This window comes from Bubalus bubalis, chromosome 9, assembly GCF_019923935.1.
Source record: "Bubalus bubalis isolate 160015118507 breed Murrah chromosome 9, NDDB_SH_1, whole genome shotgun sequence".
Lineage (NCBI taxonomy): Eukaryota > Metazoa > Chordata > Mammalia > Artiodactyla > Bovidae > Bubalus > Bubalus bubalis.
The window spans coordinates 98350509-98458800 of record NC_059165.1 but is presented as its reverse complement, the minus strand read 5'-3'; the positions used below and the strand labels follow the sequence as shown (position 1 = coordinate 98458800).

At 51.9% G+C, this 108292-nt stretch overlaps 11 protein-coding genes across 25 annotated transcripts; 7 read left to right on the top strand and 4 right to left on the bottom strand.

Moving 5' to 3' along the window:
• The first annotated feature begins 1804 nt into the window (after window positions 1-1804).
• FARSA (phenylalanyl-tRNA synthetase subunit alpha) lies at window positions 1805-11914 on the top strand. Its single transcript, XM_006041555.4, has 13 exons — window positions 1805-1996; window positions 4703-4840; window positions 4936-5034; window positions 5124-5242; window positions 6804-6896; window positions 6990-7118; window positions 7195-7310; window positions 9616-9700; window positions 9785-9884; window positions 9980-10148; window positions 10254-10331; window positions 10487-10601; window positions 11521-11914. The coding sequence occupies exons 1-13, from the start codon at window positions 1850-1852 to the stop codon at window positions 11657-11659; spliced, it is 1527 nt and encodes a 508-aa protein (XP_006041617.3). The 5' UTR covers window positions 1805-1849; the 3' UTR covers window positions 11660-11914.
• A 3340-nt stretch (window positions 11915-15254) lies between these two features.
• SYCE2 (synaptonemal complex central element protein 2) lies at window positions 15255-32454 on the top strand. Of its 9 annotated transcripts, none has more exons than XM_044948199.1 (5): window positions 15255-15409; window positions 16020-16153; window positions 29171-29345; window positions 30632-30820; window positions 32161-32454. In XM_044948199.1, the coding sequence occupies exons 2-5, from the start codon at window positions 16044-16046 to the stop codon at window positions 32206-32208; spliced, it is 522 nt and encodes a 173-aa protein (XP_044804134.1). In that variant the 5' UTR covers window positions 15255-15409; window positions 16020-16043; the 3' UTR covers window positions 32209-32454. The 9 variants fall into 9 exon arrangements, with proteins under 9 accessions (XP_044804134.1, XP_044804133.1, XP_006041623.1 ...); XM_044948198.1 differs by having other exon boundaries at window positions 29138-29345; XM_006041561.3 differs by having other exon boundaries at window positions 15256-15409; window positions 29135-29345.
• Window positions 31392-38283, bottom strand: GCDH (glutaryl-CoA dehydrogenase). 2 transcript variants are annotated; one of them, XM_006041557.4, is made up of 12 exons: window positions 38107-38283; window positions 37891-38020; window positions 37765-37800; window positions 37312-37455; window positions 37073-37135; window positions 36589-36759; window positions 35701-35830; window positions 35399-35615; window positions 34507-34610; window positions 34102-34227; window positions 33664-33824; window positions 31392-31913 (listed from the first exon to the last, which is right to left on the bottom strand). In XM_006041557.4, exons 2-12 carry the CDS (start codon window positions 37979-37981, stop codon window positions 31840-31842), a joined length of 1317 nt encoding a protein of 438 aa, XP_006041619.3. In that variant the 5' UTR covers window positions 37982-38020; window positions 38107-38283; the 3' UTR covers window positions 31392-31839. The 2 variants fall into 2 exon arrangements, with proteins under 2 accessions (XP_006041619.3, XP_045022661.1); XM_045166726.1 differs by lacking the exons at window positions 37765-37800; window positions 37891-38020; window positions 38107-38283 and adding an exon at window positions 37611-37758.
• A 6961-nt stretch (window positions 38284-45244) lies between these two features.
• Window positions 45245-50302, top strand: KLF1 (Kruppel like factor 1). The gene is made up of 3 exons (XM_045166734.1): window positions 45245-45410; window positions 46072-46912; window positions 48902-50302. Exons 1-3 carry the CDS (start codon window positions 45324-45326, stop codon window positions 49075-49077), a joined length of 1104 nt encoding a protein of 367 aa, XP_045022669.1. The 5' UTR covers window positions 45245-45323; the 3' UTR covers window positions 49078-50302.
• Window positions 50303-50630: 328 nt separating this feature from the next.
• On the top strand, window positions 50631-53138 carry DNASE2 (deoxyribonuclease 2, lysosomal). 2 transcript variants are annotated; one of them, XM_045166728.1, is made up of 7 exons: window positions 50631-50771; window positions 50864-50977; window positions 51091-51271; window positions 51363-51441; window positions 51773-51937; window positions 52029-52226; window positions 52627-53138. In XM_045166728.1, exons 2-7 carry the CDS (start codon window positions 50883-50885, stop codon window positions 53004-53006), a joined length of 1098 nt encoding a protein of 365 aa, XP_045022663.1. In that variant the 5' UTR covers window positions 50631-50771; window positions 50864-50882; the 3' UTR covers window positions 53007-53138. The 2 variants fall into 2 exon arrangements, with proteins under 2 accessions (XP_045022663.1, XP_045022662.1); XM_045166727.1 differs by having other exon boundaries at window positions 50666-50977.
• Window positions 53139-53391: 253 nt separating this feature from the next.
• Window positions 53392-82810, bottom strand: MAST1 (microtubule associated serine/threonine kinase 1). 2 transcript variants are annotated; one of them, XM_006041570.4, is made up of 27 exons: window positions 82717-82810; window positions 78675-78706; window positions 76589-76677; window positions 76038-76113; window positions 73799-73877; window positions 71088-71248; window positions 70893-70968; window positions 70510-70719; window positions 68390-68491; window positions 68158-68290; window positions 68011-68078; window positions 64774-64853; window positions 64476-64684; window positions 61354-61492; window positions 61098-61230; window positions 60791-60956; window positions 60586-60687; window positions 60050-60172; window positions 59426-59535; window positions 58139-58317; window positions 57814-58061; window positions 57270-57470; window positions 56853-57082; window positions 56399-56521; window positions 56136-56272; window positions 54846-55033; window positions 53392-54747 (listed from the first exon to the last, which is right to left on the bottom strand). In XM_006041570.4, exons 1-27 carry the CDS (start codon window positions 82753-82755, stop codon window positions 53474-53476), a joined length of 4707 nt encoding a protein of 1568 aa, XP_006041632.2. In that variant the 5' UTR covers window positions 82756-82810; the 3' UTR covers window positions 53392-53473. The 2 variants fall into 2 exon arrangements, with proteins under 2 accessions (XP_006041632.2, XP_006041631.2); XM_006041569.4 differs by lacking the exons at window positions 78675-78706; window positions 82717-82810 and adding an exon at window positions 78340-78507.
• On the top strand, window positions 65550-65774 carry LOC123335161 (translation machinery-associated protein 7-like). The gene has a single exon (XM_044948194.2). It carries the CDS (start codon window positions 65589-65591, stop codon window positions 65772-65774), a length of 186 nt encoding a protein of 61 aa, XP_044804129.2. The 5' UTR covers window positions 65550-65588.
• RTBDN (retbindin) lies at window positions 82154-89249 on the top strand. 3 transcript variants are annotated; one of them, XM_044948192.1, is made up of 7 exons: window positions 82154-82238; window positions 85721-85788; window positions 86364-86606; window positions 87144-87210; window positions 87324-87434; window positions 87965-88061; window positions 88804-89249. In XM_044948192.1, the coding sequence occupies exons 3-7, from the start codon at window positions 86438-86440 to the stop codon at window positions 89029-89031; spliced, it is 672 nt and encodes a 223-aa protein (XP_044804127.1). In that variant the 5' UTR covers window positions 82154-82238; window positions 85721-85788; window positions 86364-86437; the 3' UTR covers window positions 89032-89249. The 3 variants fall into 3 exon arrangements, with proteins under 3 accessions (XP_044804127.1, XP_006041629.1, XP_044804128.1); XM_006041567.3 differs by having other exon boundaries at window positions 86359-86606; XM_044948193.1 differs by lacking the exon at window positions 87324-87434 and having other exon boundaries at window positions 86359-86606.
• Window positions 89250-97629: 8380 nt separating this feature from the next.
• Window positions 97630-101939, bottom strand: RNASEH2A (ribonuclease H2 subunit A). Its single transcript, XM_006041571.4, has 8 exons — window positions 101539-101939; window positions 101263-101334; window positions 101012-101138; window positions 100813-100900; window positions 99180-99317; window positions 98981-99068; window positions 97938-98061; window positions 97630-97842 (listed from the first exon to the last, which is right to left on the bottom strand). The coding sequence occupies exons 1-8, from the start codon at window positions 101663-101665 to the stop codon at window positions 97707-97709; spliced, it is 900 nt and encodes a 299-aa protein (XP_006041633.1). The 5' UTR covers window positions 101666-101939; the 3' UTR covers window positions 97630-97706.
• Window positions 101066-104784, bottom strand: THSD8 (thrombospondin type 1 domain containing 8). Of its 2 annotated transcripts, XR_006553536.2 has the most exons (4): window positions 104418-104784; window positions 103031-103236; window positions 101263-101334; window positions 101066-101138 (listed from the first exon to the last, which is right to left on the bottom strand). XR_006553536.2 is itself a non-coding variant. In XM_044948191.2 (3 exons), exons 1-2 carry the CDS (start codon window positions 104782-104784, stop codon window positions 103037-103039), a joined length of 567 nt encoding a protein of 188 aa, XP_044804126.1. In that variant the 3' UTR covers window positions 101734-101963; window positions 103031-103036. The 2 variants fall into 2 exon arrangements, 1 of the variants encoding a protein (XP_044804126.1); XM_044948191.2 differs by lacking the exons at window positions 101066-101138; window positions 101263-101334 and adding an exon at window positions 101734-101963.
• PRDX2 (peroxiredoxin 2) lies at window positions 104754-107879 on the top strand. Its single transcript, XM_006041572.4, has 6 exons — window positions 104754-104887; window positions 105408-105522; window positions 105617-105770; window positions 106350-106472; window positions 106614-106744; window positions 107549-107879. The coding sequence occupies exons 1-6, from the start codon at window positions 104783-104785 to the stop codon at window positions 107632-107634; spliced, it is 714 nt and encodes a 237-aa protein (XP_006041634.4). The 5' UTR covers window positions 104754-104782; the 3' UTR covers window positions 107635-107879.
• The last annotated feature ends 413 nt before the right edge of the window (window positions 107880-108292 follow it).

Below are 108292 nucleotides of genomic sequence, written 5' to 3'. Positions count from 1 at the left end.
TGCAGTGGAATTGTGGAGTTCTAACCACTGGAAAGGAAAAGGCAATGGCAACCCACTCCAGTCCTCTTGCCTGGAAAATCCCATGGACGGAGAAGCCTCGTAGGCTGCAGTCCATGGGTTCGCTAAGAGTCTGACACGACTGAGCGACTTCACTTTCACTTTTCACTTTCATGCATTGGAGAAGGAAATGGCAACTCACTCCAGTGTTCTTGCCTGGAGAATCCCAAGGATGGCAGAGCCTGGTGGGCTGCCGTCTATGGGGTTACACAGACTCGGACACGACTGAAGCAACTTAGCAGCAGCAGCAGCACCAACCACTGGAAAGTGAAACTTTCCAGTATTCCCTCAGTAGGGTCTGACTCTTTGCAACCATGTGGACTGTACCCCGCCAGGCTCCTATCCATAGAATTCTCCAGGCAAGAATACTGGAGTGGTTGCCATTTCCTGCTCCAGGGGCTCTTTCTGATCCAGGAATTGAACCCAGATTTCCTGCATTGCAGACAGATTTTTTACTGTCTGAGCCACCAGGTCAGACCCCCTAACCACTGGACCACCAGGGAATTCCCAGTATCTTGAATTGCTGATATGCACTACAAATGATTTCCCTGACATTGATCTTCTCAGAGTAGGGGTGTGGGGGAGGGACGGCAGGCTCTGGAGCGTTTATGATTTCTGACACTATCTCCACCAATTCCTTGCAGAACCCTTGCGCAAAGCGTATCACCCAGCTTCAGTTTTCATCAGTGAAATGTAGATTATATCCGTATGTACAGCACACAGTTTGGAGGAAAGTGAAATAAAGACCCCTGAAGCACTTAGCACTGGCCTGGGGACAAGGGAGAATGACCATACAAGTTAGCAGCTACTTTGACAATAGCTAGTCTTATTTTTATAGGGCTGGTCCCTACCCAGTCTCCCTTTGAAAATTTGAAAGTAGTTTACATCAGCGGTTTGACTATGTCTGGAGTCCACCACCCAGAGCCTTCCTGTGGGGTAAGAAAGAATTCCTCCAAGGGCTGACTGTTTCAGGCCCAGAGAGAGAAGTCCAAGGTCACACAGCCCACTGCAGGTGGAGCTGTGTGAAGTTTAAAACAATGCTGTGAGTCTGCCTTTGAGGGCATTAATTTGATCTCTCTGGTAAACCAGACACCACTGCTGCTGCTGCCAAGTCGCTCCAGTAGTGTCCAACTCCGTGCGACCCCATACACGGCAGCCCACCAGGCTCCCCCGTCCCTGGGACTCTCCAGGCAAGAACACTGGAGTGGGTTGCCATTTCCCTCTCCAATGCACGAAAGCGAAAAGTGAAAGCCAAGTCGCTCAGTCGTGTCCGACTCTCCGCGACCCCATGGACTGCAGCCCACCAGGCTCCTCCGCCCATGGGACCTTCCAGGCACCACTGCTACTGCTAAGTCGCTTCAGTCATGTCCGACTCTGTGCGACCCCATAGACGGCAGCCCACTAAGCTCCCTCGTCCCTGGGATTCTCCAGGCAAGAACACTGAAGTGGGCTGCCATTTCCTTCTCCAATGCATGAAAGTGAAAAGTGAAAGTGAAGTCGCTCAGTCGTGTCCAACTCTTAGCGACCCCATGGACTGCAGCCTTCCAGGCTTCTCCGTCCATGGGATTTTCCAGGCAAGAGTACTGGAGTTCCAGGCACCACTAGGGGGTCCCTAACCCCTCTGACGTGCTTGTGACACGCTCAAAATGGCGGCACCCCGAGCCCTGCAAAATTGTCCGCCACATTCAAGATGGCGACGCAAGCGCGCCCCACCCCCCAATCCTCGGGGCCGATTCCGGTTCCGGTGGTTCTGGTCGCCGGCAGGGACACGCGGAGCGCACTGGGAGCAACCATGGCGGACGGTCCGGTGGCGGAGGTGCTGCTGCGGCGGCTGGAGGCGGCCGATGGCGGCCTGGACAGCGCGGAACTGGCGACCGAGCTGGGCGTGGAGCACCAGACTGTGGTGGGCGCCGTGAAGAGCCTGCAGGCGCTGGGTCAGGTGAGCCGGGCGGGTGATACTGGGCTTCCTCGCTTTTGCATATGCAGTTCCTTCGCCTGGAGGGCTCTGCCTCCAGACCAGATTCTCTCAGTCCTGGTTAGGGGTGATTGTATCCGTGTCCAGCCCAGAGTGCGCAGGCGGGGAGTCAGGAAAGAGTGAAGACCCAGGCACGCGGACGCTCCCGTGCAGTAAATGTCCATTGAGGCATTGATTAATTTTGAGGGGGTGGGGAGGAGGATGGGGGACGAGAAAGACGCAATCGCTGCCTTCGCGCAGGTTGCGGTGTGATGGATGTACTCAAGTGACCGGAGTAATGGAGGAAGCAAAGGGAATTCGGAGGTGTTAACTGCCACAGCCTTGAGGATCAGGGAGAGCATCCCAAAGGAGATGACACCTGAATCCGGTTTCTGCACTGAGTACAAAAGCCATGGCACTTTAGCGATCAATGGGGTGGGAGTGGGGGACAGGTAGTGAGAGAGACACTGCAGAGCCAGATTTTGCAAGGCCTTCTAGGTCTTTATCTCACAGGGGTACTAGGGGGCCATGGCAGGAGCTGGAACCTGTCAGACGTGCTTACTGCCTACATCCATCTTGGCAGGGGCAGGACAGGAGGCAAAGGGACAAGGGCAGACACTGGCATATCCCCAAACTAGAGGGTAGCTGGACTGGAGAAGGGGTTCAGGTGAAGGAATGAAATTGAGTTCATGGCAAGGTAGGGAGAGCCAGAATGAAGCCCGGCCTTCTAATTTGGACAAGTGAAGGGTGGTAGATCCAGAAGGAGAGGATGCTGATGGACCCCTGGGCCACCCAGCAGCCTGGATCCATGAAGCTAGGACTCAGAAAACATAGCTGGACTGTTTTTTCATCAAAATCATATAATGTGCCCTTTCTGGCCTCAGCTTTTTTTTGACTGAGTCGGGTCTTAGTTGCTGGGATCTTTCCTTGTGGCCTCCAGACTCTCCGGTTGTAGCCCTTGAGCTTTCTTGTTTTGAGACATATGGGATCTTAGTTCTCCAACTGGGGATTGAATTTCAGGGATTGAATTTGTGGTCCCTGCACTGCAAGGCAGATTCTTAACCACTGGACCACCAGGGAAGTCCCTGACCTCAGCTTTATTTTTCATTCAATCTTTGATGGAACCTTAGATTTACATAAGAGTAAGAGGATATGTGGAGACAGAAATAGTAACCCATCCACTATTCTTGCCTGGAAATCCCATGGACAGAGGAGCCTGGCGGGCTAAGTCCATGTGGTCGCAAAAGAGTCAGACACAGTTTAGTGGCTGAACAAACAAACAAGGTGATACGTAAGATGTAACTCTTATTTATTCCCAGGTTGAAGATACGGGACAGCTTCTAAGCATGGGTCAGAATCTTAATCAGTGTCACCAGAAGGAACAGGCAAACCTGAATTAGAAATTAGGCACCCAGGCTGCAGAGCCTGAGGTTGTCAGCGCAAAAAGGGAGTGAAGCTATGGTGTGTGGGATGACAGTACCTTGATTGATGTGAAACTGACATTTGTGTAGGCTACAGAGGGTTAAGTAGTGGCAGTTTAATGTGGTTCATTGTAAGAATGATGATGATATTAATCGATAGTAGTAGTTAGGTTTATTGCACTTGCTGCATTCTAAGTGTTCTGCATCCTTTCTTTGTTTTTGTTTGTTTGTTTGTTTGGCCCCAGTGGGCGGCATGCAGGATCTTAGTTCCTGGATTAGGGATTGAACTTATGCCCCCTTCACTGGGAGCTTGAACTGTTAACCACTGGACTGCCAGGGAAGTCCTCTGCATCTTTTCTGTTTAGTTACACCTCAAAACAACTTGCTGAGCTAAAGCCCACCACACCTTTTTCTCACACATAAGAAATTTTGCTCAGGGAGGTTAAGCCGTTTTCAGCAAGGTCACACAGTAGGTGAGGAGCAGAGCTAGAAATTAGAATGACATGGGAGCCTAGGCTTTCTGGGTGTAATGTGGATCCCTGGGGTTTTTCTCTGACACCTGAGTACTGAGATGCAAACACATAAATCATTTCATCTAAGACTTTAAAAATCTTTCCAAGGTTCAAAAGTGGTGGTCCAGTGGCTAAGACTCCACGCTCCCAATTCAGGGCACCTGGGTTCAATCCCTGGTCAAGGACCTAGGTCCCACATGCTGAAACTAAAAGATGCCACATACCACAAGGAAGGACTTCCCAGGTACTGGTGGTAGAGAACCCACCTGCCAATGCAGGAGACACAGGAGAGGCAGGTTTGATCCCTGGGTTGGGAAGATCCCCTGGAGGAGGAAATGACAACCCACTCCAGTATTCTTGCCTGGAGAATCCCATTGACAGAGGAGCCTGGCAGGTTACTGTCTATGGGGTCACAAAGAGTTGACACACACACACGAAAATGCTGCATGCTGCAACTAAGACCCAGCACAGTTGAATAAATAAGTACTTTTTTTTTTTTAAGTGATGGAATTTGTTCTTTTTCAGGCAGGTAATAACCCTTAGTACTCTACCCTGCTCTCAGAGGTGTGAATCATTTTTGTCATTATCCTCATGTCACAAAAGATCAACCGAGACTCAGCAAGGGCAGATCACTTTGCTCGGGAGTGGTACAGCTGGGATGCGAAGCTGGCTTCAGAGGCCGTGCACCCCCAGTGCTGTGGCGAGGGGGTACCTGGATCTGACCCCTGTCCCCGCTGTGCCCCCCTGTCATTCTACAGATCATTGAGACTGAGCTACGCTCCACCAAGCGCTGGGAGCTTACTGCTGAGGGTGAAGAGATTGCCCAGGAGGGCAGCCACGAGGCCCGGGTGTTTCGCAGCATCCCCCCAGAGGGCCTGCCCCAGAGCGAGCTCATGGTAGGAGCCTGAGGGGGCCGGGGCCTCAGGAGGTGTGTTGGGGTGACGGCAGCCCTCGTGCCCGTGCCCCCCTCACTGCAGCCTTGTTTCCCCAGCGACTGCCCAGTGGCAAGGTGGGCTTCAGCAAGGCGATGTCCAACAAGTGGATCCGGGTGGACAAGAGTGCTGCTGACGGGCCCCGGGTGTTCCGAGTGGTGAGTCCCTGCTGGAAGGCGGTGGGCCAGGTTGGTCGGGCAGGTGGGCCCCTGGCCCTCAGGGTCTCTCATACCCACCCCTGTGGCAGGTGGACAGCGTGGAGGATGAGGTGCAGCGCCGGCTCCAGCTGGTCCGGGGTGGGCAGGCTGAGAAGCTGGGAGAAAAGGAGCGGAGTGAGCTCCGGAAGCGGAAGCTGCTGACTGAAGTGTGAGTGGGTGCCACCCCCAGGCTCACACGTGGGTCACTTGCCTGGCCCTGGAGTGGGGGAGGGGACAGGGAGGCGTTCTGCCCATACCGGGCCGGTGTGCTATTGGGCTCCTCCCCGCCCCGCTTTACACTGGGGTGGTCAAATGCACTTGCCACACTCATGCCCCGACAGGCCCTTTACCTGTGCTGTGCTTCTGCCCAGAAAGACCCTCTCACTGTTCTTCAAGGCAAGTTCTGACATCATATCTCTGTTCACATGTCAGCTTAGCGAGGCCACCACCCTAACACCCTTTCCTCCCTTCGACTTCCATAAAAGTTCCACACTCCTGGTCTCCAGCCCTTTTGCCCTCCCTGTTTACTTCCTCTACAGTCCTAAGCACTGCCTAGAATTTAAATTAAATATTTATTTACTGGTTTTTGGCCGTGCCGCACGGCATGTGGGATCTCACTTCCCAAACCAGGAACCAGAGCCATGCCCCCTGCATTGGAAGAGTGGAGTCGTAACCACTGGATGGCCAGGGAAGGCAATCTGGATGGCCAGCACTGTCTGGACTTGATTGGGCTCGGGCCTCTGCTGTCACAGGGCCGATGTCTCCTCGAGCAGATGCAGCAGTTACAAGAACGCAGACTGGAGTGGGGCTGCCCAATTCACCTCCCAGCTCTGCCGTGTGTTAGCTGTGTGACCTTGACTGAGTTACCTGATCTTTCCAGGCCTCTGTTTACACATATGTGAAATGATCCCTTTTCACACATAGTTATGGGGTGACTTTATAGAACAGAGCCTAGTGTAGAATAAGCTCTCTAAACTTGACCTATGAGGGGATGTACCTGACTGTGCAGTGCTTAAGATTCCCAAGCTTCCGGTGCAGGAGGCATGGGTTTGATCCCTGGTCAGGGAACTTGGATTCCGATGCCATGCAGCAAGGCAAAAAAGTTTTTGTTTTAATTTTTCATTTTTAAAAAGGGCTTCCCTGGTGGCTCAGCTGGTAAAGAATCCGCCTGCAGTGTGGGAGACCTGGGTTCTATCCCAGGGTTATAGGAAGATCCCCTGGAGAAGGAAATGGCAACCCACTCCAGTACTCTTGTGTGGAAAATCCCATGGACCAAGGAGCCTGGTAGGCTACAGTCCATGGGGTTGCAAAGAGTCGGACATGACTGAGCCACTTCACCTTCTCTGGTGGTCTTTGCTTAAGAATCCATGCTTCCATTGTAGGGGGCATGAATTCCATTCCCGGTCAGGTAACTAAGATCCCCCATGCCCCACGGTATGGCCAGAAAATTAATAAATAGGCTAATTTGACCTATTATTATCACTCATAGCTCTATGGTTAGTGCCTTGAACAGGCCCTAGCACATAGTAGGTTCTCAATAAATGTTGGTTGAATGAGTACATGCATGAACATAGGGATGTAGGTGGAGCTAAATAAGGGTTTCAGGAGACAGTAAGTGTCAGGGAGAAAATGGCAGCAGAGTTACTTGGCGGGTGAAGTGGGGTCAGCATCAATTGGGGGGTCAAGGGAAACCACTTGAAGGAGGTAACAGCGATGTCCCCTGGCCTCAGGACTCTGAAGACCTACTGGGTGAGCAAAGGTAGTGCCTTCAGCACCAGTATCTCCAAGCAGGAAACAGAGCTGAGCCCAGAGATGATCTCCAGGTAGGGGGCGGCCCCAGGGTTGGGCACTGGTTGGGGGAGGGTGGTAGGCAGCTCCCACCATGCCCACGTAACCTGCACCATGCCCCCCCATAGTGGCTCCTGGCGGGATCGGCCCTTCAAGCCCTACAATTTCTCGGCCCATGGCGTCCTCCCTGACAGCGGCCACCTGCACCCGCTGCTCAAGGTCCGCTCCCAGTTCCGGCAGATCTTCCTGGAGATGGGGTGAGCACGGGCCCGGGGGTGGGGCCAGCCCAGGCCAGGGGCACAGGCAGGGCAGTCAGGCTGTGTCTCCCACTAGGTTCACCGAGATGCCAACCGACAACTACATTGAGAGCTCCTTCTGGAACTTTGACGCACTCTTCCAGCCCCAGCAGCACCCGGCACGTGACCAGCATGACACCTTCTTCCTGCGAGGTGGGTGCGCCCTGCTGCCCATGCCACCCAAGGGGCCGGGCCTGGGCAGAGCCTTTCGGGGCAGCCTTCCATCTTACAGGAGGACTCCATCCTTCTCAGGGTGGCCAGCAAAGCCTGTGTGAGCACTGTCATCAGCTTCTGTGACCTTCCGCCTCCCCTCCTCTCGCCTCAGGGTCTTTGCTGTGTGTTCTGCCGAGAAGTGTCTTCTCCCAGGTCTTCATGACCGCCTCTGGAATCAAATCTCTGCTCACATGTCACCTCAGAGAGGCCCCCGCTGACATGCCCTTGTCCCCCCAGGTTCCTTTTTTTTTTTTCTTTTCTTGGGCTGCACCAGGTCTTTTTTTTTTTTTTTTTAATTATTTATCTGGCTGTGCTAGGTCTTAGTTGTGACACGTGGGATCTTCAGTCTTTTTGCGGTATGTTGGATCTAGTTCCCTGACCTGGGATTGAACCCAGGCCCCCTGCATTGGAAGCACAAAGTCTTAGCCTCTGGACCACCTGGAAAATCCCTGTATCAGGTCTTAGTTGCAGCACATGGGATCTTCATTATGGCATGCAGGATATAGTTCCCTGACCAGGGATCGAACCCAGGCCTCCTACATTAGGCATGTGGAGTCCTAACTACTGGACCACCAGGGAAGTTCCCCTCTCCAACCAAGCTCTAAAAAGCTTCTCACTGCTAGTCTTCAACTTTGGTTCCCATTTCTTCTTTCCACAGTCCTCAGTGCTCTCTGAAATTGCAGGACTTTTCAAAATAGTCATTGTCTCCTCACCACCAGGAGAGCAGACAAGGCTCTTGTGTGCCTGTTATCCAGCCAGGAGCAAAACGTCATTGTCATCATCACGGCATCCAGAGCTTAACCAGGGCCATCCATGGTGGTCCAGTGGTTAAGTTTCCAGACGTCCACTGCAGGGGGTGTGGGTTCGATCCCTGGTCAGGGAAGTTGCAACAGCCAGAAAAACTATTCTAAACAAAACTTACTGGCCTGCCACTCTCCTAGTCTTCCTACCAACTACAGGAAGTAGACTGTCAGCCCCCTTTTGCGGATAAGGAAACTGCGGCCCAGAGAGGAGACATCACTTGCCCAGGGTCACAGCTTGTAAGAGGTGGAGCTAGGAATGGATGTGTAGCTTTTTGGGTACAGTAAAATTGTATTTCAGGAAGGGAATCATAAGAACTTGCATATTCATGTGGCATAGGGTCACTGAGCTCCTGTGCATTGACTTCTCTGTTAAACCTCTGGGTCACAGCCACAAATGAGACAGAAGTCCTTGCCCTTGAGACCCTCACGTCCTCATTGGGCAAGATGTGCCTTAAATCCTGAGTAAGGAAATGGCATCCTACTCCAGTATTCTTGCCGGGAAAATCCCATGGATAGCCTATGGGGTCAAGAAAAGAATCAGACGTGACTTAGTGACTAAACAACAACAAGCTGTAAGCATGGCGATGCAAGATGGCAGTAAATGAGATGGAGGAACTGACATTGTGTTGGGGGTGTACATGGTCAATTTAAAATAAAGGCTGCTAGGATTTGGACTTCTTTGGAAGTCTGTTGGTTAAGACTCTGTACACTATGCAGGGGGCGTGAGTTCAATCCCTGGTAGAGGAACTAAGATCTCACATGCTGTACAGCATGACCAAAAAAATTTTTTAAAAGGCTGCTTAAGCAAAGATAGGAGAAGGTGACGGAGGGAGCTACATCTGGGGAAGGAAAGTTCCAGGCAAAGGGAATGGCCAATGCAAAGGCCCTGAGGCTGGCACATGCCTGGTGTGCTTACAGATTGGCAGGGAAGCCCTGTGGCTCGAAGAAGTGATCAGTTAGGAGTGGGAGGAGGGAATTCTCTGGTGGTTCAGTGGTTCACACTCCATGCTTTCACTGCCATGGGCATGGGTTCAGTACCCGAGTTGGAGAACTAAGTCCTGCAAGCCCTGCAGCATAGCCAGAAAAAAAAAAGGGGAGGCAGGACCAGGGAAGGTTCTGGCAGAGGAGGGGTATGAGTGACTGCTTCAGGTGTTCCCAGGTGCCCTCTAGCAGTTAGAGAGGGCAAGCGAGGGAGCTGCCTAAGTCACTGTTTTCCTTGTGGTGGCTATTGAGTAATGCTCATTATTTATTTATTTGGCTGCGCCAGGTCTTAATTGCGCCATGTAGGATTTTTAGTTGCAGCAGGTGGGATTTAGTTCCCTGACCAGGGATCGAACCCAGGCCCCCCGTGCATTGGGAGCTCGGACTCTTAACCACTGGACCATCAAGGAAGTCCCAAGAAATGCTCCTTGACTGACCAGATGTTGCTCTGTCCTGCCCAGATCCAGCCCAGGCTCAGCAACTCCCAATGGACTATGTCCACCGCGTGAAGCGGACCCACTCTCAGGGCGGCTATGGCTCACAGGGGTAAGGGAGGACCAGGACTTTGGGTGGGGAAGAGGCTGGGGACCGAGAGCTGCATCATAGACTTCCTTGCATGTCCCCCTGAAGGTACAAATACAACTGGAAATTGGACGAGGCTCGGAAAAACCTGCTGCGCACACACACCACGGCAGCCAGCGCCCGCGCCCTCTACCGCCTGGCCCAAAAGGTGTGGCAGGGCTCCGGCAGCATTGGAGGGAGGGGCTGGGTTGTCATACTGACCTCCTCACCCATGCCCGGGCCTGGCCTGCCTGTCACCCCCAGAAGCCCTTCACTCCGGCCAAATACTTCTCCATCGATCGAGTGTTCCGGAATGAGACCCTGGATGCCACTCACCTGGCCGAGTTCCACCAGATCGAGGGCGTCGTGGCTGACCACGGCCTCACGCTGGGCCACCTCATGGGTGTCCTGCGGGAGTTCTTCACCAAGCTGGGTGAGCAGGCAGGCCAGAGTGGGTGGTGTTGGTGGGTAACAGGAAGACGCCTTGGTTATCAGCCCGATTGTCCCTCCAACTCTGTTTGCCTGCCTCCCCACCCAGGTATCACCCAGCTGCGTTTCAAGCCAGCCTACAACCCCTACACTGAGCCCAGCATGGAAATATTCAGTTACCACCAAGGTCAGGCTGGAACCCGGTACTGGGGCAGGGAGGGAGGTCTCGGGCTGCCCACGGCTCAGCCCAGCTTCCTATTCCTGAGGACCCCACCTCCTGAGCTCATTGCCATGCCTAGTATCACCCACGTGAGCCGCCCCATCGTGTTCCTGCCTCCACAGGTCTAAAGAAGTGGGTGGAGGTTGGGAACTCTGGAATCTTCCGCCCTGAGATGCTGCTGCCCATGGGGCTCCCTGAGAATGTGTCGGTCATTGCCTGGGGTCTCTCCTTGGAGCGGTGAGTACCCAAGCCACTTAGGGTGTCGGCTGCCTCACTCGGGTGACTTGTCAGGCATGGGGGCCTGTAGACTTGCAGCCCCCTCCATTGATTCATTCATTTGAGAACTCCTTAGTGAGCACCTGCTGTATGCCCATTCTGTGCTGTGGTTACAACACACATCGCTGCTCTATGAAGCTGGGGTGCTAGTGGACCAAGGAGGATGAGAATTGATAAGATAAATAAGTAAATTGAACAAATAAAGCTTAGAGTATACCCAAAAGCAGTGTTATGGGGCTTCCTTGGTGGCTCAGTGGTAAAATCTGCCTGCCAGTGCAAGAAACATGGGAGACTCAGATTCAATCCCTGGGTCAAGACGATCCCCTGGAGAAGGAAGTGGCAACCCACTCCGGTATTCTTGCCTGGGAAATCTCACAGGTAGAGGAGCCTGGCAGGCTACAGTCCATGGGGTCACAAAAGGGTCGAACCTGATTGAGCAACCAAACAACCACAACCTCAGAAGTAATGTTAGAGCAGAAACACAGCAGGGAGAGCTAAGGAGATGTCAGGGAAGGCCTCTCAGAGGAGGTGACATCTGAGCAACAAATGGAGGTGGCTGAATTGGTAAGCTGTGAAGATATCTGGGGAAGGGTGGTCCAGGCAGAGGGAGTAGCCAGTGCAAAGGCCCTGAGGCTGGAGCAGGCCTGCTGTATATGGAGAACACTGAGGAAGCCAGTGTGACTGGTGGGAGGAGGGAGTGAGTGAAGGGGGAGAGTGGGAAGAGAGGGATGAGGGAGGTGACAGGGCAGATGGTGTGGGGCCTTTTGAGCGCCAGGGAGGGCTGGGGCTTTTACTTCTGGGAAGGTAGCAAGAGAGGTTCTGATCAGAAGAGACCATGATTTAAACCCTGTGTTAAACCCTGTCCCCGCCCCCCTCCAAGCCCGACGATGATCAAATATGGCATCAACAATATCCGGGAGCTGGTGGGCCACAAGGTGAACCTTCAGATGGTGTACGACAGTCCCCTATGCCGCCTGGATGCTGAACGGGGGCCCCCTTCGACACAAGAGGCTGCGTGACATGAGCTGCCCCCCATAGGCCACCTTCCCCAAGACCCTGCTGCCCCCTTGCATCCTTGCCAGTGACCCCCTTGTATTTATGAGGCCTCTGTGAGGCCCATCCCCCTGCCCCGGTATCTCCTCTTCCCGATCAGCCCCAGGGTCCCGGGGACAGGGGAGTGGGTAGCAGGTTCATTCTGTTGTCCACCCGTGAGGGTGGGCCTTGGGGAGCCCTGCAGGCCAGCTGTTGGCTAATAAAGTGGGCATGTGCCCTCATCTGGTGCCTTTCCTTAGGGGTGAAAGGTGCTGGAGCCCCGGGTATAAGACATGATGGGTTGGAGGTCTTGGATCCTGGGGACCTCCTTGGCCAGCCTGAGCCATATCCCCACCAGGGAAGACTGGCTCCATCAAGCATTCACCAGGTTACTTCCTGGTGCCAGGTCTCTTCTAGGTGAAAGGGATAGAAACGCCTACCCCTGTGGAAGGGGGGGAAATCCAGGGCGGTGGTGGGGCCCTGGGAGCCAGGATTCCCATTGATTGGGAGTCAAGCATTGGTGGGATGGGGTGGATAGCCTTATTTATTTATTTTTGGCTGTGCTGGGTCTTTATTGTGGCCTGAGGGTTTAGTTGCCCCAGGGCATGTAGGATCCCTGACCAGGGATTGAACCTGGGTCCCCTGCATTGGAAGGCAGGTTCTTAACCACTAGACCACAAGGGAAGTCCCAAGCTGAGCCTTTAAAACTGCTTTTTGTTGTTGTTGTTAAAGAGCAGTTTAGTTTTAGGTTCATAGCAAAATTAAGTGACAGGTACAGAGATTTCTCAACCCCCCTGCGTTGAAGGCATCGTAATCACCCACGGTCCATAGTTCATTTCGGTTGACTCCCCATGTTGTATGTGGCTTTGGATAAATGTATGCTGACATGTGGGCTTCCCTGGTGGCTTATTGGTAAAGAATCCATTTTCTTGCCAATGCAGGTTCGATCCTTGGGTCAGGAAGATCCCCTGGAGGAGGAAATGGCAACCCACTCCAGTATTCTTGCCTGGAGAAATCTCCTGCAGAGGAGCCTTGCGGGCTACAGTCCAAAGGGTCACAGTCAGACATGATAGTGACTGAGCACAAACGCCTGATGACCTATATTATGATATCCTAATGTTTCATAAATTTCACTTCCCTAAAAGTCTCCTGTGTTACACGAATTCATCCCTTTGTCTTCCCCCTAAAAAGCTACTCTTAAAAAAAAAAAAAAACCAACCTCGTAAGGATTTCACATGAGCCCAGAATAGAAACATGAGTGAATAGGATAAAGTTCCACGAGCCTACCACTCACACTGACTAGTGAGCACACCTGTTTCTGTGAAACTATTTCAAAGCAAACCCCGGGAATTCCCTGGTGGTCCAGTGGTTAAGACTTCAAGCTTCCAGTGCAGGGGGTGCAGGTTAGATCCCTAGTTAGGGAACTAAGATCTGATGTGCCACTAGGCCTGGAAATCCCAGCAATCTTGTCACCCACCCCAGAGCAGCACACTTGGGAAACATGGACAGCTTTTTATGTAACCATGAGGTCACTTTTATGCCCAGTGCAGTTAGCAGTCAGCTGGGTTCTCTTTGGTCTCAGGGCCTGTGGGTACCAATCTTACAAGGGCTCCTCACTCAAATCTTTTATTTCAAAGAAAATAATCCAGTCATACAGAAAAATATTTCTTCATTCAATAAAGGTGCATCTCTTTTAAGTGCCAGCAGTGGGCAAAGTTGTTTCAGGTCCCTGCCTTTTAAGAGCTGACACTGTGTTATCTGTGGATGAACAGATAAATACAGAAATGGAGGGAAGAGTAGAAGCCATGTAAAAAATAAAGGTTAGTGAGGATGAAACATATATAATACAAAGCATAATAAATACCCAAGAATCCACCCCTAGTTCTTTTGAATCTGAACAGATATTTGCACTGGATCTTTCACTTAGATCTCTGTGACTAATGTTTTAAAGACCCTTAGGAGCTTGTTCTAGTTTGTTTTGCCCCCCGCCCCACTAAGATTGCCCCCTCCTGAATCGTATTTATTACTCTCTTGTGCTTTTAAACTTTTGCTATTTACATGTTACTTTAACAAGACATGGTTTCATTTTGCATGTTTTCAAAAAAGTTACACAAACTGTGCACCATAAAAATCATCCTGCACCTTCTGTGTTGCCTTTGTTTTGTTTTCTTAATTTTTGGCCGCATGCAGGATGTTAGTTCCCCAACCAGGGGTCAAACCCGTGTCCCCTGAAGTGGAAGCTCGGAATCTCAGCCACCGGACCACCAGGGAAGTCCCTGTGTTGCCTTTGTCTTGATTTGGTCCTTATGTTTGTGTGCACATGTGTGTGCATGTTTAGAAGTTAAGTCTGAGATTTTTCTCCTTAGATAATCCTGGAATCTTCAAATCTGATGCTGCAGGAAGATATAACATATTGTAGCTCTGCTACAAGATACTAATGTTAGCTACTGTTCATTAAACTCTGTGTGTTCCAGATGTTTACCCCTGAAACCCTTACAAATGGTCTTGTGTTTTTGACTATTTCACCTTGGTAATAGACAAAGATGAGTTCTGTGAGTGAGTGGCAGTTTAATGATCACCCCTGTTATTGGTTAAGAGACAGCCCAGATTCAAACCCCTAGGGCTTTCCAGAACATAGGTGTAAAGGGGGGTGTGCTGTAGTGTGTGGCCAGGGACAGAGCCCTGAACAGAAGGGCTGAGCATGTGTGTGTGTTTGGGAGTTGGGGGAGAGGGGGTGGATTCCAGCTGTCTTCCCCTCGTGGACACTGACATAAATACAAAAATGAAGGGAGGGGTAGAAGCCATGTAAAAAGTAAAAACAAGTGAGGGTGAAGCATATATGATAGAAAGCATAAGAAACACCCATCTCTCCAATCAGGACAAAGTCCCAAACCTTGACCTTGACTCAGCCCAGCCCCTACCAAACTCTTCATCCTTCACCCACTGCTTCCGCCAATCCCTGCTCTCCCCACCAGGCACGACTGCTCCTCAAACACCTCCGGGCCTTTGCACACACCGTTTCAAATCGTCTGTCCCCCTCCCGCCGCCCCCTTTATTTTTTCTGCCTTACTGACTTCCAAGAGGTCTTTGTAGATACTGGATACAAGTTCTTAAATATTTTCTCCTCGTGTGCCAATTATGACTACTGTTGCCACTATTCATTATTCTTACTATCATTGAAGGGTATGGGCTCAACTCTGTCAGGGCCAGCGACGCCATTTCAAGGAGCTTCTGGTTTTGGAGCGCAGATAACTGATTCAAGGTGGTAATTACATCAGCTTTTTTCAGAAAGGGCAGTAGGTCGTAATCAAATGACAGCAAAAGTCAGAATTTTTTATTGGCAAGATTTCTTTGGGCTGAGCAGATGAAAAATGAACTGAAACATACGAATGAACACATGGTGCAAGGTATTCCGCCGCTCACCTTGTGCCCTGGTGCCTCCTCACACATGCGCACACGCGAGCACAGAAACCACCGGCTCTTCCCGGCTGTGCCTTCTGCGCGCGAACCACCGGCTCTTCCCGACTGTGCGGGCTGCGCGCGCAGCGCCTGGACAGCCCAACCGACACTTAACGGCCGCTCCGGCCGCGCTGCGCGCGCAAGTTCGCTAAAAGAGGCAGGGCCCAAGGTTCGCGCCGCTACGCATGCGTGGGGGCGGAGCGTTCAGGGGGCGGAGCCAGCGTTGCGCAGAGGGCACGAACGAGAAGGCGGGAAAAGACGGAATGGAGCGACAGGGAGTACGCTGCACTTATTTCCTTCGCGCGGGCGGCGGGCTGACAGGCAGGGAACGGCAGCGATCTTGGGCTTCCCCGACGAACCCGAGGCCGGCCGCTTGTCTCCTGCCATACAGGCCGCTCCTCGCCCGGCTGGGCCCCGATTTCCTGACTGACCTCCCGGGCTCTGACTAACCGTGTGACTGACGCGCTGACAGCCCTGGCCAGAAGGACCTACTTCCACCCATGGCGCGTGTCAGGAGTAGGGTAGAGAAAGACTCAGACACCCACGCACCGCACCCGTTTCTCTTCTTTTTCTCCTACTTCTCTCTCCTCGAAGGACTCGAGCCGACTTACACACCAATTAGGAGCCCAGGCACCCTAGCACCCCAGCAGGAGACCCAGGCCTCACCCCGTCCCCTCCAGGTCTCCCCACCTCAGTCCTCCTGTGCTCCAGGCACAGGGTCCCCCCGGTCCACGCCCCCGTCCTCGTGGTGCCCATCCCAGCCCCGCCCATCTCTCCTGCAGGTCCACAGCATGCCGCAGCAGCACCCAGAGGTGCTCAGGGTTGAAGGGGAGGGAGGAGGGGGACCTGACCACTTCCTCCCCTCCCTCCCTCCTTTGACCTCTCAAGCGCTAGCTGTGCTCACAGGTGGACATGCCCCACGTAGAGTTCAAGGACCAGGAGCCACAGCTGCTGGGGGAGAACCAGGAACAGCAGCAGGGTGAGGAGACCCGCGATGAGGAGGCTTGTCAAGGGCCAGCTAGGTGAGGAAGAACCCGGTCTATCGGACCCAAACAGACCCTTGAGTCCCTCATTTACCCTTTTCTTCTTCCAGACCCTTCCATTGTCTGCTCTTGGTGCATTTGTTGCACATACTCGTCCACAATCTCCCATGTGCCTGGGATGGAAACACTGGAGACACAGTGATGCCAAAATCTTGGCTCTGTGCACTGATGCTGAACAGAAATACAGAGAGTTATGGAGGAGAAATTTCTTTGCCAGACAAAGAGGGAACACAGTAGATTAGCACCTCAAGAACTCTGCCCCCCCCCCCCTCCTGGGGGAAGGTCTTATAGACAGGGTTTGTGGTCAGGGTAGGTGATGCGGATCAATGTAATGACAGGCTTGCATTGTTCTGAGGGGGTGATGGTGAGGGAAGTAGGAGTCAGCATCAACCTTCAAGTCCAGCTGATCTGGGGTCTACCAGTTTGTGGGCAGCCTACCATCATTAATCATCAGCTTCTTCTACCTGGAAGGGATATCAGTATCTGCAGAAATAGCTCAAAGATATTGTGTATATCCCCTGGTGGGGAAATAGGACTTTGGCCCAAGGCTACTTTTGACTGTTTCTCCCAGGTCTCCCATCCCTTCCTTTCCCTAACAACTGTTTGAATCAGCCCATTGGAACTCAGGGAAGCATGGAGGCTGAGTGAATGTTGTTTCCTGTAATCAAAAGAAACAGGGGCCACAGAAAGGTCTTAAGCCCAGGAGCCCCACAGGGCCCTTCACGGTATCAATAGCATTGAGCTGACATTCTAGGATAAAGTCTATAAACTCAGAAATATATGGTAGTCAGGGGATGCTGAGTGTTCTGGGGAAAAAAATAGGGAGAGTGTGGCAGATGGCCAGTTTAGATTAGAGGCTCAGGGAAGGCTTCATGGAGGAGATGATAAGAGAACCATGAGGGTAGGGAGGACTACATTCCAGGCCAAGAAACAGCAGCTGCAAAGGCCCTAAGGGAGGATTGTGCTGCAGCAAGCATGGGTAAGAGGGAAATAATAAGAGATACAGTTAGACAGGTGATGGGACTTTGGGTGATAGTTACCCATGAAAAGATGTGGAATTAGAGGAGCGACAGGAATTGACTACTGCAGGGTGAGGCGTTTTTTTTTTTTTTTTTTTTTTTTGGCGAGGGGGAATGGGCTGTGGCGTGTGGGATCTTAGTTCCCTGACCAGGGATGGGACCTGAGCCTCCTACAATGGAAGCATGGAGTCTTAACCACTGGACCACCAGGGAAGTTCCAGGATTATTGTTAATAAACTTTTATTAGGACAGGGCTGCTTCTCCAGAAGCTACCCAGACCATATGGCCTGCAAAATGGAAGTGTTCCTGTCTGGCCCTTTTACGAAGTGTAGTCCACTGGGCTTCTCTTGTAGCTCAATCAGTAAAGAATCTGCCTGCAGTCCAGGAGACCTGGGGCCTGGGGTTCGATTCCTGGGTCAGGAAGATCCCTGGAGAAGGAAATGGCAACCCACTCCAGTATTTTTGCTTGGAGAATCCCATGGATAGAGGACCCTGGCAGGCTACAGTCCATGGGGTCACAAGAGTCGGACATAGTGACTAAACCACCATAGTCCATTGGACTAAAGTTTTAAAAGCCTTCCTCTGGCTGCTGAGTAGAGAATAGATTATCAAAGGCTGGATTGAAAGCAGGGAGGCCAGTGATAAGGCAACTGGAATAATTTAGGTGCAAAATGACTGTGACTTCACCTAGGGTAGATCCATGGAGGTGATGAGAAGTAGTCAAATTTTGGCTAGATTTAAGAAGATAAAACTAACAGAAATTGTGATTTTGGAGCAAGAAAAAGAGCAGTGTTACAGATTACTTTAAAAAGACATTCTTGTCTTGCACATTTATTCACCAGATATTTATCAAGGGTCTCCTTTTCCCAAACCCTGTTTTAGATGCTGAGGATACAATAGTGAACAAATCAGAATTCCTACTCTCTTGGAGCTGACTTCTTTTCACCTATTGAACGACATCTTGGTTGCTTTTAAGTTTCAGCAGTTATGCTTCCAAGTTTTATCAATTTAGTTGTTTATGTAGTTACAGTAAACATTTGTGTGCAGGTTTTGTGTAGATGTAAATTTTCAACTCCTTTGGGTAAATACCAAGGAGCACAATTGCTAGATCATATGGTAAGAATATTTTTAGTTTTGAAAGAAACGGCCAAAATGTCTTCCAAAGTGGCTGAACCATTTTGCATTCCTGTTTTCAGTGAATGAGTGTTCCTGTTGTTCTACATCCTCACCAGCATTTGGTGTTGTCAGTGTTTTAGGTTTCCCCATTCTAATGGTGGTAGCATTGTTATGTTGATTTGAAACTTCATTATGAAGTATGAAGTTAAACATCTTTCCATATGCTTATTTGACATCTGCACAACTTTTGGTATGGTGTCCAGATCTTTGACTGTTTTTAAATTGGATGTTTCTTTCTTTTTTTTTTTTTGATTATTTGTTTATTGCTGAGTTTCATGAGTTCTTTGAATATTTTGGATGTCAGGCCTTTATCAGATTTGCAGGGTTTTTTTTTTAAGTCTTATTTTTTGTCTTTAAAAAATAATGTTATTTATTTATTTATTTATTTAGGTTATGCTGGGTCATATTTGCTCTGTGGGCTTTTCTCTAGTTGTGGTGCCCAGGCTTCTCATTGTGGTGACTTCTCTTGGTGTGGAGCATGGGCTTGAGGGCGTGCAGACTTCAGTAGTTACAGCATGTGGGCTCAGTAGTTGTGGTGTACAGGCTTAGTTGCCCCAAGGCATGTGGAATCTTCCCAGACCAGGGATCAAACCTATGTCTCCTGCACTGGCAGGCAATTCTTTACCACTGAGCCACCAGGGAAGCTCCAGGTTTGTGTTCTTTAAAGATTTGCCCCAGTCTGTGACGGGTCTTTTCATTCTCTTAATGGTGTCTTTTACAGAGTAGAAGTATTAAATTTTAATGAAGTCCAATTTACCAATTCTTTGTTTTGATATTGTGTCTAAGAAGTCACCACCAATGCCAAAGTCACTTATATTTTCCCCTATGATGTCTTATAGGAGTTTTATAGTTTTGTGTTTTACATTTCAGTTCAGTTCAGTCACTCAGTAGTGTCCGACTCTTTGTGACCCCATGGACTGCAGCATGCCAGGCTTCCCTGTCCATCCCCAACTCCTGGAGCTTGCTCAAACTCATGTCCATCCAGTCGGTGATGCCATCCAACCATCTCATCCTCTGTCGTCCCCTTCTCCTCCCACCTTCAGTCGTTCCCAGCATCAGGGTCTTTTCAAATGAGTCAGTTCTTCACATCACGTGGCCAAAGTATTGGAGTTTCAGCTTCAACATCAGTCCTTCCAATGAATATTCAGGAATGATTTCCTTTAGGATGGACTGGTTGGATCTCCTTGCAGTCCAAGGGACCCTCAAGAGTCTTCTCCAACACCACAGTTCAAAAGCATCAATTCTTCTGCGCTCAGCTTTCTTTATAGCCCAACTCTCACATCCATACATGACTACTGGAAAAACCATAACTTTGACTAGATGGAACTTTGTTGGCAAAGTGATGTCTCTGCTTTTGAATGTGCCGTCTAGGTTGGTCATAGCTTTTCTTCCAAGGAGCAAGTGTCTTTTAATTTCATGGCTGCAGTCACCATCTGCAGTGATTTTGGAGCCCCCAAAAATAGTCTGTCACTGTTTCCATTGTTTCCCCATTTGCCATGAAGTGATGGGACCAGATGCCATGATCTTAGTTTCCTGAATGTTGAGTTTTAAGTCAACTTTTTCACTCTCCTCTTTCACTTTCATCAAGAGACTCTTTAGTTCTTCTTCACTTTCTGCCATAGTTTTACGTTTAGGGCTATGATATCTGTTTTGAGAAAATTTTTGTGAAAGGTGCAAGATCTGTGTCTAACTTCACTTTTTTTGCATGTGTATGTCTAATTGTTACAACTCCATTTGTTGAAAAGATTCTCCTCTCCGCTGAATTTTCTTTGTTCCTTTGTCAAAGATAAGTTGACTACACGTGTGTGGGTCTATTTCTGGGCTCTAGTCTGTTCCACTGGTCTATTTTATATTCTTTCACTGGTATCACATCAAGTAGCATCAGTCCTCCCACTTTCATTCTTCTTCAATATTGTGTTGACTATGTTGAGTCTATTGCCAAGCTGACTTTCTAAAAGTCATGACCAACCTAGACAGCATATTAAAAGAAGAAAAGCTATGACCAACCTAGACAGCATATTAAAAAGAGACATCACCTTGCTGACAAAGATCCGTGTAGTCAGAGCTATAGTTTTTCCTGTAGTCACATATGGATGTGAGAGTTGGACCATAAAGAAGGCTGAGCACCAAAGAATTGATGCTTTCAAACTGTGGTGCTGGAGAAGACTCTTGAGAGTCCCTTGGACAGAAAGGAGATCAAACTAGTCAGTTCTAAAGGAAATCAACCCTGAATATTTATTGGAAGGACTGATGCTGGAGCTGAAGCTCCAGTACTTTGGCCACCTGATGTGAAGAACTGACTCACTGGAAAAGACCCTGATGCTGGGAAAGATTGAAGGCAAGAGGAGAAGGGGATAACGGAGGATGAGATGGTTGGATGGCATCACCAACTCAATGAACATGAGCCTGAGCAAGCTCAGGGAGTTGGTGATGAACAGGGAAGCCTGGCATGCTGCAGTCCATAAGGTTGCAAAGAGTTGGACATGACTGAGCAACTGAACTGAACTTTCTAAAAGATAATTTTTTTAATGTCATTTCAATTGGTGGCAAGTGCTGTAAAGAAACAAAACTGAGAAGGAGCAACTAGAGTGATAGGGAGTTTGGAATAGTTGATCTCTAAGGAGGTCACATAAGGAGGAGCCAGCCAGGAGGCGTCCAGAGGCCCATACATTCCAAGCAGAGGGAGCTGCAAGTCTCTGAGATAGGGACAGGGAAGGCCAGTGTGTCAGGCTTCGTGATTGGTGATAGTGATACCCTGGTTACATTGGACAGACAGGCTCATACATTCTCAGTGCTTCCATCTGATAAAAAAAGGCATTTATTGAACAAGCACTGACATGAAAGAGGTCAGGTTGCTGGGAAAACATATCCTCTGTAATCATGCATGTGTGTGTTCATTCAGTCATGTCTGACTCTTTGCGACCCCATGGACTGTAGCCCATCAGGCTCCTCTGTCCATGGGATTCTCCAGGCAATTATACTGGAGTGGGTTGCCATGTTCTCCTCCAAGAGATCTTCCTGAAACATGGATTGAACCTGCATCTCCTATGTCTCCTGTATTGGCAGGCGGGTTCTTTACCACTAGTGCCACCTGGCAAGCCCATGTCCTTCCTAGTCCCTGGCAACAATTCTACTTTCTATCTCTACAATTTGCCTCTGCTGGATATTTCATATAAATGAAATCATACAATTGTGTGATCCTTTGTGACTGGCTTCTTTCACCGAGCATAATGTCTTCAGGATTCATCCATGTTGTAACATGTATCAGAACTTCATTCCTCTATATAGCTGAATAATATTCTAAACTATGGATGTACCACATTTTATTTATCCACTCATCAGCTGTTGGAAATTTAGATTGTTTCTGTTCTTTGGTTCTTGTGAATAAGGCTGCTGTGAATATCCATGTATAAGTTTTTGTTTCTGTTAGGTAGATACCAAGGTGGGGAATGGCTGAAATCAGAGAAGTGACATGCTCAGGTTCCTGTTATAAAAAGACACCAGCTGTTCTGTGAAGAATGGGTGGGAGGGGGTGGGAGTGGACCTGGGAGATAGGTGGGAGGCTTCTGCAGGATGTCTAGCAGGGCAGATGGAGAGAAAATTGAGTGGGGTGGGGGGGGGCGGTTCATTTATTGAGGCATGAGAAAAGGGATGAGCTGACGAGGTCTCCCAGCTGCAGTGTGCTAGAGCCTGGAGCTCGCTCCTACCAGCAGGAGCCAGTTCTACACTCTCTTCCCAGCCTGGCATTTAGCGACTTCATGTTGGTATCTTGAAATTGGCTATAGTGGGAGTCTGTGCACCATGAAAGTTGAATACTACAAATCAAGGTTTCCCCTGCCTCTAGAGAGCCAGTTGCTAAATGCTTACCAGCACAGAAAGGGCTGCCTGCTTTCTGGCTCGAGGTGGTTTGGTTTCCAACTGGCAGAGGCACGAGTTGCATTCTGCCCTTGCTGAGTTTGAAGTGGCCAGAGACATACACAATCTTAGAATCAGGATTGCTGGGAGAAATATCAATAACCTCAGATATGCAGATGATACCACCCTTGTGGCAGAAGGCAAAGAAGAACTAAAGAGCCTCTTGATCAAAGTGAAAGAGGAGAGTCAAAAAGTTGGTTTAAAACTCAACATTCAGAAAACTAAGGTCATGGTATCCAGTCCCATCAGTTTATGACAAATAGATGGAGAATCAATAGAAACAGTGAGAGACTTTATCTTTTTGGGCTCCAAGATCACTGCAGATGGTGACTGCAGCCATGAAATTAAGACACTTGCTCCTTGGAAGAAAAGCTATGACCAGCCTAGACAGCATATAAAAAAGCAGAGACATTACTTTGCCAACAAAGGTCCATCTAGTCAAAGTTAATGGTTTTACAAGTAGTCATGTGTGGATGTGAGAGTTGAACTATAAAGAAAGCTGAGCGCAGAAGAATTGATGCTTTTGAACTGTGGTGTTGGAGAAGACTCTTGAGAGTCCCTTGGACTGCAAGGAGATCCAACCAGTCCATCCTAAAGGAAATCATTCCTGAATATTCATTGGAAGGACTGATGCTGAAGCTGAAACTCCAATAATTTGGCCACCTGATGCGAAGAACTGACTGATTTGAAAAGACCCTGATGCTGGGAAAGATTGAAAGCTGGAGGAGAAGGGGATGACAGAGGATGAGATGGTTGGATGGCATCACCGACTGGATGGACATGAGTTTGAGCAAGCTCCAGGAGTTAGTGATGGACAGGGAGGCCTGGTGTGCTGCAGTCCATAGAGTCACAGAGTCGGACATGACTAGCGACTGAACTGAACTGAGAGACACACGCATGAATAAGTCTAGGACAGGGTTGGACTTTCTGACCGAGCACTCAGGATGGGTGGGGCCGGGGGCCAGAGAGATGGCGCTGTGGGAGTCACTGTTTCCATGAAGGAGCTCACCTGGGAATAGAATGAGGCTCAGGACAGGGCCGCTGAGGACTGTAGGCAGAAAGCCAGCTTCCTCTTGCCTCCCAGAGGCCTCAGTTGTAAAACAGAGCACAGTGTGGAATGGTTTCCAAGTGTGTGCTATTTATTGGAGACCAGAAAAAAGAAAGAGAACTAGTTTGTTTGATAACACCTTCCTGCAAATAGTATGTTTAGATGGTGATCTAAGTGGTGAGGAGACACAGACAATTGCAAATCATTGAGACTTTGAGGAGTTCTAAAAGAGCTTTGGGTTGAGAAACATGGATTAGAACCAACGTAAGGGCCAGTTAACAGATCCCTCAGCAGACTGTCAGTGACATGATTAAAATGTGAACACATTTCACGAGAGATGAGCAGAGGGTGAAAGGAGTGGGCTCTGCAGCTTCAATCAAACCTTCCCCTTTCCTGGCTGTGCTTCAGCAAAACATCATTTTGCCAAAGTGCCAGAGATGCTGTTGTGTTCCTCCTTGAATGTTTGATTAGCTCACCTCCCCTCCCGGGACCACCGCCTGCGGTGGTCGTAAGTGGCTGGCGAATTGTTTACTTGTGTATCTGTTAGAGGCCCGTGGAGGGAGGGCCCCCACCAGCAGGGGGCTCTGGCTCTCACGCCTGCCAATCACAGCTTTACCTGGAGCGAACAGATGGTCTCTTTGCTTAGACCCATTTCCTCCACCGTTCCTGGGCCTCCTGCCAGCGTGGGCCCTGCTCGGAAACTAGGTCCTAATCCTCAAAGCTGAATTAGGGACTCCTTAGGACAGACCATCATAGATGAGCATAGGGATGTGTTCACAACCCCCACCCCTGCCCCCCACTGCCCCACCCTGAGCGCAGGCAGCCTGCTCTGTTGGGCCCACTTCCAGTCCCTGGCCTCCATCCAGGGTTGGGCAACAGAAGCAGGCCTGAGAACCAGGGAAGCCAGTGGAGAGGACACGGTGTGTTTTGTTTATTAAAGTTAATTGGTGAATGCAGGCCCAGAGAAGCCTATGATTCATTAGCGTCCTGATTAATATGCAGCTGCTGAGTATTAAGAAAAATGAAATGGAAAGGAATAAAACCCCAAAGGGGAGGTTGGGGAAAATCAAGATGCTCTCTGCAGACATCTGATGCAGGCCTTTGTCCCACCACGAAATTTGAATGAGCCGATTTCAAGTGATTTTTCACCATTTGTGTAGCTGCCACGGAGACGGGTTCCAGCTTCATCCCTTGAGCCTGAGAAAGGAGCGACTTTGAACAGTTAGCAGCTCAAGCAGGTCATGAGCAATGACACAAAAAAGAAACACCTGGTTCTCTCATTGATTTTAATTTCAGAGCCCTTATACAGTGGGGACAACAAAGCAACTGCGGGTACAAAGTGCCTTAAGAGCAAGAATGTTACATCCGTCTCAGATGGTTATTCTTTCATTTAGGTGTTCAGGAAACAGTGGTGATGCCTCTGGAATGAATACAATGCACTCTCTGCCCAGAGTGCATAGGGCGCCTGGAGGGAATTGAGCGTACAAACTGGCAGTGTTGTGATTAGTAAGTGATGGTGAGGTAGGGGTGCTCTGAATGCTGTATCATGAAGTTGACAGAAAAGAAAAGTCATTTCAGGCAAAGGCTAATGGATTTGGTGAAATTGTGGAAGGTTCCAAATTGCTGGGAGTGGAGGGTGAAAAGAGAAGATGGAGGCCTTTCCACAGCCCTGGAAAGCCTTGTGTGCTGTACTAGGGAATTTACTTGATCCTGCAGCTGGGGGTGGGAGGCGGGGGTGTCTTGTAGGCTGTGGAGCAGAAATGGGATTTCTGATTGTGGTTCAAAGGGCCCTAAGGCCCAAGTAGGAACAGTAGGTATAGGGTTGCAAATGGTTGGTGGGAAAGAGATGATAGATTTGGGAGAAATTAGGAGGTGGAAATGAAAGGATTTTGTGACAGGATTCTTTTTAAATTAGTTTATTTTAGGTTGTGCTGGGTCTTTGTTGCTTCACACAGGCTTTCTCTAGTTGTGGATAGCAGAGGCTACTCTTGTGCTTGGCCTTCTCCTGTGTTGGAGCATGGGCTTTAGGTGAGCGGATTCAGTAGTTGTGGCCCTGGGGCTTTGTTGCCCTAGGGCAGGAGGGATCTTCCAGGGATCAAACCCTTGTCCCCTGCATTGGCAGGCAGATTCTTAGGCACTGGAGCACCAGGCTAGTCTGATTTTGTGATGGGATTTGTTTCTGTTGGGTTTTTTTTTTTTTTAATCTTTTCGTTTTTAAGAAATTTTATGTATTTATTTATGGCTGCACTGGGTCTTCGGTGCTTCATGCAGGCTTTCTCTAGTTGCAGTGAGCAAGGGCTACTGTTGGTGTGGAGCTGTGGCTTCTCTTGTTGTGGATCACAGGCTCTAGGGTATGTGGGCTTCAGTAGTTGAGGCGCAGGAGCTTAGTTGCCCCATGGCATGTAAGATCTTCCAGAACCAGGGGTCAAAGTCATGTCCCCTGCATTGGCAGATTCTTAACCATCTGACCACCAGAGAAGTCTGATTTTGTGAGGGGATTTGGAAGGACAGAGAGAAGCCAGGCTCCAGGGTGGCTGCCAAGTTTCTGGCTTGGGTACCAGGTGACTTTTGGTGTTCTTCAATGACAGGAGGAGGGTGGACAACTTTGAGTTGGTGTGCAAATTTGGAGAAGTTTGAAATGCCTCTGGAACAGCCAAGTGGAGAGGGCCTAGGGGTAGTCAGGTACCTTACTGGGAGCTCAGAGGAGAGGCGTGGGTTGGGGGTAAGTTTGGGAAACATGGGAGTGTGGATGGTAATAAAAGCCCTTCCTAATCACTCATTCATTTATTCGATGCACTATTACTATTCTTCCCATGAGAGGCAGGTCAAGAGGACAGCAAAACCTTTTTTTACAGGGATGCCCCAGGGAGCCTTTAGTTGGTCTTTGTTTTCTATCAGTAAGGTTTTGCTATAAAATATCTGCCTTGATCAGAGGCACACCTTCTCGGGTGTGCCTGAACACAGAGCATCTGTGACAGATGCTCTGAACACAAGCGTCTGGCTCTGCAGGCAGATGAACTTGCATGCGCTGTGTAATGCCAGAATAGGGAGGACTAGATCAGTGTCCTTCATTCACTCGTTTGTTCACTCGTATGAGTGGAGGACTCAAAATGTGCTGGATGCTGGGAATGCAGAGATAAATGGGGAGATAAGAGCGGCATCAGAGACAAGCGCACAGTGGTAGAGATAGGCACGGGGTCATAGGCGGCGCTTCAAAAGAGGCATCAGGGGCTTCCCTGGTACCTCAGTGGTTAAGAATCTGCGTGCCAACGCAGGGGACACGGGTTCAATCCCTGGTCCAGGAAGATCCCACATGTCAGGGAACAACTCAGCCCATGTGCCACAACTACTGAGCCCACATACCACAAGTGTTGAAGCCCGAGTGCCTAGAGCTTGTGTTCTGCAATAAGAGAAGCCACCACAATGGGAAACCCACACACCACAACTAGAGAGTAGCCCCTGGTCATTGCAGCTAGAGAAAGTACGTGCAGCAGCAAAGAGCACAGCCAAAAATAAAAAAATTTTAAAAACAAACGAGGTAGTAGCCTAGGCTAGGTCTCACTGTCAGAGAACAAGTGCAAAGGCCCAAGGACAAAAAACCCATCTGGTAAGGAGAACATGAGAACCAGGACACAGCCAGGGGACACAGTCTCAGGCCTGAGGACTTCTGTGTCAATGAGAGCCTGGCCACCCTGGCTGTCATGCACTCAAGTTTCCCTGTGGTTGTATCCTGAGCCAGAAGAAAGAGCTCAAGCAGTTGGAGAAAAGCCAAGAAAAATATTTGTGTGGCGGAAGCATCCAAAAATGAAGATGTGTTTTTCTCAGTAGCTGTGCCTGGCTTGCGGTCATGGCTTTATGGTTGTGTGTGAACTGGTGTGTGGAAGAGCTGCTGTGTTGGCACCTCCGAGTCTCAGCCATTCAGAGCTGGAAGCACCTCAGGGTGAGAAGGAAAACGAGAACTTCGGAGGAAACGGCCCAGGCTGGGGGTCAGGCCAGCTGGGTGCCACACCCAGCTCTGCACAGACTAGGGATCCTGAGAAAGTGACACAGTCGTGCTGAGCCTGTGTCCTCAGCGATGAGGTAAAGACAATGGGGACAGACACCAGAGTGTGGTTGTGAAGGTGCAGCAAGATGAAGCGGGTACCTTAGCATGGGGCAGGGCAGAGAAAACAAAAAAAATGGCCACAAAAAGAAAAGCATCTTACCTTAAACCCTTTATCTTTCTTTAAAAAAAAGATTTATTTATTTTTTGGCCGTGGTGGGTCTTCATTGCTGCATGAAGGCTTTCTCTAGTTGCAGTGAGTAGGGGCTACTCTCTAGTTGTGGTGTGTGGGTTTCCCATTGCAGTGGCTTCTTTTGTAGCAGAGCACCGGCTCTAGGGTGCACGGGCCTCCATAGTTGCAGCTCTTGGACTCTAGAGCACAGGCTCAATAGTTGTGGCCCTCAGGCTTAGTTGTTTGACAACATATGTGATCAAACTGGTGTTCCCCAGCATTGCCAAACTGATTCTTAATTACTGGGCCACCAGGGAAGCCCTTTAAACATTTTATCTTAATTTAAAACACCAATGGATCTGTTGATCAGATCACAACTTTTTTTTTTTTTGCATAAACCTCATTCATATGCATTACCGACAATTTCCACTTTTGTGTTTTTATTTCTTTTACCGTCTTTTCTTTTAACTGTGCCAGGTCTTAGTTGTGGCTCTCAGAATCTTTCGTTGCAGCATGTGGGATCTATCAATAGTTCCCTGACCAGGGAACAAACCCAGCAATGCGCATTGGGAGCACCGAGTCTTAAAAACACTGGGCCACCAGGGAAGTCCCCCACTTTTGTTTTTCTAAAGCAGAGCAAAAACTTACAGGCCTTGACAAAGCAATCTGTATGCAAAATACTTATAAATTTTTCTGCTCTTGGCCCTGATATATCGTTTTGCCCACACTTGATTTAATAGTTGTATTTTATTAGGTTCACCTTTGTTCATTCTATTTAGCTTTTTTAGACAGCTGACCTTTTTTCACCATTTCACTAACTATGCATTTAGTCGAATTGCATAATTATAGTCACATGTACAGTACTAGTACTACCTCCTAAGTGGCACTAGTGGTGAAGAACTTGCCTGCCAATGAAAGAGACGTAGAGACATGAGCTGGATCCCTGGGTCAGGAAGATCCTCTAGAGGAGGGCGTGGCAACCCACTCCAGTATTCTTGCCTGGAGAATCCCATGGACAGAGGAGCCTGGCAGGCTACAGTCCATGGGTCGCAAAGAGTCAGACATGACTGAAGTGACTTAGCACACACAATGTGGAACAAACTCTTCTGGGGGTATTTTTTTAATGTTTTTATTAAATTATTTTTGGCTACACTGGGTCTTGGTTGCTGTGCACAGGCTTTCTCTAACTGTGGAGAGGGAGGGCTACTTTCTAGCTGTGGTTCAAGGACTTATCTTGGTGGCTTCTCTTGTTGCGGAGCTCAGGCTCTAGTGTGTGTGGGCTTCAGTTGTTGTGTGCATGGGCTCTAGAGCCCAGGCTCAGTAGTTGTGGTGCACAGGCTTAGTTGCTCCACAGAACGTGGAATCCTCTCAGAGCAGGGATTGAACCCATGTCCCCCTGCATTGGTAGGCCGACTCTTAAGCTGTCCCTTCCCCTCAGGGGCAGGGGAGGGGAGGGGGTGTGAATGAAATAAACAAGTGTCACCAACAGGAAACACGAGATGCAGGTTCTCCTCCCACCACAGGGCTAATTCAGATCAGCCACTTTCAGGAAAGTTTGGTGCTGATCTCAAGTTTCCTATACTTTCAGAAGTCAGGTTTCTAGCCCCTCTGTCGCCACCTCCAGTGCCAACCGCCAGCTGATGATGCTGGAAGGAAAGTCAGGACCCTACTTTTCCTCTCTGGACTCGAGCATCGACATGCTGAAGAAGAGGGCCCAGGAGCTGATAGAAAACATCAACGAGAGCAGACAGAAGGACCATGCCCTCATGACCAACTTCAGAGACAGCCTCAAGATCAAGGTGACTGATTCCCCCCACATACTGCAGAAGCCCAGGGAAAGGGAGGGGGTGTTCCTTATGTGAAACATAAAGGGGGAGGCAATGAACTGCTGTCATGTTCCCCACATGTTCTAGACAGTTTGTGTATGGCACCTGATTTCACCCTTAGAGCAATCCTGCAGAGAAGAGCTTGGACCATATTGCAGACGGGCAAAGTAAGGTTTGGAAATGATTTGCCTGAGTGAGAGAGCCAGGATGAGAAGCCAAGATTCACCTGTATCACAGACTAGCCCCTTACCTTCATGCTGGGCTAATGGCTGTGGCAGGAGGGGACTGAGGCATAACCTGAGTTATCACACCCACTTGTCCTCCAGAAGTCACATGATTTGGGAAAGTGAAAGTCCCTGAGCATGCCTGGGGCTTATGTCTAACAAAACCTAATATTATGTTCAGGTCTGTTATTAATAGTTGTCCCCGATGCTTCTTCAGAATGTGTCCTGTAAGTCAGACAACTTGTGAATTCCACACATCATCTCTCAATGACAGGCTGACTTCCTCCCTCAGCCGCATTCCTACCTACCTGGTATATAGCAAATTTAGAGAAAAATATAACATAGCAGGAAAAAAAAGATAAAAATATTCAGATGATACCATCACCCAGAGGCCACTTTGTTGCATGTTTTCCTCTAGTCTCTGTTCTAGATACTTACCTCCTAACCTGGCTGAGCAAAATTATATACATAATTTTGCACCTTTCTTTTTAAAAAGAAAAATGATCTGGGATAAGGTTACACTAATACATATATATATTATAAGTAATATATAATTATATATTACATAATTATATATGTATAATTTAATATAACTATATAATTATGTTATATATAAATTTTATATATATTATAGAATTATATATTATATATCAATTATATAATTATAATTATAGTTATAATCACAAATATATAATTATAGATTATATAATATATAATTATATATGTAATATATAATAATATAATACATATATGTAATATATATATGTAAAGTCGCATTCTTCTACTTTGTTTGACATAAACTTTTACTGTGTCTTGAATCATGTTTTTAATCACTTTTTGAAGATGAATCAAGTTGAAAATATTTCTCATAAAAAAAAAGAAAAATTTAACATAGGCCTTTTCACTGCCAGTCACCAGAGTTGTTTTTACCACTTTTATAAGATAAACTGCAGAAATCCTAAAGAGCCAGTCAGAAAAAATGTCTCTTGACGCCTCTTGTTTGATTTTCTAAGAGCATCTCTTATTCTTTCAAAGGTTTCAGACCTGACAGAGAAGCTCGAGGAGAGGATGTATCAGATTTATAATCACCACAACAAGATCATCCAGGAAAAGCTCCAAGAGTTCACCCAAAAGATGGCAAAGATCAGTCACCTGGAAACAGAGCTCAAACAAGTGTGCCACACCGTGGAAACTGTGTACAAAGACCTTTGTGTCCAGCCTGAGGTATGAGAGTTGTAGGGGCTAAAATGAAAGTAAATGTCAGCAGGGACTTCCCTGGCTGTCCAATGGTTAAGACTCCATGATCCCAATGCAGGGGGCACGGGTTCAGTCCCTGGTGAGGAAACTAAGATCCCACATGCCATGAGGTATGGCCAGAAAAAAAAAAAAGTTTTAAAGTAAATATCAACAGAGAGCAAGGATTTTAGTATCGCCAGGCCCTAAACCCCACAGGAGCCACTGTCTGCAAAGGCCCCAGTGCTCTGGCCACCCTACGCATGGCCCCACGCGCCTGTACGTGGTGTGTCCGAACTAAAGCCAGACTGTTATTTCCTACACTGTGTGTCCACTCTGTGGTGGGTGACAAAAAGGACAAAGTCCCCTTTGCTCTCAGCCCCGAGCCCTGGCAGTGCCCACCTGGGTTTATTTATTACAGCCAAGCCCAAGACTCCGACATGGCCCAGATCACTTCTGGGCTGGGGAAATCCCTGCTGGGTCCCAATATGCCTCACAGCCCTTTCACGTGTTCCTTTTTCCTGTTACTGGTTACCAGAAAATGTGATCCAACACGGTGGGGTCAGACATGCACACTCTTTATTATTCTCTCTCTTTACCCCTCATTCTGCTCCAGCGTCCAGCGTAAGGCACTTGCCCCCAGATGGGAGGGTCAGAGGGTGCAGAGTGAATGCTTGCCGTGTGGATGGAGCAGTTCACTTAGACACTGGTGGGTCTCACAAGTTGCTTCCCTGCTCCCCTGTCGAGGAGCCTCTGTTCCAAGGCAGGTAGAGTCCATGCCTGTCCATGGTCAAAACTGGATTGAGACACTCAGTACAGAAAGTCCCATCTTCTCTTTAGGGAACACATCTGAATGACTTCAAAAGGGAAATTTTGATATTTAAAAATCAGTGTCTCTCACTTCCCACCAGAAGAACTGGCTCCATCTGCCACCTCTCCAACTAAGCTCCAAGCCCTGTGTCTCCCTGGAGAGGGGTTTGGTGCCATCTGGGCTCCCAGGTGAAGTGGGTTCACTTGCTGGCCACGAACGCCTGGATCCCTGTGATAGCCCTTCCGAGGATCAGAGCATGGATATCATGAGTACCTGGACAAATAAATGCAGAGTCAGTTTGCAGTCTGAACAGCTCACAATTTCCCTTTATTTTATTTTTTTAATTTTGCTTATTTATTTTGGATGTGCCACATGGCATGTGGGATCTTAGTTCCCCAACCAGGGATCTTAATTCCCTGACTGTGTCCCTTGCAGTGGAAGCGCAGAGTCCTAACCACTGGCCCACCAGGGAAATCCTGCACAAATTGCTTTTAAAGTCAATCTTCCTGTCCCCCCACAGGCTACTACTCTGGAAGAAGAACAGATTCACAAAGATGGCGAATGCTGACAGCTACCAGGAGAGTCACTCTTAGTGACAGCCACCAAGGAAGGCCACCGTTTGGGCCATGCTGAGAAAATTGTTTTTCAGAGTTCTGCAATGCTTCTTTGGCAAAAACAAACAAAACCCAACCGAGGCTCTTTGTGCCAGGCCTCAAAGCACAGCAAGTCCAGCCCCCACCACGGGCCCAGCTTTGGTACTCTCCCAGATTCACCCCACCCCAACCCCACAGTTGATTAAATGTTTGATTTTCAACCCAGCCATGCTTTCTTTCCGCAGAGGTAGAAAGAGCTAATGAGCTCTGCGGGAAATGGATCAGGCCCTTTCTTACCCGAAGGAGGGACAGGAAAGCAAACATCGGACAATTAATTGCCTGTCCCAGCTGATCCCTGCCCCCCTCATCCTGGAGCCACTGCCCCAAGCCACACATCCCACATCCCATCCCACATCCACAAAGGGAACACTCTACAGCCCTCCATGTTCTCATCTGTTCTTCCTTAGCTTCCCAAGGCAGAAACCGGAGACTATGCCCTCCCTTTTATGGAGCAAAATAATTCTCTTTTCTTCCTAAAGTGCAAATCTGATCCCGCCCCTCCCCTGCATAAAACTACCCGGAGGTCCCCTCAGCTTGTCCTCAGGGTCCCTGTCATGCCTGTAGAATCCCCGACCCCTCCCTTTTGCCGTCTGGAATGCCCCACTCAGACAGCACTGGACGCTACTTCCGTCTCTGCCCAGGGAACTACACCTCCCTCAAGGCTTCATATGGTTCCACTTTCTCCCTCAGAGACTGAGTCCTGTTACAGCTCCCTCTAGTCTGCGTGGCTCACACTAGAATTACACATCTCTCTTCTTTTTTTCATCCACACCTTGGCTTGTGGGATCTTTGTTCCCCAGCCAAGGACTAAACCCAGGCCACCGCAGTGGACACGCCAAGTCCTAACTACGGGGCCATCAGGGAAGTCCCCACACCTTTTTTCTTTTTAATTATCTTTTTCTATGTCTGTCTTCCTACGAGGCAAGGGGTTCTTGGCCCCACGGGAGTCACAACCAGTTACCAGGTGCAAACACCACAGCCTGCCAATGATTTACCGTTTTTCTTTTTCGCATGTAAAATGGAGTGCTGATTCCTGTGCGTAGCTGCACACTTACCTCCTTGAATTCGCCAGCCCACTGGGTGTTGTACCATTTGGGGATGCCCGAGGAAGCCGTAAGCGGGCTTGGGAACATCCCTCCTCGAGCATGACGGGGGAAAGGACTGGGAGTGTGTATTTCCATGGTCCCCCTGTGGGCCACTCCAGATGCGGGACCAAGGGGGGGACTTGCCCACATCATGCTGCCAACTGGTGCCAAACAGCTGACAGCAGGAGCTGAGCCTGCTGCCCCTGCCCCTCCTTGCTGTCCCCTTTCCCAGATGTGAGGCCACTGTGAACCTCCCCCCCCACACCCCAGGAGTCCAGCCCCCACCTTCATAGGTGTTCACAGACTCCAGGTTCATGACATGCCGGATCACGTGATACTCATCAGAAATCCCATTCCCCCCCAGCATGTCTCGGGCCTGGCGAGCAATGTCCAGGGCCTTCCCACAGTTATTCCTCTTCAGCAAAGAGACCATTTCCGGGGCGGCCCTGGAAACAGCACAGACGTCACAAACACTGGGTTACAAAGAGCTGACCCTGCTCTGGGCACCCAGGCATCCCTACCCCCCAGGCAAAGCCAGCCGGGAGAAGGGTTACATCACAGCAGCGGACATGGCTCCCGGTGAGAGAGAGGTAGGCAGGGCGGGGTCCCCAGGGGCCACCAGGCAGGAAGGTCCTCTCTCCAAGGCCCAACCACCACGCCTGGAAGAGGCACTGGGTCCTCCTGCCATAGCTGCCTGCCCCTTCCCACACACAGAGCCCCTACTTGTCTTGATCCTTCAAGCGGCCGAGCTGCAGGCAGGCATGAAGGCCCAATGTGATCTCAGTGAGCATGTCCGCCAGCTTTTTCTGAATCAGTTGGTTCTTGGCCAGTGGGACACCAAACTGGATCCTATGCAGGCAAGGTCAAGGCAAATCTTACAGAGGAAGGCACCCCCCAGACCTATCCTAGGGCCTTTCCAGGCTGCCCCAGAGTGAGCTGTGTCCCCACTCAGCTCACCCTGGCCCTGCTGTTGACTGAGCCCCTCTTTGCTCAGAAGGACTTCTTCGGCCAATTCACAGAGCAGGGAACTTAGGTCTGGTGGCTGGGCGCCAAGGGTGGAGGGGTAAGTGATGGAGCCCGAGCCTCCCGCCCCACACCCCTGGGCGTTGTCATGTAGCCCCCACACACCTGTCCAGAGTGTACTGCCGGGCCGTGTGCAAACAGAACTCAGCGGCTCCAAGCACACCCCATGTGATGCCATAGCGGGCGTTGTTTAGGCAGCCGAAGGGACCCTGTAGGGTTGAGACAGGGCCTCAGCCCCACCAACAGATGAGAGAACCTGTAGAGAACTATTAAGTGCCCCCTCCCCAGACACCCCTGATACGCAGTCAGTGTCAACCAGGGAGACTCAGGACGACTGTTGAAGTCACACATGGCTTTGGCATCAGAGCCAACAATGCACATAGGGTTTCGCTTCTTGCCTACTCACTCTTGGTTTTCATACAGTTCTCCCCAGTCCAAGATCTGGACAGGAGGCTCAGATCTAGGGTCTGAGGTAAAGAGACAGGAAGATGCCCATGCAAGCAGAATTAAGTTGGTTCAGGCCTCTATGCGTCCCAGGCCAAGCCAGCTTGAGTAAGATGGTCACCAAAATGGGGCGGTTTTGGGTTTCCCTTGTGGCTCAGTGGTAAAGAATCCACCTGCCAATGCAGGAGATACAGGTTTGCTCTCTGGTCCAGGAAGATCCCACATGCCACAGAGCAACAAGCCAGTGTGCAACTGTTGAACTGTGCTCTAGAACCCGGGCACCACAACTACAGAAGCCTACACACCGCAACTAGAGAGTAGCCCCCGCTCACTGCAATTAGACAAAAAACGAACACCCAGCACAGCTAAAAATTAAAAAGGAGAGGGGGGCAGTTTCAGCACACATCAGTGAGCCAGGCAGGGCCTCTCCAAGTCACTACTGTTTGGCTCCATGGGTATCTCTTCCCCAGCTGGGTCCCTCGCAAGGGGCCTGCCCAAGAAAAGAGAAGCAGCAGGTGACTTGCTATCAGTTCCCAAGGTGGCTGCTGCTTACCGCCAGACCAGACACCCCGGGCAGCACATTCTCCTCTGGCACCTCCACATCATCCATAATAATCATCCCTGTGGATGATGCCCGCAGAGAGAACTTGCCCTCAATCCTGGGGGTTGAGAGGCCCCGCATCCCCTTCTCCAGCAGGAAGCCCCGAATGCAGCTATCCTCACACCGAGCCCATACTATCAGCAAGTCGGCCACAGGCGAGTTGGTGATCCTGGAGGCGGGACAGGTAGTGAGGGGTCTGGCCATCACCCACTGCCCCTGCCCACCTGCCTGAGGACCCCAGGCTCCCGCCTCACCAGGTCTTGGACCCGTTGAGGATGTAGCTCCTGCTGGATGGGTTGTGGCGGGCTCTGGTCTCCATGCCACTAGGGTCACTCCCGTGGTTGGGCTCTGTGAGCCCAAAGCAGCCCAGCAGCTCCCCCTTGGCTGCAGGCATGAGATGAGATCATGAGGCTGCCGGTCCCCCATCCAATCCCTCTACTGAAAACTGCGGGCCTTTCCACTGAGCCAGGCCAAGACAGACCTGGCCCTGCCCTTACGGCACTCCCAGGTGGTGGGGGGAACAGATATTTCACCCAGGTCATAGTCACAATGCCATAATGGGGGGAGGTCCAAACAGGAGTGGGGAAGGGGTTGGCTAAACTGTCTTGAAGGGCACTGAAAAGGAGTTAAGCAGGAAGAGGTATGCAGAAGAGCAGTCCTGGCAGTGAGACCAGGATGTGCAAAAGTCCAGGGGCACAACTGAGAATTCCAAGCTGCTGAGTCCAACTGCAAAGGAGCAGTCAAGGGGATAGTCAGAGATGAGCTGGAAAGGTCAGCAGAGGCCTGCCCACGTGGGGTCTTGTGGATCCAGTTGGGAAGTTAAGACTTTAAACTTTTAAAGTTTAAAGTTAGACTTTAAACTTTTAAAGTTTAAAGTTAGACTCTAAACTTTGGGCTGCAATGGGGAGCAGAGAAAGCAAATCACAGGGGATATAATGGTGGTGAGAAAGGGGCAGAGTCAAGAGAGACCTAGGAGAATCAGATGTGGGGTGGGGTCCAGGGTCTGGCAGGGGGCCTGAGCGGCCATTGGCAATACCCTTAGAGGTGAGAACACAAAGCAGGCCTGAGCGACAGCCCTGGCCCTGCATTTCAGATCACTGGGACTATCTTCTGTCCACCAGGCTCCCCAGGCGGCTACTCACCCAGCCGGGGCAGGTACTTCTGCTTCTGCTCCTCGCTGCCATACGCATAGATAGGGTACATGACAAGGGAAGACTGGACACTCATTGCTGACCTGTAGCCGCTGTCCACTCGCTCCAGCTCTCGGGCCAGGAGCCCGTAGGCCACCGATGAGACTCCAGCACAGCTATACCCTGGGGGGGTGGGGGGGGGTGGAATGGGCCAGGGTTGGGTGGGGAGGGGAGAGAAATAGAACAATGTGGAACAAAGCCCTGCCCACTTGAGACCAGTGATTCCTGTTGCCCAAGAGACAGAGCCCCATAGGAGCATCCAAGGAGAGGGCACCAAGCTGGCTCTAGCTTGAGGGTTTATTAATTTCATCCCCACAGCCGCTTCAGAGACTTAACAGCCTCTCTTTGCAGACTGGGAAACTAGGCTCAGGGAAAGAAAGGGGCTTTTCAAGACACAGTGGAAGGCTGCAGAGTATGGAGAGAAATGTGTCCTTACCTTGGATTGTGGGGCCCAGCATACCGAGCTCCCCCATCTCTGAGATGATCTCCCGGTGAAAAACTGCAAAGGGATAGATGCCCCAACTTCAGGCCCAGCCTTAGCCCTCTGGAGCACTAGCCCAGAGCCAGAGGTGCTCTAAAGCCCAGCCAGAGCAGGCAGAGCTGGTGTGCATGATGGAGGGTGCAGGTTCAGGTGGCAGTGGGAGCTCCAGAGTGCCCACCCGCCTGCCTGAGCACCTTCGTTGCGATTGGCCAGCAGGATGCGGGGCATGAGGCGCTCCTGGCAGTAGGTGCGGAAGGTGTCCCTGATGAGGATCTCATCTGCTGTCAGCTGCTCCTCCAGCAACAGGGGGTCCCTCCAGTCAAACTCAGGCCGCGAAGCTGGGCGGGGTTGGAGGGAGTGGGACTCTACTCAGCCCTGTCCACCCGACCACCACGCCCTCCTCTCCCCGAGAATCCTCAGCCCCACCCCTCAACCCTCAACTAATGTCGGCTGCAGACAGGACTGGCAAAGAGGTCTTTCTGGGGAAACTCACTGCCTCAGCGCCTCTGGCCCTGGCCACGGCCCTGCCTCCCCGCCTGGGCAGCCCTCGGATTCTGGGACAGAACCCATCGGGGACAGACAGACAGTTGGACGAGGGGACTGTTGGACGAGGGGCGCAGACGCACGGCACAACCAGGGGTCCTTACGCTTGGCCGATCGACTCTGGGTCTTCTCGCCTTTCTCTGCAAACATAGGACGGGAAAAATCACCCCGAAAAAGCTCCCGAGCCTCAAGTTTGTCCCTCCCCATTCCACCCCAGGTCCAGCACTGACCGGTCTGCGCTGTCGCCGAGCTCCATGAACGAAAGACTCGTAGGCCGGGTCCGCGGTTCAGTAGCCGCGCGTAGACGCCTCTCAGGGCCATATGGGCAGCGAGCGGGCAAGCAGAACAATCACAGCCGACCTGGAGAATTGGAGGCGTCTGAGCAGGGCGGCTCCCACCAAGTGCCCTGGCCCTTTGCACCCTTCGCCCCTCTCGCGAATCCTCACCTGGAGCCTCCGGGTTCACTGCACAGGCCACAGGCCATAGAACGAGACTTTCGACCTCCGGTGGGGATGGGCGGGACAGAGGCTAAATGGGGCTTGTCATTGGTTCGTCCTAGGAACGTGCTCTTTCACGGCTCTGCCTTTTAAAGGGGCTACGGCAGCCTTGCAGGTGGAAGCGGCGCGCCTAGAGGAGATACCTTAACCCCCTTTAAGGAGCGGAAGTACCGGTAAGCAGGGGGGCCGGGGGGGCGGAGCTGAAGGCGAGCCGGTCAATCCGATTGGCCTGCTGTATTTCTGCTCTGATTGGCCCTAGGAGGGGCTCGGCCCGCTCTTGGTTGGTCAGTTGTAGGGGGCGAGTGCAGAGAGATTCTGGAGTTAAAAGAGGCAGCTGAGGCTCGAGAAAATGAGTACTAGAAATCACGAGCCCGGATCTCGAGGTCTCCTTTAATGGGGTTCTGTGAGAGGAGGTGGGCTCAGGTGGACGATCTCAGCCCAAACTGTCTGCCAGTTTGTCCCAGGAAGCTTGCTAACCAAGTTACTGTATGTGCGTGCGTGCTAAGTCGCTTCAGTTGTATCCGACTCTGTAAGACCCTATGGACTGTAGCCCGCCAGGCTTCTTTGTCCATGGGGATTCTCCAGGCAAGAATATTGGAGTGGGTTGCTATGCCCTCCTCCAGGGAATCTTCTCAACCCAGGGATCGAACTCGCGTCTCTTTGACTCCTGCATTGGCAGCTTGGTTCTTTACCACTAGCGCCACCTGGGAAACCCTACTATATGGGATTTCCTATGCTTTGTGATTCTGTGCGGTTGACTGAGCCTATGTGACTATGTATCTGTATGTGAGTGGAGCTGACTGTTTCTGTGACATTGTGGGGCTGTTGACTATGGGCAGTTGTGTGTCTAACTGTCTGTGACTGTTTCTGTGTGGCTGAATGTCTTTGTGGTTTCTTGTCTAATTGTAAGCTTGTGTAATAGTATTCTGTGTAATCACGTGTCTGTGTGGTATGATGTGCATGACTGTTTTGATGGCTTTCTTTGTAAATGTGGCTGTTATCTTCGTGAGAATGTGACTAGCTATTTGTGTGTGTGCATGTGGGATTGTCTATATGTATATGTGTCGGTGTGACTTTGTCTATGTGTTGTGTGTGTTTGTGAGCGTGAGTATCTGCCTGAGTGAGTGGCTATGCTTACTGAGATCACTTTTATGAGCATACATGTGGTGTGCTTTTGCATCTGGATGCATCGTGCTCGACCATCTCTGACTGAAAGCCACTCACCTGCTATGACCTGTCCATTTTCCAGCTGTGGAAAGTGAGGTCTGGAAAGCAGAATGGTCTTGCTTAAGATAAAAATAGCCCAAGTGTAGGGGCTTCCCTGATGACTTAGTGGTAAAGAGTCCACCGCCAATGCAGGAGACACAGGTTCCATCTCTGGTCCAGGAAGACCCCACATGGCGCAGAGCAACTAGGCCCCACACGCGCCACAACTATTGAGCTTGTGCTCTAGAGTCCAGGGAACCACAACTACTAAGCACATACGCCGCAACTGCTGAAGCCAGCATGCTCTAGAACCCGTGCTCCTCAACAGGAGAGGCCGCCACGGTGAGAAGCCTACCCACCACAACAAAGAAGAGCCCCACTCGCCGCAACTGGAGAAAAGCCCACACGGCAATGAAAACCCAGCACAGCCAAAATTAAATACATAAAACCATACTTTTCTTTTATCTTTTTATTTTCAAAGCAGCAGTGAATAGAAAGGCAGAGGGGGATAGAGAGGAGAAGGAAGCACTCAGTTGTGTCTGACTCTTTGTGATCCCTATGGACAGTAGCCCACCAGGCTCCTCTGTCCATGGAATTTTCCAGGCAAGAATACTGGAGTGGGTTGCTATTTCCTATTCCATAAAATTATATTTTTTAAAAATGGACCAGGTGCAGAACAAGGACCAGGCCTGGGATCCGGTCTACCTGCTTCCCAGGACAGGCCTTTCCCTGCCCACCCAGGAACACCCCTTCCCACATAGCTGTGTGTAGAATGCTGTGTCTCACATATTTTCTCTGACTCTGATGGGAGTAACAGACTGTGTCTGAATCTGATCACTAGCCTGTATATCCCCAAGGGGCTTGGGTGTATCTGGGCCCTTCTGGCCTCTAATATCCATGATTTGAACCCTCCTCCCCACTCAGAGAAAATCACCACCCTGAAATGTCTGGGATTCTGCATAGCTCTTATTCTTTTGGACACCCTCCCTCCACCTGGAGCCAGTGGCCTCCCTCCTTCTCCTGCCCTTTCACCAATGCTCCCTGCCCTGGAGTCACTGTGAGCACAGGAGTTCTCTGACGCACAGGGGAGGTAGAGGCTGATGACAGCATGCACACTAGGAAGCCCAAATCTACACTTAGGCCTTGTCACCCTGGGAAGCCTGTCATCTGCACTGGCCACATGCTCCCAGAGGCCTGGTCTCCCGGCCAGACACCCCCCAACTCCCACCCGGGACCCTCAGCCTTTTGCCCCACCTTCCAGAGCCAAACATGCCTGTTAGTGTCTTATCCTAAATCAAGGAGATGTCTCCTCAAGAGAGATTGCTCTCCTCTCCAGGAAACTGCTTCAGGAAACCACTCTAATTTTAACCATTTTGTTTGAATAAAATGAAATTCACATAACATAAAATGAATTTTTTTTTTTTTTTTCAGCTGTGCCACATAGCTTGCAGAATCTTTGTTCCCTGACCAGGAATTGAACCAGGGCCACAGCAGTGAAAGTGCCAAGTCCTAACCACTGGATCCAGGGAGTTCTCTAAAATGAACCATTTGAAGTATACAATTCAGACTTCCCTGGTGGTCCAGTGGTTAAGAATCCACTGTCAATGTAGGGGACAAGGGTTCAATTCCTGGTCTGGGAAGATCCCTCATGCCATAGAGCAATTAAGCCCATGTACCGCAAATACTGAGCCTGCATGCTTTACAGCCTGTGCTCTGCAACGAGAGGCCACTGCGATGAGAAACCCACGCACCAAAAGTAGAGAGTAGCCCCCACTTGCTGAAACTAGCAAAAGCCTGAGTGCAGCAAGGAAGACCCAGAGCAGTCAAAATAAAGCGCACAATTCAGTGGCTTTTAGTGTGTTCATTGTGTTGTGCAACCACCACCTTTATATAGTTCCAGGTCCCTTCCATCACCCCCAAAAGGAGACCTTGTACCCATTAAGCAGTCACTCCCTACTTCCTCCTCCCTGCAGCCCTTGGCAACCAATAATCTGTCTCTATGGATATGCTTTCTCTGGATATTTCATATAAGTGGAATCATATAATGTGACCTCTCTTAACTGGCTTATTTAACATAGCATGATTTTGAGGATTATCCTTCTTGTAACATGTATTAGCACTTTATTACTTTTCTGGCTGAATAATATTCCATCACACAGATGGGCCACTTTCTGTTTATCCATCTACTCATTAATGGACATTTGGGTTGTTTCCACCTTTTGGTGGTTGTAACTAATGCTACTGTGAACACTACTTTACAATTATTTGTTCATGAGTGCGTGGGACGTTGCTTCAGTCGTGTCTGACTCTGTGTGACCCTGAGAACTATAACCTGCAAGGCGCCTCTGTCCATGGGGTTCTCCAGAATACTGGAGTGGGTTGCCATGGAGTCCTCCAGGGGGTCTTCCCAACTCAGGGATCGAACCTACATCTCTTATGTCTCCTATATTGGCAGGTGAGTTCTTTGCCACTAGCACCACGTGGGAAGCCCACTTGTTTCAGTTCAGTTCAGTTCAGTCGCTCAGTTTGTCCGACTCTTTGCGACCCCATGAATTGCAGCACACCAGGCCTCTCCCTGTCCATCACTAACTCCTGGAGTTCACTCAAACTCACGTCCATCGAGTCGGTGATGCCATCCAGCCATCTCATCCTCTGTCATCCCCTTCTCCTCCTGCCCCCAATCCCTCCCAGCATCAGGGTCTTTTCCAATGAGTCAGCTCTTCGCATGAGGTGGCCAAAGTATTGGAGTTTCAGCTTCAGCATCAGTCCTTCCAGTGAACACCCAGGACTGATTTCCTTTAGGATGGACTGGTTGGATCTCCTTGCAGTCCAAGGGACTTTCAAGAGTCTTCTCCAACACCACAGTTCAAAAGCATCAATTCTTCTGTGGTCAGCTTTCTTCACAGTCCAATTCTCACATCCATACATGACCAGTGGAAAAACCATAGCCTTGATTAGACGGACCTTTGTTGGCAAAGTAATGTCTCTACTTTCGAATATGCTATCTAGGTTGGTCATAACTTTCCTCCCAAGGAATAAGCGTCTTTAAATTTCATGGCTGCAATCACCATCTGCAGTGATTTTGGAGCCCCAAAAAATAAAGTCTGACACTGTTTCCACTGTTTCCCCATCTATTTGCCATGAAGTGATGGGACCGGATGCCATGATCTTAGTTTTTTGAATGTTGAGCTTTAAGCCAACTTTTTCACTCTCCTCTTTCACTTTCATCAAGAGGCTTTTTAGTTCCTCTTCACTTTCTGCCATAAGGGTGGTGTTATCTGCTATCTGACGTTATTGATATTTCTCCCGGCAATCTTGATTCCAGCTTATGCTTCTTCCAGCCCAGCGTTTCTCATGATGTACTCTGCATATAAGTTAAATAAGCAGGGTGACAATATACTTGTTTCAGTACCTGTTCTCAATTTTTTTAGGTGTATACCTTGGAGTTAAATTTCTGCCTCATATGGTAACTCTCCTGGAGGAGGGCATGGCAACCCACTCAAGTACTCTTGCCTGGAGAATCCCACAAACAGAGGAGCCTGGCGCGCTGCAGTGCACTTCGGTCTCACAGAGTCGGACACGACTGAGTGACTCAGCAGCAGCAACGTGGTAACATATTGAACTTTTTCAAGACTCATAAAACTGTTTTCTACAGTAGCTGCATCATTTTGCATTTCCACCAGCAGTGTACAATGGTTCCAGTTTTCCTGCATCCCCACCAATACTTTTCTTTTTTAAAAAATAGCCATAGGGACTTCCCTCCTGCTCCTGTTGACTAAGACTCTGCACTCCCAAGGCAAAGGGCTGGAGTCGGATATCTGGTCAGGGAACCAGATCCCACATGCCATAACTAAAGATCCCGCATGCTGCAACTGAAGACCTGGTGTAGCCAAATAAATAAATAAATACAAATAAATACTAAATAACCATCCTAGTGGGTTTGCCCAGCTTTTACATTATTTTTATGTCCGCCCACCCCTCTTGGGATTTTAAAATCTTTTTATTTATTTATTTGGCCGGTTCCGTCTTAGTTGCTCCACACAGAATCTTCATTGCATCATGTGGGATTTTTTGTTGCAGTGTATGGACTCTTTAGTTGTGGTTTAATACTTTTATTTATTTAGTCTGTAGTGTGTCTTTGTTGCTGTGCAGGCTTTTCTCTAGATGCAGGGAGCAGGGGCTACTCTCTAGTTGCAGTGCGCGGGCTTCTCGCTGCAGTTGCATCTCCTGTTGTGAGCACGGGCTCTAGGGTGCTCGGGCTTCAGTCGTTGTGGCTCTTGGGCTCTAGAGCACAAGCTCAATAGTTGTGGCGCACGGGTTTAGCTGCTCCACAGCATGTGGGATCTCACCTGTGTCTCCTGCTTTGGCAGGTGGATTCTTTACCGCTGAGCCGCCAGGGAAACCCTTGTAGATGTGCTTTACACTTTTGCATCTGAGGCGTCATCTGTGTTTGAAAGGGGTTGTGTGGCAGCACCTTCTCTAGTTCTGTGACAGTGTATCCGGGGATCTCCATGGATCTGTTTGCGGCAAAACCGAGGGTGTGGTTGTGCGTGATCTGAGTGACTGTGTGTCGTTGTCAGCACCTGATTGTGAATGCCTGAGGCACTGTATGACTATAACATTGTGTAACGATGTAGTAGATGGCTGTTTTTGCACCTGGGAATTGTATGTTTGTGCATGGTCTCTGTGATGCACAGACGTACAATTATCTGAGTAGGGACTTATATGGGGTGTGTGACTTAGGGACCAGGAATTTGTGTCATTATACAATTGCATAATGTCTGTGTGCGACTATGAACTATATGTCTGTGTCATCACCTGGAATCCCTGGGCACCATGGTGGAGGTCTCTGGTGCAGAACCTAGATCTCTCCCCACTGTGAGGTAGAAAGTGAAAGTTGCTCAGTCAAGTCCGACTCTTTGCAACCCCATGGACTATACAGTCCATGGAATCCTCCAGGCCAAAATACTGGAGTGGGTAACCTTTCCCTTCTCCAGGGGATCTTCCCAACCCAGGGATCAAACCCAGGTCTCCCACATTGCAGGCAGATTTTTCACCAGCTGAGCCACAAGGGAAGCAGTAATCGGGTCACCTCCTGATCAAGTACTTCCTATGGCCTGATGCAACAGTCCCATCCCACTCAGGCGAGTAGGTGGCCTCCTCATCCCAAGGCCCCCCCATCTAGAGCAGTTGCAGTTGCACCAGCCTCAGCCTCCCCATACCCCCTGCATGTCGCCTGGGGTGGGGAGTGGGGCTGTCCATGGTAGACAGTGACCACTGATTGGCAGGGACCTCTCCTGCCACTGGGCTCAGACCTGGGGAGCTCACAACCCAGGAAATTGAAAACCAAGTTAATCCCCAGCCCCTGGCCCTCCCACTCACCGGGGACAGAGCCTTGGCTGTTCTGGGCCCCCACCTGATAGCAGCTTCCAACGTCTGGGGAGTCTGATAATGCTTGGCTTGGCAGGGAGTTCATGCCAAGTCCCGCCATCAGCATGGTAGCTGCTGTTTATGGGGAAGGGGAGAGCTGCAAGGCCTCGGTCAGGGGCAAGGGGGTCTTGAAGCTCCTTCCCAGAATTCCCATTGTGCCCATCACCTCTTCTCCAGGAAGGTAACTGAGAACAGGCCCCCAAGTTTCTCCTTCTTTGGGAACACATGGCCCCACTCTGCCCAACCCCTGAACCCCCATCTCCTGAACCCCTATCCCCGGAACCCTCAGACCCTGAACATCTGACTGGCTTCAGATACACGGTCAGTCTTCAAGACTCAGCCCTGAACAGGCCTGGGTGAAGTCTGTTCCCCAGAAACGGTGACCCCCGCCTTCTCCTGGCCCTTATCAGGGGCTGAAGCCAATCAGCTGAGGGCAGAGAGGAGCCCTCCAAGGGGCCATCAGAGCCTCAGAGCCCACGAGGCCGCCAAGGGAGAGGAGGCCTGAGCCCCAGGGTGGGCACCAGCCAGCCATGGCTGCAGCGGAGACCGCCTTGCCCTCCATCAGCACGCTGACTGCCCTGGGCCCCTTCTCGGACACACAAGAAGACATCCTCAAGGTGGGGTCAGGTGGGGGTCTAGATGGGCCGGCAGGGGTTCTGGGCCCTGGCCACAGAATTGGGGGATGGGGTCTACATCTTGCCCTGGAATTCACCTCTTGCCCTGCTCAGGACCGGGAGTCCTCAGTGCAGGCCAGGGGTCTGAACTTGGTCTAAGGTCCTATTTCTGTCATGAAAGACTGAGGCTGGGAACAGAACAACACAGGGATCTAGGCTCAGTGAGACACCCCCAGATATAAGAGGGAAATTACAGCTGTGGCTAGGTGACACCCAGGAATTAATCTTGTTAGGGGACCTGGAAGGGGAGGAAGATTCTTGAGGGAAACTGAGGCAAGGCTGAGCCCCCCCTAGCCTTCCATTCTTGGTTCTGCCAACCCTTCCCCCATGCCTGAGCGTGGCAGGAGACTCTAGATAATATAAGCCTTATCTCCTGTCTCCAGCCTGACCCGATAGACCGTCTCTGGAGCTGGGGTGGGGGGCTGAGGGGGGAGACGGACAAGTGTGAGAGAGTGGGACAGACTGACATGACAGACAAGCAAACAAGACCCCTTTACTGAGCCCCTGGCCAGCCTGCCCCCATCAGGGCATCCGGCCCCCACCATCTATGGGCAGGATACCTTGGTGTCCGCTGAAGCTCCATGTTACCGGCTCCTTCCCCCAGTGGTGGCGCTCTGAAGAGGTGCAAGACTTGGGCCCGGGCCCCCCCGACCATACTGGACCACCCCTCCACATGAGGCCTGAGCTAGAGGACGCGCCTGGGGAGGACGAAGATGATGACAGGGATGCAGCTACCCCCTGGGACCTGGATCTCCTTTTCACCAACTTCCCATGCCCAGAGCCTGGCGGCGCGCCCCAGACCTGCGCGCCTCAGGCTTGCGCTCTGGCGCCCGGCGAGGGCTCCGGAGCGCAATTTCCACCGCCGCCGGAGACTCTGGGCGCGTATGCGGGCAGCCCGGGGCTGGTGGCTGGGCTCTTGGGCCCTGAGGAGCACCTGGGCTGGGCGCGCCCGGCCCCACGAACCCCTGCTCCCGATACCTTCGTGGGCCCATCCCTGATCCCGACCCCCGAGCCCAAAGCGCTGCCGTTGCAGCCGTTGTACCCGGGACCGGGGTCGGGTTCCTCCGGCAGCTACTTCCCGAGGACCGGGCTTTCAGTGCCTGCAGCGCCGGGCGCCCCCTACGGGCTGCTGTCCGGGTACCCCGCTCTGTACCCGATGCCACAGTACCAAGGGCATTTCCAGCTCTTCCGCGGGCTCCAGGCGCCGGCACCCGGCCCCCCCTCGCCCCACTCCTTCCTGAGTTGTCTAGGGCCCGGGACGACGGGTGCAGGACTCGGTGGGACTACAGGAGACCCAGGAGGCACCACGGAGGCCGCGCCATCCAAGCGCAGCCGGCGATCGTGGGCACGCAAGAGGCAAGCTGCGCACACGTGCACGCACCCGGGGTGCGGCAAGAGCTACACCAAGAGCTCACACCTGAAGGCGCATCTACGCACGCACACAGGTGAGGGGGCGGGCCCGGATGCAGGGGCTGGGCGGGGCCTTGGGAGCTGGGAGCTGTCGAGGAGCTGGAGACTGGAGCAAGGGGAGGAGCTAAAGCAAAGTCTCTGAGCAAAGGGCTACGCCGAGAGAGCTGGTGTGCTTGGAACATCAGGAGTCGGCCAAAGAGCAGAGGGGAAGGCGGGTGGGGACAGAGAGAGAACCCGGAAAACATTTCAGGAAACCAACGGCAAAGACCTGGACCAAGGAAGTGCCGAAAAGCAGAGAGCCGGGCAAGCTGTGTAGGGGCGGGGCTAGAGGAGGGACCGCGGGAGAGAAAGCCGGAATACCAAGGGCGGGGCCAAAGACGCGGGGTTCAGGTTTGGGGCAAGTGGGAGTAAGGGCTTCAGGGGCCGCCGTGCTCAGATTTGTCCGATTCTTTGCCACCCCATGGACTGTACTCTGCGGGGGGGCGGGGGGGTGGTCTCCCGGATCCAGGGATCGAACTCGCCTTTCCTGCGTCTCCTCCATCCACAGGCGGATTCTTTACTACTGCGCCACCTGGGGCTCGGTTGGTAAAGAATCTGCCTGCAATGCAGGAGACCTGGATTTGATCCCTGGCTCGGGAAGATCCCCTGGAGAAGGAAATGGCAACCTACTCCAATACTCCTGCCTGGAGAATTCCATGGACAGAGGAGCTGGGCAAGCTACAGTCCAGGGGACCGCAAAGACAAAAAGTGTGCGACTAACTCACTTTTCACCTGGGAAGCCATTCAGGGGCCGTGCTGCTGCTGCTAAGTCGCTTCAGTCGTGTCCGACTCTGTGCGACCCCATGACGGCAGCCCACCAGGCTCCACCGTCCCTGGGATTCTCCAGGCAAGAACACTGGAGCGGGTTGCCATTTGCTTCTCCAATGCATGAAAGTGAAAAGTGAAAGTGAAGTCGCTCAGTCGTGTCCGACTCTAGTGACCCCATGGACTGCAGCCTACCAGGCTCCTCGGTCCATGGGATTTTCCAGGCAAGAGTAGTGGAGTGGGGTGCCATTGCCATAGCCAGGAATATAAAGAGGGAGTGGCTTAGCCAGACTGTAGGGGGCGTGCTGGAGCTCAGGAAGTTTAGTTTGAGGGGCCCAGATGCAGAGGCAGTTCCTGGAGTTTGAAGATAAATAGCTGGGAAACAGAGGAGGGTGGGCACAGGAGGAAAAGCCGGGGACCCAAGGAGCCAAAGAAGGGCGGGGACATGGACTAGAGGGCCAGGAGGAGGAGGAAGGAGGCCTGTGCCTAGGGGGATGGGGCCACGTGTACAGACCTGTCCAGGAACGTAGGGAGGAGGGGCCAAGTCTAGCTGAGGGAAAAAGTAATCACCCGGGACAGGGCATGGAACACGAATTGGATTTCGGGGCTCAAGGATAAAGGCCAACAACAGGATTGAACAGCAGCTGGAGGGTCCCCTGGTACAGTAAAGAGCCTGGAACACAGAGAGCAGTGCCAAAGGACAAAAACTGGGAGGGCATTAGTATGCTGGGGCAGGACGTGAGGACACAGGAAGCAGGGTGAGCAGCATAGACAGCGCGACTTGTGCCCCGGAAATGAAAAGGAGCCTGGCGCCAGCAGGTACAGAAGAGGTACAGAGGTCGCAGATGTCGGTTCTGGGTGTAGATTCAGGCCGTCCCCGAGAGTGAAAGCCTCCTTAAATTTCGATCTTGGTGCCTCATTGGCCTCACCCTAGGCGCTAGTGGTAAAGAACTCGCCTGCCAATACAGGAGACATAAGAGACTCGGGTTCAGTCCCTGGGTGGGGAAGATTCCCTGGAGGAGGGCATGGCAACCCACTCCAGTATTCTTGCCTGGAGTATCCCATGGACAGAGGAACCTGGCGGGCTCCATGGGGTCGCAAAGAGTCCGAAACAAACTGAAATGACCTAGCATCCACGCAGTCCCGGCCTAGGCTAGGAGGGAAGACCCTGGGACCAAGTATGGTGGACAGTGGCGTTCAAGGCTTCCTCATCTCCGCAGGGGAGAAGCCATACGCCTGCACGTGGGACGGCTGTGGCTGGCGGTTCGCGCGCTCCGATGAGCTGACCCGTCACTACCGAAAACACACAGGACAGCGCCCCTTCCGCTGCCAGCTCTGTTCACGTGCATTTTCGCGCTCCGATCATCTGGCCTTGCACATGAAGCGTCATCTTTGAGCCCGGCCTCTGGCACTTGGACCTTCCTGAGGACTGGGGTTGGAACAAGAGCGGATCCACGCAGGGTGGTTTTCCCTCGGATGAATCCTCATCTGGACTCTAGGCCCCACAGATGCAGCAAAATATCAAGGACTGGCCCATAGACGCACCTGGGAGAGCCTCCAACATAAGTTCCCACAGGCCCTCGGCAACAGACAGCCAAGATCATGTAGACCCAGCAAGACAGACCTCCAAATAAATGGACTCAAATGGATACTCAGATACTTCTGACAAAGAGACAGACTCTCAGAGAGCTGGACCATCCAACCTGCTCACAGGTGACCCTAGACAGTGAGCGGGTGAGGCATCCCAGAGACCCTGATTCTAGAAGGCTTCACACTGTGACACCTGAAACTCCACATAGAGGCTGGCATTGCTGTGAATGGTTATGGGTCCTGTAAAAATGCCCCTCCCAGATAAAACTTGTGTTGGCCTGAATTTGTGGATTTTGGCTGTGGTAGTTGGGAAGAAGCCCTAACTCCAGAACTGATATTGGGGAGCCATACACACGACTTAGTAATTGAACAACACACATTTACACACTCATCTCCTAAAACCCGACAACCTTCCTTGGGCACTGACTGCCTTGCAGCCCCTCCTTCCCCCACCCCAAGGTCAGGCTACATTGTCCTTGCTTCCTGCCTTGAAGCCCAGGGACATTCACAGGGGCCTTCTTTTCTACTTAAGAATCTTCTTCCTCCACTAAGAATCCTAAGGGAATTCCCTGGTGGTCCAGTGGTTAGGACTCTGGGCTTCCACTGCAGGGGGCACGGGTTTGATCTCTGGGGAGCTAAGATCCCATATGCCCTGTGGAGTGGCCAAAATAAATAAGATTTTTTTTTTTTTTAAGTAATCTTCAGCTCGGTCCCAGAGCCCCAGCATCCTTCACCCTACCATGATCCAAAGTGACCCCTTGGCTAGCTCGTGTACGGTGGCGGAGTTGGGGTGGGGGGACCAAAAGCACAAGCTCTCTCTAAAGGAGCAAAAGTCACACGAGGTGGACCTCAGGCTGTAAGGCAGGAAAGGATAAAGTCCAAAATTGCCTCTGACGGATAAACCGGGGAAAGTGCACCGTTAAGTAAGAGTGTTCATTGGGATTAGCCGGTAATGGGGCTTCCCTGGTGGCTCAGATGGTAAAGAATTCGCCTGCAATGCGGGAAACCTGGGTTCAATCCTTGGGTTCCATCCCTGGAGGAAGACATGGCAACCCACTCCAGTATTCTTGCCTGGAGAATTCCCATGGACAGAGGAGCCTGGCGGACTACAGTCCACGGAGTCTCAAACAATCGGACACGACCGAGAGACTAAACACACCCAGCCTGAATTTGAAAGAGACGGAGGCAGGGCCTAGCCGAAGGACGTGAGCTGTGGTTGGCCAGGAGCAGAGTCGGAGGCGGGCACTGGAAACTGCTTAGCCTTGAGAGGGCGTGTCTGGGCCGAGCCAGAGGGTGGAGCCTATCCGGGACTAGTCGGCCGGAAGCAGGAGGAGGGCCCAGGCTAGCCGGATCCGGGGCGGGCTCAGGTGGGGCGGGGGCGGACTCAGATGGGTGTGACGGACGGAAAGAAAGTCCAGCCCCTGGGAGGATCCTGGACTGCCTTTTTAAATCTCTGCTTCTCACCTCGCGGGCGGGGTCTCCATCCTCTTGATGTCTGGGGTAGGGTTCCCAGGCGGATTTGGGGAAGTGAAAGTCACCAGGGGCCGGGCCTGTCCCAGCTCGTGACCCCGCGCCTCGCCCTCTTGACACAGATTTCTAGACCCCAGCTCTATGGCCACGCTGAGCTCGCTGCTGTTAACCGCGCTGCTCTGGGTCCCTGTAGGAACCCTGACCTGCTACGGGGACTCGGGGCAGCCTGTGGACTGGTGAGTGCGCGGGCGCCCACTGTTCTCAGAGCCGCACTGGGGCTTGCTGCACTCCTAGGAGAAAACAGGTTCCTTCCCGTCTTCCTCCATTCTGTCTGTCCCCCAACCTATAGGTTCGTCGTTTACAAGCTGCCGGCCCACACAGAGTCGGGAGATGCGACGCAGAACGGGCTGCGGTACAAGTACTTTGACGAACACTCAGAGGACTGGAGCGACGGCGTGGGGTTCATCAATAGCACCACCGGCGCCGTGGGCCGCAGCCTGCTGCCGCTGTACCGAAACAACAACAGCCAGGTGATGACGCCTCCAGCCGAACCTGGGGTGGGACTCTAGGGTGGGCCTGACCTCAGGGAACCTTCACGTTGCCCCTGTCCATCTTCCCCAGCTCGCCTTTGTGCTCTACAATGACCAACCGCCTAAATCCAGCGAGTCTAAGGACTCTTCCAGTCGTGGGCACACGAAGGGTGAGGCCACACTGGGGGCTGGGGGAGGGTTCTGGTTTCCCCATGTGTCTTCTTCAGCTGATTCCTGACCTACCAGTGGCTGAGGGTGAGCTGCTCTGGCAGGCCCTGGATATCTGTTTCCCTATCTTAAATCAACGTGGTCCTTCTTCTGAACTATAAGAACTGATGGCTGTGGAAGCTGAGCTCAGCAGTGGTTCTGACACTCATTGCCCACTGCCCGCTGGTCCTGCAGTCCGGGCCCCCTACAGACTGAGTGTTCCTGGTTGCACATGTGCTTGTTGCGACATCTCAAGCAGTCCCCTCCCCCCATCAACTCCAATTTTTGGTTCAGGTGTTCTGCTCCTGGACCAAGAAGGGGGCTTCTGGTTGATCCACAGCGTTCCGAACTTCCCTCCACGTGCCTCCTCTGCTGCGTACAGCTGGCCTCCTGGTGCCCAAAAATATGGGCAGACCCTGATCTGTGTATCTTTTCCTCTCACCCAGTTCCTGGATATCAGTGAGTAAAGACAGGGAGACAGGGTGAGTCCCTGATTCCCAGATCAGAATCTTAGAACGGTCCCTCATTTTCTTCTCCCCTTGCCCTCCAGGCAAACAGCTGACCTATACCTACCCACTCGTATATGACCACAGGCTGGAAGGGGACTTCGCCCAGAAATTCCCCTACCTGGAGGAGGTAATCAAGGGCCATCACGTTCGCCAGGGACCGTGGAACAGCAGTGTGACACTCACATCAAAGAAAGGAGCCACATTCCAGAGCTTTGCCAAATTTGGAAACTTTGGAGATGGTGAGGCCTGAGGTTGCTCTGCAGAGGGACTGTCTGGTGTGTCCATGGCTATGGGCAGGTCATGGGTAGGGATTGGGACACATCAGAGTCATAATCACATGCGAGGTAAACAACCAACATACCTGTGTTTAAGTATTGGTTTCTGGCTGTGTGATACATGATTTAATCAGGGTCTCAACTTACCTGTCTGAAAAATGGGAATAGTAATGGTATCTGCTTGAAAGGGCTGCTGTGTGCAAAGTGATATAAAGCATTTAGTAAGGGCTATTACTCTTAATGTTATAATCCTCCAGATCGCCAGGAATTGACAACTGAGGAAACAGCTCAGAGAGGGGAAGTGACTAGGGAATCCCTAGCATTGATCCTGACCCTGTCCATGCCCTCTTTCCATCTTCTGCAGACCTGTACTCTGGCTGGCTGGCGGAAGCCCTTGGCAGTACCCTGCAGGTCCAATTCTGGCAAAGATCTTCCGGTATCCTGCCCTCCAACTGCTCTGGGGCCCAGCATGTATTTGACGTGACTCAGACAGCTTTCCCTGGGCCAGCTGGGCCAGCCTTCAATGCCACAGAAGACCATTCCAAGTGGTGTGTAACCCCAAAAGGGCCCTGGGCCTGTGTGGGTGACATGAATCGGAACCAAAGAGAGGAGCACCGGGGTGGGGGCACTCTGTGTGCCCAGATGCTCTGGAAGGCCTTCAAGCCTCTGGTGAAGGCCTGGGAGCCCTGTGAAAAGAAGAGCAGGGCCTTCTCTCTAGGAAGCCCAGCAGGACTGTGGACTTGAGTTTGAATCTATTTTGTCCTTTCCTATTTGTTTGGCCTTAATCATGTGCCTTAATCTGTGACTCATCTGTACAATGGGAATCATATCACCTTACTTAGAATTGCTGAGTAATAAAAAGAAACTGGTAAATGAGACTGTTCATCTTTCTTCAGCTGGGCACTGGGACTCTGAACACCATTGCAGCTTGCTCAGGGTCTGGGGGCAGCTGACCCACATAGGTGGGATGCAGAATAGGACCCCAAGCAAGGGTCCACCCAAGACCTACCTCCCCTCTTTATGGTAACTAGGACTGGAGGAAGTTTCACCCCTTAACAAGCACACAGGCAAGGGGGTGGAAACAGGATGTCCTGCCTTGCTAGGGGAGGAGGGGCGAGCTCCAGAAAGCTCACACAGCCGGGCGCACTTTATTTATATGTGTACATATGTATACAGGCGGCTGTACAGCACTGGGCCAGCGGCTCCCACTGCTATGGGCCTGGGGGCATGGGGCAGGGCGCCCCTTTTTTGGTCGGGCCTACTGAGGGCACAGCTTCAGCAGGGCACCGAGAGGTTGGCCCCACCTCAGGCTTGGTGGTCGGGCCCGGCAGCGAAGCAGGTGGGGCTGGGGGCCCGGCACTGCTGGGCACATTTTTTGTTGGGGCTTGGGAGGGGGTCTGGGGGTCTGGGGAGAGCTTGGGAGAGGCAGGTTTGGAACGAGGCCCGCTCAGCGTGGTCCGCTCCTCCACCACCTCCAGCACCCAGCGCTCCCGGCCCCGGAGGGCCTCAGGTTGGGGAGGCGCCAGGGGTTCAGAATCGGGCAATGCCTTGGAGTCCGCACTCGGGGTATGCACACTCGGGGGCTGAGACACCTCGGCTTTCGCCCCAGGCCGTACGGGCTCTACGACAATGGGCACGGGGGGCGTGCCTGCTTCGCCCGAGCTGCTGCGCCGGCCGGTCTCGTGTTCCTGCACCGGGCTCAGCGCGGACTTGGCCACGGGCCTGGCCGTCCCGCCCGTACCGTCCTCGGTCTGCACGCTCTGGTGTCGCGCGCCGCTGGCGTCCCGCTCCAGGGTCCGACCCCCAGGGGTCGTCGCGCGGGGCGGGGTGCAGGCCTCGGCGCCACCCGGGGACTCTTTCTCCTTACTTGATGCCAGCGGCCTGGGGGCGCCCTCGGGCAGCAGCGAGTCCGCGCCTAGGCTCAGGGGCGACTCCTGGCGGCCCAGGCGGCGGACGGCGACCTGCCGGGGCGCGCCTGGACCCTCGATAGGGGGCGTCTCGCCGTCCGACTCTGCGAGGCTATGCAGCGCTAGCTCGCCGTGGAAGTCCTTGCGGAAATCCGGGTGGCCCACCTCGAGGCTGTGTTTGCGCAGTGCGCCCTTCTTGTCGGCGCCCAGAGAGGCTCCCAACTTCTCCGCCGACTGCACCCGTTTGAGGAGCGGTGAGCGCGGGGGCTCGGCACTCTTCGGGCGCGGGCGCACCACCGGCGGCGACGAGTGCAACTTGGCCGGGAAGCTCTGCGTGGTGTGCGAGCTGCCCACCGTGTGGCCCGGCAGCGGCGGCGGCGACGCCTGTGTCGGGGACGGCGTGTGCGCCAGCGGCGACAGCGGGATGTTGCCTGCCGACTTGCAGCGCGCAGAGCGGTACTGGCGGTGCAGCTTCGGCGACAGGCCGTGAAGCGTGCTGGGCCGGATGTGGTGCGACGCTGACGACGCCGGCGAGTTGGGCGTGCTCGAGGCGGGCGAGCTACTCTGGGACGAGGCGCCTGTGGGCGGGCGAGAGAGGGCAAAGAACTGGGTTGGCGCCGCCAGGGCACTGCCCTGCCCGCACATGCCGCCCGCCCCGCGCAGGTGCAGGGTCTACCTAGGTAGGCGGAGTCGGGCGTGGAGCGGTAGCTGTGGGTGGGCGAGCGCGCCGGCAGGCCGTGCGTGGGAGAGCCGGGCAAGCTGTCGCTGGACGACAGCGAGCGGTTCAACGACGACAGCGAGCGGCTAGTGTGCAGCAGGTTCGACTGCTTCGTGATCTTGCGGAAGAGGGAGCTGCGCTTCTTGCTGGAGGACAAGGAGGGAACCAGTTTCCCTGGACCAGACTCTAGAGCTGCCTGCTCTTCCCACTTCAGGGCCTCAAGCCACCTCCTGGAACCACCCACCCAATCTGGACCCTCCCTCTTCAAAAACAACACTGTTGGAGGCTGGAGAACTTCTCTTATCGCTGTCCCACTTGGCTCCTCCCACCTGGCCTACCCATTGCTTTTTGACCACTCACAGTGCAAGCTAGAAACATTCTTCCAAACAGAACCAACCTATTCTGGCCCCGTCCACCTTTCTAGCACCTCCCTCTACAGCTAAACCCACCTATCAGGGCAGGAAGAATTTCACTGGCCTCAGCCTGACGCATCTCACTCCAATCCCCACTGACTCTTTGTCCAGGCCAAACCCCGCTGATTAAAACAGAAAACTCTCCTGGCTCCACCCACCTCTCCTAACTCTGCATTATTTGTAAGGGAAGAAATTACTTCTACTGGCCTGGTATGCTCCTCCCAGGTAGAAGTCTCTTCTCCTGGCCCCTCCCAGTCTCTTAAATGCATCCAGCAAAGCAGGGTCATCTCTTGGATGGTACCCTCTTGGTCCGTATCCGCTGGCTCTGCTCTACTCCCAGAGTTTTGGAGCTTGGTACATCGTCTTTTTCCAGCTCCTCCCACTTTCTCAGCCCCTCCTTCTCTGTCCTCTCATTATTGCTCTTCACTCGGTGGCCCCCAGGTGGCGCGAGTGGTAAAGAACCCGCCTGCCAATGCAGGAGACGTGAGACTGGAGTTCTCTTATGTCTTCCCGATCCCTGGGTCGGGAAGATCCCCTGGAGAAGGGCATGGCAACCAACTCCAGTATTCTTGCCTGGAGAATCCCATGGACAGAGGAGCCTGGCGGGCTACAGTCCATAGGGTCCCAAAGAGTCAGACACGACTGAAGCGACTTAGCACACACGTACAGTGGCCCTGGCCACCTTTCCTGTGCACAACTTCCATTCCTGTGAATATGCCTTCTCCTGTCCTCTCCTATACCTATCCCACAAAAGCCCTGGCCATTGCTCAAAAACTGGAATGCTCCAGAGGGCCTGCTGTTTATAGCCCCGCCCACTGCACTTGGCCCCACCTACCTCTCCTGACCCTCCTTGGCAGAGGGCCTCTTGTTCCTCCGAGCCATTTTGGCCTTGTAGCTGCTGCGCCGTGCAGGACCGATACGGATGGAGGTGTTTTCGAAGGGCGTTGTGGTAACGGCCACTTTATTGCCACTCTGGAGTTAGAAAGGGGGAAAGTTCTCTGCTGGAGGCTGTTCTGGCAACTCCAGCTCCCCGGGACCTCCCTCACCCTTCACTCCTTTCCACTCCCCCGACAGTTCGCTTTTTCCCCATAGACTCACCTTAAGGATCAGCTCAACGACCTCAGGATGTACCATGCCATGCACCGGCTCCCCGTTCACGTGGGTGATGAGGTCCCCGGCACAGAGTCCTGCCTCCTGGGCTGGGCCCCCGTCCTCCACGTGCTGGGGACAGGGCACCCCACAGGGGCAGGATTAACAGGATTGGTAACAAGGAAGTCTCCCTAAGCTTCTGTTCCAGACACCTAACTCTGTAGGCACAGTATTTAATTATAACACCAAGCGAAACAACTATCATTCTTGCCAATTTACAAATGAAGAAACTGAGAGTCAGAGAGGAAAGTGACGGGGTGAGGAGGTGTCACAGAGGAGTCTCATTCAGGCTGCCTAGTTCCAGAGTTTGAGCTGTCCCTCATCCCTTGGAGCGGGGCGGGGCGGGGAGGTGTGGAACTCTCTCTCCCCACCGTAGAATACAGGCTCATCCATGACTGCTCACCCAGACAATGTGGTGTACACTGTAGACATCTGAGTCACCCATGTAGACGCGGATGGCACGCAGTGTGAAGCCATACTTCTTGCCCGAGCGTTGGATGGTGATGGGGGAGCGAAGTCCACTGACAGCCGGAGAGTAGTCCCGGCTGGGTGAGGAGTCCCGTGAGGATGGATTGGAGGAGAGAGATCGCGGGGACATGGGGCTAGCCAAAGGTGAGCTCCCATGTGGGTCCACTGCAGACACAGACCCATGGTCAGAGATCAGGGCGGACTGACACAGCTTTCCCTGTGTCTGCTCCTCCCTCCTCCCAAGTGCAAGTCCCAGGGCTCTCATTGGCCCATCCCAGAGCAAATCATGGTGGACCGGGAAAACGCACCAATGGGGGCAGCCCATCCCCTGCCAGGTTGGACCCAGCATCACCTGCAGGGATCATGACAGACAAGGCAGTGGCCGAGGCTGACTTGATGACTTTGCCCCCAGTTCGAGAAGGCCGCTTCTCTACCGCGGGATCTCCTGATAGCTGCTGGTGCCGCGCTCGGCGCAGAACCAGGTCATTGGTGGCTCTGGGGCCTGATGGGTCCCCATCCTTAGAGGGTGGGCAGAGGTCGCCTGGGCGGTCAGCTGCAACACAGCAGGTGGGTTAGGGGGTCAGTCCAAGGGCATAGCCCTCTTAAATGGTGTTCCCTCAACATGCAATGCTCTTCCCACTTCTCTCCCTTGCTGGATTGTGAATTTCATAAGAGCAGATACCCTATACATCTGGAACAGCTCCTGACACAGAGAAGTGCTTAAACACATTTGTTGACTGATTGAGCATGGAATAGGGGTCTTTCTCATGTTGATGAGAATCTCAGGTTGGAGTGTGAACAGTACAGGAGAACTTGCATAAGCAGTAACCAGGCTTATTGAACGCTCATATATGGCCCCTGGGGAATTGGGGAAGGCAGCAGGAGGGGGCACTTACTAGCCTCCGAGTCCTCGGTGCTGGGGGTGCCATCCCCTGGAGGTATCTCTTTGGCGGCCCGCGCATCCAGCGAGCCTGGGGGGTCGGAGCTGGGCCGGGGAGGCCTGCGCAGCCGAGCCTCATCCTCTTCCTCTTGCGGGGTGCTGAAGCGGCTGGGCTCCAGCAGCGCCGAGAAACGGCGGCGGGCGCCCAACGGGGGACTGGCCTCCCCCTCCAAGAAGCTGGCCTCAGATGCCGAGAAGCGCTTGCTGCGCAAAGGGGGCGTTGTCAGAGGAGTTACTCCCCTTTGGGCCCTGCCCCCAAACCCAGCTCTGCCGTTGCTCACATCTCCGGGGAGCCCCCTCTCCAGGTCTTCTCGCGCAGGGTCAGGCCACCCAGGCCCTCCCGCTTGCTGGTCACCTTCTCCTCTGGGCCCTTGGTGGTCGGCTCCCTCTTGCTGGTCCCCGCTGCCGCCACGGGGGTCTTGGGCTCGTGCTGCGACAGCTGCTCCATACTGCTATACACCTGCAAGTGGTAGTGGAGGGAAGTCCAACCCCCAGGTTCTGCCTTCCCTCCTGAACCAGTAAACTTCCCGCTACTGTTGTTCAGTCGCTCAGTCGTGTCCAAGTATTTGCGACCCCATGGACTGCAGCACGCTAGGCTTCCCTGTCCTTCACTGTCTCCTGGAGTTTGCTCAGACTCATGTTCATTGAGTCGATGATGCCAACCAACCATCTCATTCTCTACCTCGCTACTGGAGCCTGCCAAACTAAGCTCCATCATAGTAAAGCTGGGTCCTGCCCATTTCTGGACCGATCCCGACCACCCACAATTCTTCAGTTCTGGCCCCACCCCACGAAATGAGGCTCTGACATATTCTAGATCCTGCCCTGCCCAAGCCCTAAAGAATCTCACCTCTCCAAGTCTCATCCAGTTATGCGTACCCTCTCCCAAGCTAGGTCGTGCACCCCCCTACATTGTATGTGTGCGCTCAGTCGTGTCCGATTCTTTGTGACCCCCGCTACATGCTGTTCCTCAAAATGAAATAGTGCCCAGCCTCGCCACAGCCTAGCTCCGCCCTCACTGCTCAATCTCTCCATTCCCAGGTCCTGACCCCGCCCGGTCCAGATTAGCCGCTTCTCCTGTTGGTCATTTCCATACTGTTCAGGTTCCCATTAGATTCCACTCAATGCCGAAGGCATCTTCCCTGGTAGTTCAGACAGTAAAGCGTCTGCCTACAATGGAGACCAGGAGATCGGGAAGATCTCCTGGAGAAGGAACCCACTCCAGTATTCTTGCCTGGAAAATCCCATGGACGAAGGAATCTGGAAGGCTAGAGTCCATGGGGTCGCAAAGAGTCGGACACGACTGAACGACTTCACTCACTTTAATGCCAAAGGCCACTTCCAAGACTATGCTGCTTCCCCCCACCCCACCCTCTCTGCCACTAGCCTCATCATGCAGATCCTCACTCCCTCTGTAAATTCTCTAGTCTGAGACCTTAGGTCTGTGTGCCTGCTCCCCACAGCCTCCTGAGCCCCTGCCCACTTCAAGCCCACCTCCATTCCCTCCCTCAACACCTGCCCCGCCCTCCCCCGGACTCACCCCATCCCTACCCCCCAATTTGGCCCACCTTGCTGAAGCGCGGGGAGCAGGAGGAGAACTGACGGATCTCCACAGGCTCCTCCTCGGTGGTGTCATCCTCATCGTAGGAGTTCACGTGGTGATACCTGTCTGAGCGGGCTGGGGTGGAGGTGTGGATAGTGACCGCGGGCACGTCCACTCCTCAAATCACACTCCCGCGAAAGTCAGGTCTAGGTCCTACAAGCCTGGCCACGCACACCCCTTCTCCTTACTAGTAACTGATTCAGACCCCGCCCCCACGCTGAGTCCCAGTCCCACTTTCTCCAAGGCTACATGTAGCCCCGCCTCCATAAAGCCACACCCCCAGACTCCACCTATGGTGCTCTCCACCCTGGCTCCGCCTCCACCAGCCCAGGCCCTTGGCTGTTCTGGGTCCTAGCACCGCCCGGTAACCCAGGCTCACTCCCAATTTTAGAATTTACTCCGGTCCAGGCTCCACCCCTACCCCAACCTCCTTTCTTCTCTGAGCCCCGCCCCTCTGCCAAGTCACGCCCCTGGCACGACCTCAGCCCTCTTCTCTGTTCTAGCGGGCTAGTCTCCTACCCAACTGGGTTCCAGCCCAGGCCATACCCAAGGGCCCCCTCAAAGGATTCCACCCGCTGTCCCTGCTCACTGTCGAAGTAGCTGGTATCATCTTCGGACTCCAGATGGGGGATGAACTCGGCCTTCTGCCTCAGCAATCCTGTCCAATCCAGGTCTCGAAAGAAACTGTGCTGCTTCACCTCAAAGGCACCGCCTGGGGAGGAAGGAGTGGGCTGGATCAGGGAAGGAATTTAAGCGACAGCTATGGCTAGCCCAGGCTTCACTGGTGACTCAGACTGCAAAGAATCTGCCTGCAATGCAGGAGACCCAGGTTCAATCCCTGGATCGAGAAGATCTCCTGGAGAAGGGCATGGCTGCCCACTCCAGTATTCTTGCCTGGAGAATTCCATGAACAGAGGAGCCTTATGGGCTACAGTCCATGGAGTCACAAAGAGTCGGACACGACTGCACAGCTAACACTTCAGGCTAGCCCAGTAGCCCAGCAGTCCAGCTCACCCATTTTCCCGCCCAGGGACACAGCGCTGGAAGCCCTGCTATGGACAAGACACCACTACCCACCCACCCCTGCCTCAAATCATATTCTCTGCACAGCAGACCCCCCCCTACCTGCACCTAGACGGATCAAGGGATTAGTCTGCAGGAGGCTGGATATCAGGTGCTGGGCATCCGTGGGTAGGGCCTCCTCCCCTTCAGGCCACAGGATGTCGTCTGCAGAGCAAGGTGTAGGGTGGGGTTCGCTTTTAGGTCCATGAGGCCTTGGGCCCTCCCTCGTTTCCATGCCCCCCTGCCTGCCCACCGCGGAGGCACGCACCACTGATGACCTGTCCAAAGAGCTCTTCGGGAGTGTCTCCAAAGAAGGGCACACAGCCCACCAGGAACTCGTAGAGAATGATGCCCATGGCCCACCAGTCCACCGGCTTGCCGTATCCCTGACGCAGGATGACCTCGGGTGCGATGTACTCTGGGGTCCCACACACCTGGGGGCAGGTGGTCAGCCCATGCCCTGGCCACAGGAGGGGCCTCCTGGGGGAGCAGTGCCCCCCCCATGCCAGGCCCAGGGCCCACACAGTCCTGCCGGGTCACTCCACCCGTGGTGACCCCCACTCCCGCACACACACCTGTTTGTCCAGGAACTCCCGGGCGTCCTTCTCAATGTGGCCTTCATAGAGGTTGGTGGTGAGGCTCATGAGCCCCATCTTTGAGAGGCCAAAATCCGTGAGCTTGATGTGCCCCATGGAGGTGATAAGGAGGCTGCAGAAGCAAACTGGGGTCTTAGAGGTGAGGATGGTCCTTCTCACTCCTGGCCCTTCTGTGCCAGGGCTCCCCCGACCCCCGAGGGACAGGGAAGGAGTGATGACGAAGATCAAGGCTCACTTGTCAGGCTTGAGGTCGCGGTGCACGATGCCGTAGTTATGCAAGTACTCCAGCGCCAGCACTGTCTCAGCAAAGTACATGCGGGCCATCTCCACAGGCAGTGCCCCAATGTTCTTCAGCAGGGTGGCGCAGTCCCCCCCTGGGGGTGAAGGAATGGATACATGTGAAGAGGGAGGCAACCCTGGCCCAGAGCTGAGCACTCAGCAGGCAGCATAGCACCAAGTTCTCTTCTTACACGGCCCCCATTTCACAGCTAAGGAAAACTGAGGCTCAGAGAGGGCCCTCCCTCTCCCAGCTTCCGCTGGGAGTGCTCTCTGCCAGGCTTCTCTTGTTTTCTTAGCCATGCTCCAAAGTCAGCACAATCAGTTGATTTTACACAGGAAGGGATTGGTTTACACCCAACCTCAGAGAGAGGTTGGGTCAGGCAGGGAGTTGATGGTGGAGGTAAAGTTTGGTTGGGACTGAGGCTGCCCGCTTATAAACAGTCTGGGAGAATGGACCCTGGTCTGGAGTCTGAACCTTGAGGGTCTGAGGTTTTAAAATATAAATTACTTTGCCCCACCAGATTTACTGTCAGCAGCATTCATATTTTAGTCTCCCTCAGCTTCCATTTCTCCTTTTTCTCACACGGGTCAGATTTCCTTCCAGGTTTAGCTACTGGGTCAGCATGTAACCCAAGTTTGGTTAATGACTTTTCCTTCTTTTTTCACAAAGATTGCTAAGCTCATAGGATGTAAGCTGGGATCTGTTGGATGGTAACCTCACTATATCACTGTTTCATTTTATTTATTTTTGGCCATGCCATGTGGCTTGTGAGATCTTAGTTCCCCCAGCAGGGACAGAGCCCATGCCGCTTGCAGTAGAAGTGTGGAGTCCTAATCATGGACGATCAGGGAATTCCCTATCAAGCCCTGTTTACTGGGACGTCCACACGTGGGAGAATAGACCCAAGAGATGGAGAGAGTACTAATAACATAATTTGAGCACCTAGATAAAGCCATTCTTGAAGTTTTCTTTTTTTAACCACAAGTTGACAAATTTCTCTTTTTCCTAATTTTCCCTGAAGCTAGATTTATCTCAGTGTCAGAAAGCCCACAGCAACTTTCTCAGGGTGGCCCCAGGAATCTGAATCTGGCCATAACCCCAGATAATCCCTACACACATTATGCAGAAAACAGAGTGTCCATGGCCTCCTTGAGCTCTCTGTCCCTTGTTGCCATCCTCACTATATGAAACAACCTTTTTCTTTTTTAGCTTCTTTTTCTTGTTTATTGTATACAGTTTTATTGTATGTTTTATTGTAGGTTTATTCCCTCTGTGAGGGAAAGGTGTATCTGTCCAGGTCTCCACTGTGTCACCAGCAAAGCATGTGACATGAAGGAGATGATGAAGGGACATCTGTTGAGTGACTTAACGGTCAATTAAGACTTGGAGGTGGCACAGCTGTAGCCCTGTGAGATCATGTGTGTAATCGTAGTGCTTCTGTGTTTGGAAGATGGATGGATTAATATTTGGGATGGTTAGATAAACAGATGAAAAACATATATTGGTGATTGGATGTTTGGATGGATGGTAAAGGGATGGATACACTGATGGATTAATTGTGAATAAGCAGATGGAGTTAGACTGCTAACTAGATAAAATGAGATAGCTGCTAGAGTGGAGGTTTGGATGAATGAATACAAATAAGAATAGTAAATAGATGGATGGAAAGAGGGATGGATGGATGACAGATTAATAAATAGGTAAATAGATGGTGGTGGATAGATGGATGTTAAATAGGCAGGTGAATAAACAGATGGATGAATGAATGCCTAGATATAGAAAAAGAGGGATGGATGCAAAACAGATGTACAACACAGTGAACCCTAATATAATTTAGTTAATAATAATGTACAGTATGTGTTCATCAATTGTAACCAATGTATCACAAGATGTGAATAGCAGAGGAAATAGAGCAGGAGGGGAGTGAATACCTGGGAACTCTCTGAGCTTTCCAGTCAGTTTTTCTATAAACCTAAAACTGCTCTAAAAAAGGAAGTCTATTACTTTTTTTTAATAGATGCGGGGGCTTCCCTGGTAGTCCAGTGATTAGGAGTCTGCCTGCCAATGCAGGGGACACGGGTTCAATCCCTGGTCTGGGAAAATCCCACATGCCATGGGGCAACTAAGCTGGTGTTCCACAACTACTGAGTCAGCACTCTAGAGACCTCAAGCTGAAACTACCGAAGCCCAAATGCCAGTACTGAAGCCCTAGTGCCTACAGCCCATGCTCCAGAGAAGAGGCCCTGCAATGAGGAGCCAAAGCACTGCAATGAAGAGTAGTCCCCACTTGCCCCAACCAGAGAAAGCCCACAGCAACGAAGACCAGCACAGTAAAAAATAGATAAATCTTTAAAAATAAATGTAATATAATATTGTACATCAACTACACTTGAATAAAATAAATACAGATGTAATGGATAAACAGATACACAGATGGACAAATAGATGGGTAATCGGATGGATAGATGGAGAGATGGCATGTAGATATATGGATAGAAAAGTGGAAGGATTAGCAAATGAATAGATGAAAGGAAGGAGGATAGCTGGATGGATAATGGAATGGATGTACCCATACTGAGAGAAATTAAAACAGATAAATCAGGCTTCCCTGGTGGTCCAGTGGTTAAAAATTCGCCTGCCAACGCAGGGGATGCATGTTTGATCCCTGCAGGGAAGATCCCACATGCCGCAGAGCAACTAAGCTGGTGTGCCATAACTGCTGAGCCTAAGTGCTCTAGAGTCTGTACCCACAACAAGAGAAGCCACCCCAGGGAGAAGCCCATACACGGCAACTAGAGTAGTCCCTGCTCGCTACCACTAGAGAAAACCCACACTCAGCAACGCAGAACCAGCCCTGCCACAAAGAAATAAATTAAAAAAAAAAAAAAAAGAAAACATAAATCAATAGATGACTGGGTAGAAATAAACAGATGGAATGTTTGAACAATGGTTGGATGAATAAATGGGTGGATAAACTAAACACACAGGTGGATAGTCAACATGGTGACTGGGGTTTGGGCAGGCTACCCCTAGCGGCCATCCCCTCATCTTCCCCACAGCCCTGCAGGCGCCCACACCTTCCACATATTCCATGACCATGCAGAGGTGGCGCCGGGTCTCGAACGAGCAGAACATCCCGACCACAAAGGGGTTCTCGGCAAACGTGAGGATGTCGCGCTCCACGAAGGCCTGCTGGATTTGGTTGCGCAGGATCAGGTTCTGCTTGTTGATCTTCTTCATCGCGAAGCGCTGCCTTGTTTCCCGGTGCCGCACCAGGTAGACGGCGCTGCAGGGGGAGAGAGCGAGGACCGGCCGTCACCTCCGAGACACCCGGCCTCCGCCACCCTCCCCCCGCCAGAGCCCCGGGTGGCTCACCCGTAGGCACCATTGCTTATGAGCTTTATGGTCTCAAAGTCATTCTCTCCAGGCGGTTTCTTAGCCTTGGTGCTGCGGCCCTGCGGAGGAAAGATGGAGACCAGGACACCATCATCATCATCATCATCATGAGACTAAGACTCTTGGTATTCCACTTAACGCATGGGGAAGTTGAGGCACAAAGTTGGTGAATGAGTCCTTCATCCAAGTGCCACAGTGAGGGAGTAACAAAGTCAGAACTTAAACCCAAGACTGGCTGACAGTGAAGTCATATAACAAACTTCTCTTAATTAGGAAAGAAACCTACAAAATGGCTAATCATCCTAATATATAAAGAGCTCCCAGAAATCAACAATAACATTAACAACTGAAGAGAAAAAATACGCAAGATATGTAAACTAGACTTAGAGCTGTTAACCATGTGAAAAAAATGTTGAACATCACAAATAATGACAGATAGGCAAGCTAAAACTACTCTAAGATACCATTTTTCACACAGTAGATTGGCAGAAAAAAAAATCCAAAAGCCTGGCACATTCTGTGGGCAAAGCTGTGCAGAAACAGATACTTCTATACCTTGCTGTTGGGAGTATAAATTGGTACAGTCTCAATTAAAGGTACTTGGTGTATATCAGAATTACAAATGTATGCTTCCTTTAATTCAGCAATTTTCATTTTAAAAAAGTTTTTTTGCACTTTTGAATTCATGCTATAGATATGCTTTCACATGTGAAAAATGACAGACAGAGGCACAGGGGCTGGAACGGGGAGCTCCGCTTCCGGTGGCAGGGCCTGGGGAAGGGGCGGCAGGTGCCATGTCAGGCCGCAAAAGTGGCAAGAAGCAGCAGCCCAAGAAGCAAGCCAAGGAGATGGACGAGGAAGATAAGGCATTCAAGCAGAAGCAGAAGGAGGAGCAGAAGAAACTTGAGGAGCTAAAAGCAAAGGCCACAAGGAAAGGCCCCCTGGCCACTGGTGGAACTAAGAAATCTGGCGAAAAGTAAGCTGTTCCTTGTGCCTGAGGCAACGATGACCCTTAGCGCCATTCCTGTTTAAACATCTGGATTCCCTGCTATAAAATCTATTGCCACCTATAGCTAGAATGAAGTGTTGCCTTGGAGCCTATTGTACATTTAAGAATAAACTTTTGTAAAAACAAAAGACAGACACATATTTTCTTACTCATTACAAGATTGGAAAGAACCCATACATAGGAAATTGGTTAAATAAAATACGAGGGGATATAATATAAAGGAATATTGTATTACTATGTTGTGGTTGTTTGTTTGTTTTTGGCCATACCATGTGGCACACAGGATCTTAGTTCCTGAACCAGGGACTGAACCCATGCTCCCTGCAGTGGAAACAGAGTCTTAACCACTGGACTGCCAGGGAAGTCCTTTACCACTGTTTTGTTTTTTTTTTTCTTTTTTTAATGAAAAATATTTCTGTACACTTATTCAGAAAGTTCTCCAAAGTATTTTATTAAATGGGGGGAAAAACAAGGAACAATATGTACTGTATGGTTTTATGTAAAAAGAGGGGCAAAATATAATTATATTTGAGGTAATATGGGTACGGGGGACAAGAGTGTGTATAAGATTTTTTGCTGTATACCATTTTTGAAAATAATTTTTATTTTTCATAGGGACAAGAGATTTATTACATTAACAGTTCACAAAAAGATCTATGAGGTTTAAAAATATTGAACTTCTATGTTCCTTAGAACGTAGCCCAAAAAAGTTTGACAGAAACGTTGGCAGAACTACAAAGAGAAATTACTCAAGACAAACTTAACACATCTCTCTCAGAAACTATCAAATCAATCTGGCAAAAAAAGAAAAATGAATAGGAAGATGGAAGATTTGAATCACTCAATTAACAAGTTTGATTGAATGGAATTACAAAGGATCCTACAAACAACAATTAAAGATAAATACCTTTTTAGAGTTTTAGACTTTTGAGTGATGTCATTCCATTACCTATTCAAAAAATTAAATGGCATATAATGGTATAATGAGATTTTTTAAAATACAGGACAGATGTGTGTGTGTGTGTATGTGAATTCATAGACATAATCTGAAACAAAGGACACAAACCCAAATGCTTTCAGGGACCAGGCATACCAGGTGAGAGTCATGGGTGACTGGGGTGTAGGTAACCCCGTATCATAGGCCAGCCCTCATTCAATGCCAGCTGGTTCCATCACAGTCTTGTTAGAACTTTTGATTCTTTTTAAAAAGGCACAAACCCAGATTTTACCTTTAATCTTCTGATTTCTATATTTTGTTTCACACTTTTGAAAACACTAGGCAGCTCAGAGAAAACACATGTATGGCCATTATGGTGGGTAACCTCCACCAGACATGGGGAACATCTACCAAAGTGTGGTTGGCCTGTGGGTGGAATTAAGTAATTTTTTGTGTGAGTTGTTAGCACACAGAGACACTTAACCCATTCAAAAGTCCATACAGATTTCTTCAAGAAATTAAATATAGAGTTACCATGTGACCCAGAAATTCCACTCCCAGGTAGATACCTAAAAGAACTGAGACAGTTGTTCAAACAGATACTTGTACACAAATATTCACAGCAGCACTATTCACACAATAGCTAGAAGATGTGAACAGCCTAAAGGCGCATCAGCGAACAATGGATAAACAAAATGTGGCACATACTATTCAGCCACGAAAAGGAACGAAGCACGGATTCATGCCATAACATGGGGAAGCCTTGAAAACATTATGCCAGCCACCAAAGGCCACAGAGTGAATAATTCCATTTATATGAAATCTCCAGACCCAGCAAATATCCAGACCCAGTCTCCATAGAGACGGAAAGATCTGGAAAGCAGATCAGTGGTTGCCAGGGGCTGTGGGGGAGGGAGGGGACGGAGAGAAACTACTTCATGGGTACAAGGTCTCCTTTTGGTATGATGAAAATGTTTAGGGGCTAGATGGTGGAAATGGCCTCACAGCGCAGTAAATAACAACAAATTGTTCATTTTAAACTTAAGTGTATGTTTAAAAAATTAAACATAAATTTTATGTTTTGTGTATTTAATCATGAAAAGAAAACTGCCTCTGGAGGAAGAGCTATTATTAACCCATTTTACAGGTGGGGAAACTGAGGCTCAGAGCGGGGACCAAGACATTTGCTCAGCCTGAGGACCAAGAGCCAGGCGGTGAGCCCCGACCAGTAGGGCCGGACCAGCTCGTTGCCCACGCCTCCGGGCCTCACCTCAGAAAGGTCGTCCTGCTCGGGTGTGTTAGAACCGCCACTGTCTTGCTCCTCCAGGTGCACCACATCTAGGAGGGGAATGGGAGTGAGTCAAGGCCTGGGTCCCAGTCAGCCCACCCAGAGTCCCCAGCACCGAGCAGTCAGCACCTGGAAAGGGGTCACGGGTGAGGCCCAGCTGGCGGATGATGTAGCGGGGGATGTCTGTCTTGACAAGGTGGCCCTCCTTAGCATGGCCCTCAGCCGCCTCCAGCAAGTGGTAGAACTCCTCGGGGTTGAATTCCTAAGGCAAGGCAGGGTGAGTTCGGGGTGACCTCCAAGGGGCCCTAGCCAGCCCCCCACCTCCAGCACCTCCTCCCCTGCCCATGCCCAGCCCCCTCACCAGGCATTCCAGCAGCCTGGCTGGACGTGAGATGATAATAAGCAGCTTCTTCACCAGCTGAGTGACGAAGGCCACCTCTAAGCTCTCGGAACGCTCATAGGCCTGGGATGTGGGCACAGTGCGAGTGGGGTTCACAGGCGCCTTTCCTGGCCAGGCTCCTCTTCCATCCCCACAGGAAAGGACAATTCTGCTGCTACTGTCCCATTGTACAGGTGAGAAAACTCAGGCCACATGGTAGAAATCATCATTATTGTTGTTATAGCAAACATGGTCCTAAAATGTTCAGTCATTCAATCTATCTTCAAAGCAATTCTACAATCCAGGCCAAGTTAAAAATTCCTCTGCCTAGCATCCTCTCTCCTCGGATCTCTCCATGGCTCCCGACTTCTCCTATTTTGAGTCTCTGCTCAGCTATCAACTCCTCATGGAGGCTTGCCCTGACCCCCTCCAATTCAAAATTGCGCCCTACCTACTGCTAGGACCCTCAATCGCTATTACTCTGCTCGCATGTTCTTGTTTTCTATCGAACAGGCCATATATTAATTTCTCTATCATGCCCATCAAAGTCAATACTACAACCAGCGATTGAAACCTGCTGGGTTCCAGCAGTGAAAGCGCCGAGTTCTAACCCCCGGACTGCCAGGGAAGTCTCAGTAAAATTTAAATAAGGACAGGATCCCAGAGGGCTAAGCCAAGCCATACTGGAAACTGAATCAAAAGAAAAAGTGTAGGGACTTCCCCGGTGGGCCCAGGTTCAATCCCTGGTGGGGGAGCTAAGAACTCCCAAGCTGTGTGGTATAGCAAAAAAAAAAAACAACAAAAAAACAAGTGGGGCAATCTTTATGTGTTTTTGTTTTTCAAATGATTAATGGTTTTAATAAAAACACTATTGATTAGTTTGTTTCCATTAAAACCAGGGAAGTAAAATTATAGAAAACTTTGGTTTAATTATAAAATATTTTAACTTAACATTAAGTTTTTTTAAATATAAATTTATTTATTTTAATTGGAGGCTAATTACTTTACAATATTGTATTGGTTTTGCCATACATTAACATTAGGTTTTAACATATTTTCTTTTCAATTTGTTCAATCATTAATGTTCTAAAGGAGGAAAAAAAAAATCACCTGCTTCATCCTACTCTCAGTCGTAATGTCACCCAAGAAGGCAGCATTTGAGTAGAGACCTGACAGAGGTGAGCGAAGTTAAATTCCTGCTTCCTGGGGGTGGGGTAGGGATAAACTGGGAGACTGGTACTGATGTGCTTTCTGTACGCTAAGTCACTTTAGTCGTGTCCAACTCTCTGCAACCCTGTGAACTGTAGCCCACCAGGATCCTCTGTCCATGGGATTCTCCAGCCAAGAATGTTGGAATGGGTTGCCATGCTCTTCTCCATGGGATCCTCCCAACCCAGGGACAGAACTCAAGTCTCTATGTCTGTTGCATTGGCAAGCAGGTTCTTTACCACCAGTGCCACCAGGAAAACCCCGTATATAAAACAGATAACTAATAAGAACCTACTGTATAGCACAGGGAACTCTACTCAATACTCTGTAATGACCTATATGGGAAAAGAATCTAAGACTGTATATATGTCTATGTATAACAGATTCAACTTGCCGTACACCTGAAATCAACTATACATCAATAAACATTAATTAAAACAGTGGGGAAAAAAATGAAAGAAACTTTGTTTGGCCAAGCCACGCTGCCTGTGAGGTCTTAATTCCCCGACCAGGGATAGAACCTGTGTCCCCTGCATTGGAAGCGGAGTCTTAACCACTGGACCGCCAGAGAAGTTTCAAGAAACTTAAATTATTAATAGTACTGTCAATATCACCATGTGATATTGTGAAAATCTTGGTATAACAATATAGTGATTTTGATAAAGGCGAAAGGTGAATTTTGTGGGGGAAAAAATGATTCCTACTTCCTCCATCAGATCTAGAGTCGGGATCTAGTCTTTCTCCTCCACTCTTCAGTCTTCGGCTCCACACCAGCCACTTGGCACATGTTAGGCGCCCCCTGAATGGATGTGGCGTGAAGGAAAGGATAGGGACATTGGGCCAGTTTTGGGGGTTCAGAGCCCGAGGTGGGGTTGGCCCCTCGGGGTACTCACGTCCTGCAGCAGCTTCTCCAGGTTTTCCTGCAGTTCGTAGAAGTAGACGGTGGTAATGAGGCCATCTCGGGACTTGGTCAAGCAGTCTCGAGCCAGCTCGATGATCTGGTGGTGGATGAAGCTGAGAACGCCGTCGGCCAGCGGCAGCACGCTGTCAGGTTCGTAGGCGCGGGCGAAGTCGCGCAGCTTCTCTTCCATCTGCGCGGTGGCCTGCGAGAGGGAGGGAGGCAAGGCGGGGATGCCCGCGCGGGGCTCGGCCCGGAGGTTGTTTCTGCCAAGAGCCTGCACACCGCGACGCCGGCCACCAGGGGGCGCGCGGAGCTAAGGTGAGCGAGGGCTCCGGCCGCCCCGCTTCCCTGCGGCCGCCCCCGGCCCCGCCTCACCTTCGGGAACCTCTCCTTGTAGACGTGGTTCATCATCACGATTTCGTTGTCGTAGGAGGAGGGGGATCGCCCGGGACTGCGGAGAGAGAAGCCCATTGCGTCCAGCCCCTTCCCTCCCAAACTGCAGACGAGGGTCTCGCAAGGCACCAGCCCCCAGACCCACCAGGTTGTTCATGGAGGGGGAGGCAGACCCACCTGAGGCTCCGCGAGCGAGGCCGCACTGCAGGGGAGCGGCGGCCGCCATCCTCGTCTGTGATGCTCTCGGTGCTGCCGAAGTGTTTGGAGAGGAAATGGAGCTCATCCACGGTGGGCTGGTAGGGCAGCTGGTGCAGACGCTCCTGGGAGGAGCAGGAAGACTGGGGGGAGGGGCAGGGCCGGGGTCAGGTCCCCCCACAGCTCGGGACCCTGGCCTGGGGCTCCCGCGGCTGGCGGGCCACTGAGCAAGGCCAGAATCTGGACCTGGCTTATGATCCTTGGATCCCAAGGCCCAGCTTGGGATTCCTGGCGACAGACAGGGGAGCAGGGACACAGACATGAGTGTGGCCCGAGATAGCCTGTGAAAACCCAAGTCAAGTCACAGACGCCTCTTCTGTTCAGAACTCTCCAGGGCTCCCACCTTACTCCTGGTGAATGTCTAAGTCCTCTCCATAGCCCACAAGGTCTTTTCAAGATCTAACCCTGTCTGCCACCACCTCCTCCCACTCTCGCCGCCCCCCCCCACTCCCCGCCCCCCACACACACCCACCCTGCTCTGCTCCAACTGCACAGGCCTCCTTGATGGTCTTTGAACAAGCCAGGCACAGTCCTGCTTCCAGGCCTTTGCACTGACTGCTCCCTCTGTTTCTCCCACATCTACTATGGATCACTCCTCCAAGTCTTTGCTTTAAAGTCACATTTTAGGCATCCTCCTCTGACCACACCCATCATTCTCTCTCGTTTCCCCAACTCGCTTCTTGCTGACTTCTTGTCTCCTGGCTTACTACTGTACATCTTATGACTTATTTGTTATTACTTTCTGCTCCTCCAGAGCAGGAACTTGGTTCTGCTTAGTCCCTGGTCCGGGCATGGCATGCAGTTGGGGCAATGACAGACCCAGACATCAGTGGAGAAACACAAGGACAGCCACCTGATTCTGCTGGCAGAATAATCTTTTTCCACATGACATCACTCACTTTCCTGCTTAAAACTCCCCATCCCCTAATGAGGTGGATGAAACTGGAGCCTATTATACAGAGTGAAGTAAGCCAGAAAGAAAAACACCAATACAGTATACTAACGCATATATATGGAATTTAGAAAGATGGTAACAATAACCCTGTGTACGAGACAGCAAAAGAGACACTGATGTATAGAACAGTCTTATGGACTCTGTGGGAGAGGGAGAGGGTGGGAAGATTTGGGAGAATGGCATTGAAACATGTAAAATATCATGTATGAAATGAGTTGCCAGTCCAGGTTCGATGCACGATACTGGATGCTTGGGGCTGGTGCACTGGGACGACCCAGAGGGATGGAATGGGGAGGGAGGAGGGAGGAGGGTTCAGGATGGGGAACACATGTAAACCTGTGGCGGATTCATTTTGATATTTGGCAAATCTAATACAGTTATGTAAAGTTTAAAAATAAAATAAAATTTAAAAAAAAAAAAAAAAACAAAAAACTCCCCATCCCATCATTACCTATTAAAATAATCTCCTCAGTGCACATAATCTATGACATGTGTGCCTGTGTGCTAGGTCACTTCAGTCATGTCTGACTCTTTATGACCCTATGGACTGTAGCCCACCTGGCTCCTCTGTCCTTGGGATTCTCCAGGCAAGAATACTGGAGTGGGTTGCTGTGCCCTCCTCCAGGGGATCTTCCTGTCCCAGGGATGGAGCCTGCATCTCCAACACTGCAGGCAGATTCTTTATTGCCAAGCCACCGGGGAAGCCCAATATTTGACATTCAGAATCATAATTTCAAATATTAATTGTTCAGACTAAAATTTTCATCTAAAACAAAAAAACCTTTCTCTGGCTTCCCACCACATTTAGAATAAAATCCACCTTGCCACCCTGGCCAAGAAGCCACAGCGTGAGTGTTGCTGCCTGCGTCACCTCCATTCTGCCACTTCCAACCCAAAGCTCCAGCCACACAGGCTATTTTCAACTTTCCCAATGTGTGAAGTTCTCTGTTGCCGCTAAGAGTTTGCACATGCTGTTCCCTCTTCCTGGAACACTCTTCCCTCCCTTCTTCCATCTGCCAACCCCCTGCTGATCCTTTGTCTTGGCTTCAATGCCACCTCTTCCAGGAAAGCTTCCTTGACCCTCCCTCCAGCTTAGTCAGGTGCCTCCCGTCTGCTATCATCACCTTGCCTTATGCTACCCTCATCACAGCTCTGACAACTCCGGCACCCCAAGTTGTGAATGCCTTCTTACATATCTGACTCCTCCCATGAGGGCTCTGTGAATCCTTGGGCCCTGGTCCAGCTTGTAGAGCCCCACCTGCCACATGAAAGTCATGTGATAAATGTCTACTGAGCATCATACCAATGTATGGACAAGCGAACCAGAGAGACAGGTCTGAAAGGAGGCAGACGGAGAGACAGACTTTGCGTATTGCGGTGGGTGAGCAAATGGTTCCAGGTGAAGGATGTGGCCTGGCCCTAGCCAGCTGCAGACACCTGGGCAAGTGGCTTAACACGTGAGCCTTAATGTCATTTATCTGTAAACTGAGTCCACAGTAAGTAGGATCCCCAAAAAGATATATTGAAGGTGGAGAACAGGAACTTGGAAGAGACTTGGAACATGAAGAGATGGACAGGTGACACCTTTGGAGAACTAGAGAAACCCAAAGCTCCTACTAAAGCCAGTCCAGTAGGCCCCCTGCGGCTCCCACCCACTGGCCCCGCCTGCCACACTCACCGAGACAGTGGAGCTGGGTGTGTTGGTGCCATAGCCAGATGAAGGGAGTGAAGCCAGAGACCAACGGCGTCCATCCGCCCTGGAAACCAGCCAACTTTCTCAGAGGCTGCCAGGCCCCATCAGTCCCCCCACTCCTCAAGGTGTGAGAGAAGCCTCTGACCATGGCCAGGGTTGGGGGGTGGGAGGATACATTTATGCTCTGAGATCCCTGAAGGCCCTCAGGGTTAAGGAGGTAAAGAAGAAATCTACCAGCCAGGCACCCAGGACCTGGAGCAAAGATCAGTCTCCTCTGCTCCTTCCCATGACCCTCATCCTCAAGCCAAACAAGCCCCCAGAGTAAAAAGTCCACTCAAGGAAGTCATCCCAGAGGGACCCCAAAAGATGACCCCTAGAGGATTCCCTCTGAGAAAATTCTCAGAGGAAGATCATTTGAGTCTTTTCAGAGAAGAAACTTCCCTTCCTCATAAGCACCTACACACTGGCACGGGATCCCATATACACAATCACTCTTCTGGCCATATCTAATCCTGTTACTAGTATGGTTGAGTTCACACACTGAAAGTCACACACATTCACACCACGTGACTCTTCAGCATAGATACTCACAGGCATTCACTAGCTTGTGTATGTGTGTGTGTGTGTGCGCACTAAGTCGCTTCAGTTGTGTCCAACTGTTTGCAGCCCCATGGGCTGTAGCCCGCCAGGCTCCTCTGTCCATGGGATTCTCTGAGCAAGAACACTGGAGTGGGCTGCCATTCTCTTCTCCAGGGGATATTCCAGACCCAGGGATTGAATCTGGGTCTCCTGCATCGCAGGCAGATTTTTTACCATCTGAACCACCAGGGCAGCCCCTCACTGTCCCATTTGTGGACCCAAATATTACGGTTCCAGGCTAACACACAATCACACATGCAAAATGAGACCTACACTTACAAAGACACAAACAGAGAGACCTGGTACTCACACTCTGACATATACAGACACACTCCCCCACACACTCTAGTCTGTCACATTAACATGACATACACTGAAGACACCCTCTCGCACTCAGTCACACATTCAAATTCTCACAGGGCTACACACCCATTCACACTCCCACACAAATTACACATTCACATGCAGTCACGCATGGAGGTACATGTTTCCTCAGCTATTCACACACACATTTACAACCCTACCAGCACACAGTCACACACGTTCACTCTCACACCCATGGATCCATGTGCAGGCGTGGGCTGCCTCACGTATTCATGACCTCACAAACACACACACATCCACATCAGCGCACAGATTACACCTTCACAGGGACACACACTCCCATGCACTGGACTCCTCTCCTCAGGCAGTGTCCTGGCTCAGCTCACTCTCCATGTAGGTGACCACATCCGGTCCAATATTTTCTGACTCCCCATTGCCCTCAGCTGAATTCCATGGTCGAGGGGGAACCCCCACCCTCCCAGAGGAGCCATCCTCTGTCCCCCCAGTCTCCTGTGACTCCCCCCCACCAAAACTGTCACCAGCCTTTGCAGTGATCTGTGTTGCTTGCCCAAACTCAACTCCAAGGATACAGAAGGGATGCGGTTCACCCCATACCCCAGTTCCCAGAACACAGTAGCTGTTCAGACGTTTTTAGAATGAATAAATTTCGATGAAAAAGAGATCCGCAAAACACCCCGGTGAATCCTAGACGTTTTCCCCTCAAAATCAAAGATTCTCTCTTTCTCCCCCGATTTTGCCAAGGCTCCTCAGAAAATTCATCTCAGGGACACTCCAGAAACCCACAGAACCTCCGGAGGGAAATCTGAGATTCCTCCTCTTGGGTCTTCGGGGGAAATAGCCCTAGGCGCCCTCCCCCACATCATGGACCTAGTCTTTCGATGGGTAGCAAGCAGTCTGAGCTTGCGCACTTCATCCCTGCTACCCTGTCCTGTTACTATGGGAACGCCTGGCCTGGAGAGCCAGGCTTGGGAGACTAAGACCCCGGGACCAAAGCGCAAGCGCTTTCGCTCCGCGGCAATGGAAGCCCCGCCCCTTCCCCATTCTGAACAGGCGACTGGCCTCGCCTTCTTGTGGTCCCGCCCCTAATGCTGGGCGCCAGTTCCCGCCAGGACTTTGGGGGCACTCTGCCGGTCCCTCAGGCTCTGACTCAGATGCAGTGATGAGGGGAACAGATGGTGGCCCAGACGGTGGCTGGGGAGGGTATGGCCAGGGTTTGGGGGCCCTGGGGAGAGGGACTCACCTTCGGGAAGAGGCAAAGGAGAAATGGGCTGGGGTGTTGGGGGAGAAGTTGCGGGGGCTGTCCAGGGGGCTGCTACCTGTGGCAGAAAGAGGGGGATCTTCAGGCCTGGCGTGGGAGGCAATCCCATCAGACCTCCTGATCCTCAAAGCGGGTTCCAAACAGCAGCTTGTCTCCTCCTTAGTCTAATCTCACCCGTGTATGAGTGGGCCACTTACCTTAGCTGTGGCCCCTCCCCCCAAAATGTTTTGGCTACCAAGTCAGCCCAGCCCCTCCTCGGGTCGATCCCGCCTTTTTCTGGGGAGCCCCGCCCCTTAAGGATGGCTCTCCTTTCTGCCCCATCCCCTTTCCAAACAAGCTCCTCCTGGGCCTCCGCACACAAATGCCCGTCCCTTTGCGGAACCGCCGAGCCCACACAAGGATGGCCCCGCCCCTTGTCCAATCAAGGTCCTCTGTGTCCAGACTCTGGACCACGCCTCCTGTGGCATGGACACACTCCTCTCCTACGGCCCCGCCTCCACTAGTCTGGCCCGCAAACCCATCACCTGTCTTACCCAGGTGTCCTGGCAGGGGGGAGTGGGGTCGCGGCAGCGTGGGCGAAGTGCTGGTCAGGATGAGGCTTTTCCGGTTACTGGTGCGGCAGCTGCGGGGAAGGCGAGGCAGGGAGCCGGACCCGGCCGTAGCCCAGTGAGTTTGAGGGTTCAACCCATCACCTTCCCATCTCAGATCCCTCCTACCTGTCTCCCAACCGAGTGGGTGCTCAAATGTGCCCCCAAAGGACTGCTCAGAGGAGGAGGCAATGGAGGACTGTGTATGGGAGAGGATGCATATGTGATGTGTTGGTGCAAGCCTCCTGGTGTGGATGGATCACATGTGACCATGTATGGGGTCATAGTCATGTCCACGTGATACCAATGGAGATTCTCGTGTCTATGTGTCTTTGGGTCTTTGCGTGACATTTGCTGTGTGGATCCAGGCGTGGCACCAGGTATTGTGAGTTCAGCACTGGGACCACTCGAGTGTGACATCATGTGTGACAGTCTTTGAGTTTATCTTGTGTGACGTGACCTGTGGCTTTGTGTGTCTGTCTGACACAGTCTGTCTAGCCACTTGTCCATGACTAGATAGTGCACCTCATGCATGATTTCTGCTGTGTCTATACTTTTGTGTAGCAGTTGGAGTCTGTATGAGACACTGTCCTTGTGTCCGAGTGTGGTATTCACCATGTGTGTCCACGTATGGCATCTGTATGTGTGTGATGCATCATATAGATGATCTACACCTCTCTATGTGTGTGAGTTTAACACCCTGTGACACTGGGCACGTCTGAGCATGCCACCGTGTGTGACACAGATGAAAATGTGTGAAAACCTGTAGTACTGTGTGTGTCTCTGACTCTCTGGGTCATTCTGTCATCTGTGTGACACAGCATGTGACATGCTTAGGTGATAGTGTATACTGTGACATTGCACAGATGTCATTGCCACATATGTGTCTCTGTGCATCTCAGATGGCACAGTCGGGTGTGTGTGTATCACCACACAAGTGACATCTTCCTGGGTGTACGCTGCACTGCGCCTGCAGACTTACTTGTCTGTGTGATTCTGGAAGTGTCCCTGTGTGTCTGTGCGTGCCTCTGACCTATGGCCACTGTATGGCTGGGAACTCGCTGGACTCCCGGGTGTATCTGGGACACTAGGGCTGTTGTGTGTGTGTGTGTGTGTGTGACATCATGTCCTGCGTGACTCTGTGTGTCACTATTTTTCATATGAGGCTGTGTTCTTTGGGAGGGGCGGCTGGGCTATAATAAAAGCCCCCCCTTTCATTCTGCACCTCAGGATCCCAGCTTCCAAAGAGGGACCCTTCAGCCCCTCCACTCCCTTCACCCCCCGCCCAGAGCAGTGACTGAGCATATTTGCGCGGCCAGAGCACGCGGCATGGCGGTGGGGGGAGGCCAGGCTGGGGCTATTGTTCTGAGGGTGCTAAGCCCCCCACCCTCCCCTTCTTCCCCTACTTTCGCCCTCCGGCTGCGGGAGCCCGCAGCACCAGCAGACAAAGGCGCCGCAATCCCCCACCAGGCGCAGCCCCCTCCCCCCGCGGCGATCCTTTCTAGCGTGCAGTCCCCCCGAGTCTCGGCCCACACTGCCCCCCATTTAGCCCCAACCCCGGCAGGAAGGCTCAGCGCGGGCACCTCTGGCGCAGCTGGACCGGGTGCAGCATCCCGGGCCCCGCCCTGCAGCAGCAGCAGCAGGAGGGCGGCTTTGGGGGAAGGGCCGGGTCAGGGTCTGAGGGATCGGGGGTCTACCTCTTGGTCCGGCGGAACATACTGCCGCCAGGGAAGGAGGGCATCGAAAAATTGGAAAGCGCGATCCAGAGAGAGTCAGACATGACCCGGCGGCGGCGACATGGTGGCAGGTGCGGCAGCGGCAGCGGCGGCGCGGGGAGCGAGCGCGCGGGGCGGAGGCTGGAGCCGCAGCGGGCAGGGGAGGGCGGGGGAGGGGAAAGGCCTGCGGCTACCGCCCGCCAGGAGGGGGCGCTGCTGGAAACCAGCGCGCCTGGCCCCGCCCGCGCGCGCCTGGCGCCCCTACCCGAGCTGGAGAAAGGGCCATCAGCCCCGCGCATCTCTCCCCCAGGGCTCACCTGCTGCTTTTCCGGGGCAGGGGCAAATCTTTCTGGAAGGCAAAGGAGCAAAAGGATAGAGGTCAGCGAGGACCAACAGCCACTGCCCAAAAGCCCTGTCAGCCCCTTGGAGGGATAGAAGTCGGGTGGGACAAGTCCTTCATCAGCATCGTCACCAGCGCCTCGGCCTTGGGTTGAGGGATGGGGTCCTGGGCAAAAAGTGCCAGGGTGATTCCTCTCCTGACCCCGAGAGACCAGCACAGGAGCCCCATATAGGACTCCTGAGTTAGCGTCTCAATGTGTGTTTTTTGCAAATGAAACAGGAGTCGTTATCTGAAAAACATTTCTTGAGCACCTACTGTATGGCTGACCCTGGTGCTAGGCACTGGGGACACAGCAGTACATGAGACAAATAAAAATTTCCGCCCTTTTGGGACCAGTATTTAAAGGAGAGAAGCAGACAACATTAATGTAGAAGTGAATTAAATAATTTTAGACAGAAATAAATGTTATGAATAAAATTAAGCAAGGTGGAATTTCCCTGGTGTTCCAGTGGCTAAGACTCCACCCTCCCAAAGCAGGGGGACCAGGTTTGATCCCTGGCCAGAGAGAACTAGATCCCATGTTCCACAACTAAGACCCGGTGCAGCCAAATAAAATAATTTTTATTTTATTTTTTTAGTTAAGCAAGGTGATGTGATGGGAAATGGCTAGGAGGGGAACATGAGGGCTAGAGGGCTGCTCTGTAGAGGCGACTTTTAAGTTGGTTGCTGAAAAATAAGTCAGTCATGGGAGGATCTGTGGAGAGAGCATTCCAAGTAGAGGCAGTTGAAAAGCCCTGGAGGCCGGAATAAACTTGGCATGCTCAAGCAGGAAAGGTTGAATGACTGGATGAATGAATGAATAAGCCCTCCACATCTCAGTAGCTCTACCCCACTCTCAACCAGATTCACAGAATTGGGGTGGGGGTCATTAGCGGGGCTCAAAACTGAGGTCTGAAATGGAAATCAGGGGACTTCCCTGGTGGTCAGGTGGTTAAGGCTCCAGGCTTCCACTGCAGGGGATGCGGGTTTAATCCCTGGTCGGGGAACTAAGATCCCACATGCCATGTGGTGGACCAAAAAAAAGGGAGGGGGGAATCGGGTGATGGCTGGGTAGTCTTTTCAGTAATGGCAGTGATAAACATGATAACCATGGGTAGGTTTTAGTTCTGTCCACATTAGAAGACGTTTGCATTCTGTTTGTCAAGCACACAGGAAGCCACCACTGGGACCAGAAATTAGAGATCTGGACCCTTTTCTGAGAGCACTGAAGAACAGAAGGGAGAAGCAACATCGTCTTCCAGCCAGTTCTGTGTCCACAGGCTAAGGTGAATAGAAGGGACTGGGTAGGGCTGCAAGTAGAAAGATTCAGATGAGGGTTTCAAAACCTCTTTAGTGGGGACTCCAGCCAGTCATCTGCCTGGTGGCACAGACAGTAAAGAATCTGCCCACAGTGTGGGAGACCTGGTTTCGATCCCTGGGTCGGGAAGATCCCCTGGAGAAGGGCACAGCAACCCACTCCAGTATTCCTGCCTGGAGAATCCCATGGACAGAGGAGCCTGGCAGGCTCCATAGGGTCGCAAAGAGTCAGACGCAACTGAAGCCCACCAACCAGGGAGAATTGAGGAATGTTCTAGGATCTTTCTAGGATCTCTGATATTAGAAAGTCCTGAGTTCGAATCCCAGCTTTACCACTTAAAACCTTGGCAAATGACCTTCCAATAGTTCATGCCTTCTAGAGGATTCTGCAGATGATGCAGGTGCCTAACACCTTAGTAGGCTGTCTAGCACACATAGTAATTGCTCAGTAAATATTAGATCAGAGGAACATTGTGGATGTATATGCTGCATGGCAGAAGATGAGCCAGAGGGACCTTGCAGTCCCAAGTACAGAGGACAGATGGATGGTTGGGGTCAAAGGGCACACTGTCCAGATTGGTAGCTCTGCCATCCCGAGCCAGGGGTGACCAAAAATCTGTACCAGATTTTCCTTCTGTCTTTGCAGAATTAGCTTGAATGAGCCGCCCCTTGGACCAGCCTTGCCAGGCGACTGCAATGGCCCAGTCAAAACCAAGATCTGGATTTTCTGGCCATGGAGTCCGGTACTCAAAACTCAGAAACACTGTGGCCTATGAGGCTGAGCCCCAGGGCTCTAGGTGCTCTAAGTGCTACCCAGAAAAGTTTTCGACTCTAGCACCATCTGCTAAGCATCCCTAAACATTTTAGCATCGAGGAAAGGGAAAATGTGGAGAGGCAGAGGATTTGGACCTTGGTGTCAGTGTAAATAGAGGCCACTTCCATCGCCAGTTACAAAACTGCTTTGCCCAGAGGATTCTGCATCTCCTTGGGATTAAAAGGAGGGCCCTGCGGACAGGGCATTTGAATTTAGATTGCTATAGGATCCGAATTCACACGCGGGAAACTTGGGCGCTCTACAGTTGTGGGACAGCTCCTAAGGGGTTGCACCAATGTGTGAGAGTGTAGTCAGGCTGCAAAGTGGTTAACCGTGCCAGAAGGGAGGAGGTTGGGGCAGGATCTCGGCGGAGTAGCTCGTCCAAGACAAGCTTTGGGAAGGATAGGTGGGTGAATGGGAGGCTCCTGGGATAGGGGCGTGGTCTTGCGGGGAGAACGAAATCCCGCGTGGCACTGAGCCAATGGGAGCCGGCGCCGACCCAGGGGGCGGGAAACCCTAGGAAGGCTCCTCCCCTTTCCCCCTTTATTCCAGGACCCGACGGCGCGGACCCTATCTGGCTACTTCAGTACTTGTTCGGTCTTCGCGGCATCTCCCTTCCTTTTATTAGAACCCATTCTCCTAACCCAACCCAGGGATAAGAAGGGAATCAGAGGAAGACCTGAAAAGTCCATCTGGGCTGTGGTTAAAACCCAGGACTGGTTCCAGCATCATCCAGACGCCTGAGAAGTCCTTACCTTCTGAAATGGCCTCTTCCAAAAATGGAAGAGGGCCCTGGATGAGGGTTTGAATTCTCTTCTCATCCCAAGCTCCAGGCTAGGAATGCAGCCTGAGACTGGGCGCATTCTAGGCTTTACATAAACTCCTCCAGATTACCTAGCTTGGGGCTGTGCATCAAGGAGACTCAGAAGAACCAGATGCCAGGCAGGCCTTAGGGTGAAGTTTTGATCAATTTTCGCTCTGGAGTTAGTTTGGAGGCAACACCGAACCCCCATATTAACCCTTAAAAGTGTATGCTGCGGACCAAATAGAACCCTTCTCAACTTCAGAATCCCCACCCATCTAGGAGGTGGGAGTTCCCCACACTCCACAGCAAACCTCAGTATCCCACTCCGTGTAGTGGACCCACATTTCCTGCGCCTGCGCAGCCTGGAGACCAACATCTTCTAAGGCTGCAAGGAGCTAAAAATCGCTCCCGCCCACCCACAAGCTGGGCTGGACTTGAGGATCGCGGAGTGGGGGCGGGGGTAGGGTAGTGTTGTAGTGAAGAGGGGTGGAATGAAGGGTGAGGAGGAAGACTGTCTAGATCCCTGTCCAATTAGGGCAGTAGGAAGAATCTCGGTGGCCAAGCAGGTGCGTGGAGGTCGTAGGGGGTCCCCATGACTCAGAAAGGGACTCCTGGGGTAATGAGGGGCGAGGCTGCAACACAAACATGTTTACCGCTGCTGCGGCACCTGCAGCCCCGGGGGGCGCGAGCCCTGGGGCAATAACTTTGCCCTGCACCCCTCACCCCGAGCCTGGCAGAGCACCAGGGCAAAGATCTCAATCCCAGCCCCCATCTCCTCTGAAGGGTCAGGCGCCCCTGGGCTATCCTCGAGGGGGAGCGCTAGGCTGCATGCCCCTCCGTTAGATCCCTGGGTTCCCGGGCAGAGCCTGAGGGGCGGGGTCCCTAGCGCGGCGGGACGCGCGGCCACCGTGTTCCCCCCGGGTAGCTTCCCGAGGCCGTGGGAGGGGGTGCCTGGGCCCACCCCGGCGTTAAATTCTCCCGCCTCCTGCCGGGCTCCGCCCCAGGGCGCCGACCCCTTCCCATCCACCCGGGGCCGCCGCATACCTGCAGCCTCCGGCGACGAATCAGGCCGGAATCGTCCATGGCGGCGGCGGCAGCGGCTTCGGCCCCCGGGAGGGAGGTGGGAGGCGGCGGCAGCGGCGGGAGGAGGGAGGCGGGAGGGAGTGAGAAGCCGCGGGGACCGCGGCGGCGGTGGCTGGGGCGGGGGGGTGGGGGGGGACCGGAGGGAGGTGGCGGGGGCGGAGCAAAGTGGGGCGGACCCAGCACCGTCACTGCGTCTGGGAGCCCGATCCCGGCCTTGTCCGAGGCTGCCCGCGCTGGGGGAAAGGGGGTAAGCGTGGGGGAGGAGCCTCCAGATGCCCCCAGTGAAGTCAAGCTACCGTGAGACCCCCGTAAGGAAAGACGTGCCAGGAGAGAGACGTGCTCGTGGGTAGGCGCCCAAAGCAAGAAACACCCCAAGGGAGACAAGCTCACTAAGATACATTCCCTATGCAGACAACTCCCTCCCCGCAGTGATCCCCTCAGAGAGACATTCCCACGGGGAGGTAGTCCCCGCAGGGAGGTCCTCTCCAATCAGGAACTCCTTTCACCCTGACAATCATTTCTGAAACAGATGGTCTCTGAGAGGTGACACTTCCTTTCAAAAGCCCACCCTCCAAAGAAGAGACATTTCCGTAGAGAAGGATCCGTGCCAAGTTATTTCACTTGGGGAGCCTGGTGAGGGTACCCTCAATGAAAGACCCCATAAAAGCCATAGTCTCTGTGAGAAATTGCCCCCATCCACGAGACTTCATATCCCAAGGAGAGTCTCTTACAGAGTGTATCTGCACTGAGGAGACCCGTCCTCATAGGAGATCCCCCCTCAGAAAAACACTTACAGACATATACGAACCCCCTTCCCAAGCAGAGACTCCTCGGGGAACCCTGCTGCCCCCTCCCCCAGCGATCCCCTCCCTCATCGTTAGGATTAAGAAGCCAGGCTAGGCTGGGCTGTATTTATAGGAACGATTAGCTGGTAGATGGGGAGAGGGGGCAGCGGGAGCGATTTTCACCACTCCCCCGCAGTGTTACTACTGCTGAGGCCAAGCCAACAATGCTTCCCAGAGTTGGAATGGAAGCCCCCACCCCAACGATGACATTGGGGGGGCATGGCGGGGTGGCGACTTCCCAAGGGTCTCAGCCCATAACTTTCTCGAAGGCCCTGAAGGGCGCGGTCACTGGGCCGAAGCGACCTCTGACAGTCAAAGTGAGCCACTTCGAAGTCTACTTCTTGGTGTTCCCCAGGCGCTTTTCTACTCATCTCTGCGCCTTTGCCTGAGTTGTCTTGATCTGTTTCTCTCTGTCTCTGTCGGCATGTTTGTGTTGCCATGTCGCCGAGTCTGTTCCTCGCACTTCTCTGTCCAAGGTCGGGACGTTTCTCTTGCCCTCGATTCAGCCTGCAGCCTGGGAACTCTCCGTGGTGCTGATCTGAAGCACTTCTGTCCGTCGTGCTGAAATTTGAGCGCAGGGTTGGGGGCGAAGGTCAGGGGAAAGGAAGGGTTATCGGGAGTCACAGCCTAGAAAATGGACAGATATGACCCACGAACACCCTGGACTACCCCAAGATGGAGTGGGTGAGGGCTAGGTGCACTGGATACTGGTTGCTGAAGCCAACAGCGTGTACCCATGCAGCAGTCAGGAGACAGTGCCTCTTGATTCATTTATTCAACAGGTATTGAGCACCTACTGTGTGCAAAGAAGTGGTTTGGATTTTGGGAGTACATCCGTAAAAGAGACAGACAATAACTCTGCACTAGTCTGAGACGAGAGGGAGAGAGATTGTGGTAGTGGTCATTGGTCACAAAAACACATGCACACTCTACGAGCACAGGCACACACACACACACACACACACACTGCAAACTTACATATGAACATAAACATACAAACGCATGCTCAACAAACAGACTCACATACACCTATTAACACATTCTGGAAACACTCCATAAAACATACATTCTGCAAATACACACACATACAAACACATACGAAGCAAACACAGAAACACATATACACACAAACTGACATTCTGCAAACATACATCCAAACACATACTTAGAAAACACAGACATACACACACTCAGCAATGCAGGCACACACAACACATACAAACACCAGCATATGCAGGCATACACACAACCATAATCCAAACTAAGGGAAGCTCAGCTGCATGCAAAATACAGTATGCAAAATACAGACACATTATCCTCCCAGTACAAAACATGGACACACATACACACACTCATGCACTCACTGGAAGGTTGTTTTTCTTTCTTTCTTTTAGTTTTAGTTTATTTTGGAGGGCTGTTTTACTTATTGGACACTGCCACTAAACTGTCAGCTCTACGAGGATTGAGATTTTCATGTCTTAGTCAAAACATTGCATCCCCAGAAGCTGGTATACCATAAGTGCTCAATAAATGTTTGTTGAATGAATTGAGGGAATGTTTGCAGGGGACAAAAATTCACAGAAACTTCAGAGGGGGCGTGTACACACACATTTTAGAGGGAGACACACACCGTCTCCACACATGGTACCTCCTTATTCACTCATTGTCAACATTCATAGTCAACAACTTTTATCCACCGAACTATACACAGTATTTCTGCAGGATACCTACCCTCATCCTACATCCCTCTCCCTAGCATTTATTATCTGACTCTTACTCAACTGGACACACTAGGCTTGGAACATTTACAGACCTCCTTACCCAGATTTTGAACATACACACACACACATATGCACACAAATCCAAGAGATTTGCATAAACATACCCTCACACAACAAACACATATAAACCCTCAGTACATACACACACACACACAAACACACCCTCATCCAAAACACACACACTCTTCACACATACAGAATTTAAGTCACAAGCTCTACATAAAGACAAACACAAGGATATGTACACACCAGCCCCTGATCCTTTGGTCTTTGGTCACCTGGAGCAGAGGGAGGGGTTAGGGAAAACCACTCCCCTGCATCAAACCACGCCCCTTTCAGCTGTCGTTGTTTCTGGATTTGAGCCTGAGGTGTCTCAGCAGCGGCCTAGACTGCAGTTCGACTAACAGGTGAGAGGTGGCCAGAAGTGGCCAGAAGAAGAAGAGAGGGGGAAAGAATTGCCTTGACTTCACAGACCCCCAGTTTCCCCTGCCCTGGGGACTTTGGATCCCAGGGGCAGAACCCGAGTCCTGCCACTGTCAAGGTTGGCTCCAAAGGTCTAGCCCTGGGTGTCAGTTCCTAAGCCGATTGTAGGCCGAGAGAGAGAAGGTGACCATGAAAGGGGCCAGCAGGGATCAAGCGGGAAGGAGGGAGGAGACTGGGCAGAGGACAGGATGGAATTACTGGACAGAAGAGGGGACTGGAAAATCCGGGAGGTCCCCCTAGAGGATGGAGGAGGTTGCCTGGGGTCCTGTAGTGTGGGAGATTGTTTCAGGGGAGGGAGATGGGGAACCATGGTCAAACAGAAGTGAGGTCACTTGCACCTAAGGGATGGACGGGACATGAGCCCCCCATGGGGGGCTCCTGGGTCAGAGGCAGGCCTTGGTGGCCCCGGGGGAATTGAGAGTGTTTGGCTATTGCTTCCTCATCAGCTGCCCATTCTTTTGTCTGCCTGGTGTTGTCTACTGGCTATGCATCAGGACAGTGCCACCCTGAGCTACCAGAAAGGGACAACTGAACCTCACCCTGCATCCCAGCTACCTCTCATCTCAGGAGGACATGGCCTGCAGGGGTCGCACTCGACCCAGGGCCTTGGCCTGGGCCCTGCAACTGACCCTGGCATGGATGCTGTTGGGGGCTTGTGGAGGGAGCCACCCACTCCCAGCTAGATCACAGAGACACTATAGGCTGGCGACCAATCTGGGCACAGACCAACTGCACCTGGAAGGTAAGCATTCCAGATTATGCCTAAACTCTAACATCTAGAAACCTCAACTCAACCACAACAATGCCAGACTTTCCTTACCAGAGGGATTTAGGGTGACTGAAGGAGGCACCTGGGTCTAGTGGTGATTAAAGAGCACAAATTGCCTAGGTTCAAATCACAACTGCCTCTTCATAGCTGTGTGACCCTGAGCGAGTCACTCAACCTTTCTGAGCCTCATATGGACCATTAAGAAAGGAGGAGAAATAACAGATCTACCTCATAGGGCTGCTGTAAAGGAGTATATGTAACCATATGAGAACTTACATCGCTGCCAGGAATGTAATAAATGACAAGTTGATTTTGATTTGTGGTTATTACTAATTGAAGCTACATTTACATCCCAAGCGAAGTGTCTTTAATTTTTATGTTTGGGAGGACTTACATAATTAGGGTTTCCCAGTTCAAAGGGACCCCAAGCCTTGGTTCCTCAGCTCTACCTGAGGACACAAGACTGGAACTCACTGGAGTCCCTTTCTCTGTGGCCCTCTTTCCCCTCAGAGATGAACCCACCAGAGGCATCGGACTCTGGGCTCCTCCCAGTGCGCTGTGGGGAGCTGAGCCCCAGGTGAGTACACCCACCTCGGGCGTGTCTCTGGGTTCTTTGCTCCAGTTGCCCCAACTAGGGGCCAAAGCCCTTGAGCATCCTGACCTATCCGTCCTGTCTCTCTCGATGTCCAGGTGCGAATCCTTCCTGGTACACCTCCAGGCTGCCCTTCGCAGTCGTTTCCACCTGGTGCTCTTGGGGGTACGCCAGACGCAGCCGCTCTGCTCTGAGCTCTGCGATGCCTGGTAGGAGAGGCGGTGTCTGAGGGGCGTGGCCTATAGTTTGGGCGAGGCCAAACGAGGGATCTGCCCCTTGATCCTCCGGGCACCTGAAGGGGCGTGGCCTGAGTCCCAAGCCTCCAAATCTAAAGGACGAGGCATTGTGTTTAGAGGTTAGGTAGAAAGCGGCAGAGCTTGTAGAAACCCTGGCTCCTATGATTGGCAGTACGGCGGAGTAGCCTTCCGTGGAGCAGGCTTTTTTTTTTTTTTTTTTTTTTTTTTAAGGGTAGGGTCTCTTGATTGAGAAGAGGAGCTAAAAGGGTGGGACTGGCCTGGAACAGATAGCCTGAGGCCGGCAAGAATGAGTTCTCAAGTGACAGAGTCCTGGGTAAATGCAGAGAATATGGGGCGGGTTGAAATGTAGGAATGGTTTTTGTAGGAGCGTGGTTCTAAGAGGCGGGGCCTGGATCTGGTAAGGGACATATGGGGCAAAGCCTTGGAGAGCAGGAATCCCACTAGCCTTTCTCCACCTTCTTCTCTACACACACCATTCCCAGGTTTGCCACTTGCGAAAGTGATGTCATCTGCAGCCCGACTTGGCTCTCACTCCTAGAAAAGAGGGGCTGCGAGCCTGGCTGCACTACTTACAGGCAGGTGAGCATGGGGCAGAGGAACCAGGGAAGAGACTGACACCTACCTTTACTGTGTCCAGGGTTAACACGTCTAGGTCCCAGAGTCTGGACTGGCAGGCATGGCACACCGAAACCCCCCACTCCCACCCTTTCCCCTTCCACAGCCCAATCTCCATAGCAGGATATATCTATAGCATTCCTAAGGTCCACTAAGTACAGATTTGCCCTCTCCCTAACCTCTGCTTATCTTGTGGCTCAGATGGTAAAGAATCTGCCTGTCAATATCGGATACCTGGGTTCGATCCCTGGGTTGGGAAGATCCCCTGAAGAAGGGAATGGCAACCCACTCTAGTATTCTTGCCTGGAGTATTCCATGAGATAGAGGAGCCTGGCAGATTACAGTCCGAGGGGTCGCAAAGAGTCGGACACGACTGAGCGACTAACACACACACACACACACACACACATACACACACACACACACAAAGGATGGTCTCTGCTCTAGGCCCATCCACCGTCCAGGGGAAGGCCCAGAAATCGCCTTCCCCAAGGCCTCAGTCTTAATCTGGTTCTCCCCCCGACAGGGCCCCCTGAGACCCCCGTAAGAGCTCGCCCTCCCCATGGCCTCACCCCCACTATGGTCCTGCCCCCTAGACTCCCGGGAGGACCCAGAAGTGAGAATAGCCTGCCCTAAGATCTCGCCACAGCCCCCTGGGTCTCTGGACTCCACCCACTCAGGTCCTGAGTCCACTCCTTCGCCCCAGACTTTTGCAGACGGAGAGGAGCTTTGCCGCTCGCTTCTGGGCGACGCGCTACCAGTGGCGGATCCCGGCTCTGGTCACTGCCTCAACATTTCCGTCTCGATGTTGCCGCGTCCCAGACGTGCACGAAGGGCCCGGGGAACCATTTTCCGGCGCTCCCGCCGCTCTCGCACGGGGATCCTGGACTCCGCGAGCAGCGGGAGTGGCAGTGGAAGTGGCAGCGGCCCCTAGGGGGCGCCCGGCCCTAAATGGAAAATACGCTTCCTCTCCACCCCCGACCTCGCCCTTCAAGACAGGCAGCATCCCACCCTTGTCCCTCTCTGCCTTCTAGTTTCCAGAGTTCCATCCTTCCTCCCTAGGTCCCCAAAGATTCGCCCCTCCCCAGATTATTTGAGAAATAACCCAAGTGTATTAATAGTTCATTTTCCCCCTCTACCGCCTAAATAAACTTTCCAGTTAGAGCACGTGATGTGGCTGCTTCTTGGGGGAAATGGGTGGAAAGGATAGTTGCGTCTCTTGAATCCTCAGGTCCTGAAGTTAGAGCGACTGATTCGTGCGAGCATGTAAATGAGGGCTGGTCTATACCCTAGAGCATCTCACAGCTTGGAATATTCGGATGCCAGAAATGGGGAGGGGTCCAGAAGGACTGACAAGAAGACGTGTGCTCGCCCACAGGGTGCCACCAGTCCCACCAAGCTTCTTGATTTGTACAGACCTCCAGACACCCTTTTATGGCATTCACCTCTGATTAAGAAGCCCAAGAGGTGTCTTCTTTCCTTCCTCCATTTCTCCCAAATGCCATTCCTGGGGACTTCTCTGGTGGTCCAGTGGTTAAGACTCTGAGCTTCCATTGCAGGGGGTCCACCCCTGGTCCGGAAACTAAGATCTTGCACGCTTCGAGGTTCAGCCAAAATAAATGAAATTCCTGGACCTAAAGCAAAGGGCTGGGCTCAAGACTCAGGATTTGGGTTGTAAGCATTAGTCTTTAATTCTCCTCCTATCCACAGGAGAGATAGTTTTCTCACCTGGAAAATAGGGGCAATATCCCTTTTGTTGCTGTTCAGGCACCAGGATCCTGTTCAGTTGCACCCGACGCTTTTCGACCCTGTGGACTGTAGGTTGCCAGGCTCCACGGTTCTATCTCCCAGAGTTTGCTCAGATTCATGTCCATGGAGTTAGTGATGCTATGTAACCATCTCATCCTCTGCCGCCCCCTTCTCCTTTTGTCTTGTCTTTCCCAGTATCAGTGTCTTTTCCACTGAGTCTTTGCATCAGGTGAACAAAGTATTGGAGCTTCAGTGTCAGTTCTTCCAATGAATATTCAGGGTTGATTTCCTTTAGGATTGATATCCCTTTAGGATATCTCTTTTACTTGTGTTCAATAGCACAGATTGGTGGATGCCTCATGTGTCCAGGCACTGTGCTAAGATATATCAGGCCCATTCCTTGCCCTCAAGGAAGATGAAATAGCATAAGAAGCAAAGTGCCCTACTGAGAGAGTAGCAGATTAACATCTTTCAGATGCCAGAGACAAACTCAGTTCAAAGTGCCTTTAGGGACTTCCCTGGCCATCCAGTGGTTAAGACTCTGCACCTCCACTGCATTGAAGGCACGGATTTGATCCAATTGGGGAACTAAGATCCTGAGGCACGGCCAAAAACAAAACAAAAATCAAAGCCTTTAGTCAAGACAGTGTTAAGTTTCAGGAATGGCTGTATCTGGGTTCTTAAATGATGTTAGGAATCTGTTTTTTTTTTTTTTTTTTTTTTTTCTCTTGGCTGTCCTCTGAGACAGTATCTCCTCACATTAGCAAAGACGGACCAGCAACTCTGTGATTTTAGTAAAAAAAAAAATGGGCCTATTTCTCTGTAAAACCAACAAAGGTTCCAGGGCTGGCTCTCATTGGTCCAATCTCCTCATAAGCCCATCACTAAAGTCAATAATTGTGTCAGGAGAGATGCTGTGCTCTCACTGGCCTGACCTAGGTTTTGTTTGTACCTAAAGTCCATGGTGAGATGAGTTCCATCTGGGCCACATGAACTGATGGATGGGGAAGTGGTTGCCTCCCCCCAAAAGAAATTTATGGGCTGGAACCAGGAGAAGGGGAAGGAGTGCTGGTCAGGGAGTATATTGACCACAGAGAATGGTGGCTATGACCTTGACTCTGTAGTATATCCACCTGGGTTCAAACCTCAGTTCTACCATTTACTCATTCTGTAACTTTGGGCTATTGAGCATTATTTATGAGCCTCAGTTTCTTCATTTGTAAAACGGGGATCGTAATTGTTCCTCTAATAGGGTTACTGGGAGAACTGAATGAGTTAATACAAGTTGTTATGGTATGCAATACTGTGTAACAAATAACTCCAAACTTAGTGGTGTAAAACAACTATTATTATCTTTCATGGTTCTGGACTTTCCCTGGGCTCAGCTGGGTGGCTCTCTATTCAACTTCAGATCGTGGATGGGACTGGAATCACATTCACACATCTGGTGGTTGGTACTGACCCTTGCCTTGAACCTTAGCTGGGGCTGTTAGCCAGAATAACTACACACGGTCCATCCCAGTGGCTTGGGCTTCCTCATAACAAGCCATTGGGTTCTACAGGTATGTGTCCCAAGAAAGAGAGTCATGTGGAATGTGGAAGTTGTCTCACTTTTGATTAGCAAGTTGTAGAAGTCAGTGTTGGAATTCCCTGGCTGTCCAGTGGTTAGGACTTGGCACTTTTACTGCCAGGGCCTGGGTTTGACCCCTGGCCAGGGAACTAAGATCCCAGAAGCCATGCAGTGTGGCAAAAAAAAAAAAAAAAAGTCACACAGTGTCACCTCTGCTTTCTATTCACTGAGTCACTAAAGACAGCTCTTATTTAAAAGGGAGGTGTTCTACACGCCTAATGGTAGGGATGTTAAATAAAATGCTTAGAAAATGCCTGGCATGTCATTAACACTCAATAAATGTAGACATCATCCATAATCACTGTTGTTGCTGATGTTTTATATATAATGCTATTGTGACAAAGAAAAGAAACAGGCATTTAAGGAAGAGGAATGAGGTATACCTTTGAAGGAATGCCAGCCAGGCCATGGGGAAGAGCATTTCAAGGAGGCCTGAGGGTTTCAGGTTCTGGGAACTCTCAGCTGCTCAGAAAGCCTGGAACAGAGCATGGACGTTGGGGTCAGAACATGGAAGGCCCCGAATGCTAGGTAAAGGCACTTGGACCAGTTAATGAGGGGTGTGAGAGTCACAGAAGGTTTAAGTGGGGGTGTGTGTGTGGGGAGGATGATCCATCCAACTGACACTCTTGCAGGCCACCAGCAAGCAAGCCAGGGGGAGGGTGAGATTGGAGGACCTTGGGACAGGAACTGAAAAGTGGGCAGAAGGGGATGAATGAGAGGGAATCAGAGGAAAAACCCACAAGGCTGTACTAAGGAGTGTGGGAACGACCATCTGAAACTTTCAAGAACTAAATGTTGTTGTCAACTTCAGTTTAAATAAAACCTTGGGGATCTTAGGCAGGTCTGATGTGGGAACCTGAACGCCACATTTCTTTTTTTTTTCTCCACTCACACATTTATTCTTTATTTTCCACCCAATTCCATCTTCTTTGTGATTCTCCTGGTTCTCTATCACGGTCTTAGGAAGGTTGCCTCAGTTCCAAACAGCTGGACTCCACATTTATAACTGCCCGGTGAACTTGATGCTGCTGGCCTTCCTCGTGGGACACAAGCTTCTCAAATTATGGTGCATGGGCTCTAGAGCTCACGGACTTCAGTTGTGATGCACGGGTCTTAGTTGCGGCATGTGGGATCTTAGTTCCCGTGACCAGGGATCAAACCCAAGCTCCCTGCATTGGTAGCGTGGAGTCTTATCCCCTGGATCACCAGGTAAGTCCTACTGCACTTTTGTTAGAAGAAATATTTGTGAGTTACAGCTTGACAGTAACCCCTAGTTTCTGCTCGTCACCAGCTGGGAGGAAAAAGGGTAACAGTTTCTCCTTCTTAAGTGAAGTCGCTCAGTCGTGTCCGACTTTTTGTGACCCCATGGACTGTAGCCTACCAGGCTCCTCTGTCCATGGGATTTTCCAGGCAATAGTATTGTAATGGATTGCCATTTCCTTCTCCAGTGGATCTTCCCAACCCAGGGATCGAACCCAGGTCTCCCACATTATAGACAGACGCTTTACCATCTGAGCCACCAGGGAAGTCTTTGTGAGTCCATGGAATTCTCCAGGCCAGAATACTGAAGTTGGGTAGTCATTCCCTTCTCCAGGGGATCTTCCCAACCCAGGGATCGAACCCAGGTCTCCCTCATTGCAGGTGGATTCTTCACCAGCTGAGCCACAAGAGAAGTCCAAGAATACTGGAGTGGGTAGCCTATCCCTTCTCCAGGGGATCTTCCCGATCTAGGAATTGAACCGTGGGCTCCTGCATTGCAGGTGGATTCTTTACCGATTGAGCTATCAAGGAAGCCATCAGAGGTCCAATGATTTCAAGATGAACTGTACTTCTAATAATTCTGAAAGGGAAGGAGGCAAGTCTGAGATACTCAACATTTATGGCATAGAAAAGGACAGAATTACAAATGGAATCAGGTTGGGACTTCCCTGGTGGTCCAGTGGTTAAGATCCTGTGCTTTCACTGCAGAGGGTGTGGGTTTGATCCTTGGTCAGGGAACTAAAATCCCACAAGCCTCGCAGGTGAATTAAAAACACACACACACACACAAATGGAATCAGGTTTTATATTTTGCAACAATAGTGATAGCCACAGGCAAAGGAGTAAATAGAAAGATGTCTTTAGGCAGAAAAACAGGGTGGTCACGGCTCTTCCCAAGGTCTGGCCTCATCACCTCTACTCTGGGGCCTTCTTGTCCTCTCATCTCAGGTCTCTGCGCTTGCCATTCCCACTGCCCTGAACAACCTTTGCACACATGTGTGCTTAGTCGCTCAGTCGGGTCCGACTCTTTGTGACCCCGTGGACTGTAGCCCACCAGGCTCCTCTGTTCTTGGGATTCTCCAGGCAAGAATACTGGAGTGGGTTGCCACTCCCTTCTCCAGGGGATCTTCCCAATCCAGGGATCGAACCCAGGTCTCCTGCATTGAGGGTGGATTCTTTACCACCTGTGCCACCAGAGAAGCCCAGAACCACTTTTACCCTTCTGTTATCTGTTTCATCCCTCTCACACTTCAGATCTCAGCCAGTCGGGTCTTCAGGCTCTAGGCAGGAGCTGGCCTCCCCATGTGCACTCCGGGAGCTCTCAGATCCTCAGTGGAGGCTTGTGACCGTGACTGGTCAGCCCTGGTTTCCCCATGTCCAGCACAGGACTCACAGCGTGCAGGGGTGTTCTCTGAAGAGCTGAATTACACCCAGCTACCCCCTAAAGTCATGCTTAAGCCCTAAGACTTGGTACCTCAGAATGTAAATATGTTTATAGATAAACCTTAAAAGAGGCAGTTAAGGGGCTTCCCTGCCAGTGGAAGGGTCCAGTGGTTAAGGTGGTCCAGTGGTTAAGAGTCCACCTGCCAGTGCAGGGGACACAGGTTCAATCCCTGCTTTGGGAAGATCCCACACACCATGAGGCAACTAAGCCCCTGCAACATAACTACTGAGCCAATGCTCCAGCACCCTCGAGCCACAACTGCTGAAGCTCGCATGTCCCAGAGCCCACGCTCTGCACCAAGAAATCCTGCACACTAGCTCTCCTGTGCAGCGGCAGACACAGTGCAGCCAAAAATAAAATAAACCAACAAATAAATTAAAAAAAAAAGAGAGAGACAGTTAAGGTAAACTGAAGTCCTATGAGTGGGCCCTAATTTCATATGACTGGAGTCCTTATAAGTAGAGATTAGGACACATACAGAGGGAGGGGATGACAGGGAAGAAGATGGCCATCTACAACTCAAGGAGAGAGATCTTAGAAGAAATCAACCCTGCCGATACTTTCATCCTGGATTCTGCCTCCAGAACTGTGAGAAAATTAATTTCTGTTGGTTAAGTGTCCCAGTGTAAGATACTTTCCTATGGCAGCCTTGGCTGACTAATAATACACACTCCATAAATAATACTCCCACAATGCCCTGATTTTTTTTTTTTTTTTTTTTTTTTGCCATTAGAGCACTTACTAAAAAGTGAAGAGCCGGGATTTTGCTGGTGGTCCACTGGCTAAGACTCCACACTCCCAATGCAGGAGGTCCGGGTATGACCCCTGGTCAGGGAACTAGATCCCACATGTCACAATCAAGAGTTCTCATGCTGGGACTCAAGATCCCACATGCTGGGACTTCCCTGGAGGTCTAGTGGTTAAGAATCCACCTTCCAATGCAGGGAATGTGAGTTCGATGCCTGGTCATGGCTTGTGGGGTCTCAGTTCCCCGACCAGGGGGAACTAAGATTCCACAGGCCATGGGGTAACTAAGCCCATGCACAGCTAGAGAAGCCCATGTGCTGTCAGATCCAGCACAGCCCTCCCAAAAAAGATCCCACACGCCGCAACACAGAATTGGCACAGCCAAATATTCTCTCCTTTTCTGCTAAAATCTCACTGTTCAGGAGTTCCCTGGTGGTCTAGTGGTTGGGAGTCGGTGCCTGCACTGCTGTGGCTTGGGTTCAATTGCTGGTCAGGGGACAGAGATCCCACAAGCCATGCAGCTAAAAAAAAACCAAACAAACCCAAAAAGGTGAAATTAAAAAAGAAAAAAGCGGATGAAATAAAATCCTACTGTTCGAGTCAAGGTGTGTGTCTGGGGATCAAGAGTTGGGGGAAGGGGCAGATAAGGTATCAGTATTTAATCCTTTACCCCAGATATTCCATTCCCCTTGCAACAGATTGCTTCAGGCACAGACGTGCCCTACTTTCAGCCAGGAAGAGAAAAGGTGGCTGCTTGTAGATGAGGCCTTTGAAGGTTGGGATGTGGTATCTTGAGCTGTGGCAGCCATCCTGGGATCATGGGAGGCAAAACCCGCCTACATTGGCAAAATAGAAGATGGACTAAAAGAACAATATCTTTGCAACTTCCCTGGTGGTCGACTGGTCAGAAATCTGCCTTCAAATGCAAGGCACATGGGTTCGATTCCTGGTCAGGAACTAGGATCCCACATACTGCACTCTAGGCCTGCACACTGCAGGTACTGAGCCCTTGTGCCACAGTGGGAGAAGCCTATGGGCCTCAATGAAGGACCCCACGTGTCACAACTAGGACCTGATGCAACAATATTTAAAAAAAAAAAAAAACCAGAAAAAACAAAGATAGGATTTAATGTTGAGCTCCTGACTTCCAAATTTCTCATGGAGTGAGATAAACTTGTCCTGGTGCTGGCGCGGCTGCGAGGGAAACTAATGCTCACTTACATTGTGGGAGTGCCACTGAGCACAAGCCTTCACAGAGGGACTCTGGATATATCTCTTCAAATTAGATAGTCCCTTTAACCCAGGAAACCTACCCCCGGAAATTTGTTCTTACAGACACAACAGTGTGAGAAGATGATGGCAAACCTGTCATTCCCTGCTGTACAAGTTTAACAGAAAGCCGGGACACGTATTCGAACTATCCTAAGATATATGTGGTAAAAAGAGCTTTGCCTGAACTTCCCTGGTCGTCCACTGGTTAAGGATTCAGCTGCCAATGTGGGGGACACTGGTCGATCCCTGGTGTGTGAAGATTCCACATGCCACAGGGCAACTGGGCCCGAGAGCTGCAACTACCGAAGTCCACGTGTCCTAGAGTCCGCGCTCCACAGCGAAAGAAGTCACTGCAGTGAGAAGCCCAAGCACCGCAACTAGAGAGCACCCTCTGATTGCCCCAACTAGAGAAAAGCATAGTAAGGAAGACGGCAGCAGCCAAAACATAAATAATAGACAATTTATTTTAAAAACAGCTATGCAGACTATCTAAGGTATACTTTGTTTTCATTTGTTTAAAAAACAGAACCTCAGTTACAATGTATCTGTGTATATACCTGTAACATGCCAGGATATCTCCAGAAGGGCCTAAGAGGCACCTACTATGGTCCGAATGTTTGTACAGCCTCCAAAAAACTCAGGCTGAAATCCTAACCCCCAAAGATGGTCTTAGGTGTAAGGAGGACACCTTACACCTTGGGAGGGGACAAGGTCACATGGGCGGAGCTCTCTCATGGGTGGGATTAGTGCCCTCATAAAAGGGACCCCACAGAGATTCCTCACCCCTTCACGTGAAGAACCCAGGGAGATGGCAGTCTGTGATCTGGATGAGGGCCTTCCCCAAAGCCAACTGGCTTGGTACCCTCATCTTGGACTTCCAGCCTCCAGAACTGTTAAATATAAGTAGCTATTGTTTATAGAGCGCCCAGCCTGTGGTATTTTGTTACAACAGGCCACAAAGGACTGAGACACCCCATTAAGTCGACCAGAGTGCTGGGGGGTAGTATGGAAGGGGAGCTTCTCAGTGTGGTATGTGGTGGGACCCTCAGTCACTTCAGGTGTGTCCAACTCCTTGTGACCTTATAGACTTTAGCCCACCAGGCTCCTCTGTCTACGGGATTCTCCAGGCAAGAACGCTGGAATGGGTTGCCATACCCTCTTCCAGGGGATCTTCCCAACCCAGGAATCAATCCATGTCTCTTATGTCGTCTTCGTTGGCCGGTGGGTTCTCTACCACTAGTGCCACCTGTGAAGCCCTTAGCTTCTCAGCATACTGGTTCCTAATTCTGCATCAAACAAATCTACTAGGCATTTAAAAAATCAAATTAAGTCAACCAATACCCATCCTGTTTAGGTTCCAGAAGTTAGTGACTGGGTCCAGATGCACACAGAACATACTTCTATCCCAAAGTAGAATCCCCACACTTAGCTTTCCTTCAAGAATTTTAATCACGAACTGAGGGGGGATGGGTGTTGGGGAGCAGGTAAACGGGGTCCAGGCTGGATCCTAGAGGACAGTGGCTGACTCCAGGCCCCGCTCCTGGAAGTACCGATGGGGGAGGCGGGGGCAGGTTTGGGGGCTTTCACTGAAGTAGGACTTGATCTTCCCAGGTCCCTCCGGATGCCCAGTCTCCGAGTCCTCCCTGTGGGAGAGAGGTGGTGACTCCAACTTCTGGGGGATTGGTCCTCCCAGGCAGGGCGGAGCCCTGGCCTCTTACCCTCGCTTCCAGACACCTACCACTTCACGTCTTCCGCCTCACTCTCCAGGATGCTCTGGGCTGTGCGCCAGCTGAAGCGGACAAACTGGGGGAAGCCGAACACAGGGTCCACATGGTTCCTCAACCAGGCTTTCGTCTTGGGATCTGGGGGCAGGGTAGGGTGGACAGTGGGAGAGCCCTGCCGTGATGTCCCAGCTTCTCAGCTTGGCATCTGAGGGCCCACCACCTCATCTCAGGCCTCTTCCTGAGTACCCGAGGAACCCATCACTGTCTGAGACATCTTCCTGTCTAGGGACCCTTGCACAGGCTGTTCCCACTGACCCTCTGCCTGAGAATAGGTGCTCAAGGTGAAGTTCAGGGAGACTGCCTCTGGGTCATCTCGCTTACCTCCCCAAAGACAACAGGCACTGAACCAGCATTTGTGGACCATTAGGTTAACACCCATTTTTCCCATGCAACCACCAACTCAGTGGGCTCAGGGAGGTCCCTGCTTGTCTTGCTCATGGCTAAATCCCCAGGGCTTGGCTCTGCAAGGCACATATGAGGTGCCCAGTAAGCAATGAACACCACCCAAACTGTGTTTGGCCTAGACTTGGTTTTCCTCCCTTTGGCCTCACCTAAGTCCAATCCCAGACTTGCTAGGTTGCCCCACCCAACTGCCAAAGGATTCCTGGTACCCAGCCACTGAATCATCGCCTCTGCCCTTATGTGTCTTCAGCAGAGTTTACTGGGGAAGGGCACAGTCATTTCCACCTTACAAACAGGGAGACTGAGCCTCCTAATGAAGAGAAACAATGAATTCAAGCTGGGATCATTGGACAGGAGCTGGTACCCCTCACTCCACCCCTTAGGTCCACCATGAGCCTCTGTGCTTCACTGGCGCGCTCCAGAGAGACAGCAGGGAGGGAGGGAGGGAGGGAGAAGGGAAGAGGGGCCTGCCAGCTGGAATACAGCGCTACCTCAGCCTCTTCTGCTGCAGAGCAGGCTGAGAGGAACAACTTAGAAAACCTCAGAAGCACGCCAAGCCCGCCTTGTTAGTTTACTGTGGCTGCCATCTGCTCACCATTAGGGTAGCCCGAGCCATAATCAGTGTCCAGGTCCTGCAGTTTCTCCACAAACTTCCAGTTCTTCACAGCCTGGTCTCGGGCCACCTGTGGGCAAAACAGGCACTTGGGATCTCCCACAGGCACCGTGAAGCAGCCACGCCTGCCTCCTTGCCCAGGGGGATGATGAGAGCTGGCCATGGCCAGTGGGGGCCTAACCTTGGCACAGATACTGGCAGCACTGACCACAGGGTAGAGAGCATCTGCCTTGGCCTTGACTGTCACCTCAATGCCAGGGAAACGCTGCTGCAATCGTTCCTGGTATGTCTCTGGGAGCCCCACGGTGTCCACAAACACCTGCCGTGGTGAGAGAAATGTACTCAGTCAACAAACACCCGGAAAAAACAACCGTGCCAATGGCCCAGCTTCATGGTCCTGGCATTTGCTGCTCCTACTGCCTGAAATATTCTTCTCTCAGCTCATGACCAGGCCCAGGCTGCATCCTTCTCTCAGGGGTCTCAGCTCAAACATCACCTCCCGAAGAGGCTTTCCCTGATCACACTATATCCATTCTACGTTTACTCAGCACCTCCTGCATGCCACGGGCTGCTCTAGGTGTTGGAGACACAGCAGCGAACATGCCAGAGTAGACACTCTGGAGGACCACAAACAGGAAAGAAGATAAATAATAAAAGATAGGGGAGATTGAGAAGAGGTTATAATTTTCAACAGTTTGGGGGTATTTTAGGAAAAGTCACTCTGAGGTGGTGACATCTGAATAAAGGTCTGAAGGAAATGAGGGAATGAGCCATGGGGAGATCTGAGAAAGAGTGTTCTAGGCAGAGGGAACAGCCAGTGCAAAGGTCCTGAGGCCGGACCATGCCAAGTACTCTGGACAGCAGTAGAGAATACATGGCTGGAACAGAAATGGGGTCAGAAAAGAAACAGGACAAAGGATCTCCATAGCTGTTATTATTCTCAAAACCACCTTTATTATTTGCTTACCAGTTGCCCATCTGTCTCCCCTGACTTGATCATGAACCCCTGAGGGTAGGGTCCTTGTCTGTCTGTTTCAGCACTGCATAGGCAGCTCCACATTCTTTGCATAGGCAAAGGTCCTTGTTTGTCTCCAAGGCACTGCACAGAGCCCTGGACCTGAGCCACCTCCTCAGCAAGGCCTCTCTTGTTACATTCCCTATCTCAAGTGTACTTGCCCTTCTGATTCTCTCAAAACAGTCTGTTCTTTGCCTCAAAGCACTGGCTGCAATGCCAACTTCTATTTCTCTCTGGTGATTTAATCTCATTTCTTCACTTGCCTGCGAGTTTTCTTAATTCCCACGGTGCTCAGAAAATTAAATGCCAAGATTTACATTCCAAAAATATAAACGACTGTCTGCTATGTGGGGAGCATGCAGTAGGGGAGGGGGCTGGGGGAGGATGGAGGCAAACATGTGGGTTTCGTTCTAGACATTGAACTGTTAGGATAGAGACAGAGATTAGATGGGGGTGAGGCTGGGGGCTCCACAATGGTCCTCAGTGGAGCACACATTTGGGGTAGAAGAAACAGTTGGGGGAACTTCCCTGGTAGTCCAGTGGTTAAGACTCCATGCTTCCAATGCAGGGGTGGGTGTGGGTTCAATCCCTGGTGGGGGAACTAAAATCCTACATGCCATGCAGTGTGGCCAAAAAAAAAAAGACAATACAATAAAATAAAAACAGTAGAACATCAGCAGCAGTAACACACGTTTCTGAGATATTCTAGGTATGTCTGATGCAGAGTCATCCACTGCACTTCTACACTCCTATTTTATCCTGAGATGATCAAACGGGGGCAATCCAACAGTTAGCTCACCTGCGCCACGTTCACACCCTGGTCCAACGCAAACTGCACTAGCCCAGTGGCTGTATCATGAGAGAGGGCGTTCAGGTTGTATTTCACCCTGTGGTGGTGGACAGAACCCAGTCAACTTCGTTCCAGCCACTCAGCCCTTCCAACCCACTCTGGTTGCCCCTCCTCCCGACCCCCTCCCCCACCCTCCGGGACCCCTCACCGCCCAAGCATGCTGGTAGAGATGAGGTTTGGAGACAGCACGTCCAGTGCCCAGCCCACAAAGTCCCCGTCCTCCTTCATTTTCGCAAAAAGCCTGTCCCGCTCGCTCTCCGACAGGGTCTTTGAGTCTGGGAGGAGGGTTGGGAGATAAGGGGAGGGGCTGGTTCCCCCAGTTCCTGCTTTCCCCCTCCAGTCTGCACCCACCCGTGCCAATGCCCAGGAACCCCTCCCTAGACGCACCCCACTGCTCACCTGCCACTTTCAGGGCCTCCAGATCCTCCAGGCGGGACAGGGGACAATAGCAGATAGCATAGACCATGGGGCCTGGGGAAGAGGGAGTCCAGTGAGCCCTTGAAAGCCGCCACCTCTATTCCATCATCACCGCTTTTTTTTCGGTGCCATCACCAATGCCATCGCCATCACCACTATCACCCCCCTCCTCGAGTCTGGTGCAACCCCAGCTCCGGTTCCACTGCAACTTGCATCCCCCATATCATGCCCTTCCCCCACCCGGCCCTGGGGGCGCACCCAGCACCGGGCCCCGGCCCGCTTCATCGACGCCCAGGACGCAGGGCTCTTTGAGGCACACAGGAGGCACAGGCGAACTCAGGCGACAGCGGCCCGTATTGTCTCTTTCCAGCTCGCTGAGATCCATGCCGCCTCGGCCGCCGCCACCAGCCGTAGTAGCGAAGTCTGCAAGGAAAGGTCTCCCCGCGCGTTTTCCGCGGGCTCCACAACAGTGCCAGCTCTCGACCTATCGGCACGCAGGACACGCCCCCAACGCGCCAGCCGCCGTTGACGTTTGCGCAGCCTTTGCCGACGCCGCTGCCGTGCGGCTTCCTGGGAATTGTAGTTTCCGAGGCTGACAAGCGAGCTCCGCGTTTGGGGAACCGAGTGGGCGGTGTCACTTTCCAAGCTCCGCCCCCGTGTCTCTGGAGCTCCTCCCGCCGCGGCTAGTGGGCAGACAAGGGGAAATTGAGGGGGAGCCTTGAAGGACTCGACCTCATCAAAGCTTGTGCTGTACTTAGTCGCTCAGTCGTATCCGACTCTTTGCGACCCCTTGGATTGTAGGCTCTTCTGTCCATGGGATTCTCCAGGCAAGAATACTGGAGTGGGTTGCCACGCCCTCCTCCAGGGGATCTTCCCAACCCAGGGATCGAACCCAGGGATCGAACCCAGGTCTCCCGCATTGCGGGAGGATTCTTTACCTTCTGAGCCACCTGGGAAGACCCGTCAAAGCCTAGAAGGTCAAATACCACTAGACTCCGAGAATTCAGTGTCCGCATCACTGAGTTCCCGGCCTCCATCTGGTTTCAGGCCCTCCTGTGTTCGAGGTACCTGCAGCGCCCCACAGTCTAAGCCCCCTATACTAGGTATTCTGGCTCCCACTGGACTCAAACCTTCGGACTTGGAACCCCCAACTCCCTCGTAGCTCACCGGAAGCGCCTCCCCCTTACCCCCGCCCGGTTGGTATTCTCTCTTTCGGGCTAAGCCTCCTCTACCCCTGAACAGAGATCCCAGACTTCTCCAGAATCCGGCTTAGAGTCTTCGTCCATCACGCAGGCTCCCTCCCCCTGCCAAACTCAGGCTTCAAGCCCCCGCCCCCTCCTCTGCTCTTTCCCCTCTTTTTCTCACGTCTTAGCGAGGAGCACGCCTCCTAGATTTGTTCCAACGAACGCATCTCTTTCTATTTTCTGCTTTCATCAGGGCTCACGCCCTCAGCTTGTGGGTTTCTGTTCCTCCATCTCCGTTTTCCCCTCCCCACCCCCACCGTCTATCTTCCTTTCTCCTCGGATATCAGCGGGGCTCACATCTCCTAACTCAGCTCTCCTTTCTCACGCTCTGCTCAAGCCCCAGATTTAGTGTTCCTTTTCCCCATGCCCGCCTCGTACCCGAGTCCCCACGTCCAGCCCTTCCTCTCTCCCCTCCCACCCTGGGGACTCAGGGCCCCGGACAAGCCAGCCCGCAGGGGGTGGAGTGCGGGGGTGAGGGGGGCGCCTCCTCCACGTCCGCTGCTCACCCGGCCTCAGAGCCTCCAGTCGCAGTCGTTCGGCTCGCAGGATGAACAATCCCGTTGCCGGCAGGGTCGCACCTGCACCAGATTCTCGCGGTCCATGAACACCGGGCCCGGCGACGTGCCCACAACCTCGCGGCTGCGCTCCTGCTTGCCCAGGTCGCAGAAACAGCGCCACTTTCCCCAAGGGCCAAGGACAGAGTCTTCCAATTCTAGGGATGGAGGGCCAGGTAGAGGGGGAACCTATATCCCCCCATTCTAAGAGGGGCGGAGGAGAAAGATACTAACAAATAACAGTTCCAGACTCCGGGAGATGGTGAAGAAAAGGGAAGCCTGGCGTACTGCAGCCCATGGGTTCGCAAGGAGTCGGACACGAATGAACGACTGAACAACAGCATATATGCTCAGCTGTGTTTCTCTGCCACCTATCCCGACACAGATGATCTCTAATCTTCCCATTAGTCGCAGGTGGGGAAACTGAGACCTAAGAAGAGCAATCCACCTTTCCAAGCTCACACATCTGGTGAGTGGCCCAGAGGGCCTGCAAAATGACACTTCCCATCTGTGCCTGCCTGTCCATTTGGGGGTGTGGTACAACACACTTGGTAGCCACCGTCTGAAGGTGACTCCTCTCTACAAGGGTGTGATCACAAGCCGGTCCAACAAGTCCAGTGTCACCTGACCAGCGGTGTTACCAGGTGGTAAATTAAAGGACATAATTAGCATAATGAAGGAACTTAAAGCCCCTGGCTATGCAAGGAATACAAAAACAATTATCTTGACCACTTTTAAAGCAGCTACATTTATCAGACGCCCTTTACAACTGTTCTTTTACAGACTTCCCTACGGCCCTAGTTGACAAGTCTTAGCTCAAGTGTGGGGCTCAGAAAGTCCTGACACCTCATGCCCTCATCAAGCCTCTGCCAGACAACACTGGCCTCTTTCCATTTGTCTTTCCATCTTGGCACTTGCTGTTCCGACTCACTGGCGCGCTCCTCCCTTAAATCTTCGCATTTGGAGCTTTTTGCTTGTTATTCCGGCTGCATTGGTTACCTATTTTCAGCCAGGAGGCCTTCTCTGACTTTAGAAGTTTACATGCGCCCTGCCTTCTCTATCTCCGCCTTTCTCAGCACTTATCCATGAATTTATGGACACGTCTGCGTTGGTATTTATTGCCTGTCCACTCCCCTCTCCCCGTGTATACTGCTTAAATACATTATCTTAATTTACAGATGAGAAAACTAAGCCAAAGTAACCAGCCCAAGAGGTACCCCCAGGGCTCAGCAAGGCAGAAATTTGAAGTCCCTGGAGGAGGGTCTATCTGCAGCCAGATGGTGAAGTGGGGGCAAATGAGGCCCCTTTCTGCACTGTCATTTCCGTGGCCTGCAGTTACCTTTCTCCTGATGCTGCAGCCGCAGCTGCTCCCAGGTGTCCCCTTCGCCCTGCTGGCCGAAGTACTGGTAGTCGGGGGAGACCTGGGCAGGGGTCACCAGCAGCAGGAGCATCAGAGACGGCAGTAGCAGTGCCGCCCGGCTCCGGGCCATGCCGGACTCCAACCGACCCCGGCGCGCTCCAAAGAGGAGGCCCCGCGCATCACCCCCCGCGGTCGGGTGCAGTGGTCTGGGCCGGAGACTGCGCGTCTCCCCCCGCCACTCGCGGGCGCGTGGTCGCGGCCGGCTCCGCTTCCCCTCCCCTGCGCTTCTTGCAGTGGACCCGACCGCTCCGTAAGTCCGCCCACCTCCCCGCGCCCTAGGCGTCATGGTTCGGGCCGACTATAAAAGGCGCCGCTGGCCTGGGCTCCTGGCCCTGCGAAATCAAGTTCGTGCATCCGAGAGTCCCTGCGTCCCGCCCTTACCCACGCAGGTATGGATACCGGGAGTGCATCGGGCTGCGGGGTGGGCCCCCTTGGAGCAGCTCAGGCCCAATCCAGACCTCAGCGCCAGCCGCCTTTGTTTTCCGCCCGCCGTAGCGGCAGCCTTTGTCTTTGTGGGAGTGGGGGTGGGAGTGGGGGTGGGGGTGGGGGTGGGGGGCGGGAAACCGAGGCCAGAACCTTGCAGTAGCTGCCGCATCCCATGCTCCCCCTCCCCAACTCTTGACGTCTCCTGGGCGGGTGGGCTTGCGCGATCGCGCTACGGCCGACACGCTAACTGGGGACCGGGCGGCAGCAGCCCGGCCGCCCTGGCTGTCCAGGTGGGCGGATCTCCTAAAAGTCTCCCGGCCGCGCCGACCTGGTCCCGGAGAGGGTGCGGGGCAGGGCTGCAAGTGTCTCCGCCGCCCTGACTCGGTAATACGGCCGTTTATGCAGCGTGACCTTGGGAAGTGAAGACAAAGGGTCGTCCTGGGCGCACTGACCCGGTGTGGGTGGGGCCGGGGGGGGTCTCAGCTTTCAGTCATGGCCTGCGTCTGCAAGGCGTACGTCGGAAAGCCCGCCCCGGAATTCCAGGCCACCGCGGTGGTGGATGGCGCCTTCAAGGAGGTGAAACTTGCCGACTACAAAGGTGAGGGCCTAGATGGGGGCCGCGGTGGGGGCGGGGCACAGGCCTTAGAGGGCCCGAGCCCCAACTCCTCGTCTCTTCCCACCCCTTTCCCCAGGGAAGTACGTGGTCCTCTTTTTCTACCCGCTGGACTTTACCTTTGTGTGCCCCACGGAGATCGTAGCTTTCAGCGACCGTGCTGCGGAGTTCCACAAGCTGAACTGCGAGGTGCTGGGCGTCTCGGTCGACTCTCAGTTCACCCACCTGGCTTGGTAGGAATGGAGATCACCAGCAAGGAGGGAGGGTACAGCTAAACCTACACCTCTCTAGGGCCCCAGCTGTGTGTTGTCCTGGTCAATGGGCAACCTCTGCGTATCCCTTTCCCAGCAAGAAAATAATGGAGAGAGTGAGTCCCAAGTCCTTCACGATGATGACAGTAATTAGCCTTTGAAAAGTAGTTTCTGTGGCATAGGGAGTTGATAAATGTTTTATCTCAGGGCAATGCAGTCTCCCTCCCAAGAACTATTTGAGCCAGGTGGAAACTGCAGTTTAAGAGTTCGAAAGAGGAGGATGAGGACTTCAGGGCAGGTTCTCTGCCTCCCGTTGCTGCTGCACACGTGAAGTCACTTTGCTAGAGTATTAGCTTAGTCTTCCCAGCTGTGGGAAGCAGCCTCTGCACCCACTTCAGGGTGGGGTGGGCGGGGCTCCCTGGGACTTGCTTTCAGGCCGCTTATCTCTCACCTCCAGCACCCCATTCTCCAGCCCTTATCACACCCAGGCCCTTATCACAGAGTAAGGACCCTGCTGCACCAGCCATCCTGAGGTCCCAACCTTCTCTCCCCCACCCCCAGGATCAACACTCCCCGGAAAGAGGGAGGCTTGGGCCCGCTGAACATCCCCCTACTGGCTGATGTAACCAGAAAGTTGTCCAGTGATTATGGCGTGCTGAAGGAAGATGAGGGGATCGCCTACAGGTACTGTGGGAACCTCGGGAAGCCACCATCCTCAGGGTGAGGGGACCACTCTCACCCTGCGGTTAGCAGGGAGTCTGTGCTCCCTCCCCGGGTCCTGACAGTGGGAGTCCCAGCTCCTCACTGTGAACTCCAATATCTCAGGGGCCTCTTTGTCATCGACGGCAAGGGTGTCCTTCGCCAGGTCACCATCAATGACTTGCCTGTGGGACGCTCCGTGGATGAGGCTCTGAGGCTGGTCCAGGCTTTCCAGTACACAGATGAGCATGGGGAAGGTGAGCAGACACACCCAGTCACGTGTGTCCACACGTGGGTACATACGCAGCCCCTGTGTCATGCACACATATGTTCACGGCCTGCTCTATCGCTTGTGTGGAGTGGATGTGAGGCCCCAGAGAAGATTCAGCTCAAGGTCTGCAAGAAATTTCTAGTCCGGTGGGGGAGATACTACCCCAATATAAGGGCAGACAACTGGGGAGGTAATAGAACTCCATAGAAGATATTTGAGAAGGCCTGTACCAAGGCAGGCTTGAATGTTAATTGGATGAGAGTTATCTTCTCCTGTGAAGGCCACTGGCCCTTGAAGTCCACTGGGACGGGGGCTAAGAGAGAAAGATGTGATTAAAGGAGTCGGAAAGAAATTAAAATGTCAGCCAGGGAATTCGCTGGCTGTCCAGTGGTTTCCAAACTTTTACTGCTAAGGGCCCAAGTTCAGTCCCTGATCAGGGAACTAAGATTTCATAAGCCACACGGCATGGCCAAAAAATAAAATAGGGACTTACTGGCAGTCCAGTGGTTGAAACTTCCACTACAAGGGACACAGGTTCAATCCCTGGTCGGAAAACTAAGATCCCACATACCTTGAGACACAGCCCCCCCACCCCCCCCAAATGTCAGACAATCCTGCAGCTGAGCGTGGAGGGCTTCTTTCATCATGTGGCATGGTCTTAGGCCTGGAGCACTTGGCTCTAGGCTTTTTCTTCTGCAACTCATGCTCTCACACCTCTTTTTGTCCCCTCACTACCACTCTCCCTTGAATATGCACTCTAGCCTCACCTGTGCATCCCTGTTTTCCACAGTCTGCCCTGCCGGCTGGACACCAGGCAGTGACACAATCAAGCCCAATGTGGACGACAGCAAGGAATATTTCTCCAAACACAACTAGGCTGGCAGATGGTGGCAAGCCTGGGCTCTTGGCCCACCTCTGTGCCCCTACCTGTGTGTCCTGTACTGACCCAGGAAATGCCAGACCTGCTCCTTCAGACTCCACAGTCCATGACCACAGAGGGTTAGGTCAAGTCCTTCTCAAGCTCCCAGCTGCGAGCTGGTGAATGGTGACCCCCTCCTTGGAGCCCACATAACTGGGAACAGGCCTATAGGTGACTAATAAAGTATTAGGGACAGATCTAAGTCTTGTGTTTTGTGTGCTTTGTCCTGGTATGGTACCGCCCGCAGCCGCCTTCTCCAGGCTATGGCCTGGGAAACTGACAGTCTGGTTACCAATCTCCACCACAAGGTGGCAGCCTTGCCTCATACTGCTTTCTCCGTGGCCTGAAGAGGGAGGTGGTTGGCGCTGTTGTCCCTTGCAGGGAGCAAGTCCCAGGCTGCCTTACTACCTGAAACCTGGCCAGGCAGAGCAGCGCCACACCTGAACAGCAGCCAGCCTGAGTTAAAAAGCTGCTTAGGAGCTGTGGTCTAACCTGGGTCTTTTCAACAGCAAAACGGGAATATAAAGACCAGTGGGAATGAAGACAATGCAGGTTAAAAAAGGTAAGTATGTGAAGATCAGGACTCTATTAATGGTTACTAGGACCAGGTTCCTG

Coding starts and splice junctions, on each gene's coding strand:
- FARSA (XM_006041555.4), top strand. CDS start 1,850: ATGGCGGACGGTCCGGTGGCGGAGGTGCTGCTGCGGCGGCTGGAGGCG. Junction 1,997..4,702: donor GCCTGCAGGCGCTGGGTCAG/GTGAGCCGGGCG, acceptor GTCATTCTACAG/ATCATTGAGACTGAGCTACG. Junction 9,885..9,979: donor TCTACCGCCTGGCCCAAAAG/GTGTGGCAGGGC, acceptor TGTCACCCCCAG/AAGCCCTTCACTCCGGCCAA.
- SYCE2 (XM_025293632.3), top strand. CDS start 15,632: ATGGCGCGTGTCAGGAGTAGGGTAGAGAAAGACTCAGACACCCACGCA. Junction 16,154..29,134: donor GCTTGTCAAGGGCCAGCTAG/GTGAGGAAGAAC, acceptor CTATACTTTCAG/AAGTCAGGTTTCTAGCCCCT. Junction 29,346..30,631: donor GAGACAGCCTCAAGATCAAG/GTGACTGATTCC, acceptor ATTCTTTCAAAG/GTTTCAGACCTGACAGAGAA.
- GCDH (XM_006041557.4), bottom strand. CDS start 37,981: ATGGCCCTGAGAGGCGTCTACGCGCGGCTACTGAACCGCGGACCCGGC. Junction 37,136..37,311: donor GCTGGCCAATCGCAACGAAG/GTGCTCAGGCAG, acceptor ATCCCTTTGCAG/TTTTTCACCGGGAGATCATC. Junction 36,760..37,072: donor GCTGGGCCCCACAATCCAAG/GTAAGGACACAT, acceptor CCACCCCCCCAG/GGTATAGCTGTGCTGGAGTC.
- KLF1 (XM_045166734.1), top strand. CDS start 45,324: ATGGCTGCAGCGGAGACCGCCTTGCCCTCCATCAGCACGCTGACTGCC. Junction 45,411..46,071: donor CACAAGAAGACATCCTCAAG/GTGGGGTCAGGT, acceptor TCCTTCCCCCAG/TGGTGGCGCTCTGAAGAGGT. Junction 46,913..48,901: donor GCATCTACGCACGCACACAG/GTGAGGGGGCGG, acceptor TCATCTCCGCAG/GGGAGAAGCCATACGCCTGC.
- DNASE2 (XM_045166728.1), top strand. CDS start 50,883: ATGGCCACGCTGAGCTCGCTGCTGTTAACCGCGCTGCTCTGGGTCCCT. Junction 51,442..51,772: donor CAGTCGTGGGCACACGAAGG/GTGAGGCCACAC, acceptor TTTTTGGTTCAG/GTGTTCTGCTCCTGGACCAA. Junction 52,227..52,626: donor ATTTGGAAACTTTGGAGATG/GTGAGGCCTGAG, acceptor CATCTTCTGCAG/ACCTGTACTCTGGCTGGCTG.
- LOC123335161 (XM_044948194.2), top strand. CDS start 65,589: ATGTCAGGCCGCAAAAGTGGCAAGAAGCAGCAGCCCAAGAAGCAAGCC.
- MAST1 (XM_006041569.4), bottom strand. CDS start 78,422: ATGTCTGACTCTCTCTGGATCGCGCTTTCCAATTTTTCGATGCCCTCC. Junction 76,678..78,339: donor ATGTTCCGCCGGACCAAGAG/GTAGACCCCCGA, acceptor CCTTCCCCGCAG/CTGCCGCACCAGTAACCGGA. Junction 60,957..61,097: donor GGGAGTTCCTGGACAAACAG/GTGTGTGTGCGG, acceptor ACCTGCCCCCAG/GTGTGTGGGACCCCAGAGTA.
- RTBDN (XM_044948192.1), top strand. CDS start 86,438: ATGGCCTGCAGGGGTCGCACTCGACCCAGGGCCTTGGCCTGGGCCCTG. Junction 87,435..87,964: donor TCTGAGCTCTGCGATGCCTG/GTAGGAGAGGCG, acceptor CACCATTCCCAG/GTTTGCCACTTGCGAAAGTG. Junction 88,062..88,803: donor GCTGCACTACTTACAGGCAG/GTGAGCATGGGG, acceptor CCTTCGCCCCAG/ACTTTTGCAGACGGAGAGGA.
- RNASEH2A (XM_006041571.4), bottom strand. CDS start 101,665: ATGGATCTCAGCGAGCTGGAAAGAGACAATACGGGCCGCTGTCGCCTG. Junction 101,335..101,538: donor GGGCCGGGGCCCGGTGCTGG/GTGCGCCCCCAG, acceptor CCTCTTCCCCAG/GCCCCATGGTCTATGCTATC. Junction 99,318..100,812: donor AGGGTGTGAACGTGGCGCAG/GTGAGCTAACTG, acceptor TCACCACGGCAG/GTGTTTGTGGACACCGTGGG.
- PRDX2 (XM_006041572.4), top strand. CDS start 104,783: ATGGTTCGGGCCGACTATAAAAGGCGCCGCTGGCCTGGGCTCCTGGCC. Junction 105,523..105,616: donor GAAACTTGCCGACTACAAAG/GTGAGGGCCTAG, acceptor CCCTTTCCCCAG/GGAAGTACGTGGTCCTCTTT. Junction 105,771..106,349: donor CAGTTCACCCACCTGGCTTG/GTAGGAATGGAG, acceptor CCCCACCCCCAG/GATCAACACTCCCCGGAAAG.
- THSD8 (XM_044948191.2), bottom strand. CDS start 104,784: ATGACGCCTAGGGCGCGGGGAGGTGGGCGGACTTACGGAGCGGTCGGG. Junction 103,237..104,417: donor GCTGCAGCATCAGGAGAAAG/GTAACTGCAGGC, acceptor CTCCATCCCTAG/AATTGGAAGACTCTGTCCTT.